Source organism: Chiloscyllium plagiosum, unplaced genomic scaffold (genome assembly GCF_037043375.1).
Source record: "Chiloscyllium plagiosum isolate Xiang-an unplaced genomic scaffold, Cpla_swu_hap1 HiC_scaffold_6, whole genome shotgun sequence".
NCBI lineage: Eukaryota > Metazoa > Chordata > Chondrichthyes > Orectolobiformes > Hemiscylliidae > Chiloscyllium > Chiloscyllium plagiosum.
This window is the reverse complement of record NW_028270144.1, coordinates 50,085,652-50,229,830: the sequence shown is the minus strand read 5'-3', so window position 1 is coordinate 50,229,830 and position 144,179 is coordinate 50,085,652. Positions and strand designations below refer to the sequence as shown.

The window sequence follows — 144,179 nt, the reverse complement described above, 5'->3', positions numbered from 1 at the left end:
GCTGTACAGGACCTTGGTGGGGCCACTTTTGGAATACTGCATTCTTTCTGATCTCCCTGCTATAGGAAGAATGTCATGAAATTTGAAAGAGTTCAGAAAATATTTACAAATATGTCACTAGGGTTGGAGGGTTTGAGCAATAGAGAGAAGCTGAATAGGCTGGGGCTATTTTCCATAGAGCGTCAGAGCCTGAGGGATGACCTTGTAAAGGTTTATAAAATCACAAGGGACATGGATAAGGTGAATAGCCAAGGTCTTTTTCTCAGAATAAGGGAATTCAAAACTAGTGGACATAAATTGCAGGTGAGAGGGGAAAGATTTGAAAGAGACCTAAGGGGCAACATTTTCACACAGCGAATGGTGCATGTATGGAATGAACTGCCAGAGGAGATGGTGGAGGCTGGTACAATTTCAACATTTAAAAAACATCTGGATGGATACATTAATAGGAAGAGTTTAGAGGGATATGGGCCAAATGCTGGCAAATGGGATTAGATTAATTTAGGATATTAGATATGATTAGATTACCCAACAAGTCCACACCGACCCTCCCGAAGAGAGACCCACCACCCAATATTTACCCCTGACTAATCCACCTAACACTACGGGCAATTTAGTATGGCCAATTCACCTATCCTACACATCTTTGTGACTGTGGGAGGAAACCGGAGCACCCAGAGGAAACCCACACAGACACAGGGAGAATGTGCAAACTCCACACAGAGAGTTGCCCGTGGCGGGAATTGAACCCAGGTCCCTGGCACTGTGAGGTAGCAGTGCTAACCACTGAGCCACCGTGCCACACCAGTGGTCAGCATGGGCGAGTTGGACCAAAGAAATGGCACGGTACCTCATGGTTAGCACCGCTGCCTCACAGTGCCAGCGCCCTGGGTTTGATCCTGATCTTGGCCAAATGTGTGAAGTTTGCACATTCTTCCCGTTCTGTGTGGGTTCCTCCAGGTGCTCTGGTTTCCTCCCACAGTCCAAAGGTTAGGTGGATTGGCCAGGCTAAATTGACCATAGTGTTCAGGGATGTATAGGCTTGGTGGATTGTCATGGGAATTCCAGCTTAGAGGGGTAGGAGGTGGGTCTGGGTGGGATGCTTTTCAGAGAGCTGGTGTGGACTCAATGACTGAATGGCCTGCTTCTACACTGTAGGAATTTTATGGGTCTGTTTCTGTGCTGTACATTCTATGAGTCTATATTGATTTCCATCAAGGAGAATGTGGGTCACTGGTCGAGGTGAAATAAGAGCAGATTTCTGCATTGGTAAAAAGACAGTAGTTTTGTAATTTCAATAATGTGTTCATAGGATCAGGGATGGGAGGACGCTTGGCAATTTGTCGAGGTTGAAGCTTCCACACAAAAGCAGAAATTGCTGGAGAAACTAAAAACGGCTGGTAGCATCTGTAGAGAGAAAACAGAGTTAACGTTTCAAGTCAAGTGATCCTTCTTATGAACATCAGAAAATGGCTCACTGAACTTGAAACATTAACTCTTATTTTTCTTCACAGACACTGCCAAACCTGCTGAATTTCTCTAACAAATTTTGTTGTATTTTTTAAATCCTCAGCATCCGCATTTCTTTGTTTTATTTTAGGAATGAAGCTTTGACCGTTTGTGACTTTGAAAGGAAAGTGTGATTGCATGTTGAAAGGTGTAAGATTCAGACACTGAGTCACATCTGCCAGTGGTTCCAATGACCTTTTATCTCAGTCTATTCACCTCGAATGTTCATCAGCTTGTGGGCATACATTGGTTTTTCATGATAGTTTTCCATGTCTCACAGCTGTCATAATATCCCTGAGACCACCTGCTATGGCTCAACCTCTGCTTCCTCATTAGAGACTGAGCTGTCTTGACTCCTCCTCTGAAAAAGTTCCTCCTCTCTGAAGGGCCAGATTATGGAATCTTAGAGTCTTATTGCACAGAATCAGATCCTTTGGTCCAAGTCATCCACATCGAGAATACCTAATCCCATTTGCCAGCATTTGGTTCATATCCCTCTGAACCCTTCCGATTCATATACCCATCCTTTTAAATGTTATAATCGTACTTGCCTCCGTCACTTTCTGTGGCAGCTCCTTCCAGACACACACTATCCTCTGTATGAAACGTTACCGCACAGGTCCTTTTTAAATCCTTCCCCTCTCACCTTAAACTTGTATCCTCTAGTTTTTGACTCCCCCAGACTAGGAAAAAGACAATGGTTATTCACCCTATCCCTCCCCCTCAGATTTTATTAACCCCTATAAGGTCACCCCTCAGTCTCAAAGCTCCAGGGAAAAAAGTCCAAGCCTATTTAACCTCTCCCTATAAATCAAATCCACTAGTCCTTGTAACATCCTGGTAAATCTTTCCTGCACCCTCTCAGGTTTAACAACATCTTTTCTGTAGAAGGGTGACCAGAAATGTATGCATAGTCCGAAAGCGGCATCACCAAGGTTCTGTACAGCCACAACATAACATCCCAACTCTATACTCAATGTTGTGACCAAGAAGGTAGGTGCCTTCTTCACCCCCCTGTCTACTTGCAATTCCACTTTTAAGAAACTATGCACCTGTACTGCCACATCTCTTTGTCCAACAACACTCCACAGGGCCCTACCATGTCCTGTATGAATCCTCCCTGGTTTGCCTTAACCAAAATGTTGTTGCATTGCACTTCACATTGATCTAAATTAAACTCCATCTGCCACTCCTTGTCCCATTGGCTGATGTACTCAAAGTCCCATTGCACTCTGAGATAATCTTCTTCACTATCCATTACACCACCTATTTTAGTATTATCTGCAAATACATTAACCATACCTCCTATATTCACATCCAAAACATTTATAGAAATGACACAAAACAGTGGGCCCAGGACTGATCCTTATGGCATACTGCTGGTCACAGGTAGACTGCCATAAATAGCCAGTGTGCATTGGAGCCATTCGCCTGATCTATTCATGCAGCTGAAGACCAATTGTCTCTTCACTGATGGTCCTGGTTGCAGTGTGGTGATCATTATAACACTACTCAAGTTCCATCTCAGTACTTCAAACTGGAAACGCTTCTTCAAGCAGCCACCTATGAAGTGTGTCTCAGACTGTTACGACATGGGGTAAACCCTTCTGCTAATTAAACCAAACATACATGAAAAGTTCACCTCACCACGTAATCTGTTAAAGTATGGGTGACGGACTTGGCAAGATGGCGGTGATTCTGTCGCACTGCTGTGAACAGCTCTGCCTAACAGCCAAGGCATAACGGTGTTTTTTGCCATCGCTGGCCGACTTATGTGGTGGAAATATTAGTTTAAAACCTTACAGAACACATATTTGTTAATATTTGGGAGTGGGAAGGATGCCAAAGGGAAAAGGAACAAGCAAATAGCAGCAGGGAGGACACTCCCCTGCAGCACCAACAACACCAGAGACTGCAGCAGTAGCCTCTCCTGAACCCCCCAGGGACCTGACAGACTCACAAGAATTGGCTGCGGCGATGGAGAGACTTACCTTGAAAGTTGCGGCTGCGATTGAGGAAATCCTTGGGGAGATTCGTGCCCAGGTCCAACCTATCGCATCCATGCTGCAGAAACACGAACAGGAGATCCAGGGCCTCAGGGAGAGGCTGGAGGAGGTGGAGGGTCGAACTAAGGCCTGGGAAGCTGCAATGGCGTCCTCATCCAGTCGGATCCAGGTGCTGGAGCGAGAGGTGCGGGCCTTGCGAAACCATATTGATGACCTCGAAAATCGAGGTCGGAGGATAAACCTCCGAATTGTCGGGCTCCCTGAAAGTGAGGAAGATGAGCAGCCAGTCAGCTTTTTTGAAAACTGGCTGCCGAAGTTTTTGGGCCTTCACATCGAGTCCAGCAGGCTGCAGATTGAAAGGGCGTATCGGGTTACAGTGCCGGTATAGCGTCCCCGCCCGGTCCTAGTGCGCTTCCACTCATATAAGGACAAGCAAAAAGTCAAAGAAGCTTTCAGATTCCTGGGAAAAGATCCACAAGCGCTGCTGTACAAGAGGTCAAAAATCATGTTTTTCCAGGATTTTTCAGCAGCTGTAATCCGACAGAGGAAGTCCTTCAATGAAATTAAAAAGAGGCTGAGGAACCTGGGCATCCAGTACTCCATGAGATATCCCGCAGTACTTCATTTCAGCCACGAGGACTCAGTTTATACATTTGACTCAGCAGATAAGGCTAAAAACTTTGTGGACGCTTTAAAATAGACAGATTGCCCTGAAGAATATGGTTAATGTTTGTTATCTTTTCTATTTTTTCCCATGTTTTCCGTTTTTTTTATTCCTTTCTTTCTCCCTAATAATTTCCTTTTTGGAAAGGGGGGGGGAGGAAAGACTTTGGAATAAGTTGTTCTTATTTTTTTTAATAACTGGATTTTCTGGTGGGAAATTTTGTGGATGTTCTTTGTTGTCTCTCTCCCTTTTTTTTGTTTGTTCTGCTTCTCTTTTAGTCACAAGTAGGGGTGTCATGAAGCCAGCAATGGGTGGAGTGCTCATCCTGACTTTGTCTTTTTTTCTGTTGATTTAAGAATCATCTCCTTGTTTTTGTCTGGCCTAAGGCCGGGGCACAGTCCAGGTTTAAAGGAGCTGTGAAGGAGGGGATGGGTAGGGTGAGTGCCCCCTATGGGCAGGGGGAAGAGTCTTCCATTCAAGGTTCTATAGTTGGTTTTCTTTGTAGTTTTTTTGGTAGTAATAGTTGTTTATAGTTATGATAGAGTAGTTTTTGTATATTTAGTTTTTCAATTCTATGAGTCTTTATTTACTTATGCTCGGCACTTTGTAAGCAGGATTGTCCCTCTGAGGGGTTCAAGGGTGTCTGAAAGGGGATATGGCGAAGTGACTAATTAAATGGTACATCTGAAACATTAAGGGAAGTCATCCGCCTATTAAAAGGAAAAAAGTACTTTCTAGCCTTAAGAGGGAAAGGGTTGATATCACTTTGTTGCAGGAAACCCATCTTGATGATGGGGAACACCTGAAATTACAACAGGGGGATTATGACCGGGAATTCTTTTCATCCTGTACTACTAAAAGTAGGGGAGTGACGGTACGTATCCAGAAAAATCTTCCGTTCACATAATTAGAGCAGGTGAAAGATGAGCAGGGACGGTTTGTGATTCTTAAAGCCCTGATACATGAGGAGGAATATGGCATTTTAAACGTCTACTGTCCTCCTCAAATTTTTGATTAATGCATTCTCCAAATTGAGTGCTTTTGGAACATGGCACATTATTATAGTGGGGGGGGGGAGGATTTTAATTGTCTTTTGGATCCGACAGCGATCAGGATGCCTTGTGGGCCCCCAACTATTTCTTCACAGGCCAAGCAGGTGGTTGACTTATGCAAGGAGTTGGGGCTGGTGGATATTTGGAGATGTCTTCACCCTACCGGCAGGGACTTCATCTTTTTTTCAAACCCACATAAATGTCACAGGAGGATTGACCTCTTTCTGGCTCCCTCGGCCCTTCTGGATTCGATTATGAGTTGTAAAAATGGGAATTTAGTTATCTCTGATCATGCGGCAGTATATTTGGAGGTTAAGGCCAAGAGTGAAGGGCTAGGTTTGCAGCACTGGTGTTTGGACCCTTTTCTCTTTAAGGATTCCAAATTTGTGGAACACGTTTTGAAGGAGTTTCAGGAATTCTTGATTATCAACTCAGGCACGGATAGTAGTCCATCCATGCTATGGGAGACTGCTAAGGCCTTTGCTATTGGATTAGCTATTTCCTATTCAGCTGGCCGGAAACGACAGGAGGAAGAACAGCAGCGTCTACTTGAGATGCGGTTGAAAGCCACGGAGGCAGCACATTTTGTGCGGCCTTTGGTGGCTAAGCTACAGCGGATCACGGCCCTTCGGGCTGCCTTGAATTCAATACTGACACAAAACGCAACGAAAGAACTTGCTTTTGCTAGACAGAGGCTGTTCGAAGATGAGGATAGGCCAGGGAAGTATTTAGCATACCTGACTCGGAAAAAGCGTGCTCCCCAATCCATTACTGCAATCACAGATAGTGTCGGGGTCCTTACATACGATGCTAAAAAGATTAATGGCGTGTTTCGGAACTTTTACTCTGAGTTGTATCGGTCTGAAATTTGCGAAGACAGGACTAAAATGGAGACCTTTTTTAAGAACCTGGACCTCCCAGGGGTCACCTTGGAACAGGCCTCTCTCCTTAATGCCCCTTTGACAGTTCAGGAAATACAGGAGGCAGCTAGGCAACTTCAGAATGGGAAAGCGCCTGGCCTTGATAGTCTTCCGGGTGAGTTTTATAAGGAGTTTATAGGGATTCTGTCAGGGCCGATGTTGGAGATGTACAATCACTCCTATATGCATGAACGCCTACCACCACCTTTGAGAGAAGCTAATATTTCCTTAATTCTTAAGAATGGGAAGGTTCCTGAGGATTCTGCCTCATACAGGCCCATCTCTGTATTAAATTCAGACTTCAAGATTCTCTCTAAGATCCTGGTGCTGAGATTGGAAAGGGTGTTGCCCCATATTATTAAAGAGGACCAGACAGGCTTTATAAGGGGCCATAGGTCCTCTAATAATATGAGAAGGTTGCTGAATGTAGTCCAAGTTTGTCAGCAACGATTGATTCAGGGGTTGGTAATTTCCTTAGATGCAAAGAAAGCATTTGACCGGGTGGAATGGCCGTATCTTTTTTATGTCTTAGAACAGTTCGGGTTGGGTGGAGTTGAAAAATGTGTTGCTGGAAAAGCACAGCAGGTCAGACAGCATCCAAGGAGCAGGAGAATCATCGTTTCGGGTTCCTTGGATGCTGCCTGACCTTCTGAGCTTTTCCAGCAACACATTTTTCAGCTCTGATCTCCTGCATCTGCAGTCCTCACTTTCTCCGGGTTGGGTGGAGTCTTTGCTAGGTGGGTGGAGGTTTTATATCGCCATCCTCTGGCTGCGGTCAACACCAACGGGGTGAAGTCTGGGAATTTTACAATTGGTAGGGGTAGTTGGCAAGGCTGCCCCCTCTCACCATTGTGTTGGTGATAGTACGCTGGCAGATCCCACATAACCACTCCGGAAGTGGGATCGAGAGCACACAATATTACACTGTACGCGGATGATGTCTTTCTGTTTTTATTGAACCTGATCACCTCCATACCCTATTTGATTCAATGTAACAATTCATTTGGGGCTATTTCAGGATATAAGATTAACTTTGCAAAATCGGAGGCTATGTCTTTGGGGAACCTTAAGGATGTGCCAGAAGTTGAAGGTGGCTCCAAGTTCCCATTTAAGTGGTCACGGGTAGGATTCCTGTACCTAGCATTTTTATTACCCCCAAGTTTGATCTGTTATTTCAGACTCACTTGCTCGACAATATTAGGCGAGATCTCCACAGATGGGAGGCTCTTCCCATTTCATGGCTGGGCCGAATATCTCTCATTCAGATGAATGTTCTTCCTCGTTTGCTTTATCCCATGTGTATGCTCCCTATAATGCTCCCTCCCCTTCCTAGACCTTTCCATTTCTATCTCGGGTGACCGAATCGACACGGACATCTACTATAAACCGACCGACTCCCACAGCTACCTGGACTACACCTCCTCCCACCCTGCACCCTGTAAAAACGCCAGCCCATATTCCCAATTCCTTCGTCTCCGCCGCATCTGCTCCCAGGAGGACCAGTTCCAAAACCGTACAACCCAGATGGCCTCCTTCTTCAAGGACCGCAATTTCCCGCCAGACGTAGTCGACGATGCCCTCCACTGCATCTCTTCCATTTCCCGCTCCTCCGCCCTTGAGCCCCGCCCCTCCAACCGCCACCAGGAAGAACCCCACTGGTCCTCACCTACCACCCCACCAACCTCCATGTACAACGTATCATCCGCCGTCATTTCCGCCACCTCCAAACAGACCCCACCACCAGTGATATATTTCCCTCCCGTCCCCTATCAGTGTTCCGAAAAGACCACTCCCTCCGTGACTCCCTCGTCAGGTCCACACCCCCCACCAACCCAACCTCCACTCTCGGCACCTTCCCCTGCAACCACAAGAAATGCAAAACTTGCGCTCACACCTCCCCCCTTACTTCCCTCCAAGGCCCCAAGGAACACTTTCATATCCGCCACAAATTCACCTCCACCTCCACACACATCATCTATTGCATCCGCTGCACCGATGTGGCCTCCTCTATATTGGGGAGACAGGCCACCTACTTGCGGAACGTTTCAGAGAACACATCTGGGACACCAGGACCAACCAACCCAACCACCCCGTAGCCCAACACCTTAACTCCCCCTCCCACTCCACCAAGGACATGCAGGTCCTTGGATTCCTCCATCGCCAGACCATGGCAACACGACGGTTGGAGTAAGAACGCCTCATCTTCTGCCTGAGAACCCTCCAACCACAAGGGATGAACTCAGATTTCCTCATTTCCCCTCCCCCCACCTTGTCTCAGTCAAATCCCTCAAACTCAGCACCGCCTTCCTAACCTGCAATCATCTTCCTGACCTCTTTGCCCCCACCCCACTCCGGCCTATTACCCTCAACTTGACCTCCCTCGACCTATCGCATTTCCAAAGCCCCTCCCCCAAGTCCCTCCTCCCTACCTTTTATCTTAGCCTGCTGGACACACTTTCCTCATTCCTGAAGAAGGGCTTATGCCCGAAATGTCGATTCTCCTGTTCCTTGGATGCTGCCTGACCTGCTGCGCTTTTCCAGCAACACATTTTCAGCTCTGATCTCCAGCATTTGCAGCCCTCACTTTCTCCCTATAATGTTTCCCAGGTCAACGCTGCGGAAGCTTATGGGGTGGTTTGGTTCCTTTGTCTGGCATCGTGGGCGGCCCCTCATCAAACTTACTAAATTGCAGTTGCCTCAAGGAGGGGGAGGAGTTGATTCCCCAAACACCAGAAGGTATCAATTGAGTTCCCTGCTGTCCTTTGTCTGCGACTGGGTAGGTAACGATCCAAACTCAATATGGCTGGATATTGAGGCCTCCCAAGCAAAGTGCCCACTTATTAACCTATTGTTCATGGATAAGCTGAGGTCAGTTATGGACCACTGCTGGAACCCCATAGTCATTAGTACAGCCAAGGCATGGAGGGCGATGCGTCAGAGTGAGGGTTGTTTATCCAAGACTTCGCCACTTACACCTATAGTCGGCATGCCAGGGTTCCGACCAGGGATGATGGACTCAAGGTTCAAACGATGGACAGCGAGAGGAATTTCTAGTTTGGGAGACTTGTTTGAGGGGAGGTTATGATGTCTTTTGAGCAACTGAGCCACAAATACGGGTTGCCCAGCAGAGACCTTTTCTGTTTTTTTCAGGTTAGGGATTTCATCCAGAAGAAGACTACATTACTCACTAAGCCCTGTAAGCCTGATACAGAGAGGTTGTTGCTACGCTCTACAAGCACCCTTTCAGTTAGTGCCCTCTATCGCCTGCTGAGTGGCAGGGCCTGGCAGGATATTAACCGGTTATGTGAGGTCTGGGAGCAAGAGCTGGGAGTGGAGATCTCTTCTGAAACATGGGAGAACATATGGGAAAATACTCAAAAAATCTCAATCTGTAACAGGACATGCACTACGCAGTTAAAAGTTCTGCACAGGGCTCATCTGGCACCAGACCGTCTGAAGTTTAAAAACGAGGCAACTTCAGTGTGCCCCAAATGTAAAATAAGAATAGGTACTCTTACCCATTGCTTCTGGACATACCACTGGCTCCGTGTTTATTTGAGAGCTGTGGCAGGAGAGATGGGCAGGGTATTGAGGACTGAAGTCAAAGTAGACCCGATATCTCTCCTCTTAAGTCTACCGATTTTACCATCTTTAGATGGGCATGGGAAGAAACTATTTAATATTCTTGCATACTGTGCACAGAAGAATATTCTGGTGAATTGGGTATCTGAGAACCCGCCGGGCTTGCTGGGATGACAGAAATTAATTATGGAGCACATTCCCTTGGACTTTTTCACAAACATGGTGCACCACAATAGAGACAATTTTTATAAGACTCGGCAGCCCTACTTGAGTTATTTGGATATAGATTTATCAGTTATCTTAACTGGGATGTTTGTTTAACCAGGATGATTAGATTTGTCAAGCCCTGGGCCCTGGAGGGGGTCTCCCGAGTTAATACGGGTATGTATACAACTGAGAGTGACTGAAGATATATAGTGTGGCTGCTTTTCAGATAATTTGTATATACGTGCAGGATACATTGGTTGAACATTGTAATGTCAGTGGAGTATATAAAAGCCACTGATTTCCCTGTTGGTGCACTGATGGTGAGACAGATATCATCAATGATCCCTTGAATCCTTAGGAAATCAGTTATGGTGCAAAGCTTCTGGTATTTCCCAACTGATTGCTATCATGAAGGAAATTAATTTCTAGGCATACAGAAACCTTCTATCTAATTATATGCTGTTCTATCAATCTATATGCAGTGATGTGCTGGATTAATACCATAAGATGTAAGAGCAGAAATTAGGCCATTTAGCCCATCGATTCTGCTACGCCGTTCAATCATGGCTGATAAGTTTCTCAACCTCATTCTCCCGTTTTATTTTCCCCATAACCCTTGATCCTCTTGATACTCAAGAACCTATCTGTCTCAGTCTTAAACATATTCAGTGACCTCGCCTCCACAGCCTTCTGTGGTGTTGAATTCCATAGGTTTACCAGTCTCTAGCTAAAGACGTTTATCCTTACCTCTGTTCTAAAAGATCTTCCCTTTACTCTAAGGATATGCTCTTGGGTCCTAGTCTCTCCCACAAATGGAGACATCTTCCCAACATCTACTCTGTCCAGGCCATTCAGTATTCTGTATGTTTCAATTAGATCTCCTCTCATTCTTCTAAACTTCATCAAGTATAGACCCGGGATCCTCAAGCATTCCTCGTATATCAAGCTTTTTATTCTTGGGACAATTTTCATGAACCTCCTCTGAACACACTCCAGGGCCAGTATATCCTTCCTGAGATATAGGGCCCAAAACTGTGCACAATTCTCCAAATATAATCTCACCAAAGCCTTATAGAGCTTCAGAAGTACATCTCTGCTTTGATATTCAAGTCCTCTCAAAATAAATGCCATCATTGCATTTGTCTTCCTAACCACTGACTTAACCTGCAAGTTTATCTTGACAAAATCCTGCACTACACTTTGAATTCTCTCCCTATTTAGAAAATTGTACATCCTTCTATTTTTCTTACCAAAGTGCATGACTTCACGCTTTCCTATATTGTCTCCCATCTGTCACCTCTTTGCCCATTCTCCTAACCTGTCCAAATCCTTCTTCAGCCTCCCCACCTCCTCACTACTACCTGTCCCTGTACCTATCTTTGTATCATCTGCAAATTTAGCCAAGATGCCCTCAGTTCCTTAATCTAGATTGTTAATGTATAAAGTGAAAAGTTGTGGTCCCAACATTGACCCTTGTGGACTACCACTTGTCATTGCTGCCATCCTGAGAAGGACCCTTTTTTTCCCACTCTCTGCTTCCTGGCAAACAGCCAAGCTTCTAACTATGCTAGCACCTTGCCTCTAATACCGTGGGCCCTTACTCGGTAATTTCCTGTATGGCACTTTGTCAAAGAACTTCTTGATGTCCATTGGCACTCCTTGGTCTAACCTGCTCATTACTTCCTGAAAGGATTGTAACAGATTTGTCAGGCATGACCTCCCCTTAATGAAACTATGCTGACTTCTCCCTCTTTAACGTATACTTCCAAGTATTCAGAAATCTCATCCTTCACAATGGATTTCAGGATCATACTCATGACCAAAGTTAGGCAAAATCGGTCTATAATTTTCTATCTTTGGCATTACTCTCTTTTTAAATAGGGGTATTGTTATGTTAGCAATTTCCAATCCTCTGGGATCCTCCCTGATTCTTGCGATTCCTGAAAGATCACCACTAACGCCTCCACTATTTCTTTAATTATCTCCTTTAGAATTCTGGGGTGTAGTCCATCTGGCTCAGGTGATTTATCCACCTTCAGGCCATTCAGTTTTTCTAAAACCTTCTCCTTGGTGATGGCTACCACACTCTGCTCTGACCCCTCGCTCTCTTGAAATTTTTGGGATATTACTCAATTCTTCCACCGTGAACACTGGCGCAAAGTAATTATTCAGTTCCTTAGCCATTTCCTACTCCCCACTACTATCTCTCCAGCATCATTTTCCAACGACCCAATGTCCACTTTTGCCACTCTTTTGTCCTTGATATAGCTAAAGAAACTCTTATAGTCTTCCTTTATATTACTGGCTAGCTTACCCTCATATTTAATCTTCTCCCTCCTTATTTCCTTTTTTGTTACCCTTTGTTCACCATATTATGTGCTTTTTCTTTTACTTTTATGCTGTCCCTGACTTACCTAGCCATGGTTGCCTTATCCTCCCTGTAGCATGCTTCTTTTTCCTCTGGATGAATCTCTGCTGTGTCTCCTGAGTCATTCCCAGAAACTCCTTTCATTGCTGTTCCACTGTCTTTCCTGCTCGGCTCCTCTCCCAGTCAATTCTATCCAGCCCCTCCCTCATGCCTCTGTAGTTGCCTTTATTCAGCTGTAATACCATTATCTCTGATTCTATCTTCTCTCTCTCAAATTGCACAGTACATTCAATCATATTATGATCAATGCCTCCTAAGGGTTCCTTCACCTTAAGCTCCCTTATCAAGTCTACCTCATTGCACAGCACTAAATCCATTATTGCCTGTTCCCCAGTGGGCTCGACTTCAAGCTACTCCAAAAAGCCACCTCACAGACATTCCACAAATTCCTTTCCTTTCAATTCACTAATTCACTATTCCAGCCCATCTGCATATTGAAATCCCCCATGATCACTGTAACTTTGCCTTTCCTCCACATCTTTTCTATTTCCTAGTATATCTTGCACCCCAGCTCCTGACTACTGTTGGAGGCCTGTACATAACTCCAACTATGGTATTTTTTACTTTTCCGGTTCCTCAATTCTACCCACACAGATTCTATACCATCTGACCCTAGTTCATTTCTTACTATTGATTTAATTTCATTTCTTACTAATAAGGCAATCCCACCCCCTCTGCCCATTTGCCTATATTTTCAATTGGATGTTTATCCTTGAATTTCAGCTCACATTCCTGATCCCCACCACGTCATACCTGTCAATTTCAATCTTCGCCACAAGTTCAATTACTTTATTCCTTATACTGCATGCATTCAGCTATAAAACCTTCAGTCCTGAATTATCCATCCCTCTTCTCATTGGCATTCGTTTGTCCAGTGTGCTTGAAATTTGATTGCTAACTCTTTCCATACACTCTGTCCTATTTATGTCTGTGCTGGAAATTTTAATAACATCTCCTGAGTTCTGCATGCTTACCACTTCTTTTAATTCAGCTTTTCTAATTTCCCCTATAATTGAACCCCACTCCCCTTTTAATTTAAAGCCCTGTTTACAGCCCTAGTTATACGATTCACTAGGACTCTGGTCCCACATGGTTCAGATGAAGACCATCCCATCGGAACAGGTCCCTTCTTCCCTAGTACTGGTGCCAGTGTCCTATGAATTCAAACTCATTTCTCCCACACCAATCTTTGAGCCACGCATTTACCTGTTTAATCTTATTGACCCTGTGCCAATTAGTTCATGGCTCAGCCAGTATGTTGTCTATATGGACTTCAGTAAAATCTTTGGCAAAGTCCCTCACGGCATTTAAGATTTAAGAAGGACATGAGGGGCAACCGCTTCACCCAGGAGTAGTGGATATATGGAATTTTGCTGCCGGGGAAATTAAGGCAGGTACAATAGCAACATTTTAAAAAACGTTTAGATAGGTACATGGATGGGAATAGTTTAGAGGGATATGAACCAAATGTGGGTAATTAGAATTAGCTGAGTGGGCGCCATGGTCAGCATAGACCAGTTTGGGCAGAAGGGCCTGTTTCCATGCTGTATTACTCTATGATTCTAGTAAGACAACTCCTTCACCTCTTTTACTTCCTCTCTATCTCATCTGAAACAATGAAATGCAGGAATGTTGAGCAGCCAGTCCTATCCCTCTCTCAATCAAGTCTCTGTGATGACTACAACATCATAGTCCCATGTACTGATCCAGGCTCTAAGCTCATCTCCTGGACCTGTAATATTCCTTGTGTTGAAATAAACACGTACCAGCCCATTGGTTCTATTTACCTGTCTCGGCTTGTACTTTCTTTCAATCCCTCGACTTGATGACCAGTTGCTCTGGTTTCCAGTCCCCTGACACTCTAGTTTAAGCCTTCCCATTGGGCAGAGGCTTCCAGTTACAAATATATCCTTCAACAATCACCTTCTGTTTCCTGCAAGGAAGTCAAGTTAGATTAGGTATCTGCTCATTCCTGTCACTTCATTTTTGTTTCCTCTTGGCTCACAATCATATGGATGCAACTCTTTACGGTTTGAGTTATTTTTCTAACATATACATGTGAAACTGCCTGAAGCACACACACACTGAATTCATTGCTCACATTGCGGTCTCCTCTATATTGGAGAGACCAAACATAGACTGCGTGATCACTTTGCCGAACACGTCACCATGTTCTCATCTCAACATTTCTGTATCAGGCCCGAGTGAAGCTCAGTGCAAGCTAGGGAACCAACACCTCACTTCTGCCTAGGCACCTGACAGCCTTTGGGACTCAACATTGAGTTTAACAATTTCAGAACATGAAAACCCTGTCCCTTTTTCTCCTTCCCCCCTTCACCCTGAAGTCCTGTTCCTCATGGGGTGCTCCCAGTGTGGCCAACTCATTTTCCAACATTTACTTCTCATTAGCTCCCCACCTAGTTATTGTCTCTCTCTCTCTCTCTCTTTCTATGTCTCTCTGCATGTCATCAGTAATCTTTTGTTGCCTGTACTTTTTAGCCTTCCACGTCAGGACACCATCTTCATGTGCTCTATTCTCTTCCACCTCACATCATGGCCTGTCACCAGCATAAATTCCATTTTTCCCCAGCTATCTTCACATCTGCTAAAAGGTCACTGGACTTGAAACATTAATTCTGTTTTCTCTCTAGAGATGCTACCAGACCTGCTGTGTTTCTCCAGCACTCTTTTTTTAAATTTCAGGTTTCCAGCATCCACAGTCCTTTGTGTTTATTTGTTGGATCACCAAGCTTATTCCGGGATCACAAGACCATCCTATGATAAGAAATTGGGCAAACTGGACCAAGCGCTGTATTCATTAAAATTTCAAAAAAGAAGGGGTGATCAAACTGAAGCTTACAAAATATTTAAAGGAATGGACAGAGTAGATGCAGGCAATACGTTTTCCCTAGTTGGGGAGTCTAGAACAAGGAGACACAATTTAAAAGTAAGGGGATGTCACTTGGGCCTGAGAACAGAAGAACATAGATTACCAAAGGGTTATTGAGATGTCATAGATAAGAAATATTGAAGTTTTTGGTCAACCATGACCGGATTGAATGACAGGGCAGGCGCGATGGACTGAATAGGGCAAAAGTGAGGACTGCAGATGCTGGAAATCAGAGTCTAGATTAGATTGGTGTTGGAAAAGCACAGCCAGTCAGGTAGCATCCGAGGAGCAGGAAAATCGACGTTTCGGGGAAAAGCCCATCATCAGGAATGAAGGCAGGGAGCCTCCAGGGTAAAGAGATAAATGGGAGGGGGGCTGGGCTGGGGAGAAGGTAGCAAAGAGTACAATGGGTGGATGGGGGTGGGGATGAAGTTGATAGGTCAGAGAGGAAGGTGGAGCGGATAGGTGGGAAGAAAGATTGGCAGGAGGGACAGGTCAAGAGGATGGTGCTGAGCTGGAAGGTTGGAACTGGGGTAAAATGGGAGGAGGGGAAATGAGGAAACTGGCGAAGTCCACATTGATGCCCTGGGGAAAAGTGTTCCGAGGCAGAAGATGAGGCGTTCTTCCTTCATGTGTCGAGTGGTGAGGGAGTGGCGGTGGAGGAGGCCCAGGACCTACATGTCCTCGGCAGAGTGGGAGGGGGAGTTGAAATGTTGGGCCACGGGGTGGTGTGGTTGATTTGTTCGGGTGTACCGGAGATGTTTCCGAAAGCACTCTGCGGGAAGGCGTCCAGTCTCCCCAATATAGAGGAGACCACATCGGGAGCAACGGATACTATACATGACATTGATGGATGTGCAGATGAAACTTTGATGGATGTGGAAGGCTTCTTTGGTGTATTGGATGGAGGTGATGGGGGAGGTGTGGGCACAGGTTTTGCAATTCCTGCGGTGGCAGGGGAAGGTGCCAGGAGGGGAGGGTGGGTTGTTGTGGGGCGTGGACCTGACCATGTAGTCGTGGAGGGAACAGTCTTTGCGGAAAGTGAAAGGGGTGAGGAGGGAAATATATCCCTGATGGTGGGGTCCGTTTGGAAGTGGCGAAAATGTCAGTGGATGATGCAGTTTGTGCTATCCAGGAATTCCCCACATACGTTCAAGACACCATCCATGCTCTCCATCTCCTCCAAGACTTCTGTTTCCCTGGCCCCCAATGCCTCATCTTCACCATGGATGTCCAATCACTCTACACCTCCATCCGCCCTGACCAGGGTCTCCAAGCCCTCCGTTTCTTCCTCTCCCGACGTCCCCAACAGTACCCTTCCACTGACACTCTCATTCAATTGGCTGAACTGGTCCTCACCCTTAACAATTTCTCCTTTGAATCCCCCCACTTCCTCTGACCAAAGGGGTAGCCATGGACACTCGTATGGGCCCCAGCTATGCCTGTCTCTTTGTTGGCTACATAAAACAGTTCATCATCCGTAGTTACACCGGCACTACTCTCACCTCTTCCTCCGCTAATTTGATGACTGCATCAGCGCCACCTCGTGCTCCCGTGAGGAGTTTGAGCAGTTCATCAATTTCACCAACACATTCCACCCTGACCTTAAATTCACCTGGACCATCTCTGACCCCTCCCTCCCCTTCCTGGACCTCTCCATCTCCATCAATGATGATCGACTTGACACTGACATTTTTTACAAACCCACCAACTCCCACAGCTACCTGGATTACATCTCTTCCTCCTTACTTCCTGCAAGTATATTATCCTATATTCCCAATTCCTCCACCTCCACTGTATCTGCTCCGAGGAGGACCCGTTCTACCACAGATTACACCAGATGACCTCCTTCTATAAGGACCGCAATTTCCCTTCACACATGGTTGAAGATACCCTCCAATGCATCTCATCCACATCCTGCACCGCCGCTCTCAAACCCCACCCCTCCAACCATAACAAGGACATAACCCCCCTGGTTCTCACCTTCCACCCTACCGACCTTCGCACAAACCGCATTATCCGCCGACATTTCCGCCACCTCCAAATATTTCTCTCTCCACCCCGTTATGCTTTCCGTAAAGACCATTCCCTCCTCGACCACCTGGTCAGGTCCATACCCCCCCCCAACAACCCACCCTCCCCTCCTGGCACCTTCCCCTGCCACCGCAGGAATTGCAAAACCTGTGCCCACACCTCCCCCCGTCACCTCCATCCAAGGCCCCAAAGGAGCCTTCTACATCCATCAAAGTTTCACCTGTACATCCATCAATGTCATTTATTGTATCCGTTGCTCCTGATGCGATCTCCTCTACATTGGGGAGACTGGACGCTTTCTCGCAGAGTGCTTTAGGGAACATCTCTGGGACATCTGCACCAATCAACCCCACTACCCCGTGGCCCAACATTTCAACTCCCCATCCCACTCTGCTGAGGACATGCAGGTCTTGGGCCTCCTCCACCGCCACTCCCTCACCACCCAACGCCTGGAGGAAGAACGCCTCATCTTCTGCCTTGGAACACTTCAACCCCAGGGCATCAATGTGGACTTCGCCAGTTTCCTCATTTCCCCTCCCCCCACCTTACCCCAGTTCCAACCTTCCAGCTAAGCACCATTCTTATGACCTGTCCTACCTGCCAATCTTCCTTCCCACCTATCCGTTCTACCTTCCTCTTACCTATCACCTTTATCCCCACCCCCATCCACCCATTGTACTCTTTGCTACCTTCTCCCACCCTCCTCTCTTACCTATCACCTTCATCCCCACCCCCAGCCACCTAGTATACTGCCACCTTCTCCCCAGCCCCAACCCCCTACCCTTTATCTCTCTACCCTGGAGGCTCCCTGCCTTCATTCCTGATGAAGGGCTTTTGCTTGATGGACTGAACATCCTACTATTGTTTCTGTGTTTCAAGTCCAACTTCAGAAGAATTGTCTTCACTTCTGAAGAAGGTCATATTGGAGTAGAAACATTAACTCTCTTGACAGATGTTACCAAATCTGTTGTATTTCTCCAGTACTTCCTGTTTCTGTTTCATATTTTCTGCATTTGCAGTGTTTTTTTTGCTTTTGATTACTTTTATATGATGGTTTTTATTATGAATAGACCGTAATTCAAAATTAAGGAAGCTTTGCTTCACTTTAGACTTTATGCTTCAGCTCAAAAGGAGCACAAACACCAATATGGAATGGTTAACACAGAACATAAGAAGGTAAATAGGAACATGGGTGAACCTATGGCATGTCAAATCTGCTATACTATTTAATACGATCATGGCTGATGTTCTTCCTCAATTCACATTCCTGTCTGTTCCTAAATCCCTTGTTTCCCAAAAAGACCAAAATTATCTCCATCGCAGCCTTTTATGTATTCAACAATGGAGTTCCCACAGCTGTCTGAAGTAGAGAGTTCCAAACATTTACAGCCTTCTGAGTGAAGACATTCCTTCTCATTTCCAGTCTCAGTGATTGGATCCTTATCCTGAGACTGTGTCCCTATGTTCTAGATTCCTCAGCCAAGGGAAACAATCTCAGTATCCAAACAGAACACTGAGTAAACTGCTGGAAATCTGAAACATATAGAGAAACTGCTAGAAAAAATTCAATGGGTCTAGTAGCCTTTATGAGCATACAACAGAGTTAATACTTCAGGTCCAGTGATCCTTCAGAACTGTTCTCCAGTTCTGAAGAAGGGTCACTGGAACCAAAATGTTAACTCTGTTTTCTCTGCACCAATGCTGCTTGACTTGCTGAGTTTTTTTCCAGGAATTTCTGTTTTGTTGTTGTTAACCTCTGTCTCTACCTTGTCATGCCATCTTGTAATCTTGTTGGAAAAGCATAGCAGTTCAGGCAGCATCCAAGGAGCAGGAGAATCGATATTTCGGATATAAGCCCTTCATCAGGAATTATGCACAAAACTTTGATTCTCCTGCTCCTCAGAAACTACCTGACCTGCTGTGCTTTTCCAGTACTACACTCTCGACTGACCTTCAGCAATTGCAGTCCTCACTTTCTCACCTTGTAATCTTCTTCAGTTAGTCAGAATGGCCTACTTTGGTGCTGTATGTCTTATCTCAGTGTGTATATTTCTTTAGAGTCATAGAGATGTACAGCATTGAAACATGATTTGGAGATGCTGGTGTTGGACTGGGGTATACAAAGTTAAAAATCATACAACTCCAACAGGTTTATTTGGAAGCACTAGCTTTCGGAGCACTGTTCTGTCATCAGATGATTGTGGAGAATAAGATTGTGAGACACAGAGTTTACAGCAAAAGTTTACAGAGTGATGTAACTGAAATTATAGTTCGATTCCAGCCTTGGGCAAATGACTGTGTGGAGTTTGCACATTCTCCCCGTGTCTGCGTGGGTTTCCTCCAGGTGCTCCGGTTTCCTCCCACAGTCCAAAGGTGTGCAGGTCAGGTGAATTGGCCATGCTAAATTGCCCATAGTGCTAGGTGCATTAGTCAGAGGGAAATGGGACTGGGTGGGTTACTCTTTGGACGGTCGGTGTGGACTGGTTGGGCCGAAGGGCCTGTTTCCACACTGTAGGGAATCTAATCTAATCTAATATATTGAAAAAGACCTGGATTGTTTGTTAAATCTCTCATCTTTTAGAATGACTATGTTGGTTTGAGTTCTTTCATATGTAAATTACAAAACTTTTTTAAAAGTCACATTTTCAAGTGCACTTTAACAGTTAGTGTCATGTCAGCTCAGATAAGGTAATGACGGTGTTCACTCCCTGTGAGGCTGTCTATGCCACAATGGTCAGACTGATTCTAATCAAAAAATGGATTTACAGAATCTTACATGGATTCATGCAGTTTTTGAGCAAAGTAAAATGTAATTCTGCAAGTACAAATTCACCCCACAAACTTATATGTGTATGTGTGCATGATGGGCGTCGATATGTTGGGGGGGTGTTGTGAGCGTCGGTGAGAGGGTCTGTGTATGTGTATGTGTGTGAGTGTGAGTTGTAAAGGGGTTTAAGTCTTTGAGTGTGGGAGTGTATGTGTGTGTGTGTCTGTGTGTGTTTATCCGTCTGTGTCTACCTGTGTGTGTCTGTCAACACAGATACCACCATTATGTGTGGGGACACCTCCCACTATGTACGTGGCAGGTACTCATGCGACTCAGCCTACATTGTCTATCTCATATGCTGCAGGCAAGGATGCCCTGAGACATGGTACATTGGCGAAACCAAACAGAGGCTACAGCAACGGATGAATGAACACCCCCGCAGAACAATCAACAGACAGGAGTGTTCCTTCGCAGTCGGGGAACACTTCAGCGGTCCAGGACATTCAACCTCAGACCTTCGGGTGACCATCCTCCAAGGAGGACTTCGGGACAGGCAACAACAAAAGGTGACCAAGCAGAGGCTGATAGCCAAGTTTGGTACCCATGGGGTTCATGTCACATAACCTCACCTTCCCCCCCCCCCAACACACACACACACACACACACACACACACACAATGCACAGCCTCACAGGGAGTTAACACTTTCAATACCTTATCTGGGCTGACATGACACCAACTGTTAAAGTGCACTTGTTGCCTCACAGCGCCAGAGACCCGGGTTCAATACCCGCCTCAGGCGACTGTCTGTGTGGAGATTGCACATTCTCCCCGTGTCTGCGTGGATTTCCTCCAGGTGCTCCAGTTTCCTCTCACAGTCCAAAAATGTGTAGGTTAGGTGAATTGGCCATGCTAAATTGCCCGTAGTGTTAGGAGAAGGGGTAAATGTAGGGGAATCGGTCTGGGTGGGTTGCGCTTCGTTGGGTCGGTGTGGTCTTGTTGGGCCGAAGGGCCTGTTTCCACACTGTAAGTAATCTAATCTAAGTAATCTAATCTAATCTTAACAAACAATCCAGGTCTTTTTCAATATACGATTTCAGTTACATCACTCTGTAAACTTTTGCTATAAATTCTGTGTCTTACAATCTTATTCTCCATAACCATCTGATGAAGGAGCACCGTTCCAAAAGCTAGTGCTTCCAAATAAACCTGTTGAACTAAAACTTGGTGTTGTGTGATGTTTAGCATGGAAACAGACCCTTCGGTCCAACTCATCACACTGACCAGATATCCTAACCTAATCTAGTCCCATTTGCCACCACTTGGCCCATATACCTCTAAACGCTCCCTATTCATTTACCTATCCAAATGCTTTTTGAATGTTTTAATTGTACCAGTGTCCAGCATTTCCTCTGGCAGCTCATTCCATACACACACCACCCTTTGCGTGAAAACGTTGCCCCTTAGGTCCCTCCTAAATTTTTCCCCTTTCACCCTAAACCTATGCCCTCCAGTTCTGGACTCCCCACCCCAAGGAAAACACCTTGTCTATTTACCCTATCCATGCCCCTCATGATTTTATAAACCTCTATAAGGTCACTCCTCAGCCTCCGACACTCCAGTGAAAACAGCCCCAGTGTATTCAGCATCTCCCATAGCTCAAATCCTCCAAGCCTGGCAATATTTTTATCAATCTTTTCTGAACCCTTTCAAGTTTAACAACATCCTTTCAATAAGAGGGAGACCAGAATTGCACACAGTATTCCAAAAGTGGCCTAACCAATTTCCTGCACAGCCACAACATGACATCCCAATTCCTATACTCAATTCTCTGACCAATAAAGGAAAGCATGCCATCCTATCTACCTGTGCCTCCACTTTCAAGGAACTATGAGTTTGCACTCCAAGGGCTCTTTGTTCATTGATGAGATATCACCTGGAACATAGCTTATTTTTTTGGAGGTGAAACTATGAAAATTCATTAAATTGCTTCCTGAGAGGAGAGGATTATTTTATTTTGCAGGACAAAATAAATTATTTTCCAAACTCCAATGAGTATAGACTGAGAGGCGATGTTATTGAAACAAAAATGGCTCTGAAAAGGCTTGACAAGGTGCACAGAGCAGTTTTGAGCTGCTCAATCTCAATAATTCAGCACAGCTGTACTGGCAAACAACATGATGGAGGATGTGCTCAGGATGATGGATCCTTATCTCCACAAGGACTGTGTGATGTTCAGTCTTACCAATACTATCATGGATAGGTGGATTGGTGCAGACATCTTAAGTAGCTTTTTCTCTCTTGTTGGTTCTACTGGATAAATGCAGGTAAGACTACACATTCTTGTATCTACGGTTTTCAGAGAAATAGTTGATCAATATACTAGAGCACAAATTTGCCCTTTACAAGAACTTATTTGACTAGAAAAGGAGATCTTTGACAAAATAATATGTCAGACTATTTTTTTAGCTGACAATACCTTCCAGGATACAAATAAGCAACTTATATGCCAAACTTAAGTGTACAAAACGCTAGAAGTCCAATGTAAAAACTGGGGAGCAGTGTGACCATCTACAGTATACAGCATTTTAAAAGAAATGAAGTTTGCCCAGTCATAGGTTCTCTTAGACATCTGGTAGTTGATCAGAAAATCGTATGTTTGCAATTATCCAAACAAAACAAATAACTTAACCAGACTTTACAATTAGCCATCTTCTGTGTGTGAAACCTTGTAGTGTGGTTGTCCACAAGAGAGATGTGGCAAACACTTTAAACCCAAATTTTCACTTCCGTGCTTTCCGACTCTACATTCATAAAAGTATCTGAACTGAAAATTATAGGTTCATTTAGTTGATTCAATGAACATTATTTACCAGATTTCAACATTTTAAAGAGATGATTTTAATTTGTCCACCATCTAGCAGGTATGAACAAATACTCGAATCAAATTCACATCACAGAACTGCTCATCTCTTCCTTATTGCCATATGAACTGCCAAATTGTTTTAGGAAATCAACAAACCCTTTAAATACTTAATAGTGTTTATTATGTTTTAATTCCATCATTAAGACTCCAATGACCGAAGACTGTCCCACTGAGTACTATGAAGTTGTATCTCTCATTCCTTCAGTCCAACTTGCTTTCCCTCTGATGAACTGTTTCCAGCTCTTTCAACAGCTCCATGCTCCTCCTCCTGTTCTTTTGTTCGATGCTTGATAGAGTGCTCAAACTGCTGATATAATGTGTAGAAATGTAACGATACCTACTTCAGTTTGTTGATTTAGTCAGATCATTAACCTATTTCTTATGCTCAGTCCCAACCCTTATCATGATCAGATGGGAATTTATTGTCTCTGCCACCCTTCTCTATTAGTTTGAATCAGATTTTGACAATCCTGTCATCAAGAACAGTTCCTCATTGTAAAGTTAGAGATTCAGCGAACTCTGTGGAAAGAAGGTGGAGGTACAGCAAAGAGCCAGCACTGACATAAAGGGCAAAATAGCCTCCTCCAGTACGGTAACCTTTTATGATTTTACCTAAACACTCTTGTTCTTTGGTAAATTAACAAAGAAGAAATTGAAAAGTTCTCTGCATGAATGATTTAAAATTTACACAATAGTTTCAGTACAGGAAAACAAGGACAAATACTTGAACTTCAACACATTTTATTTCCTTCAGGATCAGATATGGAACAATGCCATTCCTTCCTTTTCAAACAAAGAGACTCAGTGGTTCAAGAGAAATTAGGTCAGCCAAAAGCAAAGGTACATCACTAAAACAATTTGAGCAAAACTCACATGTTTAACAAAAACATCACACGAAGAGAAAGATGGAAAAGTAATCCTTATTTAATCAATTCCAGTTCCCAGGAAGATTTTATTTCACTCAAATAATACTATTTGCTGTTCATGATAACTGCAAAATGCAGGCTTTTTGAAGGGCATGTCCCTGTTTGAAAAGTTAGTTATTTCCATGTAAGAATCTCACATTATTACAGAATATTTCGATGAAGTAAAATGTGATGGTCCTGATGAGGGGCTTCGACCCGAATTGTCGATTCTCCTGCTCCTTGGATGCTGCCTGACATATTATGCTTTTCCAGCACCACACTTTTTGACAGAGTCTGCAAATACATTGTTCCATTTTGGGGAATAAAACCATGAATCTTTATTTTCAAAATGGCAAAATGTCCTCTGAATTCTTTGATTTTAAATGGATGAATTTGCAAAGCAATGAGTGTCTAATGTACCTGTGTTGGAATTTAATTTTAGTCCCTTAATTTTGATAACATTTTTAGAGCAGAATATTAAATTAATGTGACTACCACCTTTAAAGAAAACATTGAACAGTGACAGATAACATCTCTGTCCAACTTCTGAACCAAATGGCTGCCTTCTGTGCTGTAACTTTTCAATGTTTCCAGTTTGTTCACCCTTAGAGACACAAAGATGTACTGCACGGAAACAAATCTTTCGATCCAACCTGTCCATGCCGACAGGATATCCAAACTAATCTAGTCCTATCTGCCAGCACCCGGCCCATATTGCTCCAAACCCATCATATACCCATCCAGATGCCTTTTAAATGTTGCAATTGTACTAGCCTCCATCACTTCCTCTGGCAGCTTATTCCATACACACACCACCCTCTGCGTGAAAACATTACCCCTTAGGTACCTTTTATATCTTTCCCCCCTCACCCTAAACCTATGCCATCCAGTTCTGGACTCCCTCACCCGACGTAAAACACCTTGTCTATTTATCCTATCCATGCCCCTCATGAGTTTATAAACCTCTATAAGGTCACCCCTCAGCCTCTGACACTCCAGGAAAAACAGCCCCAGCTTATTCAACCTCACCCTATTGCTCAAATCCTCCAACCCTGACAACATCCTTGTAAATTTTAGTCCCTGAATCCTTTCAAGTTTCACAACATCTTTCCAATAGGAAGGAGACCAGAATTGCACACAATATTCCAAAAATGGCCTAAACAATATCCTGTACTGTCGTAACATGACCTCCCAATTCCTATACTCAATATTCTGACCAATAAAAGAAAGGATACCAAATGCCTTCTTCACTATCCTATCTACCTGCGACTCGACTTTCAAGGACAAATGAACCTGCACTCCAAGGTCTCTTTATTCCCTAGGACCTTACCATTAAGTGTATAAGTCCTGTGAAGATTTGCTTTCCCAAAATGCAACACCTCGCATTTATCTAAATTAAACTCCGTCTGCCACTTCTCAGCCCATTGGCCCATCTGATCAAGATCTCACTGTAATCTGAGGTAACCTTCTTCACTGTCCATTGACCTCCAATTTTGGTGTTATCTGCAAACCTGCTAACTATATCCCCTATGTTCACATCCAAATCATTTATATAAATGACGAAACATAGTGTATCCAGCACCGATCCTTGTGGAACACCACAGGTCACAGGCCTCCAGTGTGAAAAACAATCCTCCACCACCACCCTATGTCTTCTATCTTTGAGCCAGTTCTTTATCCAAATAACTAGTTTTCCCTGTATTCCGTGAGATCTAACCTTGCTCACCAGTCTCCCATGGGGAACCGTGTTGATGCCTTACTGAAGTCCATATAGATCACATCCACTCCTCTGCCCTCATCAATCCTCTTTGTTACTTCTTCAAAAAACTCAGTTAAGTTCATGAGACATGATTTCCCATGCACAAAGCCATGTTGACTACCAGTCCCTGCCTTTCCAAATAAGTGTATATCCTGTCCCTCAGGATTCGCTCCAACAACTTGCCCACCTCCGACGACTAGCTCACTGGTCTACAGTTCCCTGGCTGTCCTTACCACCTTTCTTTAATAGTGGTACCATGTTAACCAACCTCCAGTCTTCTGGCACATCATCTGTGACTATCGACGATACAAATATCTCAGCAATCACTTGCCTAGTTTCCCACAGAGTTCTAGGGTACACTTGATCAGGTTCTGGGGATTTATCTACCTTTATGCATTTCAAGACATCCAGCACTTCCTCCTCTGTAATATGGACATTTTTCAAGATGTCACCATCTATTTCTCTACATTCTATATCTTCCATGTCCTGATGAAAAATACAAATTTAGTATCTCCCCCATCTCCTGCAGCTCCACAAAAAGGCTGCCGTGTTGAACTTTGAGGGCCCTATTCTCTCCCTTGGTACCCTTTTGTCCTTAATGTATTTGTAAAACCCTTTGGATTCTCCTTAACCCTATTTGCCTAAGTTATCTCATGTCCCCTTTTGCTCTCCTGATTTCTTTCTTAAGTATACTCTTACTGCCTTTATACGCTAAGGATTCATTTGATCTATCCTGTCTATACCTGACATATGCCTAATACCATTAAAATTAGCCTTCCTCCAATTTAGAACTTCAACTTTTAGATCTGGTCTATCCTTCTTCATCACTATTTAAAAACTAATAGAATTATGGTCGCTGGCCCCAACATGCTCCTCCACGGACATCTCAGTCACCTACCCTGCCTTATTTCCCAAGACTAAGTCAAGTTTTGCACCTTCTTTGGTAGGTACATTCACATACAGAATCAGAAAATGTTCTTGTACACAATAAATTCCTCTCCATCTAATCCCTCAACTTTATGGCAGTCCCAGTCTATGTTTGGAAAATTACATCCCCCTACCATAACCACCCTATGATTCTTACAGATAACTGAGATCTCCTTACAAGTCCACACCAACCCTCCGAAGAGTAACCCACCCAGACCCATTCCCCTACACCTAACACTACGGGCAATTTAGCATGGCCAATTCACCCAACCTGCACATTTTTGGATTGTGGGAGGAAGCCGGAGCACCCGGAGGAAACCCACACAGACACGGGGAGAATGTGCAATCTCCACATAGACAGTCGCCTGAGGCGGGAATTGAACTCCAGTCTCTGGCGCTGTGAGGCAGCAGTGCTAACCACTGTGCCACCATGCCTCCTATTCCTACTCTCACTAGCTCATTGCACCGGGAGTAATCCAGATATTACTCTCCTCAAGGAACTCCTTTTTAAATTCCTGTCCAACTTTCTATATTCTCCCATTAGAATCTCATCCTTTTCCCATCCTATATCATTGGTTCCAATGTGTACAATGATCTTCTGCTGGCCCCTCTCCCATTTGAAAACATTCTGCAACCCCCTGACACATCCTTGATGCTAGCAGTAGGGAGGCAACACACCATCCTGATTTCTAGCTGCTGGTCACAGAAACATTTGTCTGTGCCTCTGACTAGAGAGTCCCCTAACACAATTGATCGCTTTGGAACCCGACGTACCCCTCATTACAATAAAGCCAGTCTTGGTACCAGAAACCTGGCTGTCTGTGCTACATTCCCCTGAAAGTCCATTGCCCCCTACATGTTCCAAAACAGCATACTTGTTTGAAATGGGGATAGCCACAGAAGACTCCTGCATTACCTGTCTACCACTCTTACCTTTCCTGGAGTTAACCCATCTATGTGACTTAATACTTATGACTTCAGAGACATATCTCAATAAAACATATAATCTATAAAGAACCCACTCTACTCACTATTGTAGATTTACAGCAAGGCTATACTTAAAACTATTCACTTATCTGTTTTTGTGCTGTGACCTCTCCCAAACAGGTTCCTCCAAGATCAGTTGTGAATTTCACTGTTTACGTTTTCATAGATGCAGTCCGATGTCCAGTGATGCATGGATTCAAACAGCAAAGGCAGTAGCTGCGCAGGTTCACTGCTATGTCAGTTTGCAGTGTGGATTTCTTTCTCTCGCTCTCCTGCACTGACCATGTGCTGCCTTTGTCTGTCTTTCTTCCTTTTCAAAATGCCATTGTTTTGACTTCTTTTTCTCCAAAGTTCCAAAACAATGCAACAGCATATAAAGCAGTAATTGCTGCTCCTGGAATTCAAGGAAATCACCCCCAACACCGAAAATACCTCAAAAAAAAGCAGCCTGTTACAGCCAGAACTGCATACTGTGCACAGAAGAATATTCTGGTGAATTGGGTATCTGAGAACCCGCCGGGCTTGCTGGGATGGCAGAAATTAATTATGGAGCACATTCCCTTGGACTTTTTCACAAACATGGTGCACCACAACAGAAACAATTTTTATAAGATACGACAGCCCTACTTGAGTTATTTGGATATAGATTTATCAGTTATCTTAACTGGGATGTTTGCTTAACCAGGATGATTGATTTGTCAAGCCCTGGGCCCTGGAGGGGGTCTCCCGAGTTAATATGGGTATGTATACAAAGCTCCCGTTCCTTTGTTTGGGAGCCTTGCGCCCAGCATAGCTGTTCTGTATTTTGTGGGGGTTTTTTTTGTTTTTTTTTTGCTTTTCTTTCTTTTTTTTGGTGTTGTTTTGCACAGTGTTAGTGTTTGCTTTGTATTATAGAGAAGGTTAGTAGTTAGTAGATAGTAGTTGTATTTTTTATGTCAGGATTTGGAGATGCCGGTGTTGGACTGGGGTGTACAAAGTTAAAAATCACACAACACCAGGTTATAGTCCAACAGGTTTAATTGGAAGCACACCAGCTTTCGGAGCGACGCTTCATCACCTGATGAAGGAGCGTCACTCAGAAAGCTAGTGTGCTTTCAATTAAACCTGTTGGACTATAACCTGGTGTTGTGTGATTTTTAACTTTGTACACCCCAGTCCAACACCGGCATCTCCAAATCATAAGTGAAAATGTGCATTGTGACCAAGATGTAAACTGGTTTCAGGCAGATTTAGAAAGGATTATCGAATATTAAAGATGGAATATAATGTGAAAAATGTGAGGTTATCCATGTTGGTGGGAGGCACAGATATAAATGGCAAGAAGTTGGAACATACAGATGTACAAAAGGACTGAAGTGACCTTGTCAATAAGTCACTGAACGCTAACATGCAGTTACAGCAAGCTTTAAGAAGGCCAATAGAATGTTAGCCTTTATTGCAAGAGGATTTGAGTAGAGGAGTAGTGAAGTTTTGCTTCACTTGGTTAGGTACTTGGTTAGACAACACCTGAAACACAATGGGAGGCAGATCTTGATGCAGTCAGTGGCTAAAATATAGAGTCATAGAGTCACACAGCACAGAATTAAGCCCTTCGGCCCAAATATTTCCAAAACTGAATGAGTTCTGCTTGCCAGGGTTTGACCCATCTCCCTCTAAACCTTTCCTATGCATGTACCTATCCAAAGGTCTTATAGTTGTTATAAGTGTATTTGCCTCTACCACTTCCTCTTACCACTTCCACATCCATACCACCCTCACTCCTCATGTTCCTTTTAAATCTTTCCCCTCTCACCTTAAACTTCTGCCCTCCAGTTTTGGACTCCCCTAACCTGGAGAAAATATTCACCTTATGCATGCCCTTCATGATTTTATAAACTTTTATAAGGTCAACCCCTCAGCCCTCTACGTTCCAGGGAAAAATGTCCCAGCATATCCAACCTCTCCTTAACCTCAAATCTTCCAGTCTTGGTTATATTCTTGTAAATCCATACTGTCTGTGTGCAGTTTGCACATTTTCCTCGTGTCTGCGTGGGTTTCCTCCGGGTGCTCCGGTTTCCTCCCACAGTCACAAAGATGTACAGGTCAGGTGAATTGGCTATGCTAAATTGTCCCGTAGTGTTAGGTGCATTAGTCAGAGGGAATTGGGTCTGGGTGGGTTACTCTTCGGAGGGTCAGTATGGACTTGTTGGGCCAAAGGGCCTGTTTCCACACTGTAGGGAATCTAATCTAATAATTTTTGCATTCTTTCCAGTTTAATAACAACCTTTCTACAACAAATGGATCAGAATTGCATGCAGTACTCCAAATGTGCCTTGTCAATGTCTTGTACAGCTGTAACGTGACATCCCAACTCCAGTACTCAGTGCTTTGACTGATGAAGGCATGCATGCTAAACACCATCATCACCCTGTCTACCTTTTTTGCCATCCACTATGCCACCAATTCTGCAAACTTACTAACTTTGCCTCCTATGTTTTCATCCAAATCATTTGTCGGAATGACAATGGACTCAGAACAAATCCTTGCTGCACACTGCTGGTTGCAGGCCTCCAGTCTACAAAATAACTGTTTTGAATGAAAGATGCAAACAAAAAAATCAGGCATCCCTCCCCACCTCCCAATACAGATCCCACTGGAGACACTTGGGATGAGGACAGTAGAATGTTAAATACAGAGTAAAGCTCACTCACCTCTTTTAAAACAGAAAAGTGAAAGAACCCCCAACTCCTAAACTGAAATAAAGTTCCAGTGATTCTCTGGAAAATAAACCAAATAAACAAACAAAAAATGGCTTTCCTTGACTCTGTCCCCACCAACCACTCTTGGGGCAGGGACAATAGGGGTTAAAATCTGGAATAAATGTTCCTTAACTCAGTGAAATGCAAAAGAAACTAAAAATCAAAGCTCTCAGTTCTGTCCCCACCAAATGCCTTGGGACAGGGATTACAATGGTCTAAAGGTCAAAGGGAAAGGTTCCTCTACCCATTGCAAATGAAAATAAAGTTCCCAATATGTAAACCCCATCGAGCACTTCTGGGGCAGGGACAACATGGAGTTAAAATAGAAGCTGCCTTGGCTCGTTCAAGTGGTTCAAAGTTGATACAAAAGGAAAACAAAACAGCCCTCTTCCTTGGGCACCAAACCAAAAACAAATACAAACTCACAATTAAACAGAAACTTGCAATATGCAAACAAAATAATAACTGAATCAGAATATCGTTATCCTGGCTGATAACGCACTTCAGCCCCAACAACATCCATTGGCCACAAAAGGCCTCTACCATATCGGTGACCACTGCATGCTCCCGTTCAGGGACACCCGACAATGGACGTAACTGTGAAAAAGGGGCAAACGGTCAGAAATGATGAGTCCCTCTAAACCGGCTGCTTGAATGTGTTAAGACCATCATGGCTAAGAGACAGTGAGGACTGCAGATGAGATCAGAGTGAGGAGATCAGTGTCGAAAAGTGTGACACTGGAAAAGCACAAGTCAGGCAGCATCCGAGGAGCAGGAGTTTCAACGTTTCGGGCATAAGCTCTTCATCAGGAATGTGGGGAGGTGGGGGAGTGGGTGGAAGGGGGCTGAGAGATAAATAGGAGGGGCGTGGGCTGGGGGGTGCAAGGTAGCTTGGAAGGTATTAAGTAGAAGCAGGTGAGAGGTAATGGTAATAGATCAAAGCAGAGGGTGGGACAGTTAGGTGGGAAGGAAGATGGATAGGTGGGACCATTTAAGAGGGTGGTGCTGAGTTGGAGGGTTGGATCTGGGATGGGTGGGGGGACGGGAGATGAGAAAACTGGTGAAATCGACTTTGATGCTGTGTGGTTGGAGGGTTCCAAGGTGGAAAATGACGTGTTCTTCCTCCAGGTGTCAGGTGGCTAGGATTTGGCAGTGGAGGAGGCCCAGGACTTGCATGTCCTTGGAGTGGGAGGGGGAGTTGAAGTGGCCAGTCTCAGGAGCAAAACCAGATGAAGGCTCTTGGACTTATCCACCCTTCTCCGCACCAGCTCCATAGCTAGGAAAGCTCAGCAGCATCTCTACTTTCTGCGCAGGCTGAGAAAAGCCCACCTCCTACACCCATCCTCACCACATTCTATAGAGGGTTAATTGAGGGTACCCTGAGCTGCTGCATCACTGCCTGGTTCAGGAATTGCACCATCTTGGATTGTAAGACCCTACAATGGATAATGATAACAGCTGAGAAGATCATCGGGGTCTCTCTTCCCACCACTACAGACATTTACACTACACACTGCATCCGAAAGGCTAACAGCATTGTGGCAGACCCTACACACCCCTCACTCAAATTCTTCTCCCTCCTGCCATCTGACAGAAGATACCAGAGCATTCAGTCTCTCACAGCCAGACTGTGAAACAGTTTCTTCACCCAAGCCATCAGGCTCCGTAACACAGTAGGATTGGACTCTTTCCCATCTGAAATCCTTTGCACAACTATGAATTGCTGCTAGAAAAATGTCTATTATTTATCATTCTTCTATTACACTGTAACTTTCATGTTTTGCACTTCTTACGCACTTTATGCTGTGTATTAGTGTGTAGTCTGTGCTGTCCATGTAATACCCTCAGTCATGGAGGAACGCTGTCTCGTTTTTTTACTGTATCTGTTGTATGTGGTAAAAATGACAAATAAAAACCTACTGTACTCTACTGGGTGCCCATAAATCATGAGTTTTGGGCTGAAGTACAAGCAAAATTTTAACAGCAGCCTCCACAAAAAACTAAAAAAGGGGCTGCAACCAGATGCTCTCAACATAAATATGAAACACCATTTCCTCCAAGCCACGGAATGTGCACTTGGTTGAGCACCTGGTAAATTTGCTAAGTCACTGGTTGCATGCAATCGATGCATCGAGAGGTTGATAGGTTAGGTTTGTTTTCATTAGCAAAAAAGGAGATTGAAGGGGACCTGATTGAGGTCTACAAAATCATGAAGGGTATAGACAGGGTATAGAGATAAGCTTTTTCAATAACAAGAGGTCATGCTTTCAAGGTGAGAGGTGAAAAATTTAAGGGGGATATACAGGGCACGTATTTTACACAGAAGGTGGTAGGTGCCTGGAATGCGTTGCCAACAGACGTAGTAGAGGCAGGCACGGTAGATTCATTTAAGATGCGTCTGGACAGATGCATGAGTAGGGGGATACAGATACTTAGGAATTGGGCGACAGGTTTAGACATTAGATTTGGATCAGCTCATGCTTAAAGGGCAGAAGGGGGTGTTCCTGGGCTCTAAGTTTTCTTTGTTCTTTGTTCAGCACTCTTAACCCTAGATCTCCATTTAAGATGGAAAGACTCCCTTAAAGAAAGCCCCCCACTGGGCATCTCCAACACCTGAAGGCAAAAGGCAAAACATCACATCAATTCATGTTCAGGCAATCAGCAAAGGTGCAGCATTGGAGATGTGTAGCAGTTCATGCAGAAGTCCACTGCATGCCTGAGCCACCTCAAGGTTAGAAACATATAAAACCTTGATGGGACTGAACAGGCTACATGTGGGAAGAATGTTCCCAATGTTGGAGATGTGCAGAATAAGGGATTACAGTCTAAGAATAAGACGTAAGCCATTCAGGACGAAGAAGAGGAAGAATTTCATCACTCAGAAAGCAGTGAACCTATGGAATTCTCTCCAATAGGCAGCTGTTGACTCCAGTTCATTAGATATATTCAAGAGGGAGTTGGACATGGTCCTTGCAGCTAAAGAGATGAAGGCGTATGGGGAGAAAACGCGAATGGCATACTGAGATTGCATGATCAGCCATGGTCGTATTAAATGGTGGGTGCAGGCCTGAAGGGGTGATGGTCTACTCCTACACCTATTTTCGATGCTTCTACGTACACCTGAGGTATCTGGGTCGAAAGCCTTGTCAGGCAAGCTGTGGATGACTCTGGTCATGAACTGGAGGTAGATCACAGTCAACTGCGCTGGTGTCATTCAGCCCACACCTCTGCCATCCAATGCATCCTCAACCCTGAACTGCCCTGCATCCAAGCTCTCTCCTCCCTTGTGGTCAGGGCAAACTTTATTGGAGGAGGAACCTGTACTTGAGCTCCCTGACGAAAGCTCCCTGTATAGGGAGAGCTCCAGCATGAGTCAACTATGTCCCAGACTATGATCAGGTCCAAATAGGAAGCAAGCTATTCCTGGAAGAAGATCCAAGGCTGGACCACACCTGGCATGTTGTAGCGGAGGCCGCACACCTGATGAAAGAAATATGTCATCCAAGAACTCCCCACCTACGTTCGGGACACCACCCACGCCCTCCACCTCCTCCATGATTTTCGCTTCCCCGGTCCCCAACGCCTTATCTTCACCATGGACATCAAGTCCCTGTACACCTCCATCCCCCATCACGAAGGACTCAAAGCCCTCCACTTCTTCCTTTCCCGCCGTACCAACCAGTACCCTTCCACTGACACCCTCCTTCGACTGACTGAACTGGTCCTCACCCTGAACAACTTCTCTTTCCAATCCTCCCACTTCCTCCAAACCAAAGGAGTAGCCATGGGCACCCGCATGGGCCCCAGCTTTGCCTGCCTCTTCGTAGGATATGTGGAACAGTCCATCTTCCGCAGCTACATTGGCATCACCCCCCAGCTTTTCCTCCGCTACATCGATGACTGTATCGGTGCTCCCACAAGGAGGTTGAACAGTTCATCCACTTTACCAACACCTTCCACCCCGACCTCAAATTTACCTGGACCGTCTCAGACTCTTCCCACCCCTTCCTAGACCTCTCCATTTCTATCTCGAGCGACCGAATCAACACGGACATTTACTATAAACCGACCGACTCCCACAGCTACCTAGACTACACCTCCTCCCATCCTGCCCCTGTAAAAACACCATCCCATATTCCCAATTCCTTCGTCTCCACCGCATCTGCTCCACCGCATCTGCTCCCAAGAGGACCAGTTCCAATACCGTACAACCCAGATGGCCTCCTTCTTCAAAGACCACAATTTCCCCCCGGACGTGGTCAACGATGCCCTCCACCGCATCTCCTCCACTTCCCGCTCCTCCGCCCTTGAGCCCCGCCCCTCCAACCGCCACCAGGACAGAACCCCACTGGTCCTCACCTACCACCTCACCAACCTCCATATACAGAGTATCATCCGCCGTCATTTCCGCCACCTCCAAACGGACCCCACCACCAAGGATATATTTCCCTCCCCTCCCCTATCAGCATTCCGAAAAGACCACTCCCTCCGTGACTCCCTCGTCAGGTCCACACCCCCCACCAACCCAACCTCCACTCCCGGCACCTTCCCCTGCAACCGCAAGAAATGCAAAACCTGCGCCCACACTTCCCCCCTTACTTCCCTCCATATCCGCCACAAAGGGATACTTCCATATCTGCCACAAATTTACCTGCACCTCCACACACATCATTTATTGCATCCGCTGCACCCGATGTGGCCTCCTCTATATCGGGGAGACAGGCCGCCTACTTGCGGAACGTTTCAGAGAACACCTCTGGGACACACGGACCAACCAACCCAACTACCCCGTGGCTCAACACTTCAACTCCCCCTCCCACTCCACCAAGGACATGCAGTCCCTTGGACACCTCCATCGCCAGACCATAGCAACACGACGGTTGGAGGAAGAGTGCCTCATCTTCTACCTAGGAACCCTCCAATCACAAGGGATGAACTCAGATTTTTCCAGCTTCCTCATTTCCCCTCCCCCCACCTTGTCTCAGTCAAATCCCTCAAACTCAGCACCGCCTTCCTAACCTGCAATCTTCTTCCTGACCTCTCCGCCCCCACCCCACTCCGGCCTATCACCCTCACCTTGACCTCCCTCCACCAACGCACTTCCAAAGCCCCTCCCCCAAGTCCCTCCTCCCTACCTTTTATCTTAGCCTGCTGGACACACTTTCCTCATTCCTGAAGAAGGGCTTATGCCCGAAACATCGATTCTCCTGTTCCTTGGATGCTGCCTGACCTGCTGCGCTTTTCCAGCAACACATTTTCAGCTCTGATCTCCAGCATCTGCAGTCCTCACTTTCTCCTCACCCCTGTTGGTCCCAAGCCATCATGCAAGCTGCCATTCTCTTACTCATCTGCCTTGGACTACAGAGTTCAATAAGGAAGACCACTGACCATAGACACAACTGGACAAGGCCAACTAGTAGATGCTGCTTTGAAGAAAATGTGAAGCAGCTGCATCTTGAAGGTAGGACATACGTTTAACAAGTTTTACAATGAATATTCGTGGTATTAGAGGCATGAACCTGACACAGGCATTTACTAACAAACTACAAGCACCCTACTATTTCAACCTGTCATTGGGGAAACAAAACACTGCATTGTGTGTAATTCAGTCCCCTGCAAACCATAATCTCCTTTCTGTGTACTCCATCAAATGTCCTGCCTTCATGACCTGCCAACCACCCATCAGCAATGACTGAAACAGGTGCTATACAGATTAAATTATAAATTATAAGTCATGTCACTGCTTTTGAATTTTGTACCTGTACGAATGTATCCTCATGTTTTGCTAACATTTGTAATTGCTGTCAGGTGCAGGAATGATGGAACATTCCTTTTGTGCCATAATAATTTTGTTGTTCTAACCCACAAAAGTGCTTTTAGCAATTAGTTCATCTGTATCTCTGGACCCCCTTTACTCTTCTACCCGATTTAGTTACTTATTTTCAAAGATGTAGATGACTTTTTTTTTCTGTATGAGTGCATTATCCTGCATTTATAAATGCAGAAGTTAATTTTTCATTTAATTTTACACTTGTACATAAAGTTCAATTCACTCAGATGTGAATTCTCTTTATGGAAGGCTATGGCCAAGTGGACAGTTTTAATCACTGGATTGTTAATCCAGAGACCCAAGTAATATTCTGGGGACCTGGGTTTGAATCCTGCCATCTTGGCAAATAGTGGAATTTGAATTTAATAAAAATCTGGAATTAAGACTTTAATGATGACTATGAATTGATTATTGGAAAACCCACCACGTCCCTGTGACCATGCATTCCCTTTGGCTAGTCTACCTTGTCTGCACATCCCTGGCCATTATGGGCAATATAGCATTGCCAATCCACCTAACTTGTACATCTTTAGACTTTGGGGTAAACCAGAGCAGCTGGAGGAAACCCGCACACAGACACAGGAGGAATATGAAAAATGCACACAGACAGTCACCCAAGGGTGGAATTGAATGTGGGTACCCGGTGTTGTGAGGCAGCAGTGCTAACCATGAACCAATGATTTCATTCAAGGGCAGCTATGGGCAGGCAATAAATGCTGGCCAGGCAGCATCGTCCATGTGTCCCATGAATGAATTAGGAAAACAAGGAATGCCAACACTTTAGGAAAATATCAATGCCCAACTCCAATCTGCCAGGTAAATGCTACTATTTTCTCTCCAATACCTTACACTCACTCCATCTCAGCTACTGAAGCTACCTCCTATTAAGGCTCTTGCTCTGTTATTCTCACCACTGTCTACAACATGGAACATGCCCCTTGACCCATGATGTTGTGCCAAACAGAACACCAAATTAAACTATCCCTTCTGCATGCCCTTGGTCCATGTCCCTCCATTCCTTGCACATTCATGAGCTCATCTAAAAGTCCCTTAAACACCCCAATTGTCTTTGATTCCATCAACACCCCTGGCAGTGCATTCCAGATTCCTACCGTCTGTATGTAAAAAAACTTGCCCCTCACAATTCCTTTGAACTTCCTCCTCTCACCTTAATTGCATGCCACCTGGTAGTAGACATTTCAACTTTGGGAAAAAAATTCTGACTGCCAACCCTATCTATGCATCTCATACTTCTGTAGACTTCTATCAGGTCTTCCCTCAGAGTCCGCCACTCCGGTGAAAACAATCCAAGTTTTACTAGCCTCTCCTTATAGCTTCTAATCCAGGCAGCATCCTAGTAAATTGACACCGTCTCCAAAGCCTCCATATCCTTCCTGTAAAGTGGCAACCAGAACTGAACACAATACTGTAAGTTAGGCCTAACCAAAGTCTTATAAAGCTGCAACATGACATCTTGACTCTGAGACTCAATTCCCTAACCAATAAAGGCAAGCACACCATATGCTTTCTTTACCACCATATTTACTTATGTTGCTACTTTCAGAGAGCTATGGACTTGAACCCCAAAATACCTGTGTACATCAATGCTGTTCAGGGTCCTTAATATCTGATCTCCCAAAGTACTGCACCTCACACTTACAAGAGTTGAACTCTATCTGCCATTTTCCTGCACACTCCACCAACTCATCCACATAATTTTGGAGCTTACAGCTATCCTCTACACTATCCACTACATGGCCAACGTTTTGTTTGCAAACTTCTTAATTGTGACGCACATTCAAGTCCAAATCGTTAATGTATAATGCAGGAGTCCCAATACCAAGCACTGCAGAACACCACTTGAAACAGATTTCCATTCGCAAAGGCAACCATCAACCATTACTCCTTGTTTCCTGTTACTAAGTCAACTTTGGATCCAATTTGACACATTACCTTGTATCCAATGAGCTTTTACAGTCTGGACTAGTCTGCCACGTGGGACCTTGTTAAATGCCTGACCAAAATATACATAGACAACATCCACGGCACTACCCTCACCAATATTCCTTGTCATTTCTTCAAAAAATTCAAATAAATTTTTAAGGCATGACCTGCCCTTAACAGAACCATACTGAGTAGTACAGACCTTTTAAGTAAGAAATTATCCAATCTCTCAGGATTAAATCTAACAATTTACACATCATTGAGGTAAGATTAACTGGCCTATAATTATTTCACATTTCTTTCATACCCTTTTTAAACAACAGAATCATATTTTCATTTCTCCAGTCCCCCGAACATCTCACCTGTATCTAATGAAGATTGGAAAATAATCCTCCAAGCATCTGTTATTTCCTCCCTAACATCCTTCAACATCCTGGGTAACAATCCAATCCTAGTAACTATCCACTTTCAAGGATTTCAGTATGATTATTTTGTTTAATGCCCTTCTCGCATTGCTATATCCATATCATCTCTATCTTTTGTGATGACATAGACAAAGAATCAATTTAAAATTCTTCCCATATCCTTTGCATCTTCAAGCCGATTCCCTTCTTCATCCCCGATAACATAGATCACAGAACAATACAGCACACGAGCAGCCCATGATGTTATGCCTCCATTTATTGCAATTTCATGTGCTTATCTAAAAGTCTCTTAAACACCCCTACACATCTACCTCTACCACTGCGCCTGGCAGCATATGCCACACTCCTACCACTCTCTGTGTAAAAAAAAACTTGCTCCCACGTCTCCTTTGAACTTTCCCCTTTTCAAGTTAAATGCATGCCCCGCAGTTTTAGACACTTCAACTCTGGGAAAAAGATTCTGACTGTCAACCCTTTCTGTGCATCTCATAATTTTATAAACTTCTATCAAGTCTCCCCTCAGCCTCTGCTGCTCCAGCGAAAACAAACCGGGTTTTTTCTAGCCTTTCCTTGTAGGTTAAACCATCTAATCCAGACAGCATCCTGGTAAACCTCTTCAGCACTCTCTCCAAAACCTCCACATCCTTCCTGTAATGTGACAACCAGGATTAAACACAATATTTTAAGTTAGGCCTAACCAAAGTCTTATAAAGCCACAACATGACATCCTGATTCTTATATTCAATTCCTTGGCAAGCAATTAAGGGAAGCACGCCACACACCTTCATTGGTGGCAGCTTTCAGGGAGCTATTGACTTGAACCCCAAAATCCCTCTGTACATCAAATGCTGATCAGGGTCCTGCCATTAACTGTATACTTCTCATTAACATTTGATCTCTCAAAGTGCAGCATCTCATATTTACCCAGATTAATCTCCATCTGCCATTTCTGCAGATATCAGCAACAAATCTATATCACGCTATATCCTTTGAGAACCTTCTACACAATCCACAACTCTACCGACCTTTGTACCGTCCACAAACCCACCCATCTACATTTTCATTCAAGTCATAGAATCAAAATGTCATAGAGATGTACAGCACAAAAACAGACCTTCTGGTCCAATACATCCTTGCAAGTCATTTATATATATCACAAATAGCAGCAGATCCACTATAGATCCCTGCAGAACACCACCAGTCACAGACCTTCAGCCTGAAAAAAAACCTGTCCACCACTACTCCCTGCCTTCTATGGGTGAACCAATTCTGAATCCATGCAGCCAAGTTATCGTGGATCTCATGCATCTTAATCTTCAAGCTGAGCCTACCATGAGGGACCTTGTCGAAAGCCTTACTAAAATCCATTGTAGACAACATCCAATGCTATACCCTCATCGATCACCTTTGTCACCTCCTCGAAAAATTCATCAAGTCTTTTGCTCGAAGGGAGCCCCAGTCAATATTGGGGGAATTTAAAGTCACCCACTATGACAACTCTGTTTTAATTGCATCCTTCCATAATCGGCCTACATATTTTTCCTCAATATCTTGGCAGGTGTTGGGGGGCCTATAGTACAATACTATCGGAGTGACTGCACACATCTAATTTTTGAGCTCAACTAATATTGCTTCAGTGGATAAGCCTCCAGTGTGTCCTCTCTGAGTGCAGATGTAACATTTATGGAAAATAAAGAACATGAAAGCATGGGAAGGGTTAAAGCATGAAGACCACTGGCAATCTGTGGTCTGTGGAAGGCAGGATGGGATAGGAATAGTGGAATGCTCTTACACCAATTGGCAAAGTAAGGTTAAGGCTGAAAGGTCACTGTGGCGAGATGAGATAACAGTTGATAGAGGTAGTTGCCCTGTTAAGTGTTATTATGACAGGATTGGGACCATAAATATTTGGGACATGACATTAAAATATCTAATTAATAGTTTGTAGAATCAGCTTGAGACAGGATACTATTGTAATAGATGGAACAGCTAAATATCTACCTGGATGCTGCCTGAACTGCTGTGCTTTTCGAGCACGACTAATCCAGAATCCTAAATATCTATCATGACAGGTTAGTCTGTCATCGAAGATCACTGTAGCATAGGTAATAATAAATATCTAATCATGACATTAGGAAAATATTAAGTAGGGTCTGCAATGAAAGATCATTGTTGCAAAGAGCTAGCAATAAATATCTAACCGTGACATTAGAATAACATTAAGTACAAGGTACAACTAAAGAGATAATGGGAACTAACATCATTGGTTTATTGTGTAGCTAGAGTGAGGTTCTTTGATTAATATAGTTGGACATGCTGATAAGCTAACAGAAACATGATAAAAAAAATATAAAAATCCACGGACCCTGAGGTTTGTGGGCATTTGAGAATCTGCTTTCTCAGTGTCACAGTTTTTTGTTTGCAAATAAAAGACCTACTTTTTGAAGAACTCTCTGCATCTCCTGGTGACTCTACATTTTCTCCATGACACATTCTCCCTGATTAGTAATGCAATTGTTCCACCTCTTTCACCTTCCTCATTGCCTTGTCTAAAACAATGAAACCTTGGAAAATTGAGCAGCCAGTCCTGTCCCTCTCTCAACCTAGTCTCTGTAACGGTCACATCATTATAGTCCCATGTACTGATCCAGGCCCTAAGCTCATCAGTCTTACCTATAAAACTCTTTGCATTGAAATAAACACACTTTAACCCATGAGTATCATTGTGTTCATTTACCTGTCTCTGTCTGTGCTTCCTTTCTAGTTTAACATAAAAAGAATAAACAAGAAGTACAGGAACAGGCCCTTTAGCCCTCCAAGCCTGTGCCAATCATCATGCCCTAACTAAACTAAAAAACAAACCTTCTGCCCTTATTTGGTCCATATCCCTCTATCCTGTCCCTATTTATGCAACCATCCAGATGCCTCAATGTCACTCATGTGCCTGCTTCCATTATCTCTTCTGGCAGTGTGTTCCAGGCTCCTACTACTCTGTGAAAAACGTACCCCACACATCTCCCTTAAACTTTCCCCTCTCCCCTTGAACCTGTGCCCCCTTGTAATTGAAACTTCAACCCTGGGAAAAAAGTCTCTGAATATCCATCCTATCTAAGCCTCCTATAATTTTGTAGTCCTCTATCAGGTCTCCTCTCAGCTGCCATCTTTCCAGTGAAAACAATCTTAGTCTTCTTAACATTTCCACATGGCCATCACCCTCAAGGATAGGCAACGTCCTGGTGAACCTCCTCTGCACTCTCTCCAAAGCTTCCACATTATTCTGGTTGTGTGGTGACTAAAATTGCACACAGTACTCCAAACATAGCCTAGCAAGGGTTTTATATAACTGCAACATGGTTTACCTACTCTTGTACTCCATGCCTTGGCCGATGAAGACAACAATGCCAGTTTTGTATCCATCTAGCCAGCCCACCCCAAATCGCATGTGATTTCAGTTTTTGTACCAATCTGCCATGGGGGACTTTATTAAATGCCTTACAAAAGTCCATATAAACTACACCCACAGTCTTTCTCTCATTAATTATCTTTGTCACCTCTTCAAAAATTTCAGTCAGGTTAGTGAGACATGGCCTTCCCCATCAACACCATGCTGCCTGTCACTAACTAGTTCATCTTCTTACAAATGTGCATTTACCTTGTCCCTCGGTATCTTCTCCAAGAACTTCCCCACTACAGACATCAGGCTCACCGGCCTATAATTTCCTGGATTATCCCTGTTCCCTTTCTAAAACAAGAGAACAACATTAGCTAATCTCCAGTCCTCTGGAACCTCACCTATGGTCGAAGAGGATGTGAAGATATTTGCTAATGCCCTATTTCTTCCCTTGCCTCTCGCAGTAACCTGGGATAGAGTTCATCTGGCCCTGGGGCCTTGTGTACCTTAATGCAATTTAGGATACCCAAAACTCACTTGTACAATATATTGACATTTTCCAGAGTATTCATACTCTTAGCCAGGCTGCTGCACAGAGAGACAGAGGTACCAGTCGCTGACAGGAGCTACGAGTGCTCAGTGTTTTATGAAAAACTGCTGACACACAGGGGAAATCAGCTTGTGAACTGAGAATAACCAGAGTCCAAATACTGCTTGGCATCAACTATATTTGGATGAGGGGCAATGCGGGAATTCTATCTCGGTCCTTGTTCCAGAGCCAATAAAGACATGCAATGAAGGGAAAAGCCTGAGCCAATGAGGAAAAGACGTCACAACTCAAGAGAGATAAAGGGAAAGGATAAAAGAAGACCCGAGAGGCATAGAAGCAGCAACAACTCCACAGACCCACCATCGCCAAAGCAGACCCCAGGCCAGGGATGTGGAGAGTGAAAGGAAGGACAGGGAATATTAGAGAACTTGAATGAGCGTATTATGAGAAACAAAGCTCACTCACTTCAATAATTTCAGTCCGAGACAAGATCTGAAGCAATCAGTATGTTTATTATACGCTTGCAAGCGTGGTGCCTAAAATAGACACGCAGAGTTTAGCAAGTACATATCTTATATAGGATTCACTACTCCAAACCCGGTGCCCATTACTATTGTTTATCCCTTGCCTTATCCGGCCTTGCGCATAACAAAGTACAAGTTTTACTCGGCCATTTCACCACATCCTGCTGTGGTCCATTGTTAGGTATATCCTTCTTCATGATTATCTACTTCCTCCACCTGTGCCATTTCCTCCCTTTCCCTAACCATATTGATCCTTATGACCTTTTAAGTGGGGTTTGTTTTTGTGTTTTTGCAAAAGTGGGAAACAGATGCTTATAACTACTGCTTGTACAAGCATATCTGGCTTAACCTACATCCTCACAGTACCTTATCTATTTGTCTACCATTGTTAGCAGGCACGTTTCATTCTCGCATTCACATTTTAGCTCATCCAAAAACAATTATATATTTCCTCCACATAGTTTTCATTCTTGTTGACTCAGCTCTTGGTTGAAACAGTTATACACTGGTGTGAGTGCATTTACCTTGCATACCTAATTATAATTGCAGAAGTAACACTACTTACCTATATCCCACATGTATCAATATTTTTTTTAAAGTTATGGTGGGAAAACATATAAGTGCTAGTTTGTAATAGAACATATAAGAAATAAATGCATGGTTGAATACATTAATGAAGTTAGAAGAATTGTCTCATCTCCCTGTACAGGCCAGCAGCTCCAGCTGGTGATTGCCGGACTCAGACAGCAGCAGATGGTCGCTGGACTCAATCAGGTATTAACAGATTTTGGAGGCCCTGCAGGATGGGCTTGAGCGTAATCCCTCCACCGAGTCAGCAGGGGACTCCAGTCAGACCGAACCGGAACCTTCGGTTCAAGAATGACAGCGGGAAGCCCGGGTTAAACTGGAGCGGCAACGTGCAGAGAGAACGTTTCTCTGCTGATTCAGTCAGCGGGAGTCTAGAGAGAAGGTTTCTCTGTTGAGTCAGCAGGAGACAAGAGTCAGATAGGACGATAGTCTGGGGTTAATCTGTAACGAACAGACAGTTATTCTATAACATGACAGCTGTGTTCTTGTGCAACCCCACGTTAGAGAATAATCATGCTTTAGAAACAGCGTTTAAAGACAGCAAACACACTCTTTAAAAGTTCGCACGTTAGGAACAGCGTCCCCATCCTGTCAATCGCAGTGCAATGAATTCATATTGTAACTATTAGACCTGTAACTAATAGAATATGATGAAACAAGGGGAATGGACCGCCTTGATTGGACAGAACTCCTCCAGAAATACACAATAGAGTGGGGTCATAATATGGGGAGTATTCGTGTCATGGCAGGGACGAGGGACAACCTGCTGGGGAAGCCATCTGGAAAGTTACCCAAGCACACATGCCAGATAAGAAATTAAGGCAGTAGCGATTAGCTGCTGTTGGAGGAATTAATAGAATGCTGAGAGCAGGTTAGATTAGAGAAAGAAGATAAGATTAGATTAGATTAGATTACTTACAGTGTGGAAACAGGCCCTTCGGCCCAACAAGTCTACACCGACCCGCCGAAGCGCAACCCACCCATACCCCTACATTTACCCCTTTAACCTAATACTACGGGCAATTTAGCATGGCCAATTCACCTGACCCGCACATCTTTGTGACTGTGGGAGGAAACCGGAGCACCCGGAGGAAACCCACGCAGACACGGGGAGAATGTGCAAACTCCACACAGTCAGTCGCCTGAGTCGGGAATTGAACCCGGGTCTCTGGCGCTGTGAGGCAGCAGTGCTAACCACTGTGCCACCGTGCCGCCCAAATAATAAGAGACGTTGTGAGGAGGTGGTCCACCATAGTGAAAAGGTAACTGACCTGCAAGGTCAGATGTGCAGACTTGGTACATATGAACTAGTACTAGATGCAATGTGAGAAACCGATTAGGGAAAGGAGCAGGCAAGAGGGAGAAGCCCAAATAGCTAAAGTAGAGGTGGAGGGGTGGAAGCAAAAATGAGGTGATTTAAAAGCTGCAATGAATGTGATTCAGAGTGCAGCTTAGGAAAAAAAGTAGTAATGCTGATGATCTCACAAAGTGTCAGAAACAGGTGGAAAGGCGATAAGGTCAGCTAGCTGTGCAGAGAGGCATAATATGTGCTTTTACACCTGAAATAGGTGAGAAGGTGCTGAAGGGGGTGTAGATTGGGATGGTTTAGCCAATGAAGTGGCTAGGTACGGCTATGATGACAAGGATCCCATACCAGAGGATCCTCCGCCAGCCTATGACCAAGGATCAAAGACCCCGTTGGTTCTGATGGCTTCCCCCCCCCCCCCCCCCCCACCCCACCATTAACCATTAGAACAGGTTGAGGGGAGGATGGTGAGGAGGTAATGAGTGTAATGTGTTCCACCCCATTAGGAGAACAACCGTTCAGGGATATTGCCAAAGACATTGGGACATGTGATCCGAATGAGTTGTTCCAAACGGTCAGTCAACAGAGAGAAATACATGGTTCAGAATAATGCAGAGGAAAGGAAATTCATAGTGATGTGCCCACACCCACATATATATTCTACCTTACCACAAGAGCAGAAAATTAGTTGAGGCATATATGAGGCTTTAAAAGTACAGGTGTTGACTGTCATGGGCATTAACAGAGGGGAACCAGTGGTGCTAACAAAGTGCTATTAAAAGAAAGGTGAATTCTCCACAGCATTTGCAGAACGTCTTTGAGTGGTGTTACAGGGGACTACATCCTTGGACAGGAACAATCTGAAGGAAGGGGCTGAGAACCACTGGCTGAGATGGCTGATGTTGCATGGCACTGAGGAGTCAAGGAGGGAATTAGAACAGTTTGATCCCACTTATGCACACAGAGGCCTGGATGATTAGGAAAGATGACTAGGGTATGGGAAAAGGAATCAGCAAAATTACCCAGGGCCTCTGGGGGAAGGATGATGTCTGTCAAAGGATAAGACAGCTACCTGGGGGGGGGGGGGGGGTCATGTTCAGACAGCACCTCCTCCAGCCTACCTAACAGTAGATAGTGGTAGAGGCAGAGGCAGAAGAACTGTCTCAGGAACAGGGAGAATTCAAAGTGGGGTGTACAAGTTCTACAATTGTAGCCAAGAGGAACATTTTGTGGGATCCCAAACCACCATCAATACCACCCATGTCACAGACTGGAAAATTCAAAGTAAAATCGTTTTAAGTGGATTTAAGAGACATTCACAAGTGGGACATGTGAGTGTATCATTGGAGGTCAGTATGGAAGATGTGATATTAAAACACACAGTAGTCCTTATTAAGTTACTAGAGAACAAGAACATAATATATTAAGGACAAAAGGCTAACTAGGGAGAGAATACGGCCTCTCTAATATCAGCAAGGCGGCCTTTGTGTGAAGCCACATGAAATACTAAATGAGTATTTTGCATCAGTGTTTACTGTGGAAAAGGAGATGGAAGATATAGAATGTAGGGAAATAGATGGTGACATTTTGAAAAATGTTCACATTACAGAGGAGGAAGTGTTGGATGTCTTGACACGCATAAAAGTGGATAAATCCCCAGGACATTATTAGGTGTACCCTAGAACTCTGTGGGAAGCTAGGGAAGTGATTGCTGGGCCTCCTACAGAGATATTTGTATCATCGATAGTCACAGGTGAGGTGCCGGATGACTGCAGATTGGCTAACATGGTGCCACTGTTGAAGAAAGGTGGTAAGGACAAGCCAGGGTATGATAGACCAGTGAGCCTGACGTTGGTGGTGGGCAAGTTGTTGGAGGGAATCTTGAGGGAAATGATGTACATGTATTTAGAAAGGCAAGGACTGATCAGGGATAGTCAGCATGACTTTGTGCGTGGGAAATCATGCCTCACAAACTTGATTGAGTTTTATCAAGAAGTAACAAAGAGGATTGATGAGGGTAGAGCTGTAGGCGTGATTTTATAGACTTCAGTAAGGCGTTCGACAAGGTTCCCCATGGGAGACTGGTTAGCAAGGTTAGACTCATGGAATACAGGGAGAACGAGCAATTTGGATACAGAACTGGCTTGAAGGAAGAAGACAGAGGGTGGTGATGGAGGATTGTTTTTTAGACTGGAGGCCTGTGACCAGTGGAGTGCCACAAGGATCAGTGCTGGGTCCACTACTTTTCATCATTTATACAAATGATTTGGATGTGAGCATAAGAAGTATAGTTAGTAAGTTTGCGGATGACACCAAAATGGGAGATGGAGTGGACAGCGAGAAAGGTTACCTCAGATTACAACGGGATCTTGATCAGATGGGCCAATGGGCTGAGAAGTGGCAGATGGAGTTTAATTTAGCTAAGTGTGAGGTGCTGCATTTTGGGAAAGCAAATATTAACGGGACTTGTACACTAATGGTAAGGTCCTCGGGAGTGTTGCTGAACAAAGACACCTTGGATTGCAAGTTCATCTGTCCTTGAAAGTCGAGTCGCAGGTAGATAGGATAGTGAAGGCATTTGGTATGCTTTCCTTTATTGGTCAGAGTATTGAGTACAGGAGTTGGGAGGTCATGTTGCAGCTGTACAGGACATTGGTTAGGCCACTTTTGGAATATTGTGTGCAATTCTGGTCTCCTTCCAATCAGAGAGATGTTGTGAAACTTGAAAGAGTTCAGAAAAGATTTACAAGGATGTTGCCAGGGTTGTAGGATTTGAGCTATGTGGAGAGGTTGAATAGGTTACATCTGTTTTCCCTGAGGCTGAGGGGTGACCTTATAGAGGTTTGTAAAATCATGAGGGGCATGGATAGGATAAATAGACAAAGTTTTTTTTTCCAGGGGTGGGGAGTCCGGAACTAGAGGGCATAGGTTTCGGGTGAGAGGGGAAAGATACAAAAGAGACCTAAGGGGCAACTTTTTCACGCAGAGGGTGGGTACATGTATGGAATGCCAGAGGAAGTGGAGGAAGCTGGTACAATTACAACATTTAAAAGGCATCTGGATTGGTATATGAATAGGAAGGGTTTGGAGGGATATGGGCCAGGTGCTCGCAGGTGGGACTAGATTGGGTTGGGATATCTGGTCGACATGGACGAGTTGGACCGAAGGGTCTGTTTCAGCACTGTACATCTCTATGACTCTGTGACTAAGTAAGCCTGGATGCAGTAAATGTAGTAGAACCTTTACCGGATACAATGAATTTGATCATTGATTGTATGGCCTGTACTTCAGAAGAGGACCAAGGCTAGAGATACCAGCTGTGTGTTAACTATAATTGGCACTAATTTGTTACAGCTTCATGCACACAAGTTCCAGACTGGGTGTCGGGTGAACAGTTCGCAAAATGGGTCGGAGAAGAGCAACCCCAATGTCACCTCAGAATTTTGACCTTAACTAATAAGGTGATAGGTACCTGTGACAAGGATAAAGGGAAATACGATGTTGGGGCAGTGCTTCATACTCCCTGCCACAGGAATAATCTTGCCTACCCTTTAAAAAGAGTCCACAATGTGGACAAATTTGAAGGTACTTGGATATCTTTAAGCAATCCACCATCTCATGCTATTATAATGGATATTGCTGAGAAAGGAGTTGATTTTGTCCAAAACCAACTGGAGGGGATTACTGGGCCTGTCCTGAAGAGATTACGAGGTAGAGACTTACAGACTGGGATTTCAGTACATATGGAAACTGTTCATTATTGATTCTGCCTTTTAACAACCAGTCTTTGCTACAACTTGCCCTTGTCAGGCAAACATAGCCAAGGCAGTTTATGAATTAAACCAAGGGATGGAGACAGTACCCTTTCGAAGAATACCATGTAACCATTAACAATGTAACCTCTGATCTGGTTATTAGTGAACAAGTTCTGCCTCAGCCAGTAAAGGCAAACCTCACGATCCAACAGACCAAGAGGTATGTTGCCATTGAGTTACCACCCATTCTGCACCTGACAACAGATTGGACATGTACAGTGGGAGAAGGAAAAGAAATAATCCATCAATAGACTAAACACACTAAAATAAGTAGACTCATGTGGATAAAGCGAAGATGTTATTGCAGGATCCCGGATTGTGGGATAGATTCAAATACATCCATAGATCGGAATTCTATGGCATACTGCCGTAGCAGTGATTCTATGTACATTGGTAATCATGATACTCAGTGTATGTCACCTGAGAAGGTGGAAAAATAAAATTGTATGAAGATTGGTAGTACAGGCGATAATGAAATAGAAGGAACATTATGGTCACACTGTGTAAATTAAGATATGTACACATTTTTGATATATACACTTTTGTACATACTCTATTATAACAATATAACACTGGGGAACACTGACAATCCCATGAGTGGTCCACAGAAAGAGACAGAGAATGATCCTAAGATAAGTATCTTTGGATCAAGAGGGGGGAGATGTTAGCCAGGCTGCTGCAGAGAGAGTGACAGGGAGACCAGTCACTGACAGGACCTAGGAATGCTAGCAGTGTTAAAAATAAACTGCTAACACACAGGGAAAAAAACAGCTTGTAAACTGAGAATTACTTGAGTCCAGGTACTGCTTGGTACCAATTATATTCTGCAGAAAAAAAAAAGAAGGATGAGGTAATGGAGAAACATTATTTGGTCGAGGGGCAATGAGGTAATGCTACCTAGGTCACTGGTCTAAAACCACTAAGGTAAAGACACGCAATGAGTGGGTGAGCCTGAGCCAATGGGGAAAAGGCACCATGTCTCAAGAGAGATAAAGGAAAAGGATAAAAGAAGACGCTGGAAGCAGAGAGGCAGCAACAATTCTGGAGACCCACCATCACAAAAGCAGTCTTGGGAGGAGCGTATCAGGAAAGTGAGGCAGAATCTGGGCAGATGGAGGCTACGGTCGCTCTCCATCACGGGAAAAAACCTGGTCATCAGGTGTGAGGCACTGTCAGTGTTGTTATATGTGGCACAGGTCTGGCCCATTCCCAGAACCTGTGCCATTGCAGTCATCTGGGCCATCTTCCATTTTATGTGGAGATCAAAGATGGACCGGGTCCGAAGGGACTCGATGTATACAGATCTGGGCAACAGGAGAAAAAAACACACCCAATGCCAACCTCACCCTGATGGCCACCTTTGTGTGTGGCTGCATCAAGCTGTGCATAGCTCTCCAGTATGCAAACACCAAATGTCACTACGTACTGAGGTTCTACCTGTCCCCGGTGTTGCGAAGGATGGGCCTGGCCTCGCTGCCGCGGAACGCCCAAGTAGTTGGACTGTTCTGTATCACCTATCCTTCGTGGAGAAATTTATGAAGAAAAACAGCTTTGACCACAAGTTCACCAGGAAGTGGTCAGCACGTAGTGTCCTTGAGATTCTTTGGGAAAAGGAGAGGGCGGATCCTGTCGAGCGGTTCCCTGTGCAGAATGCCTCATCGCCAAAACTTTACAACAAGCACTAAGACATGGCTTGGTTGGTGGTGAGAAGGGCTCTGGCTGTGAGATCCTTTATACATGCCTGGACTCTCTGCCGCACTGCACGCTGCCCTCGAAGCGGCTATGGAGGGGACGAGACTGTCACACACCTCCTTCTGGAATGTGCCTATGCAAAGGAAGTCTGGAGATGAATGCACTGGTGTCTGTCAAGGTTCGTCTCGAGCAGCGCCGTGACACGGGACTCCGTGCTCTACGGTCTGTTCCCTGGGACGCACACTGAGACGAACATCAACTGTGCCTGGAGGATCATCAACTCGGTCAAAGACGCTCTTTGATCTATCCGAAACCTGTTGATCTTCCAGCTGAAGGAGTTAACCCCGACTGAGTGCTGCGAACTGGCACATTCCAAGATCCAGGACTATGTGTTGAGGGACGCGCTGAAGCTTAGGGCAGCTGCCACCAAGACGCGGTGGGGAAAGACCGCCGTGTAATGTCTGCCTGCCAAAGAAGAACAGGGGGCCCACTCAGTAAGTGGGCTTCGCTGAAGCCTCAACAAAATACCTGGATGGTAAATGTACAGACCTGTATATACAAATGACTAATTCCAATCTCTGTATGTAAAGAAATGGAATATATACGTATGTATGGCATGACCAATTTATGAATATCAAAATAATTTTATGAATAAAGTATATTTTTGAAATAAAAAAGACTGTATGTCAGGGACATGGGGAGAGAGAGAGAGGGAGAGAGATAGAGAGAGAGAGAGCAGCATCTAGCCAACGTCAGCCCTCAGAGGCAGCAAAACAGTTACGCAGATTGAGTATTACCTTTTGTATTCTGTGACTACTCAGGAAATATCAGAGGACTGAAGTAGGTGTATAAAAAGATTTTAAACTCAGTTTGTGGGAAAATATATAAGCTCCAGTTTGTAATAGAACACCAGAAATAAATGCATGTTTTAATACATTAATAAAGTAACTTGTGAAGTTATAAGAATTGACCCTTCTCCTCTCTGTACACATCAGCAACTGCAGCCAGTGATTGCCAGACTCAGACAGCAGCAGGTGGTTGTTGGACACAATCAGGCACTAATTGCAAAACAGACACTCACCCTGACACCAACATCAGTCACATACTTCTCCTTGGTGAATACTGATAAAAAGTACTCATTAACGATCTCTCCCAGTTCCTGTAGCTCCAAGCATAACTTCCTTCCTCTGTCCTGGAGGAGGTCTACTCTTTCCCTTGCTACCCTCTTTCTTCTAATATATGCCTTGGGATTCTCCATGACCCTGTTTGCTAAAGGCATTTCATGGCCCCTTTCCTAAATCCACATTTAAGTTCCTTCCTAATTTCTCTATACTCCTCAAGGGCTTCATCAATTTGTAGCTGCCTAGACCTAACGTACACTTCCTTTTTACTTTTGACTAAGCTTACAGTTTCCCTTGTCATCCATGATTTCTGAATCCTGCTATTTCTATCCTTCTGTTTTGCAGGGTCATGCATGTCCTACACTTTAATCAACTGGTCTTCAAAAGCCTCCTAATCCTAACATCTACCTTCCCCTCAATCTCTCCACTTGCTGACCTGCTGCTTTGGTTCTCAGCCCCTGCCACTCTAGTTTAACCCCTCCTGAGTAGCAGTAGTGAACCTTCCTGCAAGGATATAGGTTTCCCTCTAGTTTAGGTGAAACATGTCCCTCTTATACAGGTCACCCCTGCCCCAGAACAGATCCCAATGATCCAAAAACCTGAAATCCTGTCCCATTCACCAGCTCTATAGCCACACATTCATCTGTTCTACCTTTCTATTCCTTGCCTCGCTAATGTGTGGTACTGATAGTAACCCAGAGCTTACTATCTCAAGGTGCTGCTTTTCAGTCTCTTTCCTAACTCCCTGTACTTACTCCACAGGTCCTCACCTCTCTTTCTACCTATGTTGTTGGTACCAATGTGGACAAGGATCTCTGGCTGCATACCCTCCCCTTAAGATTTGGAGATGCCGGTGTTGGAGTGGGATGTACAAAGCTAAAACTCACACAACACCAGGTTATAGTCCAACAGGCTTAATTGGAAGCACTAGCTTTCGGAGCTCCCTCTTTCATCAGGTGGTTGTGGAGGACACAATTGTAAGACACAGAATTTATAGCAAAAATATAGTGATGTAACTGAAATTATACATTGAAAAATACCTTGATTGTTTGTTAGGTCTCTCACCTGTTAGAATGACCATGATAGTTTCACTTCTTTCATATGTAAATCACAAAACATTTTTTAAAAGTTACATTCTCAGGTTAACTGTAATAATTGGTGTCAGTGCAGATAAGATGTTGAAGGTGTTAGTCCCCTGTGTTCTGTTGTCTGTGCCATAATGTTTAGACTGATTCTAAACTAAAAAATGAGTTAACAGAGTCTTATATAGATTCATGCAGTTTTTGAGCAAAGTACAATGTAACTCTGCAAGTACAAATTCACTCCACAAATGTGTGTGTGTGAGTATGTCTGGGCGGGTTGTGAGTGCCTGTGAGAGAGAGTGTATGAGTGTAAAGGGGCCTAAGTCTGTGAGAGGGTGCATGTGTGAGTGTGAGAATGTGTGTGTGTCTGTAGGAGTGTGTGTGTGTCTGGGGTGAGGGGTTGTGAATGTCTGTGAGAGAGAGTATATATGTGTGTGAGTGTAAAGTGGTTTAAGTCTTCGAGAGGGTGCATGTGTGAGTATGAGAGTGTGTGTGTCTGTAAGGGTGTGTGTGTGTCTGGGGTGGGGGGTTGTGAGTCTGAGAGAGTGTATATGTGTGAGTGTAAAGGGGTCTAAGTCTGTGAGAGGGTGCATGTGGAGTGTGGGAGTGTTTGTGTCTGTGTATAGGTGTGTATGTGTGTGTATAGGAGTGCCTGTGTGTGTGTGCTTGTGTGAGTATGTGTAGGAATGTTTGTGTGTGTGTGTGTGTATAGTGCAATGGTGATCATCTGTAGTGTTACATGAACCCAAGTTACATGGTCCCAGTTGAGGCCCTCCCTATGGATACTGAGCTTAGCTATCAACCTCTATTCAGCCACATTTTGCTGCTGCCTGTCCCGAAGTCCGCCTTGGAGGATGGTCACCCGAAGGTTCAAGATCGAATGTCCTGGACCACTGAAGTGCTGTCAAACTGGAGGGAACACTCCTGTCTGTTGATTGTTGTGCGGTGCCCATTCACCCGTTGCTGAAGTCTCTGCTCGGTTTCACCAATGTATCATGCCTCAGGGCATCCTTGCCTGCAGTGTATAAGATTGACAACATTGGCTGAGTCGCATGAGTATCCGCCACAGACATGGTGGGAGGTGTCCCCACACGTAATGGTGGTATCTATGTCCACACTCTGACACGTCTTGCAGTGCCTACTGTGACAGGGTTGTATGGAGTTGTCCTGAGAGCCGGGCAGCTTGCTACGAACAACGATCTGTTTGAGGTTTGGTGGTTGTTTAAAGGCGAGCAATGGAAGCGTGGGGAAGGTCTTGGCAAGGTGCTCATCCTCATTGATAATGTGTTGCAATCCGTGAAGAACATGGTGTAGATTTTCAGCTCCTGGGAAGTACTGGACAAAGAAGGGTACCCTGTCAGTTGCAGCACATGTCTGTCTCCTGAGGAGGTCATTACGGTTCCTTGCTGTGGCATGAGGGAACTGGCAGTTGATGAGTTGAGCATCATACCCCATTCTTATGAGGGCATCCCTGAGTACTTCCAGGTGCCCGTCACGTTCCTCCTCATCTGAACAGATCCAGTGTACATGTAGGGCTTGTCCATAGGGGATGGCTGTTTTAATATGTTTTGGGTGGAAGCTGGAGAAGTGTAGCATTGTGAGGTTGTCTGTGTGTTTGTGGTAGAGTGTGGTGCAGAGGTGTTCATCCTTGATGGAGGTGAATGTCATAGAGTCATAGAGATGTACAGCATGGAAACAGACCCTTCGGTCCAACCCGTCCATGCTGACCAGATATCCCAACCCAATCTAGTCCCACCTGCCAGCGCCCGGCCCATATCTCTCCAAACCCTTCCTATTCATATACCCATCCAAATGCCTCTTACCAGCCTCCACCACATCCTCTGGCAGCTCATTCCATACACGTACCACCCTCTGCGTGAAAACGTTGCCCCTTAGGTCTCTTTTATATCTTTCCCCTCTCACCCTAAACCTATGCCCTCTAGTTCTGACTCCCCGACCCCATATTTATCCTATCCATGCCCCTCATTATTTTGTAAACCTCTATAAAGTCACCCCTCAGCCTCCGATGCTCCAGGGAAAACAGCCCCAGCCTGTTCAGCTTCTCCCTGTAGCTCAGATCCTCCAACCCTGGCAACATCCTAATAAGTCTTTTCTGAACCCTTTCAAGTCTCACAATATCTTTCCGATAGGAAGGAGACCAGAATTGCACGCAATATTCCAACAGTGGCCTAACCAATGTCCTGTACAGCCGCAACATGACCTCTCAACTCCTGTTCTCAATACTCTGACCAATAAAGGAAAGCATACCAAACGCCTTCTTCACTATCCTATCTACCTGCGACTCCACTTTCAAGGAGCTATGAACCTGCACTCCAAGGTCTCTTTAGATTAGATTACATTACATTACATTACAGTGTGGAAACAGGCCCTTCGGGCCCAACAGGCCCAACAAGTCCACACCGACCCGCCGAAGCATAACCCACCCATACCCCTACATTTACCCCTTACCTAACACTAGGTGCAATTTAGCATGGCCAATTCACCTGACCTGCACATCTTTGGACTGTGGGAGGAAACCGGAGCACCTGGAGGAAACCCACGCAGACACGGGGAGAACGTGCAAACTCCACACAGTCAGTCGCCTGAGGCGGGGATTGAACCCGGGTCTCAGGCACTGTGAGGCAGCAGTGCTAACCACTGTGCCACCGTGCCGCCCACGTGTTCAGCAACACTTCCTAGGACCTTACCATTAAGTGTATAAATCCTGCTAAGATTTGCTTTCTCAAAATGCAGCTCCTCGCATTTATCTGAATTAAACCCCATCTGCCACTTCTCAGCCCATTGGCCCATCTGGTCCAGATCCTGTTGTCCAAGAATGAGATAGATAGTAGAGAGTAGCCCATGGTGAGTTTGATGGTGGGATGAAACTTGTTGATATCACTGTGTAGTTTTATCAGTGATTCCTTGTCATGGGTCCAGAGGAAGAAAATGTCGTCACTGTACCTGGTGTATAATGTTGGTTGGAAATCCTGCGCAGAGAAGAAGTCTTGTTTGAACCTGTGCATGAAGATGTTGGCATATTAGGGTGCAAATTTGGTCCCCATGGCTGTTCCATATGTCTGGATGAAGAACTGGTTGTCAAAGGTGAAGACGTTGTGATCGAATATAAAGTGGCTGAGTTGTAGGACAGTGTTGGAGATTGGCAGTTATTGGTGTTGAGTACTGAGACTGTTGCCGTGATGCCATCATTGTGGGGGAAGCTGGTGTAGAGTGCTGAAACGTCCATTGTGACGAGGAACGTTCCCGGTTTGATTGGTCCGTGGTGCTGGATTTCTGTAAGAAATCCGTAGTGTTGCGACAGAAACTGGGGATCCCCTGTACAATGGATTTCAAGACGCCTTCGACATAGCCGGAGAGATTCTCACACAGGGTCCCACTGCCTGATACGATGGGACATCCTGGTGTGTTGGCTTTGTGTATCGTTGAAAGGCAGTAGAAGTCACCCAAGCAAATGTATGTGGGATGAGGGCGCATCGGGAACTCTGAAGGACTGGATCCAAAGTCCTGATCAATATGTTTAGTTCACGGGTATGCTGTTTGGTCAGATCAGCTGGTAGTTGCCTGTAGTGTTCCTGGTTGTTCAGTTGTCGGTACACATCCTTGTAGTAATCTGTTCTATTCTGAATGACAATGGCTCTTCCTTTATCTGCTGGTTTGATGACAATATTGTGATTGGTTTTGAAAGCATGGATGGTGTTGCGTTGTGAATGGATGATGTTTTGCTCTACCTGTGAATACAGCTGATGAACCTGACATTTATATATTTCCTGACGGCTTGAACAGACATGTCAAGCCCAGTGCAGCAGCTCCGGTGGGGTTCAAGTTGACTCCTTCTTTGGTTGCTCCTCTATAGATCCCTGTGATGACTGTTCTAGTTCATCATTGGGTTGATTGGGATCTCTGTTGGCACCTTGAAATTGAGACCACTGCTCAGGACTTCAATCTCTTCTGGTCAAAGGGTGTGGTCCGATAAATTGACAATCGACTTCCCCGCAGTGATAATGTTATCTACTGTGGTGCCCTTAAGAGGGTTGTGGATGTATGTTTGTCTCAGTGCTATGCGGTCCTTCACTTGGAGCTGGTGTACTTGGTCACAGCCTTGGTGCCCTCCAACATGGTGTGCTTGGCCAGCTCCCTGGGCAGCAGCAGCCGCAGCCGCAGCCGCACGGCAGTCTGGATCTCCCTGGAGCTGATGGTGCTGCGCTTGTTGTAATGGACCAGGCGGGAAGCCTCCCCCCGCGATACCCTCGAAAATATCGTTTACGAGCGAGTTTCTGATGCTCATGGACTTGGAGGAGATGCTGGTGTCAGGGTGAACCTGTTTCATCACTTTGTAGATGTAGATGGAGTAACTTTCTTTCCTGGACCGCCTCCTCTTCTTGCCGCCCTTCACTGGCGCCTTCTTCACTGCTTTCTTAGTGCCCTTCTTGGAGGGTTACTGCGCTTTCTTTTCCTCTGCCATCGTCCCACTCAATGTAGTGCCCAGAAGCATTTTTTTTTATTTCAAAAATATACTTTATTCATAAAATAATTTGATGGTCTGTACAGTTGGTCATGCCATTCATATGTAAACATGTACATACAGAGATCAGAATTTATCATTTTTATACAGGTCTGTACATTTTTCAATCATATGCCCATATGATTAGCTGAGGCATCAGCAGAGCCCAAATGACTGCATGGGCCCCCTGTTCTTCGTTAGGCAGGCAGACTTTACACAGTGGTCTTTCCCCACCGCGCCTTGGCGGCAGCTGCCCCAAGCTTCAGCGCATCACTCAACACATAGTCCTGGACCATGGAATGTGCCAGTCTGCAACACTCAGTCGGGGTCAACTCCTTCAGCTGGAAGATCAGCAGGTTTCGGACCACCCAGAGAGCGTCCTTCACCGAGTTGATGATCCTCCAGGCACAGTTGATGTTCGTCTTGGTGTGCGTCCCAGGGAACAGACCGTAGAGCACGGAGTCCCGCGTCACGGCGCTGCTCGGGACGAACCTCGACAAACACCACTGCATTCCTCTCCAGACTTCCTCTGCATAGGCACATAGAAGGAGGTGTGTGACAGTCTCGTCCCCCCCGCAGCCGCTTCGAGGGCTGAGAGTCCGGGCGTGCATAAAGGATCTCACAGGCAGAGCCCTTCTCACCACCAGCCAAGCCATGTCTTGGTGCTTGTTGGAAACTTCTGGCGATGAGGCATTCTGCCAAATGGCTTTGACAGTCTGCTCAGGGAACCGCTCGATAGGATCCGCCCTCTCCTTATCCCGAAGGGTCTCAAGGACACTACGTGCTGACCACTTCCTAACATAGAACAGTACAGCGCAGTACAGACTCTTTGGCCCTCGATGTTGTGCTGACCTTTTATCCTACTCTAAGTTCAAATTAACCTACATACCCTACATTTTACTAGCATCCATGTGCTTATCCAATAGCCTACTACCACTGCTAGCAGTGCATTTCATGCACACAACATTCTCTGTGTAAAGTACCGACCTCTGACATCTCCTCTAAACCTTCCTCCAATCACCTTAAAACTATGTCCCTTCGTGAAAGCCATTTCTGCCCTAGGAAAAAGTCTCTGGTTATCCATGCTATCTATCCTCTCATCATCTTGTACAACTCTATCAAGTCACCTCTCATCTTTCTTCACTCCAATGAGAAAAGTCCTAGCTGCCTCAACCTATCTTCATAAGACATGCCCTCCAGTCCAGGCAGCATCCTGGTAAATCTCCTCTGCACCCTCTCTAAAGCTTCCACATCCTTCTTATAATGAGGTGACCAGAACTAAACACAATATTCCAAGCGTGTCAAAAAGTGTGGCACTGGAAAAACACAGCAGGTCAGGAGGCATCCAAGGAGCAGGAGAGTCAAAGGTTCGGGCATAAGCCCTTCATCAGGAATGGTTATGTCCGAAGTGACAATTCTCCTACTCCTTGGATGCTATCTGGATGCTGTGCTTTTCCAGCACCACACTTTTTGACTCTGATCTCCAGCATCTACAGTCCTCACTTTCTCCATATTCCAAGTGTGGTCTAACCAGGGTATTATAGACTGCAGCATAACCTCACAGCTCTTAAACTCAAACCTTCTGCTAATGAAAGCCCACACACCATACGTCTTCTTAACAACCCTATCAACTTGGGTGGCAACTTTGAGGGATCTCTGGGCATGGACCCCCAGATCTCTCTGTTCCTCTACACTGCCAAGAATTTTGCTCTTAATCTTGTAATCTGCATTCAAATTCAATCTTCCAAAGTGAATCACTTCACACTTTTCCAGGTTGAACTCCTAAGTATGTGTAGGTGTGTTTGTACGCTTGGTAAAGTATGTGTGTGAGTGTGATGGGATATAAACCTGTGAGAGGTGTGAGTGTGGGTGTGAGTGTGGGAGTTTATGTTTGTGCATATAAGAGAGAGCTTGTGTATGAGAGAGGGTCTGTGTTAGTGTGTGAGTATGTAAGAGTATGAGTGTGTGTGTGTCAGGTAGTGTATAGTGCAGTGGGGAGTCACCTATAGTGTGACATGAACCCAAGGTCCCTGTTGAGGCCATCCCCATGGGTACCAAACTTCGCTATCAGCCTCTGCTCAGCTACTTTGCATTGTTGCTTGTCCTGAGGTCCACCTTTGAGGATGGTCATCCGAAGGTCTGAGGCCAAATGTCCCGGACTGCTGTCTCACGGGCTAACACCCCATCACACTCACACACATACTCTACCAAGCTTACACATACTCTCACATGCACTCACACCCACACACACAGATTCACATACACACACTCACTCTGTTTCTCCTGCACGCACACACACACAAGTTTATGGGGTGAATCTGTATTTGCAGAATTATGTTTTACCTACAGTGAATCAATGTAAGATTCTGTAAATCCCACTTGAAATAGAACCAGTCTGACACAAGATTGGGACAGACAGACTTTAACCTCATAACTTTAATGCATTGTCTGAGCTAAGGTGACACATTTTGTTAGAAAACCTGAAGTTATCTTGAGAATGTGACTTAAAAGGAGTTCTTGGATTTACATATTAACAAACCAAAACTAGCAAAACTATTCTAAAAAATGAAAGACTTAATCTAAGTTTGTATAATATGTTTCAGCTGCATGATATTGTAACCTTTTGCTATAAATTCTGTCTTATGGTCATGCTCCACAACCACCTGATGAAGAGGCAGTACTTCGAAAGCTAGTGCTTCCAAATAAAACTGTTGCGACTGTAACCTAGTACTGTGTGATTTTTAACTTTGTTTCCCCTTTATTCTTAGATTTCGACCCCTAGTTCGAGACTTCACCAACGTCAGGAACATTCTTCCCAGATCTCGACTGTTCAGTCCCATCAGAATTGTACATGTTTCTATATGCTCCCTCCTCATTATTCTAAATTTCAGTGAATACAATCCCAGTCGATCCAATCTTTCCTCATATGTCAGTCCTGCCATCCTGAGACTCAGTCTAGTCTTCGGTAGACTCCCTCAATAGCAAGAATGTCCTTCCTCTGACTAGAAAACCAAACTGCACACAATACTCAAGACCCTGTATAACTGCAGCAAAAAATCCTAACTCCAAAACTCAAATCCTCTCACTATGAAGACAGGCATGCCATTATCTTTCCTCACCACATGCTGTATCTCCATGCCAGCCTTCAATGACACCCAGGTCTCGTTGGCACCTCACTTTTATCTAAGCTTCCACCATTCAGATAACAAGCTGCCTCCTGGTTTTGCAAACAAAGTGTATAACTTCACATTTATTTGCAATACATTGCGTTTGCCAAATATTTTCCCACTTAGCCAGTTTGTCCAAATCACCCTGCAGCCTATTAGCATCCTCCTTACAATACACACATGCCACCCAACATCTGCAAATTCGGAGATATTGCAATCCATTCCTTCATCCAAATTGTTAATGTATATTGTGAACAGCTGAGATCCCAGCACTGAACTCTGCAGCACCCAACTCATCACTGCCTGTCACTCTGAAAAGGACCTGTTTATTCCAACTCTCTGTTTCCTGTCTGCCAACCAGTTCTCTATCCATGTCAATATATTACCTCTAATACCATGACCTTGATTCTTCCGCACTAATCTCTTAAGTGAAACCTTGTCAAAAGCTTCTTGAAAAGTCTATATATAGAACATTTGCTGATTCATCCTTGTCCACTCTACTGGTCTTATCATCAAAAGATTCCAGATGATTTGTCAAGCATGATTTCCCTTTCGTGACTATGACCAATTCTATCACCGTTTTCCAAATGCTCAATGATAACATTCTTAATCATTGACTCCAGCATTTCCTGACCACCAATGTCAGTCTAACCAGCCTATACTTCCCCATTTTCTCTCTCCCTCCTTTTTTAAAGAGTAGAGTTACTTTACATGCCCTCCAGTCCATTGGAACTCTTCCTGGGTCGACAGAATGCTGGAATATGATCACCAATACATCTATTACATGCATATTCTATTTTCACTTTCTGAATTAAACTCTCCTCTGCCAAATTTTAAATTTCTCTCAGTCCTCAGGTTTGCTGCTTTTTCTGGCCAACTTATATGCCTCCTCTTTGGCTTTAACTATTCCTGATTTCCTTTGTTAGCCATGGTTGAGCTACCTTCCCTGTTTTATTCTTATGCCAGATAGACAATTGTTGAAGTTCTTTATGTTCATGGGTTCTTTAATTGTCTGCCATTGCCTACCCATCATCAACCCCATAGGTATCCTTGGTCAGCTTATTCAAACCAATGCATGCCTCCTACCATCAAAGTTAGCTTTGTTTAAATTCAGGTCCCTAGTCTCAGATTTAATTGTGTCACTCTCACGTTAATGAAGAATTCTACCATATTATGGTCACTCTTCCCAAAGGTTGCTAAATAATCATTCTCATTACACAATACCCAGTCTAGGATGGCATGCTCTCCAGTTGGTTCCTTGACATATTAATCAAGGAGGCAAAAATGAAGACTGCAGCTGTTGGAAACCAGAGTTTAGATCAGAGTGGTGCTGGAAAAGCACAGCAGGTCAGGCAGCATCCGTGGAGCAGGAAAAGCGACGTTCCGGGCATAAGCCTTTCATCAGGAATGGTTTTTGCCCAAAATGTTGATTTTCCTGCTCTTCGGATGCTGACTGACCTGCTGTGCTTTTCCAGCAAAGATTAATCAAGGAAACCATCCCTCATACATTCCAGGAAATCCTCCTGTATTGCCTTGCTATTAGTTTGGTTAGTCCAATCAATATGTAGATTATAGTCACGCATGATAACTGCATGCATCTCTAATTTCATTGTTGATACAATCCCCATCGTCACAATTACTGTTTAGTGGTTTATACACAACTGCTACTAACATCTTTTTCCCTTTGGTGTTCCACAGGTCCATCCATGCAGGCTCCACATCATCCAGGCTAATGTCCTCTCTTACTATTGTGTTAATCTCTCTTTCCTTTCCATCTAACTTTCCTGAAAATTAAATGATCCTGAATGTTGAGTTCCCATCCTTGGTCATCCTGGAGCTAGGTCTCCATGATGGGCGGCACGGTGGCAAAGTGGTTAGCACTGCTGCCTCACAGCGCCTGAGACCCGGGTTCAATTCCCGCCTCAGGCGACTGACTGTGTGAAGTTTGCACGTTCTCCCCGTGTCTGCGTGGGTTTCCTCCGGGTGCTCCGGTTTCCTCCCACAGTCCAAAGATGTGCAGGTCAGGTGAATTGGCCATGCTAAATTGCCCGTAGTGTTAGGTAAGGGGTAAATGTAGGGGTATGGGTGGGTTGCGCTTCGGCGGGTCGGTGTGGACTTGTTGGGCCGAAGGGCCTGTTTCCACACTGTAATGTAATGTAATCTAATCTAATCCCAATTACATCATATCCATTTACAACCGTCTGTGCAATTAATTCATCCATCTTATTACAAATGCTCCTTGCATTAAGCCACAGAGCCTTCAGGCTAATTTTTTTGATATTTATTCTCCTTTTCAAATCATGGGGTAATGTGACTGTCCTTGGTTCTCTGTTTTCACTTTCACTTTTTCCCCTTTCACTTTTTCCCCTTACTGTCCATTGTTTCTGTCCACTCTTTACTTCACTCCAACTTCCTGCATGGTTCCAGTCTTGCCCAGGTGCAGACCATCTGATTTGGACTGGTCCCACCTCTCCCAGAACCATTTCCAATGTACCAGGAATTTGAATGCCTCCCTCTTACACCATTCTTCAAGCCATGTAGTCATCTTAGCTATCCTGCTTTCCCTACTCTGACTAGCATGTGGCACTGCTAGCAATACTGCGACAAGTAACTCACTCCTGATTGGCCAAAGCCTATGCACCATCTGTAAGGCACAAGGCATGCGTTTGTTGAATACTCCCCGCTTGCCTGGATGACTTTGGCTTCAAAAATATTCAATAAGTTTGACACAATCCAGGGCAAACAAATCCACCTGATTGGCACCATTTCCACAAACATCACCTATCTCCACCATCGACACTCAGTAGATGCAAAACGTACTATCTACAAGCTCACGGCAGAAATTCACCAAAACTCCTTAGACATCACCTTTTAAGTGCGAGACCATTTCCACCTCAAAGGACAAAGTCAGGAGATACATGGGAACACCACCATCAGCAAGTTCCCTCCAAACATAACTTCTAAGTATATCACCACTGTCACTGGATCAGAATATTGGAATTCCCTCTCTAAAGTCATTGTGGGTCAAACTACAGCACATGGACAACAGATCAAGAATGTAGCTCAACACCACCTTTGCAAGGGCAACTAGGGATGGGCAATAAATACTGGCCAGCCAACGATGCCCACTTCCAATGAACTAATTTTTTAAAAATCCTTAATTGCTGTCATAAAGTCCTGTCTATTAACTTTATCCACTGTGTCACAGAGTCCCACAGCATGGACACAAGCCCTTTGGTCTAAACTGGTCCATGACAAACAAAATGTCAAACCATGCTAACCCCATTTCCCTACAATAGGCCCATATCCTTTCCTATCCTTGTATTTTTCCAAATGCCTTTTGAATTCATAGAATCCCTACAATGTCGAAACAGGCCCTTCGGCCCAACAAGTCCACACCAACCGACCTTCCAAAGAATAACCCACCCAAACCCATTCCCCCACCCGATTATCCTATATTTACCCCGACCAATATACCTAACCTAGATATCCCTGAACACTATCAGCAATTTAGCATGGCCAGCTCACATCTTTGGATCGTGGGAGGAAACCCATGCAGATACAGGGAGAATGTGCAAACTCCATACAGTGGCCTGAGGCTGGAATTGAACCTGAGTCCCTGGTATTGTGAAGCATTAGTGCTAACCACTGAGCCACCATGTCACCCCAGAAGGGTAGAGGATACAAGGAAGCATCACCACCTGAAAGTTGCCCTCCAAGCCACTCACTAGTTTGGCTTGGAAATATATCCTTTAGTGTTAGTAGCTCAAAATCTTAGAACTCCTATCCTGGAACTGTCGCATTGGTCAGAACACTGCTTTGCTGTCAAGGTAAATCAGTTTCATTTGACTTCTGGTGTGCATTTTTTTTTTTAAATCCTCTCTATGATTGGTCAACAGTTTTACTCGGCTCAGCAGCCAAGTCATTGCGGCAGTACACAAACTGAGCATTAATAATCATGTTCTAAACAAGGACAGACCAAGTCCTCCTGACAGCACTGTTGAGAACTCCTTCCAACACTCTGTTGATGAATGGGAGTAAGGCAATTGGTCATTCATTTGTCATTCTTTATTTCCGATATACCAAAGCAATCCAGCGCATTAATAGTATATGCCAGGGCCATGGGTGCCCTGGATCAGTTTAGCAAAACGTTCGACAGCAGAAACCTTCACCACTACACAGGAATCTCGATTATCTGAATATCAATTATCGGAATATCAGAAGGAGATCTCAAGGTCCCGATAGATAGATTGTATCTTAGACACGTTTCCAACACTGATCGCGTCTTTTGTTTGCGGTAGTTAAAAGTGAACTCGGCTGACTGAAATGCTGCCGAGAACAGTCCTGGACTGATGGGAGCCCAGACACCATCTCCAAATGACTGACCTCCCGCCCTCCCTCTCCCATCCCCAAACACTTTCCCTAGAGTTCTACACAGATGTGTACCCTAAACCCTGCCCTCCCCTTCCCTACAGTTCTACACAGGTGTGTACCCTAAATCCCCCTTCCCCAGATAATATCTCCAACATTGTCATGTACATGTGTTAGTGTGTGCACATGTGCTTGCAATTTGGAGACTCAGCCCCCAAAAGGCAGCAGCAGCAGTCTTGTTGTTGGTGTTCAGTCCGGATGCCCTGGAGAGGGGGATGGAGGCGGAGGGGTGGTGGTGGTGGTGGTGTATGGGGTTGGTTGGAAGGCGGGGAGCCGAGGTCCATGCTGGACAGGGTAGGGGGGCGGGTGGGGGTCGGCACTGTGCACTGCTGCCTCGTCTCCTGAATGGAGAGCAGACCTAACAGAAAACTCCGAGCCCCAGAGGAAATCAATTAACAGCATAATCAATTAACCGAACGAAATAGTGCCCGCCCATCTCATTCGGATAATTGAGGTTCCTCTGTAGTTAGAAACATCAGTAACCTTGGCCATGACCTGTACACTCAGACATATCTTGTTATCAAAGTGTAATTTTAATAGGCTGAAAATTGGCACAACTAGTGATTGAGAGCCCTCAAAGGATTACCCTCTTCTGGCATTTAGCCAAAGACAGATGAAAACGATTCAGCCTAAATTGTTTGCACTCACACCATGAACTTCATCACCATTAAGTAATATGGTATCATGGAGTTATGGCCTTCCATTAATTTCCTTAATAATTCACAGTCAACTATTGAGATAAATTGCTGATTTTATAATCACTTACCTGGCTATAGCCTGGTGCTTTTTCTTTTTACCATCTTTTAAATCTTTAAGTGTCGATTCATAGTTGGCACTTCATCCTGTCAAACACCTGGTACTACTCCCAACATGTACCTCTACATATCTCACTGAAGCAGAAGTTACTATCTGACTGGATGGTGATAATCGAGGAATACTCAAGTCATGACGCGGTTGTGTGAAACATGAATGTTCATGCTATTACAGATAAAAACTGCAGTTCATATGCCTTCAGGCCAAGCTCAAATGTTTACAGCTTTCTCAGGGGTAAATTAACATGAAACCACTCACAGCTAAATCATTAAGATAACACTAGTCGCTCAAAATGCACACTACAGATCATCTTTCCAGATGTCAGCCTACTTCAATTGTTGGTATTTTGAGATTGGTTAAAAGGTCACCTCCTCAAAAACTTTGTTTCCATTACAAATCACTAATGTTGTTAATGTACCTGCCTCAAAAATTTCCACTGGCAGCGCATTCCATACGTGTACCCTCTGTGTAAAAATGTTGCCACTCAGGTTCCCTTTTATTCTTTCCCCTCTAACCACCACCCCTTGACAATCATCAGTATTACCATCACTGAATCCCCCAGTGTCAACGTCCTTGGGGTTACCATTGACCAGAAACTCAACTGGACTCACCACGTAAACACAGTGGCTACAACAGCAGGTGAGAGACTCGGGATACTGTGGTGAGTAACTCACCTCCCGATGTGGCCTCCTCTATATTGGGGAGACAGGCCGCCTACTTGTGGAACGTTTCAGAGAACACCTCTGGGACACCCGGACCAACCAACCCAACCACCCCGTAGCCCAACACTTTAACTCCCCCTCCCACTCCACCAAGGACATGCAGGTCCTTGGACTCCTCCATCACCAGACCATAGCAACACGACGGTTGGAGGAAGAGCACCTCATCTTCCGCCTAGGAACCCTCCAACCACAAGGGATGAACTCAGATTTCTCCAGTTTCCTCATTTCCCCTCCCCCCACCTTGTCTCAGTCAAATCCCTCGAACTCAGCACCGCCTTCCTAACCTGCAATCATCTTCCTGACCTCTCCGCCCCCCACCCCACTCCGGCCTATCACCCTCACCTTGACCTCTCTCCACCAAAACCCCTCCCCCAAGTCCCTCCTCCCTACCTTTTATCTTAGCCTACTGGACACACTTTCCTCATTCCTGAAGAAGGGCTTATGCCCGAAACGTCGATTCTCCTGTTCCTTGGATGCTGCCTGACTTGCTGCGCTTTTCCAGCAACACATTTTCAGTCCTGGAAATTCCTCCCTACCGGCAATGTGAGTCAACTCTCAGCAAGTGGACTGCACCGATTCAAGAAGGCAGCTCAATACCACCTTCTCAAGGGCAAAATAGGGATGGCTATCAATGCTGGCCAGCCAGCGACACTCAATTCCTACAGAAGAATAAAAAATAATCCTTAAATTGATGCCCTCTAGTCCTCAATTCCCCAAAGACTGAGTGCATTCACCCTATCCAAGCCTCTCATGATCGTATAAACTCCTATAAAATACCCTTCAGTCTCCTAAGCTTGAAAGGGAAAAAGTCCCAGCTTATCCAGCTTCGCCCTATAACTCAGACCTTTGAGTCCCAGCAACATCCTTGGAAATTTCTTCTGCACTCTTTTCAGTTTAATAACATCCTTCAGCAAGGTAACCAAAACTGAATGCGATACCCCAAGTCTGGCCTCACCAACGTCCTGTACAACTGAAACATAACTTGCCAACTCCCTTTATTCGGTACTCTGACTGATGAAGGCTCATGTGGCAAAATCTTTCTTCATTGCACTGTCTATCTGTGACTCCACTTTCAGAGAACCATGCACCTGAACTCCAAGGTCCCTCTGTTCCACTACACTCCTTGAGGCCATAGACCATGAAACCCTTACCTTGATTTGACTTTCCAAAGTGCAAGATCTCACACTTATCTACATTAAACTCCATTTACTATTTCTCGGCCCAAGTCCCCAGCTGATCAAGGTCCTGATGCAACTTCTGATAGCCTTCCTCACTATCCATGCCACCTATTTTAATGCCATCTGCAAAGTTACTAATCATGCCTTGTACATTCTCATCCGAATCATTGACATAGATAAAAATCAGCAATGGGCCCAGCACTGACTCCTGACACACGCCGCTAGTCACAGACCTCCAGTCCGAGAAGTATCCTTCTACTTTACCCTTTGTTTCCTACATCAAGCCAATTGTGTATCCAACTTGCTAGATCCTCTTGGATTCCTTGTGATGTAACCTTCCAGAGTAGCTTACCATTTGGAACCTTATCAGAGGCCATACTGAAATCAATATAGACTATGTCTATCGCCTTGCTCTCATCAACCTTCCTGGTCATTTTATCAAAGAACTCTAACAAATTTGTGAGGCATCTTGCCCCACTCACAAAGCCACGCTGACTACTCCTAATCAAACCCTATCTTTCCAAATGCATGTATATCTTATGCCCTGAGTTCATCAGACTTACATGTCAGCACCATTGCATTGAAATAGATGCAATTTGATCCAACAGGTATTCCTTGTTCCATGTCGTGTTTCAGCCTGACCTGTTTCTTCACTTTGCTATTTCTGATTACTGTATCTCCTTCTGGCCTCACACCTGCCTCCTTGCTGTTGAGGATCCCATCCCCCTCACAATCTATCTGGCATGCCAGGCAGGTCTCAAGTCTTCACATTTCTCTTTTTCTCGCTAACCCTTTTTGAAGTTTAGTAAAATAATCCAATTCTCTGAATGTTTCAAAAAACATATTATCTACCATTTCTCTCTGACTTTTCTCAACATTTTAGTGTTCATGCCATTAGAACTTCATTCTTTCTGAGCTTTACATATCAGCAACTTTTCTGTACTGTATCCATGTTTAAAATTATCCAGTCCAATTGCTCTTAACCTCCTTTTAGAACTTTCATTCAAAGTCTATAAAAAGCAACCAAATATCTCAGCATTTCATATCTAATCCATTCTTTGATCTTCCATAAGATAAGTTTTTCCATCTCTATCAGTCCTATCTTTTCTTTAGCTTAAAAGTAGAGTCTTGAGTCATAGAGCTGTCTAGCATTGAAACAGATATTCCAAATTATTCTAGTCCCATTTGCCAACATTTGGTCCATATCCCTCTAAGTTGCAAAGTGTGGTGCTGGAAAAGCACAGCAGGTCAGGCAGCATCCAATGAGCAGGTGAATTGAGATTTTGAGTATAAGCCCTTCATCAGGGCTCCATATCCCTATAAACTGTCCTATTCATGTACCCTTCCAGATACATTTTAAATGCTGTATTTGTTCCAGCTTCCACCACTGCCTCCAGCAGCTCATTCTAACACATACCACCCTGTACGTGAAAAAAGTTATCTTCTAGGTTCCTTTTAAATCTTTTCGCTCTCAACTTGAACTGTGCCCTCTAGTTTTGGACTCCTGGACCCTGGGGAAAAGATCCAGAAAAAATATTTTAAAACATAGTAAAATTATGATTTTTTTTTGTTCTGATGCCATCAAAGCTACATTTGTGATTTGTATTTCACCCTTATTTTAGTGTTATATACTTATGATTTCAGCTGATGGCAACACTGGGATGAATCAGATCCCAGAATGATCCCATTTTGAAAAATGGTCTCTAGACTTGAACTTTGTTTCTCACTGCACAGGAGCTGCCAGAGCTTCTGAGGCATAAAATTAGTGTTGAATGATCCCAAAAGCAGTGGCTGCCTGTGCAATCAAGGTGCCATCGTCAGAACAGAGCCCCAAATTAACTGCAGTCAGGTTGGTGATCTGGCAAGACGTTAAAGTAAATCAAAGAATTTTAGATCCTGGAAGTCAGAAATGAAAATCGAAATTTCTGGAAAAACTCAGCAGGTCTCGCAGAATCAGTGAGGAGAAAGAAGAGTGATCCTTCAGAAGAAGATCAAAGGCTAGGAATCCTGCAGCTAGTAACTCACCTCCTTTCAATTTGTGGACAAAACTGAAGACATAACTTTCCTTTTCACAATATTTAGAGTCATAGAGACATACAGCACAGTAACAGACTCGTTGGTCCAACTCGTCCATGCCAACCAGATATGCTAAATAAATTTTGTCCAATTTGTCAGCATTTGGCCCATATCCCTCTCAACCCTTCCTATTCATATACCCATCCAGATGACTTTTAAATGCTGTAATTGTACCAGCCTCCATCACTTCCTCTGGCAGCTCATTCCATACATGCACCACCCTCTGTGTGAAAACATTGTTCCTTAGGTCTTTTTAAAATCTTTCTACTTTCCCCTTAAAACTATGCCCTCTAGTTCTGGACTCCCCCACCCCAGGGAAAAGACCTTGTCTACTTATCCTATCCATGCCCCTCATGATTTTATAAATGTCTATTAAGTCAGCCCTCAGCCTCAGACACTCCAGGGAAAACAGCTCAAGTCTATCCACCCTCTCCCTATACCTCAAACTCTCCAATCCTAGCAACATCCTTGCAAATCTTTTCGGAACCCTTTCAAGTTTCACAACATCCTTCCTACTATAGGGAGGTCAGAAATGCACACAGTATTCCAGTAGTGGCCTAACCAATGTACTGTACAGCCACAACAAGACCGCCCAACTCCTATACTCAATGCACTGACTAATAAAGGCAAGCATACCAAACACCTTCTTCGCTATCCTACCTATCTATGATTCCACTTTCAAGGAACTATGAGCCTGCACTGAATAACTCTTTGTTCAGCAACACTTCCCAGGACCTTACTATTAAGTGTATAAGTTCTGTCTTGATTTGCCTTTCCAAAATGCTGCACCTCACACTTATATAAATTAAACTTAATCTCTGATAGCAAAATTAAGAAGACAACTTATTATTTGAATGGTGATAGATTGGGCAAGGGAGAGGTGCAATGAGACCTGGGTCTCCTCATACAACACTCACTGAAAGTAAACAAGGCAGGTGCAGCAAGTAGTAAAGGAGGCAGATGGGATTAGTTTTAACAGCAAGAAGATCCAAGTACAAGAAAGATTCTTGCTGCAATTTTACAGGGCCTTGGTGAGATCACATCTGGAGTATTGTGTGCAGCTTTGGTCTTCTTATCTAAGGAAGGATTTTCTAGATGTGGAGGCACACCAGACTGTTTCGTGGGATGGCAGGGTGTATGAAGAGAGACTAGATTGGTTAGGACTATAATCACTGGAGTTCAGAAGAATGAGGGGGGGTTATCATAGAAACCTATAAAATCCTAACAAACGTGGCCAAGGTAAACATAGGAACGATGTTTCTGATGACCAGAGAGTTTAGAACTAAGTGTCCCTGACTAAGGTATGAGATCCCTTTCATTCTACTAAACTCCAGTGAAAATAACCTTCACGGATCCATTGCACTCCCCTAACAGGCTGTTCATGCTTCTCAATCTTCTCAACTCCAATGGAAACAGACCCAACTTGTTCAAATTATTTATATATATATATATATATATATATATAAGAAAAACCGCTGCTGCTCTGCACACTCAATCCGCTGAAGTGGAAGATTTTTGCAACCTGTTTTAGGTGAACAGGATTTAAATTCACTTTCGCCCTCAACGTTAATGTGATTGTTGAACAGAGAAAATTGACTATCTACCGCTACATCTTCAGTAAATGCAACTTCTATTCGATATTTAGTGTGCGTGATCAACTCTGTTAGACTGATATGGTTTCTTCAGATATAAAACTCACAGATGTGGAAGAGCATTGGCGGATATTTCAGAGTGGTGGCCAGAATATAATCCTCCTGTGACGCAAGGGAACCAGCCTCAGCACAAGTTTCTGCAAAAGTTCCTTTTCTGTTTAGTACCTGAGAAATTGCGGGTGTGGTGCACCTTCCCCCGAGAGAGAACAATTTAGACCAGATTCTGTTTTTTTTTATTTGCAAACCTGAATAGAACGCGAATAAATAAATCGCTGATTTAGAATCACACTGTCTCCAATCACAACCAACTGGATTCACTACTGACAGGAGTTCCTGAGGATGGCGAGTATGACACTGGAAATCGCTGCCTTCATATTATCCGTATCTGGCTTTATTTTGGTGTCATCAACTTTGCCCACAGACTATTGGAAGGTCTCCTCCATCGACGGTACAGTTATCACCACGGCCACTTTCTGGGCCAATCTTTGGAAAACTTGTGTGACAGATTCCACTGGGGTCTCCAACTGCAAAGACTTCCCTTCCATGCTGGCCCTCGATGGTTGGTGATTTTAAAAGTAATCAGTCTGATGAACCCTTTCTCTCTCCCGGTGTTAGCTCTCTACCTGCTGCAGGTGCGCTGTGTCGGGAATATTCCTGTCTGATTTTATATTTTCATTCAGCTCCTCTCTTGTCTGCGAGCAATGGATTCGCTGAATAGAATTACTTGTCACGTCTCAGGATCATAGAATCCCTACAGCAAGGAAAGAGGCCGTTCGACCCATCGAGTCAGTACCGATTTAAGACCATCCCACGCATCGCACCTCTCCTAACTACTCCAGTAACCCCACATGACTAATCTCTTTAGCCTGCACATCCCTGCACACTATGGGACAATTTAGCATGGCTAATCTACCTAAGCTGCACACCTTTGGACTTAGTTTTTGGCATTTGGAAAGGAAGAGATTTTAGGCAGCATTAATTTGCTTGTCTAATTGAATGACCTTAAAAAAAGTAAATGGTACAATGGTAAGTTTGTAAGAATTTGAATTCAAAAACAAAAAAAGTGAATAGTGAATTGTGAGGGTGATGCTGAGCGATTTCAGAGGGACAGTGGCTAGTTAGTCAAATGGGCAGACACCTGGCAATGCAGAATTTCAATGCAGGGAAATGTGAGATAATTCATTTTGGTGAAAGAAACACAAGAGACCATACAGTCTCAGTGGTACAACTATGAGTGAAGTACAGGAGCAGAGGGACCATGGCATTCACATACGTGATTCTCTGAAAGTGGCCAGGCAAGTTGAAACATTTGTTACGAAGACTTATGGGATCCTTGGATTTGTAAGTAGAGTCTTGGAGTATAAATGAAAGAAAATGTTGTTGCATCTCCAGAAATCATTGGTCAGATTACATTTAGAATATTGTGTTCAGTTCTGGGCACTTTATTTAAGGAAGGATGCTAAAGCTCTGGAGAGAGTTCAAAGGAAATTTATTAGAATACCAGGAATGAACGATTTTGTATTCAAGAAAAGATTAGAGAGGCTTATTATTAGAGGCTTATTCTCCTTGGAGCAGGGTTGATTTAGGAGATGTGTCAGCAACTAGGGTTACAATTTCAAGATTGTCAGCAAGAGAGCTCATGAGGAGAAATTTCTTTATCCAGAGAGTTGTTAGGAATTGGAATGCACTACCTGGAGAATGCAGTACCTTGAAAAGACAGCTGGATATATATTTGAAAGAGATGAAATTAGAGGGCTATAGAGATAGGACTGGAGAGTGGGACTAGCTGGGCAGCTCTTTCGGACGCCGCTCCCAATACAATGGCTCAAATGGCCTCCTTCTGTACTGTAAAATTTTATGATTCTAAAAAGATCAAATTCGATTTATGGACTGTTTTGATATTAACATCCTAAAGCGTGATGTTGATGAACCTGTCGTACATGTGCAGGAATAAGCAGATTGCAATCTCACCAATCGCTTCAGTATTTACCCCTGCTTGTGTAAATTTCTGTGTTACTGGGGGAGACTCTTGGCACTAACAGTTCATGTGCTTCTCCTTCTAAACAAATCATTACTTTTCTTGTACCTTCGTTCCACCCGGTGTTCTATTTTTCTGATCTTTCCATTCATTTATTTCTCTTAGTTTTCCAGCATAAAGCTTTCACCCTTCTTCTGCTCTGTCAATTATTCTCAGAACTCCTTTTTTTAAGTTTCCAGGCAATTTTAGTTGGAATATTAGCATTTCCACTTTCAGCATATTTCACAATCCTACGTGTATTTAAAAGAGCTTTTTCATGCAATTTTCCTGTCCAACCTCTTTGTTCGACCATTGGAAAGTAGCCAAAATTAAAGTCCCCAAACACTTAGCTCATTCATGGGCTGAGAAAATTTGAAACAAAAACTAAAGCAAAAACTGTTGAGAGTTGGTCTGACACCCCCTCTCACCAGAGGTACCTCTCTTCTGGACTTAGATCTGTAGTTTTCTAAAATGTCATCACATTAATGCAAGTCTGCATCACTGTGAGATCCTTATCATTCAATTCACTAAGCTCTATTCACCTGCTCACTCCCATGGACTGGAAACCTTTATGTTTGGCTGAAAGTACCTTGTTAGTGTTATCCTACCTACTTGTTTAATTCCATTACTCTTGTGTCAGTTTAAAAGAAAGAGATCCCAAGAGTCATGAGATTTTCCTGTCAGTCTAGCTCCTTGTCCAAACATGAGTTATCTTAGTAAAACAGACTAAGCTTTGTTGTTGCAAAGCAAACAGTTTCTAAATGGGCAACTACATTGTTCCAGTTTGCCCATTGAAATAGTGGGAGGGCAATAACACCACCATCTGCTGGGTATATCAATGCTATAGTAATCAATACATTTGTTGCTGTTATAATATCTCAGTAATGGTCAGATTTTAACTAACCCCATCCAGATCCATTCATCATCCCCGAGATCCAAGACTGAAAATACTAGCTGACTGAATTTTTATGTTTTTTTAAAAACTGTTTTGAAACCAACAGCAAATTGAGGCAAGGTCATTTTGCTGTGGTAAAATGATGAGATGGAAGATTGCCTTTCCATGATGTGGCCAGTGAAATAACAAAGATATCCCTAAGATCCGGCTAAACATTGAGAGTAAATTTGTCTTTAGATTATACTCTACTGGAATTGGCAGAGCGAATTGAGTTATCTTGCATTTTTACTTATGTATAATGCAAGTTTGTTTTAGAAAATATTTGGTTATACAACTACTCCAGGGAAATGCGGATAGAAACTTTCACGGTCGCTCAGAATATGTTGATCTTGAGAGGTGGAGGTCACTGGCTAGTTCAACATTTATTACAGCCAGAAGTGGTTGGGCCTAGGATATTGCCCTCAGGCACTCCTCCAGAGATGTTCTGGAGCTCAGATGACTGATCTCAAACAACTACATTCCTTTATGCCAGGTATGGCTCCAACCAGAGGAAGGTTTTCACTTGATTCCAGTTTTGCATTGCCTCCTTGATATCACAATCAATCAAATGCAGCCTTAATGTCAAGACCAGTCACTCTGATCTCACCTCTGGAATTCAGTTCTTTTGTCCATGATAGACCTAAGTCAGAAGCTGAGTGACCCTGGTGCAACCCAAACTGAGTGTCTGAGCTGTTACCCCTTTGTACGTACGACTTGAAAGTGCTGTTGACAACTCTTCCATCGGTTTATTAATGATTGAGAGTGAACATTTGAACACTCTCACCTGTAAGGTCTCCTGCACCACTCACTATCTTGACTTAGAAATATATTGCCATAACAAATGGAGAAAAACTGCAGAATGTTGCAGCACACAGGCACTTGGGGGAACTTGCACACAAAACACAGAAAACTAGCACTCAAATGCAACAAGTAATCAGGGAAGCTAATGGAATGTTAGCCCTTATTTCAAAGGCATTGGTATATAAGAATAGTGAAGTCTCACTGCAACTGTACAAGTTGCTGATGAAATGACATCTGGAACAGTGTGAGCTGTTTTAGTCCCCTTATTTAAGGAAAGATATTTCTTTGGAGGCAGTTCAGAGAAGGTTCACTTGGATGGAGGGATTGTGATATGAGCTAAGTTTAAACTCTATTTATTGGAGTTTAGAAGAATAAGAGGTGGTCTCTATGAAACTCTAATGTCTAGGGATATGCAGGCTAGGACTCAATGGGCCAAATGATCTTCTTCCACTCTAGAGATTCTATGAAACATAGGATTCTTTAAGGGGCTTGACAGGGTAAACGCTGAGAGGATGTTTTCCCTCATGGGAGAATTTAAGACCAGAGTGCATAGTCTCAGAGTAAAGGGTTCCAAATTTAAGACTGAGATGAAGAATTTATTCTTGCAAGGGATTGTGAATCTTTGAAACTCCTTGCTGCAGAGAGTTTGGGGGCATCATTATGTATATTTCAGACTGAGATAGAGAGATTCTTGATCAATAGGGGAATCTTGGTTATGAGGAAGGAAAAGGAAAGTGGATGTGGGGAATGTCAGTTCAGCCATGATACTATTGAATTGTGTATCAGATTTGAGAGGCCAAATGATTTACTTGTCTTACTAGTCCTCACAGTTCTTATAGTTCCTTTAATATCACAGAGTCAAAAACTCAGAACTCTCTCCCGAAAAAAGTTGTCTATGGCAAAATGGACTGCAGCAATTCAAGAAAGCAATTCACTACTACCCCTTTTTTGCAGGGCAACTGAGATGGGCTATTAATGTTGACCCAGCTGGTGATGCCCACATCCCATAAAAAGAATTTTAAAATATTGAGTGGCAATTGGCCAGGTTGCATTGGTCCTTCTTTTTGTGGACAACACATACCTGTGTAGTTTTCAATTTGATCAGATCGATAAGACCATAAGACCATAAGACATAGGAGTGGAAGTAAGGCCATTCGGCCCATCGAGTCCACTCCGCCATTCAATCATGGCTGATGGGCATTTCAACTCCACTTACCCGCATTCTCATCGTAGCCCTTAATTCCTTGTGACATCAAGAATTTATCAATTTCTGCCTTGAAGACATTTAGCGTCCCAGCCTCCACTGCACTCTGTGGCAATGAATTCCACAGGCCCACCACTCTCTGGCTGAAGAAATGTCTCCGTATTTCTGTTCTGAATTAACCCCTCTAATTCTAAGGCTGTGTCCACGGGTCCAAGTCTCCTCGCCTAATGGAAACAATTTCCTAGTGTCCACCCTTTCCAAGCCATGTATTATCTTGTAAGTTTCTATTAGATCTCCCCTTAATCTTCTAAACTCCAATGAATACAATCCCAGGATCCTCAGCCGTTCCTCGTATGTTAGACCTACCCATTCCAGGGATCATCCGTGTGAATCTCCGCTGGACACGCTCCAGTGCCAGTATGTCCTTCCTGGGGTGTGGGGACCAAAACTGGACACATACTCCAAATGGGGCCTAACCAGAGCTTTATAAAGTCTCAGAAGCACAACAGTGCTTTTATATTCCAACCCCCTTGAGATAATTGACAACATTGCATTCGCTTTCTTAATCACGGACTCAACCTGCATGTTTACCTTTAGAGAATCCTCAACTAGCACTCCCAGATCCCTCTGTCCTTTGGCTTTATGAATTTTCTCACCGTTTAGAAAGTAATCCATGCTTCTATTCTTTTTCCCAAAGTGCAAGACCTCGCATTTGCTCACATTGAATTCCATCAACCATTTCCTGGACCACTCCTCCAAACTGTCTAGATCCTTCTGCAGCCTCCCCACTTCCTCAGTACTACCTGCCTGAACACTTAACTTTGTATCATCGGCAAACTTCACTAGAATGCCCCCAGTCCCTTCATCCAGATCATTAATATATAATGTGAACAGCTGTGGCCCCAACACTGAACCCTGCGGGACACCGCTTGTCACCGGCTGCCATTCCGAAAAAGAACCTTTTATCCCAACTCTCTGCCTCCTGTCAGACAGCCAATCCTCTATCCATACCAGTAGCTCACCTCGAACACCATGGGCCCTCACCTTGCTCAGCAGCCTCCCATGTGGCACCTTATCAAAGGCCTTTTGGAAGTCTAGGTAGACCACATCCATTGGGTTTCCCTGGTCTAACCTACTTGTCACCTCTTCAAAGAACTCCAACAGGTTTGTCAGGCACGACCTCCCCTTACTAAATCCATGTTGACTTGTTCTAATCCGACCCTGCTCTTCCAAGAATTTAGAAACCTCATCCTTAATGATGGATTCTAGAATTTTACCAACAACCGAGGTTAGGCTAATTGGCCTATAATTTTCCATCTTTTGCCTTGATCCTTTCTTGAACAAGGGGGTTACAACAGCGATCTTCCAATCATCTGGGACTTTCCTGGACTCCAGTGACTTTTGAAAGATCTCAACCAATGCCTCCATTATTTGCTCAGCCACCTCCCTCAGAACTCTAGGATGTAACCCATCAGGGCCAGGAGATTTATCAATTTTAAGACCTTTTAGCTTTTCTAGCACTTTCTCTTTTGTAATGACAACCATACTCAACTCAGCCCCCTGACTCTCTTTAATTGTTGGGATATTATTCATGTCTTCCACTGTGAAGACTGATGCAAAGTACTTATTAAGTTCTCCTGCTATTTCCTTATCTCCCATCACTAGGCTTCCAGCATCAGTTTGAAGTGGCCCAATGTCTACTCTTGCCTGTCGTTTGTTTCTTATGTATTGAAAGAAACTTTTACTATCATTTCTAATATTACTGGCTAGCCTACCTTCATAATTGATCCTCTCCTTCCTTATTTCTTTCTTTGTTATCCTCTGTTTGTTTTTGTAGCCTTCCCAATCTTCTGATTTCCCAGTGCTCTTGGCCACTTTATAGGATCTCTCTTTTTCTTTAATACATTTCCTGACTTCCTTTGTCAGCCATGGCTATCTAATTCCTCCCTGGATAATCTTTCTTTTCTTGGGGATGAACCTCTGTACAGTGTCCTCAATTATACCCACAAACTCCTGCCATTTTTGTTCTACTGTCTTCCCCGCTAGGCTCTGCTTCCAGTCTATTTTCATCAGTTCCTCTCTCATGCCCTCATAATTATCTTTATTTAACTGTAACACCATTACATCCGATTTTGCCTTCTCTCTTTCAAACTGCAGACTGAACTCTACCATATTATGATCGCTGCTTCCTAAGTGTTCCCTTACTTTAAGATTTTTTATAAAGTCTGGTTCATTACATAGCACTAGGTCCAGAATAGCCTGCTCCCTTGTGGGCTCCATGACAAGCTGTTCCAAAAAGCCATCCTGTAAGCATTCCATGAATTCCCTTTCTTTGGATCCACTGGCAACATTATTTACCCAGTCCACCTGCATATTGAAGTCTCCCATGATCACAGTGACCTTGCCTTTCTGACATGCCTTCTCTATTTCCCGGTACATGTTGTGCCTCTGGTCCTGACCACTGTTAGGAGGTCTGTACATAACTCCCACTCTGGTTTTTTTGCCTTTGTGGTTCCTCAATTCCACCCACACAGACTCCACACCATCCGACGCTATGTCATTCAGCACCATAGATTTAATTTAGTTCTTAACTAACAAGGCAACCCCGCCCCCTCTGCCCACCTCCCTGTCTTTTCGATAAGTTGAAAACCCTTGGATGTTTAACTGCCAGTCCTGACCTCCTGTAACCACGTCTCTGTGATGCCTACCACATCATAATCATTCATGATGATCTGTGCCATTAGTTCGTCTGCTTTGTTATGAATGCTACGAGCATTCAGGTAAAGTGCCTTAATGTTAACTTTCTTATCATTAGAGATATTGGAAGTCATAAGATGTCCTAAGTTATCCTTCCTTTTTACTGCATTCCCAGTCTGTCTCAAGTTTAAATCTGCCTGCACATATGCTATCCTGCCGCTTATCTTTCCATTTAACTCCATACTCCCTGTCGCTTTCACTTTCCCTTCTCCCCAACTCAGAAGTTTAAAGTCCTACTGACCACCCTATTTATCCTCTTCGCTAGAACATTGATACCTGATCGGTTCAGGTGGATACCGTCCCAACGGTACAGATCCCCCCGGTTCCAAAACTGATGCCAATGTCCCATGAAGTGGAATCCCTCTTTCCCACACCAATCCCTTAGCCACGTGTTTACTTCCCTAATTTTCTTATCCCTATACCAATTGGCACGTGGCTCGGGCAGTAATCCGGAGATTATGACCCTTGAGGACCTGTACTTCAATTTCCTTCCTAGTGCTCGATAATCCCCAAACAGGTCCTCCACCCTAGCTTTGCCTATGTTGTTCGTCCCAACGTGGACCACAACAACTGGAACCTCCCCCTCCCGCGCCAATATCCTTTCAAGCCAGTCAGAGATGTCCCGAACCCTGGCACCGGGTAGGCAACACACCATGCGAGACTCCCGATCCGGCTTGCAAAGGATACTATCTGTCCCCCTAATTATAGAATCCCCTATAACAACTACTTGTCTTTTTGCTCCCCCCTCTTGAATGGCCTTCTGCACCTTGGTGCCGTGGTCAGCTGGCTCATCCTGTCCAGAGCCCTTTTCCTCGTCTGAACAGGGAGCAAGAATCTCATACCTGTTGGACAAGATACCAATGTTGTAGTTCTACTGGAACAGCTTGGCTAGGGATGCAGGAAGTTCTGGAGCACAAGTCTTCAGTTCTATTGCAGGAATGCTGTAAGGACTAATATTCTTGCAGTGTTCAATGACTTTAACCATTCCTTACTATTAATTAAAGTGAATCAATTTCGCTAAAGATGGCATCTATGATGCTGGTAACCTCAGGAGAAGACCAAAATTGATCATCCACTAAGGACATTTGGCTGAAGGTTTTCACAATTGCTTGTCTTGTCATTTGTACAGTTGTTCTGGGCTCCTACATTATTGAGGATCTTTCCCCTGTTAATCACATAATTACCTGCTAACATTCAAAACCAGATGTGGCAGGATTGCAGATCTGTTATTTATGAGATCACTTAGCTCCATCCATGAGGGAAGTTGAGTCTTATAAACTTGATTGAGATTTTTGAAGAAGCAACCAAGAAGATTGATGAGGGCAGAGTGGTAGACATTGTTTACTTGGGCTTAAGTAAAACCTTTGACAAGCTTCTGCATGGAAGACAAATAGTAAAGTTACATCACATAGGATTCAAGGTGAGTTTGCCAACTGGTACAAATTTCACTTAACGGAAGGAAACAGAGAGATGATGGAGTATTGTTTTTCAGACCGAAGGCCTGTGACCAGTGCTGTTCCATAGGGATTGTTTCTGGTCTACTTTTATTTGTTATTTACATAAATGATTTAGATGAGAACTTAAAAGGCATGGTTAGTAAGTTTGTGGATGAAGCCAAAATTGGCGATATAGTGTACAGTGAAGAAGGTTATTAATGATTACAAAGAAATCTTGATCACTCTGTTCAATGGGCTAAAGAGTGTCAGATGGAGTTTAATTTGGACAAATACAAGGTATTGCATTGTGGTGAAACAAACAAGGGCAGGGCTTGTACAATTAAATGAAGGGCCTTGGGTAGTGTTGTAGAGCAGAGAGACCGTAGGGGTTCAGGTACGTAATTATTTGAAGTTTGCATCACCTATAGATAGGATGGTTAAGAAGGAGTTTACCTCGCTTGCCTTCATTGAATATAGAAATTGGGATGTAATGTTGAGATTGCTGGTGAGGCCTTTTCCAGAGTACTGTGACCAGTCCTGTTTAAGAAGGCTATTATTAAGGTGGAGAGGGTTCTATCCTGGTGGCGGTTGGAGGGGCGGGACTCATGGGCGGAGGTCTTCTTCAAAGACCGCAATTTTCCCCCCAGACGTGGTCAACGATGCCCTCCACCGCATCTCCTCCACTTCCCGCTCCTCCGCCCCTCCAACCGCCACCAGGACAGAACCCCACTGGTCCTCACCTACCACCCCACCAACCTCCATGTACAGCGTATCATCCGCCATCATTTCTGCCACCTCCAAACGGACCCCACCACCAGGGATATATTTCCCTCCCCTCCCCTATCAGCGTTCCAAAAAGACCACTCCCGCCGTGACTCCCTCGTCAGGTCCACACCCCCCACCAACCCAACCTCCACTCCCGGCACCTTCCCCTGCAACCGCAAGAAATGCAAAACCTGCGCCCACACGTCCCCCCTTACTTCCCTCCAAGGCCCCAAGGAATACTTCCATATCCGCCACAATTTCACCTGCACCTCCACACACATCATTTATTGCATCCGCTGCACCCGATGTGGCCTCCTCTATATTGGGGAGACAGGCCGCCTACTTGCGGAACGTTTCAGAGAACACCTCTGGGACACCCGGACCAACCAACCCAACCACCCTGTGGCTCAACACTTCAACCCCCCTCTCCCACTCCACCAAGGACATGCAGGTCCTTGGACTCCTCCATCGCCAGACCATAGCAACACAACGGTTGGAGGAAGAGCGCCTCATCTTCTGCCTAGGAACCCTCCAACCACAAGGGATGAACTCAGATTTCTCCAGTTTCCTCATTTCCCCTCCCCCCACCTTGTCTCAGTCCCAACCCTCAAACTCAGCACCGCCTTCCTAACCTGCAATCTTCTTCCTGACCTCTCCGCCCCCACCCCACTCCGGCCTATCACCCTCACCTTGACTTCCTTCCACCTATCGCATTTCCAACGCCCCTCCCCCAAGTCCCTCCTCCCTACCTTTTATCTTAGCCTGCTGGACACACTTTCCTCATTCCTAAAGAAGGGCTTATGCCCAAAACGTTGATTCTCCTGTTCCTTGGATGCTGCCTGACCTGCTGCACTTTTCCAGCGACACATTTTCAGTTCCTCATTTTTAAGCATCACTGATCCTGCTCCTGACATGCCCTCCTGCATTCTTTATTGAACCAGAGTTGACCCCCTGGCTAGACGGTAATGATAGAGTGGAGGTATGCCAAGCAATGAGGTTACAGATTGTGTTGGAGTATGATTGCCAGTGATAGCCTCATGGATTTCCAGTCTTGAGTTGTTAGATCTGTTTGAAGTCTATCCCATTTAACAATTTAATAGCACCTAAAGAGGATATTCTCAATCCACAAAGACTGTACAGTGGTAACTCTTAATGGAATTAACATAGACAGATGTATCTGTGGCAAGCAGATTAGTGACAATGAGGTCAAGTGTGCTTTTCACTCTCGTTGGTTCCCTCACCACCTGCTGCAGACCCAGTCTAGCAGCAATATCCTTTATGACTCAACCAAATTGGTCAGTAGTGGTGATGCCAAGCCAGTGTTGATGGTGAGTCCTATGCACAGATTAGAAGAGGTGTGCAACATGGAGAGTATTGATTTATCAGCTTGTGGAGGGGTGGACTGTGGTAGTCAGCAAGAGGTTTCCTTGCCCATGTCTGATCTGATGCCATGAGGGCTCATGGGTACCTAGTGTCAATGTTGGGGATTCCCAAGATTCCTTCATAACTGTGTACCACTATGCTGCCTCATCTGCTGGGTCTCTCAGCCAGTGGGACAGTTGAGGCATGACAGACGGTTGGGCCAGCTTCCTACTATATTTTATATAACTGAAATAATTAATGTCATACATAGGTCAGACCAGGTAAGGATGGCAGATATAATCCTTAAAGGCTGTTAGTGAACCAGATGGATTTTTAGCACAATTGTTACTGTGACTGGCTTTTGAATTTTAAATATATTAACTGAATTTAAGTTCCATCAGCTATAGTGGTGTCTTCAGAGAGGCAGAAGGCAGGAATTAGTAGTGTAATGACATTACCACTGTACCATGGTATGAGATGGTAAATTTTCCAGTTAAGAAAATATGCTTACTAACTTTTGACTTATATCCAGATATTGGTGAAAACTCATTAAACTATCAATATTCCAAATAACTGTTCCAAAATAAGTCAAAAGCAAATTAGTATCTGTGACAATAAGGTATTGACATCACTGTTTAAAGGAAGCAGCTTTGCCACTTTACACCGCAAGGTTGGGTAGCAGTATAGTTCAGAAAGAAGCTCAGGGTACAAATTAATTTTACAACAATATTTCATAGATACTAATTTCATGATATTTAGCGCTAAACAGGATATTTCGAAAGATGATTGAATGATAGCAACCTGTCTGTGTATATATATATACACTAGACAGCTGCATTCGATACCTCGACTTGATCCATTAATTGATTATATATCATAGAGTATCCAATCAAATATATTTCTTGATATAGTTAGTAGATTAAAAATGTGACAGTACCGTTTAGTTGCAAATTTAAGTATTTAACTTATAGCTAGTTAAGGCTGGATGACCAATCTGACTGACCTGATTAAAGCTAGTTTGTGATTTGATGAAAGACAGATGTATTCTCGTCTGATTGAAGTCCTTTATTTTATGTTTATATTATTTTCAGGTTATCCAGTTTATTCTTATTTGTGTAAATATTATCATAAGCTTTATCATAAATTAAAATTCCTGAGAGCTGCAGGATATTTTTATTTCCTAGTTGAAATAGTTAAGATGTGAATTAGCTACAAATGCTGACAATAAATCTAATCTAATATAATCTGCTTTAGTTGTTTATGTTTCTTTAATAAGAAAAGCTTTGTAGCTCAATGATCAGCAAATTGAAAAATATTGAACAGCACAAGTAATCCCTCAGGATTCAATGTCTGCTGTCCTTTTATCAGAAAACATTTGTCACTCTATCACTGATAGTATAAAATCCATTTTGTGTGTGAGCTTCAGAACATATTCAATTCATGTGAATTTGGATAAGAAAAGGCATACTGACATTGGAGCCAGTCCACAGAAGATTCACTAGTTGATCCAGGGTATGAAAGCACTCTCTTTTGGGGAGATGTTGAGTAGATTGGGCCTGTATTCACTGGAATGTAGAAGAATCAGAGGTGTCGTTAAGATTGTTAGGATGCTACACAAGGGTAAATATGGAGTTACAAAATCACACAACACTAGGTTATAGTTCAACAGATTTATTTGGAAGCGCTAGCTTTCCGAGCTCTGCTCCTTTATCAGGTGGTTAAGGAGCAGCACTCCGAAAGCTAATGCTTCCAAATAACCTGTTGGATTATAACCTGGTGTTATGTGATTTTTAACTTTGTACATGCCAGTCCAAAACCAGCACCTCCAAATTGTAAATATGGAGACAGTGTTGTAGGAAAATTTAGAATAAGCAGAAATAATCTCAGAATAAGACAGAGATGAGGAGAGTATTTGTTCTGTCAGAGGGTAGTGAATCTGTGGAATTCTTTACAGCAGAGGGCTGTCAAGTTTGGTCATTAAGTCCACTCAAGGCTGAAATAGAGTTTTAATTAGTAATGTAATCAAGGGTTATGAAGAAAAGCCAGGAAAGTGGAGTTGAAGATTATCAGATCAGCCGTCATCTAACTGAATGGTGGAGCAGACTTGAAAAGCTAGGTATCCTATTTCAGCTCAGTGAGTTTTGAATTTTGCAGACTTCATCAAAAAAGATTACTGGATATGGTTTGGAATCTGGTATACATAATCTTTGTCAGATAAAAGTGACAGGAAGTGTAGTCTAAATACTCACACCTAATTTAAGTTCTTTCTCTTTTGACCTCAGTAATGTTCATATAAAATGATATTTAACTGCATTTCCTTCCTTGAACAGCATTTTGAATGCTGCTAATGCTTTCTAACTCATCTAAAAGCAAATTTCAACAATATTTTAACAATGAAAATGTATCTAGTAATTTTCAAACAAATGGCAAAATAAGCCACATTTATGGAAGTTTTTGAAGGATGGATTTATGCAAAACCAGGTTCTACTGATATGTTAGTAACACTGGTCTGTGCACCAAAGTCCTAAAAACCTAGAACGGTTGACAAAGTTAAAAATCACACAACACCAGGTTATAGTCCAACAGGTTTAATTGGAAGCACACTAGCTTTTGCCTGATGAAGGAGCGTCGCTCCGAAAGCTAGTGTGCTTCCAATTAAACCTGTTGGACTATAACCTGGTGTTGTGTGATTTTTAACTTTGTACACCCCAGTCCAACACCGGCATTTTCGAATCATAGAACGGTTGAATTTGAGTAAGGAATTATCCTTTCAAACATCTATCATTCCATTATTATTTGTAATTGGATTTTCATTCATTCATAGAATTGATCTTTGGTAGTATGGAACATGCGTATTGCTGAAAAAGACATCTTACTCTTTTCGGGACAATTAGCAAGAATACCAATTCAAGGGGAAATCCAACATTGCATAGAGCAAAGTGCTGTATGATTAATGAATTCTGATAGGTGGAAGTGTTACCATGAAGAATGAACTCATTAATGCTGAGTGATAGTTAACTCCATCTTTGTAATGGCCATGAGTTCATACCCATGAACAACAATTTTGTGCCATTAATTCATTTACTTTGTTCTACTAATATTTATGTAAAGAGCCATTAATGTTGTCGGTTTCCCATTTTTCCTCTCTTTGACACTATTTGTTTCTGCCACTCTCTCAGACCACTATTCAATTCCTTGGAACTTCACTCACTTTTGCAGCATCTTACCCATTTTCCACTTCCTCACCATTGCACCCAGTACCTTCTCTCATTCTCCCGGTTTCTCCTCCACATCCCCACTGCCTCCCTCAATCTCCAAGCTCCTGCTTCACTCCCCCAGCTCCTCCCCACACCTCAAGTATCTTCGTCACTAACCCAGCTTTTCTCCCACTGCCCCAACATCTTGCAATCTCTCAACACCACAGCCTCCATGTTAGCTTCTACCCTACTGTTCTAGCACCATCTGACAACTTCAGCATCTCCTCGCTCCCCTGACCCTCCCCACTCTTTCAGCCCCTCTCTCTTTCCACAGCACATATTCCTGCTCTAGCCCTTGTCCTCTCTCAGGTTTCTCTCTGTAGAGATTGGAACTAGGAGGACCACATTTATTTTGAGATCCTTGATTGGGGTTGTTAACCTGGTCCAATCAGGAAGCCCTGGCTGACCAATATAAGCAGGGAATTTAAAATCTCCTCAGTTCTGGGGACTGACTCCAAGCTGGTTGGCCACAGCTAGTGTGCTGTGAGGAAGAATTCAGTTCTCTGAGCTGGGAGATATTGCCTTATGCTTTTCTTTTTTGTTTTTGTGTGTTTTTTGGGTTTCTCCTTTTCTGAAAAAAATATATAAATAGAGAATTTAGAATCTCCTCAGTTCTGGGACTGACTCTGAACTGGTTGGCCACAGGCAGTGTACTGTGCGCAAGTAAATAAAGGGAGAGTTGGGTGATGGGTTGCTGGTCTCTGTACAGTTGTTTTAGTGGCAACGGGAGAAAACAGTACAGGCCTGAAGAACATTCACTTGCAACAGTCATCTTGAAGTTGGGCTAACCAGTTCTGGCAACATGTCCTTACTTGAGAAGCTTGACTCATTTGATCCTGCTGTCGAAGACTGAACCCAATATGTGGAAAGAATGCAATAATTTTTCTGGGTAGATGACATTAAGGCAGATGGGAAGCAATGAGTAATCCCTCTGGCTGCTTGTGGATCTGCAGCATTTTTGGTTGTAAGGAGTTTAACTTTCCCAGAGGCACCAGAAACTAAAATCTTCCAAGAGTTGACAGAGTTAGTTAAGGAATGTCCTTTTATATCTGAGACACTATTGATTCCTAGAGAACTGGGGGAATCTGTACTGAGATTTTTGACAAGGTTATGACAGCTGGCAGAGGCAAATGGTTTTGGATTAACCCTGAATGAGATGCTGAGAGACCATTTGGTATGTGGGATTAATTATGTAACCATGCAGAAGCATATACCAGCTGAAGCCTAGCTGGACTTCAAACAAGCAATATAACTGGTTTTTTCATTAGAATATGTAGCAAGTGGAACATGTGAGCTATAGGACATCCCAACAGAAGTGGACTCCCTTACCTGTCTGACTGAGTTGAGGGAATGCAACTTGAGTGTAGGTGACTGCAATGCCTCACACAGGGCATTTCCTGAGCAGAGGAACCATGGGCCAGCCCACAGCAGAACCCCTCAACAAAGCTGAGCCTTGGACAAGTGGCTGCAAATTTTTCAGGATCTGGGTTAGCAAGCCATTTTCGTTGCTGTCAGTATGCAGATTTGGGATAATAAAGGAGTCTAACAAGGCCTGACTCATAGGTCGGTACCCAGGAGAGTGCATGCCCTGAAAAGTCCCCCTACCTGTGGGTTGGAACAATTTAAATTGCTTACAACCAATTGCTTAGAATTCAAATCAGAACCAATAAAATTGATGTTCAGTTAAATTGTCACCCACTTGCCATGGAGGTCGATAGTGGTGCAGCTGCATTGTGGTTACAGAACATATCTTTAACAAGATTCTCTCAGGACTCCAACCCTTAATTTTGTGCAAGACCTCAGGCAAACTGAGAACATACACTGGAGAACCATTGCAGATTGAGGGTACGACTTCGGTTCCTGATGGTAGTGAGAGGCTCGGACCCAGGTCTATTGGGGCAGAATTGGTTGAAAAAGATTCACCTACATTGGCTCAACATCTTTCAATCAAAAATTGGTTGCCTCAGTGAAGTCCTAGTGAAATACCCAGGAGTTCTTTAGGGAGAGCTTGGGACTAGCAAAGAGGCTAAGCCACTTTACATGTTGACCAGGAAGCAATTTTGCGATTTTGCAAGGTCTGCCTGGTGACATTTGCCTTACGTGCAAAATTAGAGGAGGAAATCAGGAAGCTGGAGAGCAAAGGAATTATCAAACCAGTACAGTTTGCAGAATGGGCAGTACTGATCGTACTGATTGTGAAGCCTGGATGGCTCAGTTGGCCTTTGTGGGGATGTTGAGCAAATGGTAAACCACTTCTTGTGGCTGGATAAATACTCAATCCCTTGCATGGAGCACTTTTAAAGCAAAGTTGTCGTGGGGGTCTACCCTTGATAAAACTAGACATGAGCCATACCTACTTGCAACTGCTAGATGGAGAGTGTCAGAAGGATGCCACAATTAATACCCATCCAGGTTTATACCAATATACAAAACTACCAGTTGGGGTATCATCAGCTTGTAGACTTTTCCAGTGGACTATGGAGAACATTTTACAAGGGCTAGCCTAGGATGCCATTTACCTGGATGACATGCTAATAACCAGAAAGATCAGCAGAGCTTGGACATAGTGCTTAAATGTTTCTCCCATACAGACATATGCCATAGAAGAGAAGAATGGCTCATCAGGATCATCCAGGGGCTTCCAAGGCGCTAGTAAGAAGCCATGTTTGATGGCCAGAGTCAGATGCTGACATAGTTGTTATGGAGGGGCAGTATCCAGACTGTCAACAAGGACAAAAATTGCCACCAGTAGCATCTGCATATTCGTGGGAATAGCTGGGTAAACCCTGGACTCGGTTACATGTTGACTATGTTGATCCTTGCTTAGGCTCAATGTTCCTGGTCATTGTGAACACCCATTCTAAGTGGTTGGATGTACATAAATTTTGCTTAGCAAACTCAAGTGAGAAGCCACAAGCATCATTCGTGAAACACGGACACCTGGAAGTATTGGATGCAGACAACGGGACATAATTTACCAGCAGAGAATCTGAGTATTTCCTACAGGCAAATGGCTTTCAATATATCAGGACATTTCCATACCATCCATGGTCCAATAGTATGGCTGAAAGAGCAGTTCAAATGTTGAAGGTAGAATTTAAAAAGCAATGGAGTTGCTGATGAGAGAAGACTCCATACTAGGTTGAAACTGATATTTTCATACCTGTGGGAGGGTGGTTTGCGCCGAGATGGCAGCAGGAACGCTAATGTGGGCACATGCCTCCTCTTAGCGAGAGAGACAACTTAATTTGGAGGACAAAGTTTGGTGCCAGAAATGGATCTGTATGGGTATGAAGCCAGGTGGATGTGAGGTCACGCCCCATGATTGGTGAGGCAACCATGAACAAATGAAGCTCGCAAACAGGGCAGGAGCGAAACATACCTGGTCTGTCAGAATGGCCAGAAACCATAAGTTCTCCCCTTCCATTTAGTGTCAAGTAAACCTCAGAATCCAAGATGGATGCAGCCTCTATACCACTGTTGTCAGAAGAAGAGGAGGAAACTCTCTTGGGATTCTCCAGATAGGAGAGACAGTCCATAGTCAGGTATACGTCATCCATGTCAGAGTCCAAATTAGAGGAGCTGAGCCTGGGGTGAAAACATCACAGGAAAAGCCACAAGAGAAAGACCAGGCCTACATCCCAGACTTAGTAGGGGAGGGATGTAGCGATTGGAACAAGGTGGACTTCATTGACAATGGAATCTTGATTAGGGTTGAAAACCTGGGCCAATCAAGAAGTCCTAGCTGACCAATATAAACAGGGGATTCTGCACTCGGTGTTTCTTCACTGTGTCCTACACCTACACCACACGACATGGGTGCTGGGGAGAAATACGCACTAGTGCTGCTTGGCAGTAGTATGGGGGATTACTTTTAAAAAAAGTAACCAGGAGATTATTAATTGCCTCGCTTGAGGACGAGAAAGAAAAATAATAAAATATATAACGGGGGATTCTGCACTCGATGTTTGTTCACTATGTCCTTCACCTGCACCACGTGCTGGGGAGAAATAAGCACTACATGAGATGGGGTGGGGGGGGGCATGAGATAGCGTTGGTGAATCAAATTAAGGAGAATCCAAAGGGTTTTTATAAATACATTAAGGACAAAGGGGTAACTAGGGAGAGAATAAGGCCCCTCAAAGATCAGCAAGGCGACCTTTTGTGGAGCCACAGAAAATGGCAGAGATACGAAGTGAGTATTTTGCATCAGTATTTAGTGTGGAGAGGGAAGATATAGAATGTAGGGAAATAGATGGCGATATCTTGAAAAATGTCCATATTACAGAGGAGGAAGTGCTGAATGTCTTGAAATGCATAAAAGTGGATAAATCCCCAGGACCTGATCAGGTGTATCCTTGAACTCTGTGGGAAGCTGGAGAAGTGATTGCTGGACCTCCTGCTGAGATATTTGTATCATCGATAGTCACAGGTGAGGTGCCGGAAGACTGGAGGTTGACTAACGTGGTGCCACTGTTTAAGAAAGGTGGTAAGGACAGGCCAGGGAACTATAGACCAGTGAGCCTGACATCGGTGGTGGGCAATTTGTTGGAGGGAATCCTGACGGACAGGATGTACATGTATTTGGAAAGGCAATGACTGCTTAGGGATAGTCAACATGGTTTTGTGCATGGGAAATCAGGTCTCACAAACTTTTTTGAAGAAGTAACAAAGAAGATTGATGAGGGCAGAGTGGTGGACGTGATCTATATGGACTTCAGTAAGGTGTTCGACAAGGTTCCCCATGGTAGACTGGTTAGCAAGGTTAGATCTCACTGAATATAGGGAGAACTAGCCATTTGGATACAGAACTGGCTTGAAGGTAGAAGACGTAGGGTGGTGATGGAGGGTTGTTTTTCAGACTGAAGGCCTGCGACCAGTGGAATGCCACAAGGATCAGTGCTGAGTCCACTACTTTTTGGCATTTATATAAATGGTTTGGATGGGAGCATCAGAGGTAGAGTTAGTAAATTTGCAGATGACACCAAGTGTGTAATGGACAGTGAAGAAGATTACCTCAGATTACAACGGGCTCTTGGTCAGATGGGCCAATGGGCTGAGGAGTGGCAGATTGAGTTTAATTTAGATAAATATGAGGTGCTGCATATTAGGAAAGCAAATCTTAACAGGACTTATATACTTAATGGTAAGGTCCTAGGTAGTGTTGTTGAACAAAGAGATCTTGGAGTGCAGGTTCATAGCTCCTTGAAAGTGGAGTCACAGGTAGATAGGATAGTAAAGTATGCTTTCCTTTATTGGTCAGAGTATTGAGTACAGGAGTTTGGACATCATGTTGCGGCTGTACAGGACACTGGTTAGACCACTGTTGGAATATTGCATGCAATTCTGGTCTCTTCCTATCGGGAAGATGTTATAAAACTTGATAGGGTTCAGAAATGATTCACAAGGATGTTGCCAGGGTTGGAGGATTTGAGCTATAAGGAGAGGCTGAACAGGTTGGGGCTGTTATCCCTGGAGCATTGGAGGCTGAGGGGTGACCTTATAGAGGTTGACAAAATTATGAGGGGCATAGATAGGATAAATAGGCAAAGTCTTTTCCCTGGAGTGGGAGAGTCCAGAACGAGAGCGCATCAGTTTAGGGTGAGAGGGGAAAGATATAAGAGACCTAAGGGGCAACGTTTTCACGCAGAGGGTGGTACGGGTATGGAATGAGCTGCCAGAGGAAATGGTGGAGGCTGGTACAATTGCAACATTTAAAAGGCATTTGGATGGGTATATGAATAGGAAAGGTCTGCAGGGATATGGGCCGGGTGCTGGCAGGTGAGACTAGATTGGGTTGGGATATCTGGTCGGCATGGACGGGTTGGACTGAAGGGTCTGTTTCTATGCTGTACATCTCTATGACTCTATGACTGACGCTAAGCCGGCTGGCCACATACATTGTACTATCACAAGTAATGGGTGACTTGGTGACAGGATACCAGCTTCTGTGCAGTTATTTCCCTCTCCCATTCACTTAACCCCTGCCAGACTCCACCTACCACTCCCCAGCTCCCATAGTACCTTCCCTATTACCCCAGACCCCCTAAATCCCCAGCAACTCACCCAATATTGTCTCCCCCACACCTAAAACTGGTCACCCATTCCAGTAACACCTGTCATACCCACCCATTCTACTCCCCATGCGCTCCACTTCTCTCGACCCTTCCTTACTTTCCCAACCCCTCATCAACAGCCCAGCAACTCCCCAATAAGGTCAAAGTTACTGGAGGTACATTGTAAATAAAATAATGTAGAGGATTTATCTATGAGCCACAAGAGTTTTCACTCCACCAATGTAAATTTATGTTTAACCAATTCCTGGAAAACTGCAGTGATGCTCTAATACTGCACATCCAAGCTCCTTCACCTCATGGGATCTGACTTTACAGGTAACTGCCAGGAAACAAATGATACTCTTTTCAAAGTTGGATGAAGACACCCATGAGATATTCAATCAGTGAAGCCCAAATACAGCCAGTAATCTGACAATCAGACGTGACTCTGTACAAGTTCAAGATGCACATGAAGATCCTAGGCAGATCCTTGAGGCTACCTTCGATACTCGTCTGCATGAGAATAATGGCTGCGTGCTGTGCCCTGTACAACACTGGGTGGCAGTAAGGTTTGGAGCTGGCAAAGGAACAAGGTACCAAGAACACATTAGTTGCAGCCAAATGCAGTGAAAAGTAGAAGAAAGCCCAATGCAGCATCAGCTGCTGCCTAGGATGCAAATAATTTCTCTATTGCTATAAGGAGCATCCCATCCAACATCCAATGATCACATCCAACAGTCATGTCTATTGTACCTCACTTCGCAGCCAACCCACCCTAATCTCATTGTAACAAGGCAATCCTGTACAAATTGTCTTATTTATACACATTACTTACTAGTCCTTGTTAATCCATGTAATCATATTCAACAACAAGCAATTGAAAGGCACGTTGTACATTTATAATTCATTTATTGTGTATTTTATATTTTACATATTTATATGGGTACGCATATTTGTTGACGGAACTGAGAAGCCTTGGGTAGGTTCAATGACACCATTATTATAGGTACAAGTCAATGTTACTGATGCCAAGAGGGGAAGGGATGCACACACAAAGTATTTGGACACGGTCTTGAGAAACAGAATATGTTTTTGACGTGATATTTAAATAGCTAATTAAATGCAATACATTTGAGACTTTTGTGAGATTACATGCTAAACATAAGAGTTCTGAGGAAGAGTCACTTAACCTGAAACATTAACTCTGATTTCTCTCCTCACATGCTGCCAGACCTGCTGAGCTTTTCCAGCAATTTCTGGTTTTGTTTCTCTTTTGTTAATTATCTGAAGGTATTATCACAAACAACTGAATGGCTTCTTTCTTAACGCAAAATCACTTTTCACTTGTTATCCACCACCACTAAATCACCAATGTTTCCAATTCACCAAATCACATATAAAGCCCATTAATGCAGACCACCAAAGGGAGAGGTTGGGAGAGAGGGAGGGAGCTAAATGCAAATGGGATTGGAATAGGAGATAAGGTACTCCACTCCCTGTGGTGCATATCTTTCTCTAAAAGAATTGAGAGTATTGATGGATATTGCATGCTCCCACTGCAACAACATGCAGGCATGAATGTAGCCGTGGAAGAGGGGCAGACAGTCAGCAATTATGACCCCCTTCACTGCCCTCTGTCTGGGCCTATTAATAGCCAACTTGGTAGGGTCCATGAGCAGAACCACAAAGCAAGTCCACTAAATTGCCCACAACCTTCTACACAGGATGCCCAAAGGTCAGAAGTTTGGGCTAAAGTGCAATAAAAAGCACAACAAGAGATTTTTCTAATAACTGAAAAGGGAATTCAGCCATCCACACCCTAGGCACAATCCTTTATGATGTAATTAGTGAAGCTAATCTCATGGTGTCAGTTAACCTTTTCAGGAACTAGCTGCCTTGTACATCAATTACCAATCACAGAGAGCAGGCAACATTGGAAAATTTTACAAGGAAAACATTATGAGTGACAAATGTAAATCCAATGGGATAATATTTCCTCAAATGCACATGTGTTATTGTGTCCAATTCCTCTTGCTCCTAACCCTGTTACATGGTACATTCCCTTGTGGCTTCAGCAGCTCAGAGGCAGAATGCAAAACTGTTCAAACATTCCTGGTCAATGGCTGCTGAGTGTTGAAGCACGTTTTGAACAATTCTCCTTCTTCGGGAGGCAGCTTGCATTACTCACATTCTCTACTCCAGCAGAAGAGAAATTGTCTTTAGTGAATCAAGTGAACACTTGTGGCATTAGTTAACTTTACATCATTGTTTAGAGTTAGTGTCTGGCTCAACTGAAAGATTAAGTTTCTACAGAAGCATGTCCGCCTTGAGTAATAGCAACATTACTGGTAATGAGCACCGGCTGTCATACAGAAAGTGTCTTTCTCGTTCTGAAAGGGATACCTAGTATGCATTCTGATGCAACAACGGCTTCATTCTTTGATGATGAGTATAAGTGCATCATTTCTTATACAGTCTGTGTTCCACTCATGAAGAATATGTTAGCCTGATTTAACTATAGAAGTTCGGTACTGATCAAATGTATCACGATGAACATCTCACATTAAATTGAACTTTCCAACTTCTAATAGAAACACCTATTCCCCAGACAGTTCACAAGAGGTCAGCATCTCCTCCTCCTACTATTTCTATACAGACAGAGAACAAAACATATTCATTATATTAGATTAGATTACATTAGATTACATTACAGTGTGGAAACAGGCCCTTCGGCCCAACAAGTCCACACCGACCCGCCGAAGCGAAACCCACCCATACCCCTACATTTACCCCTTATCTAACACTACGGGCAATTTAGCATGGCCAATTCACCTGACCCTGCACATCTTTTGGACTGTGGGAGGAAACCGGAGCACCCGGAGGAAACCCACACAGACACGGGGAGAACGTGCAAACTCCACACAGTCAGTCGCCTGAGGCGGGAATTGAACCCGGGTCTCAGGCGCTGTGAGGCAGCAGTGCTAACCACTGTGCCACCGTGCCGCCCACCCGTATATATTTAAACCCGTATTATAATAGAAAGCAATTGTCTCTTCCACAGAGTGTTCAGTATTTATGTTTAAGAAGGCACCTGGCCTAGGCTGAGTGAATACTCAGTTCAACTGACCAAGCTTCAGAATTCCTCCAGTTTTTTTTTATAGTATGATTTATCTGTGATGACCTGGTATAATTATTTGGGAAAGGACTAACACTCTCTAAACAGGCTTACTAATTTAAAATAATCACAACATGGTTGACTATACCATCTCATCCATCATAGAGTCATAGAGATGTACAGCATGGAAACAGACCCTTCGGTCCAACCTGTCCATGTTGACCAGATATCCCAACCAATCTAGTCCCACCTGCCAGCACCCGGCCCATATCCCTCCAAACCCTTCCTATTCATATACCCATCCAAATGCCTCTTAAATGTTGCAATTGTACCAGCCTCCACCACATCCTCTGGCAGCTCATTCCATATACGTACCACCCTCTGCGTGAAAAAGTTGCCCCTTAGGTCTCTTTTATATCTTTCCCCTCTCACCCAAAACCTATGCCCTCTAGTTCTGGACTCCCCAACCTCAGGGAAAAGACTTTGCCTATTTATACTATCCATGCCCCTCATAATTTTGTAAACCTCTATAAGGTCACCTCTCAGCCTCCGATGCTCCAGGGAAAACAGCCCCAGCCTGTTCAGCCTCTCCCTGTAGCTCAGATCCTCCAACCCTGGCAACATCCTTGTAAATCTTTTCTGAACCCTTTCAAGTTTCACAACATCTTTCTGATAGGATGGGAGAATTGCACACAATATTCCAACAGTGGCCTAACCAATGTCCTGTACAGCCGCAACATGACCTCTCAACTCCTGTACTCAATACTCTGACCAATAAAGGAAAGCATACCAAATGCCTTCTTCACTATCCTATCCACCTGCGACTCCACTTTCAAGGAGCTATGAACCTGCACGTTCTCTTTGATCTTTCCATATTTGTTCATCTCACCATCGTCCATGTTTCTCTATTTATTTGTAACCAGAGAATCACTTCCAATGGCTTCTCCTTCTCCTTCCACACTTTTACCTTTACAGCCCCAAGAGTCTATCCTTGGGCCCTCCTTTTCTCTCATTTATGTGCTGCCCACATTGAATTTGTTTAAAATCACAGTGTTGATTTTTCTATATATGTTGATGGTACTGAGCTTTACTTTATTACCACCTTTATCAATTTTATTACTGCTACCAAATCATCAGATCACTGAGCTGATATCCAGTAATGGATGAGTAGAAATCTTCCTCTGACTAAATAATGGGAAGTCTGAAGCCACTGTTATTGGTCTTCACTCTAAACTTCTTTCTCGACCAAATGACTCCATCATTCTCCCTGGCAATAGTCTGGATAAGTTAAGCCAATCTGTTTGATTTGATTAGATTTATTATTGTTGCACATACCTAAGTACAGTAAAAAGTTTTGTTTTGTGAGCAGTAGATGCAGATCATACCACGCAGAGTGCATAAGGGTAAATAGAACAGAGTGAGGAAGGAGCACAAAGAGCGAGATCAAGATTTAAAATTTGAGGAGTTCATTCAGAACTTCAATAGGAGTAAGAAAGAAGCTGTTTTTGAATTTGTTCAGAGAGTCATAGAGATGTACAGCATGGAAACAGACCCTTTGGCCCAACTCGTCCAGGCCAACCTGATATCCAAAGCCAATCTAGTCCCACCTGCCAGTACCCGGCCCATATCCTTCCAAATTCTTCCTATTCATATTCCCATCCAGATGCCTTTTAAATGTTGCAATTGTACCAGCCTCCACTACTTCCTCTGGCAACTATTCCATACATGCACCACCCTCTGCATGAAAAGGTTGCCCCTTAGGTCTCTTTTATATCTTTCCTCTCTCACTCTAAACCTATGCCCTCTCGTTCTGGACTTGCCCACCCCAGGGAAAAGACTTTGTCTATTTACGCTATTCATGCCCTTCATAATTTTATAAATCTCTTTAAGATCACCCCCTCAGCCTCTGACACTCCAGGGAACATAGCCCTAGACTATTCAACCTCTCTCTATAGCTCAAATCCTCCAACCCTAGCAACATCCTTGTTAAAATTTTTCTGAACCCTTTCAAGTTTTACAACATTCTTCTGATAGGAAGGAGACTAGAATTGCCTAAACAAAAGTGGCCTAAACAATGTCTTGTACATCCACAACATTACCTCCCAACTCCTGTACTCATAGTCTGACCGATAAAAGAAAGAAAATGCCTTCTTTACTATCCTACCTACCTGCGATTCTACTTTCAAGGAGCTATGAACCTGCACTCCAAGATCTCTTTGTTCAACAACACTACCTAGGACCTTGCCATTAAGTATATAAGTCCTGTTAAGGTTTGCTTTCCTAATATGCAGCACCTCATATTTATCTAAATTAAACTCCATTTGCCACTCCTCAGCCCATTGGCCCATCTGACCAAGAGCCCGTTGTAATCTGAGGTAATCTTCTTCACTGTCCACTACACACTTGGTGTCATCTGCAAACTTACTAACTCTACCTCTGATGCTCCCATCCAAACCATTTATATATATCACGAAAAGTAGTGGACCCAGCACTGATCCTTGTGGCACTCCACTGGTCACAGGCCTTCAGTCTGAAAAAACAATCCTCCATTACCACCCTCCGTCTTCTACCTTCAAGCCAGTTCTGTATCCAAATGACTAGTTCTCCCTATATTCAGTGAGATCTAACCTTGCTAACCAGTCTACCACGGTGAACCTTGTCGAACACCTTACTGAAGTCCAGATAAATCACGTCCACCGCTCTGCCCTCATCAATCCTCTTTGTTACTTCTTCAAAAAAGTTTGTGAGACCTGATTTCCCATGCACAAAACCATGTTGACTAACTCTAATCAGTTCTTGCCTTTCCAAATACATGTACATCCTGTCCCTCAGTATTCCCTCCAACAACTTGCCACCACCGACATCAGGCTCCCCGGTCTATAGGCAGAAGTGAGGACTGCAGATGCTGGAGATCCTTGGATACTGCCTGACCTGCTGTGCTTTTCCAGCACCACTCTAATCTAATCCCAGTCTATAGTTCTCTGGCTTGTCCTTACCACTTTTCTTAAATAGTGGCACCACATTAGCCAATCTCCAGTCTTCCGACACCTCACCTGTGACTATCAATGATGCAAATACCTCACCTAGAGGCCCTTCTGTGGCTTCCCAGAGTTTGAGGATATGCCTGATCAGGTCCTGGGGATTTATCCACCTTTATACATTTCAGGTCATCCAGCAGTTCCTCCTCTGTAATATTGACATTTTTCAAGATGTCACCATCCATTTCCCTACATTCTATATCTTCCATGTCCTTTTGCACACACAAAGGCTGCCATGCTGATTTTTGAGGAGCCCTATTCGCTCCCTAGATACCCTTTTGTCCTTACTATACTTGTAAAAACCCTTTGGATTCTACTTAACCCTGTTTGCCAAAGCTATCTCATGTCACCTTTCTGCCCTCCAGATTTCCCTCTGAAGTATACTTCGATTGCTTTTATACTCTTCTAAGGATTCACTCGATCTAAACTGACTATACCTGACATATGCTTCCTTCTTTTTGTTAACCAAACTCTCAATTTCTTTAGTCATCCAGCATTCCCTAAACCTACTAGCCTTTCCTTTCACCCTAACAAGAATGTACTGTCTCTGGACTCCTGTTATCTCATTTCTGAAGGCTTCCCATTTTCTAGCCATCCCTTTACCTGCGAACATCTGCCCCCAATTAGCTTTTGAAAGTTCTTGCCTAATACCATCAAAATTGGCCAATTTCCACTTCAACTATTAGATCTTGTCTATCCTTTTCCATCACTATTTTAAAACTAGTAGAATTATTTTCAGATTCAATTACTTACAGTGTGGAAACAGGCCCTTCGGCCCAACAAGTCCACGCCGACCCATTCCCCTACACCTAACACTACGGGCAATTTAGCAAGGCCAATTCACCTAACCTGCACATTTTTGGACTGTGAGAAGAAACAGAGCACCCGGAGGAAACCCACGCAGACACGGGGAGAACGTGCAAACTGAACACAGACAGTCACCTGAGGCAGGAATTGAACCCGGGTCTCTGGCACTGTGAGGTAGCAGTGCTAACCGCTGTGCCATTGTGCCGCCCACACGGCCCCAAAGTGCTGGCCCCAAAGTGCTCCCCCACTGACAACTCAGTTATCTGCTCTGCCTTATTTCCCAAGAGTAGGCCAAGTTTTGCAACTTCTCTAGTAGGTACATCCACATACTGAATCAGAAAATTTCTTGCACATACTTAACAAATTCCTCTCCATCTAAACCCTTAACACTATGGCAATCCCAGTCTATGTTTGGAAAGTTAAAATCCCCTGCCGTAACCACCCTATGATTCTCACACATAACTGAGATCTCCTCACAAACTTGAATTTGAATTTGAATTGAATTTATTGTCACATGTACGGAGGCACACTGAAAAGCTTTGTCTTGCAAACAATACAGACACATCACAGGGTTAAGTAGCATAGTTAAGTAAATAATAGGTAAGCAGCGGCAAAAACAAAAACACAGTTACAGGCGAATGTTAAGAGTTTGTGTGTCCATTCAATATTCTAACAACAGTAGGGTAGAAACTGTTACCAAACTGGCTGGTGCGTGTGTTCAGGCTTCTCTACCTTCTCCCCAGTGGTAGAGGCTGTAGAAAAACATTGCCAGGGTGGGATGGATCTTTGAGAATGTTGACAGCCTTTCCTTGACAGCGGGCCTGGTAGATGGATTCTATAAATGGGACATTGGCCTTTGTGGTAGTCCGGGCTGGGTTCACCACTCTCTGTAACTGTCTCCGATCTTGAACGGTACAGTTGCCATATCAGGTAGTGATACATCCAAACAGAATGCTCTTGATGGCGCACCTATAAAAGTTGACAAGGGTATTCACACTCATGCTAAATTTCCCCAGCTGACTGAGGAAGAAGAGATGTTGTTGGGCCTTTGTAACCACATGAAGAGTCCAAGAAAACCTGTTGTGGATGACCGTTCCTCGGAGCTTGACACTCTCTGTTCGTTCCACTTCTGTGCTGTTAATGTGTAGGGGGGCATGAGTAACATCCCGCTGAAAGTCAATAATGAGTTCCATAGTTTTGCCAGCATAGAGAGCTAGGTTGTTCTCAGAGCAACATTTTTCCAGGTCTTCCACCTCCCATCTGTAGTCTATTTCGTTGCCATTGGAGATTCGACCGACTATGGTGGTGTCATCAGCAAACTTGTAAATGGCATTAGTCTGGTAATTTGCTTCTCAATTTTCCTCTGACTATTAGAGGGTCTATAATACACTCCCAATAAGGTGATCATCCCTTTCTTATTTCTCAGTTCCACCCAAATAACTTCCTTGGATATATTTCCAAGAATATCCTCCCTAAGGATGGCTGTAATGCTGTCCCTTATCAAAAACGTCACTCCCCCTCCTCTCTAGCCTCCCTTTCTGTCCTTCCTGAGCATTTGTATCCTAGAACATTAAGCTGCCTGTCCTGTCCACTCCTGAGCCATGTCTCTGCAATAGCTATGATATCCCAATCCCACATTTCTAACAATTCCTTAAGTTCAACTGCCTTCTCTGTTAGGGGTCTTTCATTGAAATAAATGCAGTTTAATTTATCCATCCTACCTTGTTCTCTAAGAGAAAGTGAGGACTGCAAATGCTGGAGATCAGAGTCGAGACTGTGTTGCTGGAAAAGCACAGCAGGTAAGGCAGCATCCGAGGAGCAGAAGAATTGACCGAAACGTCAATTCTTCTGCTCTTCAGATGCTGCCTGACCTGCTGTGCTTTTCCAGCAGCACACTCATGACTACCTTGTTCTCTGCTTTGTGCCTGCCTGCCCTGATTGTTTGACTCACTTCTTTTCTCAATTGTACCAGTCTGAGATTGAAATCTTTCCTCACTATCTCCCTGGGTCCCTCCCCCCGCCCCCCCCCCCCCCCCCCCCCACCTTACGATTTAAATCTCCAGAGTAGTTCTAGCAAATATCCCTACAGTATATTAGTCCCCTTCCAATTCAGGTGCAATCCGTCCTTCTTGTACAGGTCCCTTCTACCCCAGAAGAAATTCTAATTATCCAAAAATGTGAATCCCTCTCCCATACACCAGCTCCTCAGCCATGCATTCATCTGCTCTATCGTCCTATTCCTACCCTCACTAGCTCGTAGCACTGGGAGTAATCCAGATATTACTACTCTTGAGGACCTCCTTTTTAAATTCCTGCCTAACTCCTTATATTCTCTCTTCAGAATGTCATCCTTTTCGCTTCCTATTTCATTGGTTCCAATGTGGACAATGACCTCCTGCTGCACCCTCTCTCCCCTGAGAATATTCTGCACAGTCTCTGAGACATCCTTGATCCTGTCACTAGGGAGGTAACACACCATTCTGATTTTTCGCTGCTGGCCACAGAAATGTCTGTCTGTGCCTCAGGCTAGAGAGTCCCCTCACACAATCTCCTCTTGGAAACCGACATTCTCCTCATTGCATTAGAGCCAGTCTCAATACCAAAACTTGGCTGTTCGTGCTACATTCCTCTGAGAATCCATCACCCCCTACATTTCCAAAACGGCATACTTGTTTGAAATGGGGATAGCCACAGAAGACTCCTGCACTACCCGCCTACATCTTTTACCTTTCCTGGAGCTAATCTATGTGTCTGTATCTGCAGCTTTTATCCCTTCCTATAACTGCTGTCCAACACACCCCCTTGCTCTTATAAATTCCTCATTGCCTCTAACTGTCACTCCAACCGATCCATTCAATCTGATAGGATTTGCAACCAACACCATTTCTTGCAGATAGAATCCTCAGTAACCCGTAAACTCTCCCTAAACTCCCACATCGGACAAGAAGAACATATCACTCTACTAAGGGCCATTTTTGCTTCTTCCAATCAGCAGACCCAGAAAATAGCACTGTCTTATTTCTCTACAAAACAAGGCTCCAGGCTAACTTTATACTTACAGCTTATATTTTCAAGTTTAATCAAGAGACATATAATCAAGAAAGAACCCATTCTACTCACTATTGCAGACTTACAGCAAGGCCACACTTAAAACTTCTCACTTATCTATTTCTGTGCTGTGACTTCTCCCAAACAGCTTCATCCAAGATCAGTTGTAAATTTCACTGTTTGTTAATTTTCCCAGATGCACTCCGATGTCCAGTGATACATGAATTCAACAGCAAAGGCATTAACTGCACAGGTTCACTGCTGTGTCAGTTAGCAGTGTGGGTTTCTTTCTCTCTCTCTCTCTCTCCTGCACAGACCATGTGCTGCCTTTGTCTGTTCCTCTCCCTTTTATAAGTGCCATTATTTTGACTTTTGTTTCCTGCAAAGTTCAAAAACAATGCAACAGCACATAAAACAGTAATTGCTGCTCCTGGAATTCAAGGAAATCATCTCCAACACCTAAAATACCTCAATAAAGGAGCAGCATGTTACAGCCAGAAATTTTTCCCATCTATAATCCTGGATTACCCAGAATCCTTGTTGGTATGTGTGTTTAAAATTTTGTATTTTTTTGCCTGATGAAAGAGGTTGGACGAGTTTATAACTGGGGTCGGAAGGGTCCTTAAGTTGACTGCCTTCCTGAGGGAGCAAGAAATATAGATGGAGTCAATGGATGGAAGGTTGGCTTGCATGATTGACTGGACTGTGTTCACAACTCTGTGTAGTTTCCTATGGTCCCGGGCAGAGCAGTTGTCTTACCAAGCCATGATGCATTCACATAGAATGCTTCCTCTGGTTCATCTATAAAAAATGGTAAATTTGCAACCTCAGTGTCATATTTAATCCTGTACGGAGTTTCTCACTTCTTATTCATGCCATCACAAAGATCACGGCAGGTCAGGCAGCATCCATGGAACAGGAGAATTGACGTTTCGGGCATAAGCCCTTCTTCAGGAAAGAAGGGCTTATGCCCGAAACGTCGATTCTCCTGTTCCCTGGATGCTGCCTGACCTGCTGCGCTTCTCCAGCAACACATTTTCAGCTCTGATCTCCAGCATCTGTAGACCTCACTTTCCCATCACAAAGATCACCTATTGCCAGCTCTCTGTCATTAGCCATTAATGCCCCACAAATGCCTGGCAAAGACCATCTCCATAAAGCGATAATATAACCACCTCCCCTCGACATTTAATGACATTACCATCACTGAATTGCCCATTATAAACATTCTGGGAGTTATCATTGACCAGAAAATACTCACCATATAAATACAGTGGCTACAAGAGTTTGTCAGATGCTGCAAATCTTACAGCAAGTAATTTACGCCAAAACCTGTCTGCCTTCTACAAGACATGAGTGATGAGGTGTGATGGAATACACCCCAGTTGCTTGGATGATTGCAGCTGCAACTAAGTCAGGAGGGGTGATACCATCCAGGACAAATCAGTCCACTTAATTGGATCACCACATTAACAAAAATCCACTTTCTCCACCAAAGACTTTCCAAAGCAGCAATGTGTGCTATCTACAAGATGCACTGCAAACACTCACCAAGGTTCCAAGACCCCTTCCATCTAGAAGGACAAGGGCAGCAAATACATGGGAGCAACACACCTGCAGGTGAAAGTCCTACAGGTTTAATTGGAAGCACACTAGCTTTCGGAGCAACGCTCCATCAGGTGATAATGGAGGGCTCAATCCTAACACAGAATTTATAGCAAAAATTTACAGTGTGATGTAATTGAAATTATACATTGAAAAATTGATTGTCTGTTAAGCCTTTCATCTCTTAGAATACAATGATAGTTTCACTTCTTTCATGTGTAAATCACAAAACCTTTTTTTTAAAGTTGCATTCTCGGGTTAGCTGTTAGCAATGGTGATAGCTAGACAATATGTTGAAGGTTCTGGATCAGTGGTGCTGGAAGAGCACAGCAATTCAGGCAGCATCCGAGGACAGGCAAAATCGACGTTTCGGGCAAAAGCCCTTCATCAGGAATAAAGGCAGAGAGCCTGAAGCATGGAGAGATAAGCTAGAGGAGGGTGGGGGTGGGGATAGAGTAGCATAGAGTACAATAGGTCAGTGGGGAAGGAGATGAAGGTGATAGGTCAGGGAGAAGAGGGTGGAGTGGATAGGTGGAAAAGGAGCTGGGCAGGTCGGACAAGTCGGACAAGTCAGGGGATCGTGTTGCTGGAGGTTAGAAACTAGGATGAGGTGGGGGAAGGGGAAATGAGGAAACAGTTGAAGTCCACATTGAAGCCCTGGGGTTGAAGTGTTCCGAGGCGGAAGGTGAGGCGTTCTTCTTCCATGCGTCTGGTGGTGAGGGAGCGGCAGTGGAGGAGGCGCAGCACCTCCATGTCCTCGGCAGAGTGGGAGGAGGAATTGAAATGTTGAGCCACGGGGCGATTTGGTTGATTGGTGCGGGTGTCTCGGAGATGTTCCCTAAAGCGCTCTGCTAGGAGGCGCCCAGTCTCCCCAATGTAGAGGAGACCGCATCGGGAACAACGGATACAATAAATGATATTGGTGGATGTGCAGGTAAAACTTTGATGGATGTGGAAGGCTCCTTTGGGGCCTTGGATGGAGGTGAGGGAGGAGGTGTGGGCACAGGTTTTACAGTTCCTGCGGTGGCAGGGGAAAGTGCCAGGATGGGAGGGTGGGTCGTAAGGGGGCGTGGACCTGACCAGGTAGTCACGGAGGGAACAGTCTTTGCGGAAGGCGGAGAGGGGTGGGGAGGGAAATATATCCCTGGTGGTGGGGTCTGTTTGGAGGTGGCGGAAATGTCGGCGGATGATTTGGTTTATGCGAAGGTTGGTAGTGTGGAAGGTGAGCACCAGGGGCGTTCTGTCCTTGTTGTGGTTGGAGGGGTTGGGTCTGAGGGCGGAGGTGCGGGATGTGGACGAGATGCGTTGGAGGGCATCTTTAACCACATGGGAAGGGAAATTGCGGTCTCTAAAGAAGGAGGCCATCTGGTGTGTTCTATGGTGGAACTGCTCCTCCTGGGAGCAGATACGGCGGAGGCGGAGGAATTGGGAATACGGGATGGCATTTTTGCAAGAGGTAGGGTGGGAAGAGGTATAATCCAGGTAGCTGTGGGAGTCGGTGGGTTTGTAGAAAATGTCAGTGTCAAGTCGGTCGTCACTGATGGAGATGGAGAGGTCCAGGAAGGGGAGGGAGGTGTCAGAGATGGTCCAGGTAAATTTAAGGTCAGGGTGGAATGTGTTGGTGAAGTTGACGAATTGCTCAACCTCCTCGCGGGAGCACGAGGTGGCGCCAATGCAGTCATCAATGTAGCGGAGGAAGAGGTGGGGAGTGGTGCCGGTGTAATTATGGAAGATCAACTGCTCTACGTAGCCAACAAAGAGACAGGCATAGCTGGGGCCCATACGTGTGCCCATGGCTACCCCTTTGGTCTGGAGGAAGTGGGAGGAATCAAAGGAGAAATTGTTAAGGGTGAGGACCAGTTCGACCAAACGAATGAGAGTGTCGGTGGAGGGGTACTGTTGGGAACGTCTGGAGAGGAAAAAACGGAGGGCTTGGAGGCCCTGGTCATGGCGGATGGAGGTGTAGAGGGATTGGATATCCATGGTGAAGATGAGGCGTTGGGGGCCGGGGAAACGGAAGTTTTGGAGGAGGTGGAGGGCGTGGGTGGTGTCTCGAACGTATGTGGGGAGTTCCTGGACTAGGGGGGATAGGACAGTGTCGAGGTAGGTAGAGATGAGTTCAGTGGGGCAGGAGCATGCTGAGACAATGGGTCGGCCAGGGTGGTCAGGCTTGTGGACCTTGGGAAGGAGGTAGAACCGGGCAGTGCGGAGTTCCTGGACTATGAGGTTGGAAGCTGTGGGTGGGAGATCTCCTGAGGTGATGAGGTTCTGTATGGTCTGGGAGATGATGGTTTGGTGATGGGGGTAGGGTCATGGTCAAGGGGGCGGTAGGAAGAGGTGTCCTCGAGTTGGCGTTTGGCTTCAGCGATGTAGAGGTCAGTGCGCCAGACTACCACTGCGCCCCCTTTGTCTGCTGGCTTGATGGTGAGGTCAGGATTGGAGCAGAGAGATTGGAGGGCTGCGCGTTGTGAGGATGAGTGGTTGGAGTGGGGGAGGGGGGTCGACAGTTTGAGGCGGTTAATGTCCCGGCGGCAGTTGGAAATGAAGAGGTCGAGGGCAGGTAATAGGCCAGCGCGGGGTGTCCAGGTGGATGCAGTGTGTTGGAGGTGGGCGAAGAGGTCCTCGGAGGGTGGGCGGGAGTCCTGATTGTGAAAGTAAGCTCGGAGGCGGAGGCGACGGAAGAATTGTTCGATGTCACGGCGTGTATTCAATTCATTGATGCATGGACGGAGGGGGACGAAGGTGAGTCCTTTGCTGAGGACTGATCGTTCGTCCTCAGTGAGGCGGAGGTCTGGGGGGATGGTGAAAACTCGGCAGGACTGGGAGCTGGGATCTGGTGTGGGTGTAGAGCTGGGAGTGGGGTCGGAGCCAGTACCTGGAGTGGGTGTGATGGTGGGGGGAATGGGGGTAGAGTCATGAGTAGGGGTAGTGTTCCCCTCGGGGTTCTGGGGGGGTGGGGATAGTGACAGTGGGGTCTGTGGGGGGCATGTCAGCAGAATGCAGGTGAGTGGCGATGGTGGGGATGGAAGTGCTGGCAGACACGGCAGTAGGGGTGGCGGAAGTCACTGAGCGTGTGGCATCGGCGATGATGAGAGGGCCGGAAGTGGCTGTGGGAGTGGCCATGATGGGGGCAGAAGTGACATCATCAATCAGCGTGGGGGTGGTAGCTGCATCAGCCGCATGGCTAATGGTCTTTCCAAGGCCAGGGGAATCTTCGGGAATGTTCGAGGAGCGCTGATTATGTAGGTGGGTAGATATCGAACAATTCTTCCGTCGCCTCCGCCTCCGAGCTTACTTTCACAATCAGGACTCCCGCCCACCTTCCGAGGACCTCTTCGCCCACCTCCAACACACTGCATCCACCTGGACACCCCGCGCTGGCTTATTACCTGCCCTCGACCTCTTCATTTCCAACTGCCGCCGGGACATTAACCGCCTCAACCTGTCGACCCCCCTCCCCCACTCCAACCTCTCATCCTCACAACGCGCAGCCCTCCAATTCCTCTGCTCCAATCCTGACCTCACCATCAAGCCAGCGGACAAAGGGGGCGCAGTGGTAGTCTGGCGCACTGACCTCTACATCGCTGAAGCCAAACGCCAACTCGAGGACACCTCTTCCTACCGCCCCCTTGACCATGACCCTACCCCCCCATCACCAAACCATCATCTCCCAGACCATACAGAACCTCATCACCTCAGGAGATCTCCCACCCACAGCTTCCAACCTCATAGTCCAGGAACTCCGCAATGCCCGGTTCTACCTCCTTCCCAAGATCCACAAGCCTGACCACCCTGGCCGACCCATTGTCTCAGCATGCTCCTGCCCCACTGAACTCATCTCTACCTACCTCGACACTGTCCTATCCCCCCTAGTCCAGGAACTCCCCACATACGTTCGAGACACCACCCACGCCCTCCACCTCCTCCAAGACTTCCGTTTCCCCGGCCCCCAACGCCTCATCTTCACCATGGATATCCAATCCCTCTACACCTCCATCCGCCATGACCAGGGCCTCCAAGCCCTCCGTTTTTTCCTCTCCAGACGTTCCCAACAGTACCCCTCCACCGACACACTCATTCGTTTGGCCGAACTAGTCCTCACCCTTAACAATTTCTCCTTTGAATCCTCCCACTTCCTCCAGACCAAAGGGGTAGCCATGCGCACATGTATGGGCCCCAGCTATGCCTGTCTCTTTGTTGGCTACGTAGAGCAGTTGATCTTCCGTAATTACACCGGCACCACTCCCCACCTCTTCCTCCGCTACATTGATGACTGCATTGGCGCCACCTCGTGCTCCCGCGAGGAGGTTGAGCAATTCGTCAACTTCACCAACACATTCCACCCTGACCTTAAATTTACCTGGACCATCTCTGACACCTCCCTCCCCTTCCTGGACCTCTCCATCTCCATCAGTGACGACCGACTTGACACTGACATTTTCTACAAACCCACCGACTCCCACAGCTACCTGGATTATACCTCTTCCCACCCTACCTCTTGCAAAAATGCCATCCCGTATTCCCAATTCCTCCGCCTCTGCCGTATCTGCTCCCAGGAGGACCAGTTCCACCATAGAACACACCAGATGGCCTCCTTCTTTAGAGACCGCAATTTCCCTTCCCACGTGGTTAAAGATGCCCTCCAACGCATCTCGTCCACATCCCGCACCTCCGCCCTCAGACCCAACCCCTCCAACCGCAACAAGGACAGAACCCCCCTGGTGCTCACCTTCCACCCTACCAACCTTCGCAAAAACCAAATCATCCGCCGACATTTCCGCCACCTCCAAACAGACCCCACCACCAGGGATATATTTTCCTCCCCACCCCTCTCCGCCTTCCGCAAAGACCGTTCCCTCCTTGACTACCTGGTCAGGTCCTCGCCCCCCTACGACCCACCCTCCCATCCTGGCACTTTCCCCTGCCACCGCAGGAACTGTAAAACCTGTGCCCACACCTCCTCCCTCACCTCCATCCAAGGCCCTAAAGGAGCCTTCCACATCCATCAAAGTTTTACCTGCACATCCACCAATATCATTTATTGTATCCGTTGTTCCCGATGCGGTCTCCTCTACATTGGGGAGACTGGGCGCCTCCTAGCAGAGCACTTTAGGGAACATCTCCGAGACACCCGCACCAATCAACCAAATCGCCCAGTGGCTCAACATTTCAACTCCCCCTCCCACTCTGCCGAGGATATGGAGGTGCAGGGCCTCCTCCACCGCCGCTCCCTCACCACCAGACGCATGGAGAAGAACGCCTCATCTTCCGCCTCGGAACACTTCAACCCCAGGGCATCAATGTGGACTTCAACAGTTTCCTCATTTCCCCTTCTCCCACCTCATCCTAGTTTCTAACCTCCAGCAACACGATCCCCTGACTTGTCCGGACTTGTCCGACCTGCCCAGCTCCTTTTCAACCTATCCACTCCACCCTCTCCTCCCTGACCTATCACCTTCATCTCCTTCCCCACTGACCTATTGTACTCTATGCTACTCTATCCCCACCCCCACCCTCCTCTAGCTTATCTCTCCACGCTTCAGGCTCTCTGCCTTTATTCCTGATGAAGGGCTTTTGCCCGAAACGTCGATTTTGCCTGTCCTCGGTTGCTGCCTGAATTGCTGTGCTCTTCCAGCACCACTGATCCAGAATCTGGTTTCCAGCATCTGCAGTCATTGTTTTTACCTCGCTAATATGTTGAAGGTGTTAGCCCCCTGTGTTCTCTGTCTATGCCATGATGTTTAGATTGATTCGAATCTAAAAAGTGAGATAACGGAATTTTACATAAATTAATGCAGTTTTTGAGCTCAGAGTTCTACATGAATGCATGCAGTTTTTGAGCAAAGTACAATGTAATCTGCAAGTACAAATTCACCCCACAAAATATATGTGTGCATGTGGGTCTTTGTGTGTGTGTGTCTGTCTGTCTGGGGTGGGTGTTGTGAGTCTGAGAAAGTGTGTGTGTGTGTGTGTGTGTGTGTAGTGTGTTCAGAGTGTCTTAAGTCTGTGAGGGGGTGCATGTGTGAGTGTGGGAGTGTGTGTGTCTATAAGGATGTGTGTGGGTGTCTGTGTGCGCGTCTGTGTGTACCTGTGCCCGTGTGTATGTGAGAGTATGTGTGTGTAGGAATATCTGTGTGTAGTGCAATGGTGGTCACCTGTAATGTGACATGAACCCAAGATCCCGGTTGAGACCCTCCCTATGGGTACCGAACTTAGCTATCAGCCTCTGCTCAGCCACTTTTCTCTGCTGCCTGTCCCGAAGTGATTTTATAAACCTCTATAAGCTCAGTCTTCGATTCTCCAGGGAAAACAGCCACAGCCTATTCAGCCTGTCTCCACATATCAAATCCTCCAAATCCGGCAACATCCTTGTAAATCTTTTCTGAACCCTTTAAAGTTTCACAACATCCATTTAGGAGAAGTCACAGTGGATTTGCAGTGAGCTAGTAAGATGGATACCTAGTCTTGGAAGACAGAAAGTAGCAGTGGAAGGACATTTTTCTGACAGAAGGTTTGTGACCAGTGGTGTTCTGCAGGGATCATTGCTGGGACTCCTTTTCTTTGCAGCATGCATAAATGATTTGGAGGAGAATTCAGGTGAATTGATTAGTATGTTTGTGGATGACACAAAGATTGGGGAGCTGTGGCTAGTGAGGAAGATTGCCAGCGGACACAGCCAGATAGAGTAGAGACTTGGATGGAGAAATGGATATGCAATTTAATCTGGACAAATGCAAGGTGATGCATTTTGGCAAGTCTAATGCAGGAGGATGGTATATTGTAAATGGCAGAATCTTTGGTTCACTGTCCACCAAAACTGCACCAACACTTGATGCCTTTTTACACTAAAGTCCTTTTGCTTTTATGCAGTCTGTATCCCTCTATCCTTTACTTATTCATGTATCTGTCAAGATGCCTCTTAAACATTATTTTTGTAACTGCTTTGACAACTCCCCTGTCAGCACATTCCAGGCACTTACACTCTATGTATAAAAATCTTGCCCTTCACATCTCCTTTAAACATTCCTTCTTTTATCTTAAACCTGTGTCCCCATATAATTGACATTTCTTCAGTAAAAAGACTCTGCCTATCTATTCTATCTGTGTCTCTTACAATTTTGTAAACTTCACTCAGATCACCCTCAGCCTCCAATGTTCAAGTGGAAACAAAACAAGCTTATCCAATCTATTCACATAGCTAATACCCTTCAAATCAGGGAATATCCTGGTAAGCCTTTTCTGTACCCTCTCCAAAGCGTCCACATCCTATAGGAAGTGGCAACCAGAGTTGTATGAAATACAAAACTGAAATTTTAGAAGAACAGTAAGGTCCCCTTACTCACCAAATTCCCACCAAGTTGCATTGATCATAAAATCCTTACAGTGTGGAAGCAGGTCATTTGGCCCATCAAATCCACACCAAACCTTTGAAGTGCATCCCACCCAGAATCACCCCATCTGGCATGGTGGCTCAGGGGTTAGCGCTGCTGCCTCACAGCACCAGGGTCCCGGGTTCAATACCAGCCTTGGGTGCCTGTCTGTGTGGAGTTGCACATTCTCCCTGTGCCTGCATCGGTTTCCTCCCATAAGTCCAAAGATGTGCAGGTTAGGTGAATTGTCCTTTGTATTCAGGGATGTGTAGGTTAGGTGTATTGGTCAGGGGTAAAATGTAGTGGAATGGGTGAGTTACTGTTCGGAGGGGTTGGTGTGGACTTGTTGGGCTGAAGGGCCTGTTTCCACACTGTAGGGATTCTATGATATCCCTGTAACTCTGCATTTCATGTGGCTAATCTAACTAGCCTGCACATTCCTGGGCACTATTGGCAACTTAGCATGGCCAATACACCTAACATGCACTTACTTTGACTGTGGAAGGAAACCCATGCAGCTACAAGGAGAGTGTGCAAACTCCAGACAGACAATCACCTGAGGGTGGAATGGGACCTGGGTCCCTGATGTTGTGAGACAGCAACACCAACTGTCATGCCACCAACACCTTGATTTATGTGTTCTGATTTAGCTGAGAACAAGTACAGAAAAAAAAGTTTATTTTGTACTGTAATCCAAAATAGTGCAAGTCTTCCATTCCCTTAGTAATCCCTAACTCATACAGGCTTTAATATCTACATTTTGTAACATGAACTACTCTTTCATGATTTACTCATCCCTTTGTACTGTGCTCAGCCATTGTCATGGCATGCTTTTTGGGTCTATCACCCTGCCCTCATCAACCTTCCTGGTCACTTCATCAAAGAAAACATTTGTGAGGCATGATCTCCCAAACACAATGCCAGGCTGACATTCCTAATCAAAACTTGTCTTTCCAAATGCATGTTTATCTTCTCTCTCAGAATCTTCTCAACTAAATTACCTACCATACATGTTTACCTTACTGATCAATAGTTCCTAGGATTTTCTTTGCAGCCCTTCTTGAGTAAGGGCACAATATTCACTATCCTCCATTCTTCTGGGACCTCATCTATGGCTAATGATGATGCAGAAATATCAGCCAGGGCCCTGCAAGTTCTTCGTGTGCCTCTCGCAGTGTTCTTGGATACATCTGGTAAGAACCAGGAGATTTATCCACCTTCATGCATTCTAATATGTTCAACACATCCTCTACTGAAGTAGGGACTGTCCCCAAGATATCAGCACTAACTTCCTCAAGTTCCCCAAGTGTCCATGTCTTTCTCACCTATAGACATTCATTTAGTATATAATACTACTATCGAATGTTCACTTCTGATTTCTGCAAGATAGGCAGTGGCCAAATGCCCTTGCTACCAGTATACATTTGCAAATTGTAGAGCTCTTGTCATACAGTGGCAGTGTCTCTATCTCTGGGCCAGAAGGCCTGAATTTAAGTCCTTTTGTTCTGAAGATGTGTCATACCATATCTAAGCAAATTGATTATACCAATCTACAGCTGTAAATTAGTTATTTTGCATAATCTTAGTCTATTGTAATTTCATATTAACCTCTCCACAAGGATATAAATATTCTATCACCGATTAAAAATCAGTCAATTTCAGTCTTGAATATACTATACGATCCAGTTGGTCTCTGTTGTAAATAATTCCACAAATTGACTACTCTCTGAGAGAAGAAATTCCTCCATATCTCTGTTTCAAATGTGAGAACCCTGATTCTGACATTAAGCCCTCAGGTCCTAGATGCTCCCTCAAGTGGAAGCAATCTTTCCTCATTTACCCTGTCAAATCCCCTAAGAACTTTGTATGTTTTAACTAAAGTTGCCTGTATTTCTATTAAACTGCAATGAGTACAAGTCCACCCCACTCAACCTCTTCTCCTAAGACAATCCTTCTGTGCCTGTAATCAGCCCTGTAAACCTCTTCTGAAGTGTTCCACTCCCAGTATATGTTTTAGATAAAGGGCCCAAAACTGTTTACATTATTCCAGCAGTAGACTGACAACTGTCTTGTTTAGTTTTAGTAAGACTTTGTACTTTTATACTCAATTCCCTTTGAATTAAAAACAAACATACCATTTGCTTACCCTATTACCTGCTGAATGTGTATGCTAGCACTTCGTGATTCATTGTCAATGACTTCCAAATCCTTCTGAGATGTAGTTTTCTTCAGTCGTTTTCTGATTAAACAATATTCAGCTCCTCTAATCTTCCTGCCAAACTGAATAACTTCACTTGTTTCTTTGTCATCTGAAAACTTCATTTTCCTCATCCAAGTCTATGTAAATTCTAAATATATATCCCTACAGGAAGTACATCAATAAAAAAGGCTGACTTGTCCTTACATTTAAGAAAAAAAGACCTTTCACCTCGCTCTAATCCTTATTTCTAAAGTAGTAAGTAGCAATAACAGCTAATGCCCCACTAAATTTTGAAATGATGCTAATGCTTAGTTTCTTTCTCTTTCAGCATACATACAGGTCTGTAGAGGTCTCATGATTACTGCTGTTTGTCTAGGATTTTTTGGTTTCATAATTTCATTGGTGGGGATGAAATGTACAAGAATTGGAGGCTCAGAAAGGATGAAAGGAAGAATTGCTGTATGTGCAGGAGTTCTTTTCATTTTCTCTGGTAAGGATGATCACAGGTGTGTAAGAAGATTATATCCAATTCTCCGCGGGTTTCAGTTCACATTGTACTTGGAAAACAATTTTTAAAAAATACTATTTATTACACATTCCCATGTACTATTGAGAAGATAATGAAAGGCCGCTTTTTTTTAATGATGTCCTAAGTAGATCTGGCAGCATCTGTAGAGAGAGGAACACAATTAACAAATTAGTTCTTTGAATGTTTATCTAAACAGTTACTTCTTGAACATATACAGTTAAATATTAAGTGAGGAAATTGTCCTCCAGGTTATCCTGCTCCTCCACAAGCTTTGTTATAATAATATTCCACTAAGAGTTTCCAGTCACATAAATTGAAGTTGATGACATTGTGTTGCTGAGTCATTTGGTAACCAGTAAAGGCACCAGAAGATGATAGGGCTTCCATATCAACAGAAAATAGTAAGAAATAATTACTGAAAACAAGCCCTGTAGTTCTGAGCATTTCCCTTGATAAAGATAGGTGTTTTATCTGAACACAAAAAGAATCTGCAACAAGGTAGATTAACTAATGGCATCAATAGAGATAAATGGTTTTGCTTTAATTACAATTACACAGAACATAGTTGCAAACAGAACAAGGTTAAAAAGGACAGACAGATTGGCACAGGAGGAAGGGTAGCTCTTGAGTAAAAATAACACAAGAACATTAGAGAGAAAGGATTTGATCTCATGAAACAGAATGAATAAGTTAGACAGATCAAATTGACAAGAGTGGTTTAGAAGAATGCTTTTGTGACAACTTCCTGGAACAATACACTGAGCAAATGTTATGGGTAGCGCGGTGGCTCAGTGATTAGCACTGCTGCCTCACAGCATCAGGGACCTAGGTTCGATTCTCACCTCGGTTGACTGTCTGTGTGGAGTTTGCACACAGACAGTCCAGTGTCTGCATGGATTTCATCCGGGTGCTCTGGTTTCCTCCCATAATCCAAGGATGTGCTAGTCAGGTGAATTGGCCATGCTAAATTTCCCACAGTGTTAAGTGCATTAGTCAGGGGTAAATGTAGAGGAATGGGTCTGGGTGGGTTACTCTCCAGAGGGTTGGTGTGGAAATGTTGGGCTGAAGGGCCTATTTCCATACTGTAGGGAATCTAATCTTATCTTTTGCATAGTGCCTTAATCAAATGCCTCTGCTGATTTCCCTTCATCTGTCTTATTGGTTACATTCTCAAAAACGAATCAATTTGTTCAACAAGATTTCACTTTGGAAAAGCCTTATTGACTTGTTCTACTCATGTTCTTTTTGCCTTGGTGCATTGCTAAGACTTTTCAGTAATAGATTTCAACATTTTTCCAAATGCTGATGTTCAGCAAGCAAGCCTTTAGTGCTTTGTTTTCTCTTCCCTTCCCTTTAGCTATCTGTTTCAGAATCCCGGAGTGCAGACCTTTTGATGAATGTTATTTCCTTCTGTACTTTTTCACAGTCTATATTGATTGCCTTAATTTCCTCACTCTTTCTAGCCCCTAAGTTACTTGCAACTTCTGTCTTGTATTAAGAATCAGATGCAAAATATCTATTCAATGTTTGTTATTTCCTCATTCCCCATGATAATTTCTCCTGTACCTACATGTAAGGGACAAACATTTACTTTAGCTATTTCTATTTTACATTTTTATAAAAACTCTTGTAATGATTGTAATATTATTGACTCTTCTACTTTTTTTCAACTAAAATATTCTTAACTTCATGAGTTTTTCTTTGTTAATGGAAAGTACTTTCTGTTCAACATTTTGAATGATTTCTTTAAATACGTCTGACTATCCATTTAACACCAGACCTTTTAGCATTCTTACTCCATCAACCTTGGTCTGTTCTCCCCTTATATCTGTAATTGGCTTTGTTGAAGTTGGCGATTCCTCATTGTAATTACAGTTTGTCACTTTCAAACTTCACAAGGAATTCAATGATGTTTTGATCACTATTTCCTTCTATAGATTTCACTAATTAACTCAGCTTCATTGCACAGTACTAAATTGGAGATTGCTTTAATCCTAGTTGTTTGATTAGATTCCCTACAGTTTGGAAACAGGCCCCTTCAGCCCAACGAATCAACACTGACCCTCTGAAGGGTTACTCTAGTACGTTGGATGGATCAGTTTTTGTCCAATGTGTACAGGAGGGTTTCCTGACACAGTATGTCGAAGGGCTGACAAGAGGGGAGGCCACACTGGATCTGGTACTTTGTAATGAAACAGGTCAGGTGTTTGATTTAGTTGTAGGTGAGCACTTTGGAGACAGTGACCATAATTCGGTTTCATTTAGTTTAGCGATGGAAAGGGATAGGTACATTCCACAGGGCAAGAGTTATATATGGTGGAAGAGCAATTATAATGCAATTAGGCAAGACTTAGAATGCATAGAATGGATCACAAAATGCAGGGGATGCAGACAATGGAAATGTGGAGCTCGTTTAAGGAATAGATATTGCGTGTCCTTGATAGGAATGTCCCTGTCAGGTCGGGAGGAAGTGATAAGATAAAGGACCAATGGTTTACTAAAGAAATTGCATCTCTTGTTAAGTGGAAGAGAGAGGCTAATGTGACGTTGTGACGAGATGGTTCAGATAAGGCGATGGAGAATTACAGCTTAGTTAGGAAGGATTTAAAGCCTTAAAGAGAGAGTTAAGAAGAGCAAGGAGGGGACATGAGCAGTCTTTAGCAGGTAGAATAAAGGAGAACCCTAAAGCTTTCTATATGTATGTGAGGAATAAGAGGATGGCGAGAGTAGGAATAGGGCCAGTCAAAGTGGGAAGTTGTGGACTCTGTGGAGTTTGGAGAGGTGCTAAATGAATATTTCTCATCTGTTTTCACTCAAGAAAAGGAGAATATTGTAGAGGAGAAGACTGAGATACAGGCTATTAGAATAGAAAGGATTGAGGTTATTAAGGAGAAGATGTTATCAATTCAAGAATGTGTGAAAGTAGATAAGTCCCCTGGGCCAGATGGGATTTCTCTGAGGATTCTCTGGGAAACTAGAAAGGAGATGGTGGAGCCTTTGGCTTTGATCTTTAAGTCATCATTGTCTACAGATTTAGTACCAGAGAACTGGAGGATTGCAAATGTTGTGCCCTTTTTCAAGAAAGGCAGCAGAGATGACACAGGTAATTATAGACCAGTGAGTTGTAGGAAAAGTTTTGGAAAGGATTATAAAAGTTAGGATTTATAATCATCTAGCAAGCAACAGTTTGGTAGGAGATAATCAACATGCTTTCGTCAAAGGCAGGTCATGTCTCACAAACCTCATTGCATTTTTTGAGAAGATGACCAAGCATGTGGATGAAGGTAGGGCAGTTGATGTGGTGCACATGGACTTCAATAAAACCTTTGATAAAGTTCCACAATGTAGACTATTGGAGAAAATGCAGAGGCATGGGATTGAGGGTGCTTTCGCAGTTTGGATTAGAAACTGGTTTTCTATGAGAAGGCAACGAGTGATGGTTGATGGAAAATATTCAGCTTGGAGTTCAATTACTAGTGGTATGCCACAAGGTTCTGTTTTGGGACCAATGCTGTTTGTTATTTTTATAAATGACATAGATGCAGTCATAGGTGGATGGGTTAGTAAATTTGCAGATGACACTAAAGTTGGTGGAGTGGTGGCAGTGTGGAAGAATGCTTCAGGTTGCAGGGGGACTTGGATAAACTGCAGAATTGGGCTGAGAGGTGGCAAATGGAGTTCAATGCAGATAAATATGAGGTGATTCACCTTGTTAAGAATAACAGGAAGGCAGAATAGTGGGTCAATGGAAAGATTCTTGGTAGTGTGGATGTGCAGAAGGATCTTGGTGTCCATGTGTATAGATCCCTAAAAGTTGCCACCTAGGTTGATGGTGCTGTTAAGAAGGCATACTGTGTTAGGTTTTATTGGTAGAGGGATTGAATTCTGGAGCCGTGATGTCATGCTGCAACTATGCGAAATGCCAGTGCAGCCTCGCTTGGAATATTGTGTACAGTTCTGGTCCCCCCATTACAGGAAGGATGTGGAAGCATTGGAAAACGTGCAGAGTAGATTTTTCAGGATGTTGGCATGGTCTGAAGCAAAGCTCTTATGAGGAAGGCTGAGGGACTTGGGTCTGTCCTCATTGGAAAGAAGATGGCTAAGAGGAAACTTGATAGAGACATACAAAATGATCAGAGGATTAGATAGGGTGCACAGTGAAAGTATTTTTCCGAGGATGATGACGTAAGCTTGTATGATGGGGCATAGCTGCAAATTGAGGGGTGATAGATTTAAGATAGATGTCAGAGGCAGGTTCTTTAATCAGAGCGTGGAATATCCTGCCTGCCAATATAGTTAACTCAGCCACATTAGAGGCATTTAAACAGTCCTTGGATAAGCATATGGATGATGATGAGATAATGGAGGGGGATGGGCTGAGATTAGTTCACAGGTTGGCACAACATCAAGGGCCGAAGAGTCTGTTCTGCACTGTATTGTTCTATGTTCTATGTTCTAAACCTCGATAAGGCCACCCCTTAAATTCCGACACTCCAGTGAAAAAGGTCCTTTTAGACTATCCAGTTTATTTTTATAATTCAGATCCTCCATTCCCAGCAACATCCTGGTAAATCTTTTCTGAACCTTTTCCAGTTTAAAAAGTATCTTTCCTATAGCAGGGTGACCAGAACTGCACACAAGAGAGGTCTCACCAATGTCCTGTACAATCTCAACATGATGTCCCAACTCAAATACTGAAAGGTCTGATCCATTAAGACAAGCATACTAAACACCTTCTTAACTAATCTGTCTACCTGTGACATAAATTTCAAAGAATTATGTACCTGAACCCCTGAGTCTTTCTGTTCTACAACATTACCCAGGGCCCTGATCTTTCTATCTTTATGGATGACTTTGAGTGAGACCACACCTGCAATATTGTTTACAGTTTTGGATTCCATATTTAGGGAAGAATATTATTGCATTGGAGATTTTCAGTGAAGGTTTATAAATTAGCACCTGGGATGATGGGGTTGTCCTATGAAACTGAGTAAACTGGAATTCAGAAAATGAAAGATGTTTTCATTGAAATGTACAAGATTCTGCAGGGTAAACACTGAGATTATTTCTGCTCACTGGGGAATATAGAACACAGGGTCAAGGGTGATCATTTATAACTGAGTTAAAAAATTACACAGATATATATATGAATTATTGAAATTGTCTAATCCTGGGATAGAGTGATTCTTGATCCCTCAGGGAATACAAGGACATGGGGAGTGATTGGGAAAGTTGAGCTGAAGCCCAAGATCAGCCATGATTATATTAAATGGTTGAGTAAGTTTGATGGGTGATGTCATCTACTGTTCTTATTTGTTGTCTTGTATTTTTGTCAAGTTCTCTTTTATATTTTAATGCCATCGTGTTCCCCTCGATAGATGGTTTTACATTGAATCAGATATTCTAACTTATGCAACACATTTAGACTTCACAAGGCTCAATAAAACATTTTCAGTCCGAACGTTTGAGAGCATGTACCATTCTTTGGCCTGTTTATAAGTTCACTGCAAAGAATGCAGTGCTATTTTGGTTTTGCAATTATTGGTAAGTGCAGTGCCAAAGTTTACCTAAGGTCGGTGAGCGCATGTGAGTGTAATAGTGGTCATTCACTGCTGATTGCTATATTTGGGCCAATATTTCATGATTATTAAATCTTCAATTCAGCTTCATTATTTTTTCAGTGGGATACTATTTGACAGTTCTGTAATTAATTATTCTACTTGGACTAATGTAGATCTATTCCCTACAGGATTGACATCCATAATTGCTTTTTCTTGGTATGCAAATCGAATTACTGCAGAATTCTATGATCCCATGATTATAGAACAAAAGTAAGTTTGCATCACAGCCCCAGTTTCATTTTCTATGAAACTGCTACATCTAATGACAGAAAAATGACACAAAGATCACCTCCAAACTCTTTAAGTGCACTCTCAAATGAAACTTTTAGCCACATGGTACAGACTTCAGAACAACATTCTAAAGATCTATTAATTTAAATTATTAGCTTTGAAATTGAATATTTATTTTCATTGTTAAATTGAATAATGGCTGAGACCAACTGTTTCCTTAATTTGATTTATCTAAATTTGCTTTCAATGTTGATATAGATGTGGAATTGATATGAAACAATAGCAAACTTTATGATCTGTAAATGTGGCTTGTATTATTACTATTATTTGTTATTAAGAATGGTTGCTTCATGTCCAGAGGTATTGTTGAATCTTTCATTAATTTGCTGATGGATTTTGAAGATCTGCCACTACCTCCAGTTACTTTGTGATTTGTGATTTACAAAGAACAATATAGCACAGGATCAGGCCCTTCGGCCCTCCAAGCCTGTGCTGACACATTTTGCCCTTCCACACTAAAACAGTCTTTACTTTTAGGACCTAGATTCCTCTTTTTCCTTCCAGTTCATGTGTTCATCCAAATGTTTCTTGAATGCTGCTACTGTCTGCTTCCACCACCTCCTCTGCCAATGCATTCCACACACTCACCACCATTTGAGTGAAAAACATGCCTTGCACATCTCTTTTAAACTGCCTCTCCGCACTTTGAGGACTGACGATTTCTTTTTCTGGGGTGAGGGGAGAGGTTTGGAGAAATTGAGGTGGCCAATGTCACGTCAGCAGTCTGCAATGAAGAGATCTAGGGAGGGTACAAGGCCAGCGGGGAGGGGTGACCAAGTGGAGAAGGAAGTTTGAGGTGGCAGAAGAGTTCCACATCACTACTGCTGACCTGCAGCCAGCCAGCACACCAGCTCTTCCTCCTCACCCATCCATCCCCACAATGCACCCTACGCCTCCCCTTTCACCTCATACCACCCTGCACCCCTTCCCAAACCCCCACACCACTCCCCAGCCCTAACCCCCCATTCTCGTTTCTCTCCCACACCCACTCCCCCCACCTCACCACGTCCACCACCCACCCACCACATGCCATCACCCTTCCCCCTCCTTCAGCCAACTCACGACCTCCACATAACCTCCCACTAAGCCTTGCCACATATTCATTATTCCCCTATCCCTGAACTCTCTGAGGTTGAACAGTCTGTCCTTCGAAAGGAGCTCATATTTGTACTCCTCTGTCCCCATCACAACAACGTCCAGACCCGCCAAGGCATGGAGCTCTTCTTCCACCACCTCTGTCTCCGTGCTTTCTTCTTTGACAAAAACTCCCAGTCACCTGCCAAGGACCCCTTCTCTCACATCCAACCTTCCTCTTCCACTTGGTCACCCCCCACCCACCTTGTATCCGCCCTCGACCTCTTCATTGCACACTGCCAATATGACATCGACCGCTTCAATGTCTCCGCCTCCCTCACTCACTCTAACCTCACGGATCACTCTGCAACAATCCCTGGTTCAGATTAGAGTGGTGCTGGAAAAGCACAGCAGGTCAGGCAGCATCCGAGGAGCAGGAAAATCGATGTTTTGGGCAAAAGCCCTTCATCAGGAATGAAGGCAGGGAGCCTCCAGGGTGGAGAGATAAATGGGAGGGGGTTAGGGCTGGGGAGAAGGTAGCCAAGAGTATAATAGGTGGATGGAGGTGGGGATGAAGGTGATAAGTCAGAGAGGAGGGTGGAGCGGGATAGATGGGAAGGAAGATTGCCAGGTAGGACAGGTCATGAGGATGGTGCTAAGCTGAAAAGTTGGCGAGTCTGTTTCAGGACATGGTCGAAGAGCTTCAGGGCAGAGGAGATGTCCTGGGGGTTGCAGTGAGAGAGAGACTCACTGAGATTATTGTAGAGAGAGGAGGAGAACTTCTTCAAGGTAGGCATCCCTCTCTCTCACTGCAACCCCCAGGTCATCTCCTCTGCTCTGAAGCTCTTCAACCATGTTCTGAAACACACTTCCAGCTCAGCACAATCCTCTTGACCTGTCCTACCTGCCAATCTTCCTTCTCACCTATCCGCTCCACCCTCCTCTCTGACCTATCACCTTCATCCCCACCTCCATCCACCTATTGTACTCCCCAGCCCCACCCCCTCCCATTTATCTCTCCACCCCGGAGGCTCTCTGCCTTCATTCCTGATGAAGGGTTTTTGCCTGAAATGTCAATTTTCTTGTTCCTCGGATGCTGCCTGACCTGCTGTGCTTTTCCAGCGCCAGTCTAATCTAGACTCTGATCTCCAGAATCTGCAGTCCTCACTTTTGCCTAACAATTCCTGGTTCACCATCAAACCCACTGAAAAAGGCAGGGCAATAGTGGTCTGGACAACGGACCTCTATGTCGCAGAGACCAACTCCCTGACACCATGCCTTGCCCACAACCCCAACGCGACCCATCAGGCCAAAATCACTCGCACTGTCCGTGCCCTCATTGCCTCTGGTGATCTTCCCTCCACTGCCTCCAACTTCACTGTCTCCCAGCCCCGTACTGCCTGGCTCTACCTGCTCCTCAAGATCCACAAGCCCAACTACCCCGGCTGACCCATCGTCCCGACATGCTCTGGCCCCACCGAACTCATTTCGTCCCACCTCGCCCTGTGGTTCAGGCATTTCCCACCTACATCCGCGACACCAACCACGCCCTCCATCTCTTCAGTAACTTCCAGTTCCCTGGCCCACAGCACTTTCTCTTCACTATAGACGTGCAGTCCTTATACACGTTCATACCCAACAAGGATTGCCTCCAGGCCTCAACAGACCAATCCAGTCCCCCTCCACTGATACCCTCCTCCACCTCGCCGAACTGGTCCTCACCCTCAACAACTTTTCCTTTAACTCCTCCTATTTCCTCCAAATCAAGGGAGTGGCCATGGGCACCTGGGTGGGCCCCAGCTATGCCTGCCTCTCAGTCAGGCATGTTGAACAGTCCTTCTTCAGAACCTACACAGGCACTGTGCCCTAACTCTTCTGCTGTTTCGTAGATGACTGCATCAGTGCAGCATCCTGCACCCAGGCTGAACTGGAGCAGTTCATTGACTCCACCAACGTACACCCGAGCCTCAAATTTACTTGGTCTATCTCAGACACCTCCCTCCCCTTTCCATTTCCATTTCCATTTCCGGTGACAGTCTTGTTACGACACGGGGTAAAACCTTCTGCTAATTTAAACCAGCAACACAGGAAAGATTCACCCTGTGCTGTAATCTGTTAAAAGTTAAGAGGCAAAGAACTATCTCAAAAGTCACTATTTAAAGTAAAAATTAACAACTTTATTTTTTTAAGTCTAACACAGAATATTAACTAACAATTTACTTCACCTTTCTCTTAAGCCTATCTTTTACCTCCTCCTCTAGTCCGATAAAAAAAATCCCAATTATGACTTACAACAAAAATACCCACGTTTCAAAACCAATCAGCTTTGCCGAGTTTCAACTGTAGGATTTTCTGTCTTCTTTTCTTTCTTTGGAATCCTGCTTCACAGGTCTTTGATGGAGAGAGTTAAAAATCACACAACACCAGGTTATAGTCCAACAGGTTTAATTGGAAGCACACTAGCTTTCGGAGCAACGCTCCATCAGGTGATAATGGAGGGCTCAATCCGAACACAGAATTTATAGCAAGAATTTACAGTGTGATGTAACTAAAATTATACATTGAAAAATTGATTGCCTGTTAAGCCTTTCATCTGTTAGAATACAGTGATAGTTTCATTTCTTTCATGTGTAAATCACAAAACCTTTTTTAAAAAAAGTTGCATTCTCGGGTTAGCTGTTAACAATGGTGATAGCTAGACAATATGTTGAAGGTGTTAGCCCCCTGTGTTCTCTGTCTATGTCATGATGTTTAGATTATTCTAATCTAAAAATTGAGATAACGGAGTTTTACATAAATTCATGCAGTTTTTGAGCTCATAGTTCTACATGAATGCATGCAGTTTTTGAGCAAAGTACAATGTAACTCTGCAAGTACAAATTCACCCCACAAAATATATGTGTGCATGTGGGTCTTTGTCTGTCTGTGTGTGTGTGCCTGTCTGGGTTGGGGGTTGTGAGTGTGAGAAAGTGTATGTGTGTGTGTGTAGTGAGTGCAGAGTGTCTTAAGTCTGTGAGGGGGTGCATGTGTGAGTGTGGGAGTGTGTGTTTCTGTAAGGGTGTGTGTGGGTGTCTGTGTGTGCATCTGTGTGTATGTGCGTCCATGTGTATGTGTGTATAGGAGTGCCTGTGTGTGTGTGAGAGTGTGTGTGTGTAGGAGTATCTGTGAGTGTGTATAATGCAATGGTGGTCACCTGTAATGTGACATGAACCAAAGGTCCCGGTTGAGGCCCTCCCTATGGGTACCGAACTTAGCTATCAGCCTCTGCTCGGCCACTTTTCTCTGCTGCCTGTCCCGAAGTCCACCTTGGAGAATGGTCACCCGAAGGTCCAAGGCTGAATGTCCTGGACCACTGAAGTGTTCCCCAACTGGGAGGGAATCCTCCTGTCTGTTGATTGTTGTGCGGTGCCCATTTATCCGTTGTCGTAGCCTTTGCTCGGTTTCCCCAATGTACCATGCCTCCGGGCATCCTTGCCTGCAACGTATAAGATAGACAACATTGGCTGAGTCACATGAGTACCTGCCACGTACAAGGTGGGAGGTGTCCCCACGCGTAATAGTGGTATCTATGTCCACACTCTGACACGTCTTGCAGCGTTTACCGTGACAGGGTTGTATGGAGTTGTCCTGAGAGCCGGGCAGCTTGCTACGAACAACGATCTGTTTGAGGTTTGGTGGTTGTTTAAAGGCAAGTAGTGGAGGTGTGGGGAAGGTCTTGGTGAGGTGCTCATCCTCATTGATAATGTGTTGCAGGTCTTGAAGAACATGGCATAATTTTTCAGCTCCTGGGAAATACTGAACAATGAAGGGTACCCTGTCAGTTGCAGCACGTGTCTGTCTCTCACGTGATGGACACCTGGAAGTACTCAAGGATGCCCTCACAAAAACGGGGTACGATGCTCAACTCATCGACTGCCAGTTCCGACATGCCACAGCAAGGAACCGTAATGACCTCCTCAGGAGACAGACACGTGCTGCAACTGACAGGGTACCCTTCGTTGTTCAGTATTTCCCAGGAGCTGAAAAAGTACGCCATGTTCTTCGAGACCTGCAACACATTATCAATGAGGATGAGCACCTTACCAAGGCTTTCCCCACACCTCCACTACTTGCCTTTAAACAACCGCCAAACCTCAAACAGATCGTTGTTCATAGCAAGCTGCCCGGCTCTCAGGACAACTCCATACAACCCTGTCACGGTAAACGCTGCAAGACGTGTCAGAGTGTGGACATAGATACCACTATTACGCGTGGGGACACCTCCCACCTTGTACGTGGCAGGTACTCATGTGACTCAGCCAATGTTGTCTATCTTACACGTTGCAGGCAAGGATGCCCGGAGGCATGGCACATTGGGGAATCCGAGCAAAGGCTACGACAACGGATGAATGGGCACCGCACAACAATCAACAGACAGGAGGGTTCCCTCCCAGTTTGGGAACACTACAGTGGTCCAGGACATTCAGCCTTGGACCTTCGGGTGACCATTCTCCAAGGTAGACTTCGGGACAGGCAGCAGAGAAAAGTGGCCGAGCAGAGACTGATAGCTAAGTTCGGTACCCATAGGGAGGGCCTCAACTGGGACCTTGGGTTCATGTCACATTACAGGTGACCACCATTGCACTATACACACTCTCACACACACACAGGCACTCCTATACACACATATTCTCACACACACACAGGCACTCCTATACACACATACACACAGACGCACACACAGACGCGCACACAGACACCCACACACACCCTTACAGACACACACACTCCCACACTCACACATGCACCCCCTCACAGACTTAAGACACTCTGCACTCACTACACACACACATACACTTTCTCACACTCACAACCCCCAACCCAGACAGGCACACACACACAGACAGACAAAGACCCACATGCACACATATATTTTGTGGGGTGAATTTATACTTGCAGGATTACATTGTACTTTGCTCAAAAACTGCATGCATTCATGTAGAACTATGAGCTCAAAAACTGCATGAATTTATGTAAAACTCCGTTATCTCACTTTTTAGATTAGAATCAATCTAAACGTCATGGCACAGACAGAGAACCGAGGGGGCCAACACCTTCAACATATTGTCTAGCTATCACCATTGTTAACAGCTAACCCGAGAATGCAACATTTTAAAAAAAAGTTTTGTGATCTACACATGAAAGAAGTGAAACTATCACTGTAATCTAACAGATGAGAAGCTTAACAGGCAATCAATTTTTCAATGTATAATTTCAGTTAAATCACACTATAAAGTTTTGCTATAAATTCTGTGTTAGGATTGAGCCCTCCATTATCACCTGATGGAGCGTTGCTCCGAAAGCTAGTGTGCTTCCAATTAAACCTGTTGGACTATAACCTGGTGTTGTGTGATTTTTAACTTTGTATACCCCAACACCGGCATCTCCAAATCATGACTTGATAGAGAGAGGTATCTTTTAGAGAGCAGTTCTGCTGGCAGTCTGTACTAGTTGGTGGCTTGCTGCTGTTTGCCACTCTGGCGAACTGTTCAAAATGTCTGATATTTACACCCTGAAACATCAGATCATTTCATTGGTTTTAATATCTTTTCCAATAATTTCTCTAACACTGACATAAGTCTCACAGGCCTGTAATTTCCTGGATTATCCCTGCTACCCTTCTTAAATAATGGGACAACATTGGTTATTCTCCAGTTCTCTAGGACCTCACCTTTGTGGGCGGCACGGTGGCACAGTGGTTAGCACTGCTGCCTCACAGTGCCAGAGACCCGCGTTCAATTCCCGTCTCAGGCGACTGACTGTGTGGAGTTTGCACGTTCTCCCCGTGTCTGTGTGGGTTTCCTCCGGGTGCTCCGGTTTCCTCCCACAATCCAAAGATGTGCAGGTCAGGTGAATTGGCCATGCTAAATTGCCCGTAGTGTTAGGTAAGGGGTACATGTAGGGGTATGGGTGGGTTGCGCTTCGGCGGGGCGGTGTGGACTTGTTGGGCCGAAGGGCCTGTTTCCACACTGTAAGCAATCTAATCTAATCTAACCTATGGCCAAAAAAGATACAAATATGTCTGTCAATGCTGCAGCAATTTGTTCTCTTGCATCCCTCAATATTCTGGGATAGCTCTCATCAGGACCCGAGGACTTATCTGCCTTAATACTTTTTAAGATGCTCAACACGTCTTCCTATTTAATAACAAACTGGCTTAGAAATTCCCTTGGCAGGTAACTCCCTTCCCCGCGATCATCCTATACCAATTCCTGAAGTAAATAGAGGAAAGGGGGCGAGGCAGGGGGAGGAGGTGATGATAGGTAGATGCAGGTAGGCAGTTCTTTTGATTGGTCAATGGGAAGGGTGGAGCGGATAGTTTAGTAGGAAGATGAACAGGTAAGGTCAGGTCATGGAGGCTAGGAGGAGGGGGAGAGCTGGACATGGTCCATGGAGCATCTGCACTCTGCATGCATCAACCAAATCGACTTTCTAATCGCTATCCATTTTAATTCCCCCTCCCACACCCCTAGCGACATGTCCATCCTTAGCCTCCTCCACTGTCAGAGTGAGGTCAAACATAAACTGAAGGAACAATACCTGATATTTTGCCTAAGGAGCTGAAAGCCCAATGACCTCAAAATTGACCACCAGTTTCAAAATCCCTCCACTCCGGAGTAGACATGGTCAACATTAATTTAGAAAGGGAAATTATGTTTGACAAAACTGTTGGAGTAATTTGAGGATGCCGTTTGTAGAATCGATAAGGGTGGACCTGTGAATATAACGTATTTCAAGGTTTTCAGAATTTTTTAGTTGTAGCTCCACAAAAGAGGTTAATACAAATAAATGCAAGCACATGGAATTGGGGTAATATGCTGGAATGGATTGAGAATTGGTGAACAGATAAGAAACAGAGAGTTGAAATAAATGTATCAGTTTTGAAGTGGAATTTAGTGATTAGTGGCATACCACAGGGTTCCGTGCTTGGCCCCAGACATTCAGAATATATATTAACAATTTGGAAGAAGGAATCAAATGTAATATTTTCAAAGTTGAGATAACTAGAGTCATAGAGATGTACAGCATGGAAACAGACCCTTCGGTCCAATCTGTCCATGCCGACCAGATATCCCAACCCAATCTAGTCCCACTTGCCAGCACTCGGCCCATATCCCTCCAAGCCCTTCCTATTCATATACCCATCTAAATGCCTCTTAAATGTTGCAATTGTACCAGCCTCCACCACATCCTCTGGCAACTCTTTCCATACACATAGCACCCTCTGCATGAAAAAGTTGCCCCTTAGGTCTCTTTTATATCTTTCCCCTCTCACCCTAAACCTATGCCCTCTAGTTCTGGACTCCCCGACCCCAGGGAAAGGACTTTGTCTATTTACCCTATCCGTGCCCCTCATAATTTTGTAAACCTCTATAAGGTCACCCCTCAGCCTCCGACGCTCCAGGGAAAACAGACCTAGCCTGTTCAGTTTCTCCCTGTAGCTCAAATCCTCCAACCCTGGCAATATCCTTGTAAATCTTTTCTGAACCCTTTCAAGTTTCACAACATCTTTCCGATAGGAAAGAGACCAGAATTGCATGCAATATTCCAACAGTGGCCTAACCAATGTCCTGTACAGCCGCAACATGACCTCCCAACTCCTGTACTCAATACTCTGACCAATAAAGGAAAGCATAACAAACACCTTCTTCACTATCCTATCTACCTGCGACTCCACTTCCAAGGAGCTATGAACCTGCACTCCAAGGTCTCTTTGTTCAGCAACACTCCCTAGGACCTTACCATTAAGTGTATAAGTCCTGCTAAGATTTGCTTTCCCAAAATGCAGCACCTCGCATTTATCTGAATTAAACTCTATCTGCCACTTCTCAGCCCATTGGTCCATCTGGTTCAGGTCCTGTTGTAATCTGAGGTAACCCTCTTCGCTGTCTACTACACCTCCAATTTTGGTGTCATCTGCAAACTTACTAACTGTACCTCTTATGCTCGCATCCAAATCATTTATGAAAATGACAAAAAGTAGAGGACCTTGTGGCACTCCACTGGTCACAGGCCTCCAGTCTGAAAAACAACTCTCCACCACCCACCCTCTGTCTTCTACCTTTAAGCCAGTTCTGTATCCAAATGGCTAGTTCTCCCTGTATCCACGAGATCTAACCTTGCTAATCAGTCTCCCATGGGGAACCTTGTCGAACGCCTTACTGAAGTCCATATAGATCACATCTACTGCTCTGGCCTCATCAATCTTCTTTGTTACTTCTTCAAAAAACTCAATCAAGTTTGTGAGACATGATTTCCCACGCACAAAGCCATGTTGACTATCCCGAATCAGTCCTTGCCTTTCCAAATACATGTACATCCTGTTCCTCAGGATTCCCTCCAACTTGCCCACCACTGAGGTCAGGCTTACCGGTCTATAGTTCCTTGGCTTGTCTTTACTGCCCTTCTTAAACAGTGGCATCACATTTGCCAACCTCCAGTCTTCCGGCATCTCACCTGTGACTATTGATGATACAAGAGGCCCAGCAATCACTTCTCTAGCTTCCCACAGAGTTCACGGGTACACTTGATCAGGTCCTGGGGATTTATCCACCTTTAATTGTTTCAAGACATGTAGCACTTCCTCCTCTGTAATCTGGACACTTTGCAAGATGTCACCATCTATTTCCCTACAGTCTATATCTTCCATATCCTTTTCCACAATTAAAACTGATGCAAAATATTCATTTAGTATCTCCCCCATTTTCTGTGGCTCCACACAAAGGCTGCCTTGCTGATCTTTGAGGGGCCCTATTCTCTCCCTAGTTACCCTTTTGTCCTTAATATATTTGTAAAAACCCTTTGGATTCAGTTTAATTCAATTTGCCAAAGCTATCTCATGTCACCGTTTTGCCCTCCTAATTTCCCTCTTAAGTATCCTCCTCCTTCCTTTATATTCTTCTAAGGATTCCCTCGATCTATCCTGTCTATACCTGACATATGCTTCCTTCTTTTTCTTAACCAAACTCTCAATTTCTTTAGTCATCCAGCATTCCCTATACCTACCAGCCTTCCCTTTTACCCTAGGAGAAAGTGAGGACTGCAGATGCTGGAGATCAGCGCTGAACATGTGTTGCTGGAAAAGCGCAGCAGGTCAGGCCAATACCGTCAAAATTGGACTTTCTCTAATTTAGAACTTCAACTTTTAGATCTGGTCTATCCTTTTCCATCACTATTTTAAAATGAAAGAAATATGGTCACTGGCCCCAAAGTGCTCCCCCACTGACACCTCAGTCACCTGCCCTGCCTTATTTCCCAAGAGTAGGTCAAGTTTTGCATCTGCTCTAGTAGCTACATCCACATACTGAATCAGAAAATTGTCTTGTTCACACTTAAGAAATTCCTCTCCATCTAAACCTTTAACACTATGGCAGTCCCAGTCAATGTTTGGAAAGTTAAAATTCCCTACCATAACTACCATATTATTCTTACAGATAACTGAGATCTCCTTACAAGCTTGTTTCTCAATTTCCCTTTGACTATTGAGGGGTCTATAATACAATCCCATTAAGGTGATCATCCCTTTCTTATTTCTCAGTTCCACCCAAATAACTTCCCTGGATGTATTTCCGGGAATATCCTCCCTCAGCACAGCTGTAATGCTATCCCTTATCAAAAATGCCACTCCCCCTCCTCTCTTGCCTCCCTTTCTATCCTTCCTGTAGCATTTGTATCCTGGAACATTAAGCTGCCAGTCCTGCCCATCCCTGAACCATGTTTCCATAATTGCTATGATATCCCAGTCCCATGTTCCTAACCATGCCCTCAATTCATCTGCTTTCCCTGTTAGGGCCCTTGCATTGAAATAAATGCAGTTTAATTTATTAGTCCTACCTTGTCCCTGCCTGCCCTGACTGTTTGACTCACTGCTGTTCTCAGCTGTACTATCTCAGATTGATCTCTTTCCTCACTATCTCTCTGGCATTTATAGTGGTTTGTCTCTGCCGCTTCTGGTTGTCAGTTCCAGCTGTCCGCTGCAGTGGCCGGTATATTGGGTCCAGGTCGATGTGTTTGTTGATAGAATCTGTGGATGAGTACCATGCCTCTAGGAATTCCCTGGCTGTTCTCTGTTTGGCTTGTCCTATAATAGTAGTGTTGTCCCAGTCGAACTCATGTTGCCTGTCATCTGCGTGTGTGGCGACTAAGGATAGCTGGTCGTGTCATTTCGTGGTTAGTTGGTGTTCATGGATACGGATTGTTAGCTGTCTTCCTGTTTGTCCTATGTAGTGTTTTGTGCAGTTTTGCATGGGATTTTGTAAACTACGTTGGTTTTGCACATGCTGGGTATCGGGTCCTTTGCCAGAGGGAACAACACAGAAGCGCTTCACAGGAGGCTCCCAAGCACTGAGGATGTCACCTAGACAGGGGACGAAATGTCTGCAACACAAATTCCCAGCTCAGCGAACAGAACCACAACAACGAGCACCCGAGCTACAAATCTCCTCACAAACCTTCTGCCTAAGTCTCTGTAATCTCCCTTCAGAATCTCAATCTTTTCCCTTCCTATGTCTAGTTGAGAATGTGAGTAGTGAGGAGGATGTAAAGAGGCTTCAAATGATTAAAACAAGTTGGGTGAATGGGCAAGTGCATGGCACATGCATAATAACTTGGATAAATGTGAAGTTGTCCACTTCGGTAAGTAAATAAGAATGACAGCATATTATTTAAATAATGATAGATTGTGAAAGGTTGATGTACAAAGGGATCTGTTGTCATTGTAGTACAGTTACTGAAAGCAAGATGCCAGTGCTGCAAGCAGTTAGGAAGACAAATAGTCTTCATTGCAAGAGGATTTGGGGACAGGAGCGAGGGAAGGCTCACTGCAGCTGAACAGGGTCTTGGTGACACCACTCCTGCAGGATTGTGTGTAGTTTCTATCTCCTTACCTAAAAAAAATATACTTACCATAAAGGGAATGGAGTGAAAGTTCACCAGGCTAATCCTTGGTCAGAGCTTGTTTGTGACCTTGCCCTTTGGCAAGCTGGATCCTGCCCCGCCATTTCCCCTGGTGGCTCCAGGATCTCACCAATGCACCCTTTTATCTGTCCTTTAAAACACGCATAGGGTGGAGGAAACAGGAATCACCACTATCAGACAGAGAACTGGCAGGACCCTAATGTTGCCTTTTTTCATGAAAGACCTGTTGAAACCCCAGACAAGACTACAAATAATAATACAGCCCAGATAAGAGACCAGTCCCTTTTTTATTTAAAATGACAAGGTTTGAGATCCCAAATACTTACAAAGAGAATAAAGCCGCAAGATTTCGCAATTTTGAACAAACAAAATAAACCTCACTAAACAAATTTAAAATAGTAAAACAACTTGCAATGCAATAGCGCCTCAACATATAAACGACCCCGTTCACGAGCAAATCGGTTTACGAACAGGATTGTACATAAAATTTTGCTTCAACGTACATACGAAATTCAAGGTACGAACATAAAAAGCCCGTGTGCGACCACGTGGTTTCATTGTTCTGCTTTGCTACATGCTTGTTGAACGCAAAAGCTCTCGTTCGTCTTTGGCGCGTGCGATGTGAATAGCATTCGTTGCTACGTCCAAGCATTCTTACGCTATCCGAACAATGGGAAAAATTGATTCAGTTCGCGAACTTTTCGGTTCGCGAAACGGGTCCCGGAATGGATTAAGTTCGTAAGTCGAGGCGCTACTGTATCTATACAATTTTTATTTTAACATCCAGAATTATTAGATCATTAAAGATTGACAGACAAATTGTGGTCAAAACACTACAGAGTAAATCGCATACCAGATGTTGTAAAGACAATTCCCATGGATTTTTCATCAAACCACCCAATTGTTAATGACTTTGTTGTACACTAAATCTTATTAAAACTTTGCCTCTTTCACAAGGAATATAAAAGTTTCACCTTTGAAGATCTAGCCTTGAATCTGCTCAAAGTAATTCCAACTCAGACTGCTTTAATCATTTCCCATGTTCTGGTAGTTCAATTTCTTCTTCTGAGAGCATGTTCTCCAGGACTTTTGAGGATACTTGTGAGTGTCTATTACAGGCAGAATTTTGACTAAGTCAACCATGTCCCTGGATTTCTCTGAGCTCAATTTTGTCTCAGCCACAACAAGCAAATACTACTTCAGGGCTTCTTTCACCACTACTATTAACCATGATCCATCCTTTCTATCTTTCTCTCACTAATTCTGTAACTGAGCTGATTACTGACCCAAGCCTTCCTGAAGCCCTAAAGCACAGCAGCACAAACCCTTAATGACACAGCAGCACAGAGCTACTAAACAGGTCCCCATAGGTTCCCAGAGCCTCTGCACTTAGCTCCATGAAGCTGCCTCTCCTGCTGTTGACCAACTCTGACTAAAACTGGCAAATTCCTGAACTGCTGTTCACTGACTTTTGAACTGATTTGATTAACTTACGGAAAATCTCACACCTTCTGCCCTTATATGCAGGCTGGATCAAATGTGACCAGCATTAGAACATCTTGTGCCTTAAATGTTGCAATCTCCAGTAAGTTAACTCTACTCAGCTACCAGTTTCAAACACACAAAATAAAAACTGATTTTATCATAGACCAACTGTATTCTTGTCCACTCAGATAATTAATAAAGCAGTGGTGAGCCTTCCCTTGGGATAATGGATCCCAAAGGCAGAGGTCACACCTATTGAGAGCTGCCAGTAAATCAAAGCCTGTTAGTTCCTCTGTACTCAGCAGCATCGCTGTAGAAGCAATGGATATTGTAGATAACAATCTATTTGAATCATCCGATCAAGGAGGAACTCGGTAACTATTTGCTAATGATAGAGTTAGTGACATGGGGAAGAGTGGTGAGGGGTGACTCCTGTAAAGAGCAGGGGCTGGCTTTCAGTGGCCTCGTCCACTTCCAGTGCTGGGTCTATTGATTAGATACTGCTTGCCTTTGAATGAGGGACTCAACCCCAAGGGTTCACAGTGAAACATACCAGAGTTTGCTTGTCATGGTTTCCATATGCCAAGTTCTGTGCCCACTGCTAGTTTGATACAAGTGACAGTTGAATGAGACATTTAAGCAGGTACTGATTTGTGATTTAAGGGCCTCTCTTGGTGTATGAAGGCTGTCCTGAGCCTCCTTGTCACAGACAGAACCAGGGCAGAGATGGGAATTTGGAAAGGTCTCCCCCCTCTTCCACCCCCTACTCCTTCCCCATCCACCCTTCCCCTGCAACACCGTCTGATAAAACATGTCCCACCACCAAACTCAGTGCATGGGAAGGCACAAGATTATGCCCAGTATCTTAGCCATTCACTGTTTGTGTAAGGTTAAGAGGCAGTGCTCCATCATTGCTGGAAAAGCACAGCAGGTCAGGCAGCATCCGAGAAGCAGGAGAATCGACGTTTTAGACATAAGCCCTTCATCAGGTTCCTAAAGCATGTGAATATCTGAAAGGAGGAAGGTACATAAGTAACATTGTGTGAGAGAGGTGGTGTAAAGCTTGATGAGAGAGTTTGCACTTTCCAGTTGGAAGCAATTATAGGACGAAGGGGAGGTGAGACATGGGAAGGAAGAGTATAAGGATGAAAAGTAGGTATAAGGAAGAAATTGTCTTCATTGATTTTAACATCGCTGCTGGCCATGGTCTCAGAACCAGCCATTTTAGTGATGCCTTCTCCATTGCAGTAAGCATATTCAGCTGTATCAGGTAGTAACTATGTGACCTTGAACTGCATGACAGTCAGTGAATGGGTGCAATCTGTTTGGTAATATGGCTGATGTGGAGTTGAATTAGCAAGCTGAGGGATATAGTTCTGAGTCTTACAACAGTGACAGACATGTGATTGGCAGATGACATGAGGAATGAGAATTGTGTCATGTTAGAGAGTTGGTAGATGATATCAAGGGGAGTGGGAGTGGTGAAAGCAGCCCATGTGGGAATTCTGCAACCTTCAGGATTCAGCATTGAGTTCAATCATTTCAGTGCCTGAACACCTCCGTCTATGTCTTTTTCCCACCCAGGGCTCCATCTCCAACTATTGTCTACTCTTTTACCACCTCCCTCTCCCGACCAAATCCCCATCTTCAACATAATGCTACAATTTCCTAGAAACAATCATTCCCAAAGAAGGGTCACTTAACTGAAACATTGACTCTGCTTTCTCACCACAAATGCTTCCAGACATGCTGAGTTTCTCGAGCAATTTCTGTTTTTGTTTTAGATTTCCACATCTGCTGTTCCTTGTCTCTTGTTAAAAGATTGTAACATTGAGCTATTTCTGAACCCAGAAAGCTATAAAGTGCATAATATGAAGGGTGAGGTATTAATCCTCAGGTTTGTTTTCTGCTGGAGTACTGCAATAATAATACCTATACGTGCACTGCAATAAGCTGGAGTCAGAGATATCAGCAGGAGAACAAAGTGGAGCAGGTGACCATGATCTGGGGGTCAGGCTTACAGACTGAGTGAGGGTGTTCCACATTGTGCTTTCACTCTTTGTTCGGTCTCTTCAGACTCGAGGACACCTAGTTGTCAGCAATGACAACATTACATTGAAAGAAGTACATGTAAATCACTACTTCACCTGGGAGCAGTATTTGAACCCTTGGATGAAGGAGACAGTAGGGAAAGAATGAGTGTTAACTTGCCATGCAAGTACAGGGGCTGTATCATTCGGAGAGCACATGGTGTTGAAGGTGATTGTAGCAGGGACCAGGATGTTGTGAAGGAGGGAGTTCCTTCAGAATAATGTAAAGGGTAAGGAAGGTAATCTTCAGAACCTTATGCTCAAAACATCAGCTCTCCTACTGTTCAGATGCTGTCTGACTGGCTGTGTTTTTCCAGCACCACACTTTTCTACTCTGATCTCCAGCATCGGCAGTCCTCACTTTCTCATAGGGATGGTGAGAACAATGGTGAAAAATGGGTGAGAACAGAAGTGTGGGAAATGACACTGAAATGTCAACAATAATTGGAGAAATGCACAGTTCTGAGAAAGAAGACATGTCAGGAGGTGCTAATATGTAACAAGGTTGCAATTGAGGTAGAGAAACTGAAATGGAGTCCTTACAGAGCAGGGTGTAAGGAGATGCAGCTGCAGTAGCTGTAGTCAGTGAATCTATAACAAATATTGCTGATTGTTTATCATTGCAATGAAGACAGAGAAGTTGAGGGTGGGAAAGGGAGAGTCGGAGATGGACCTGTGAAGGTCAAAGAAAAGTAATGAAGTTTTCTGGTTCAGGCCAACTGTAGGATATGATGTGATCACCAATGCACTGGAAAAAGGAAGGGAGCCCAGTAAGATTTAAACAAGAAATGTTCCATGACACCACAACAAAAAGGAAACATGAATATTTGTGGGCACTGACTGCAAAGCTCTTTTTTGGAGATTTCTAGATGAGAGTACAAGATGAGAGTAGATGCACAATGTGAGTAGAAGAATTCAGAAAAGTCAAGGAGGGTGATGGTAGATGGAACCTGTTCAAGAATTCATTCAAGAAAGAAGGGAGAGAACGCAGGCTGTCTGGTGAGGCAGGGGTCAGAAGATCTGGAGGTAAAGATAGAGACATCAAAGGTGAAGAGGAGACAAGTTCCCAAGAAGTGTCTCCTCTTGGGAGATACTGAATTGTTTCAATTAATTCAGTTTTTCTCTCTCTACAGATACTGCCAGTCCTGCTGAGTTTCTCCAGCACTTTCTGTTTTTATTTGTGAAGAGGTGATAGTACCAGGAAATTATGAACTTATCAAGTGACAGAGTACATCAGAAGAGTCACAGGTGGGAAAGGTCTGGAGAAAAGGAAAATAAATGAAGTCAACAAAGTAAAGAAAACTTCATTGCAAGACAGGATCAATCTAAAATGATGGGTCTACCAGGCCAGTCCTATTAGTGGATCTTCAGAAGAGGGTAGAAGTGGGCTGTACAGGTTGGGGATCTATAAGGTGGGAAACTGTGAAGAGTAGATTTCCACTGGTAATGTTTTCAGTCCTTGGAACAAGTATAGCCCCTGTACTTGCATGGTAAGTTAACACTCATTCTTTCCCTACTGTCCCCTTCATCCAAGGGTTCCCAGGTGAAGTAGTGATTTACATGTACTTCTTTCAATGTAATGTTGTCATTGCTGACAACTAGGTGTCCTCTAGTCTGAAGAGACCGAACACAGAGTGGAAGCATAATGTGGAACACCCTCACTCAGTCTGTAAGCCTGACTCCCAGATCCTGGTCACCTGCTCCACTTTGTTCTCCTTGGAACAATGGCTTTATGTCCAGTAATGCACTTATGTTTCAATGGTAGATAGGAGGAAGTCCTAATGAATTGGTTCTGAGTCTCTGTAAGATGGAATGTGAATTTAATATTTCTGTCCTCTGGCTATGCATTTGCAGTCCAATCAAATAACATGCATCCATCCTGTTTCATATTTTAAACAACTGGACCATTGCTCAATTATATCTTTACTCCAATGCAAATAATACCAAATTATTAATTTCACATGGATTTTGAATGCTGGATAGAAAATCTGTGACTATTAAAATATTAGAGACTTAACAGTTGTAGTAATTTTAAGCAACAGTACCTTTCACCATTGCAACCTTTATATGGGTTTAAGTTCCATTTCCATTATATTCTAATGTCTACATGTTATCTTTTATAAGCTAAAAGAATGATTTGTATTTACATCTCTTCTTTCACAATTGCTGGACATCCCAAAGAACTTTACATCCAATTAATTACTTTTTGAAGGACAGTGATTACTGTATTGTATGGAACTTAGCATTCAGCTTGTGGGTTGTAATCTAGCACAAAAGCAATTTGATAATCACCATTTGATTTTATTTTAACATTGGCCTGGATGTCAGGAATAACTTCTCTATTCTTCTGAAAAATACTGTATCAATATGCGAGAGCAGGTCCGTCTCATCCAAAAGTCAGAACTTCCAACATTACTGCACTCCCTGACTACTGCATTCCTTCACTCCTGCACTGGAATGTCAGCATTAATTCTGTTCTCACAGAATACTTGGAGTGTTAGCTCATAACTTTACCTAGTTACCTAGTTAACCTAATCTACTCAAATGATTTTAACACTTGGTCAATCCATCAAGTAGAAACAATTCAAATATTTATCTTATGTCCACAGATATGAATTAGGAGCGGCTTTGTTTATTGGATGGGCTGGATCTTCGCTTTCCATATTGGGAGGTGCAATATTTTGTTTTTCCTTATCAAATGGTAAAGATTCTCCAAGGTAAGATTAAATAGTCTTACTCAGGTACAATGTGGTTTGAAGAAGTGTGTTTAGAATCTTATGTCATGATAACTTTATAAAGCAACTTGGGCACTTATCATGAAAGACCTGCCCCATTATCATATTTTAAAGCTGTTGCACAACTTCGCAAACTTTACTGTATTGTTACCAAAGGTAGACGAAATTCAAATTTTGCCTTAATTGAAATAAACATGTCTAGTTCTAATTAATCACCTTGTGATAAAATTCCAAGTTCATTTGAAATATATTATTGTTAGGAGATCAGTCAGCCATTATACATTCAGCTTGATATTCCCTTCTATTGAATTCATAGAAATGTGAAGAAATAGGAAATAGGGGCAAGAGAAGGTCATTCAATCTTGCTTTGCTATTTAATATGATCATGGATGATTTTTATGTTAATGCTGTATTCCCACTTTCTCCCCATATTCCTTGATGCCTTTAAAACCAAAAAAAACTACCTCACTCTTAAATATATTCAGTGACTTGGTTTCGATAGTCTATGTGCGAGAGGATTCCATAGATTCACCACCCATTGAGTGAAGAAGTATTTTCTCATCTAGGGCAAGTATTTGCCATTGTGGTTGGGGGGAATCTAAGCAGGGTGACAGGGAAAGAGAAACAAGGACAGTAATAAAAGAAAGAAAGTAGAATTCAAGAACAGTAGACTGGGTAATCAAGGCAAGAAGGGCCACAGTTCAAGAAAAAGTTAAGAGGATTAAAAATGGAAAACAGACCAGCCCAAAGGTTTTATACCTTAATGCTCAAAGCATTCATAATAAGGTGGATGAAATTGACAGCGCAAATAGAGGTAAATCAATATGATCTCATAGCCATTACAGAGACATGGTTACAAGGAGATCAGAACTGCGAATTTAATATTCAGAAATATTTGACCTTTAGAAAGACAGAAGGGAAGAAAAGATGTTGGGGTAGCACTCTTAATAAGAGATGAAATGAGAGAGGGAAAATATGAGTAGTACGTAGAGCCTGAAATAGTAGCCACACTCTAGAAGAGGAGGTACATCAGCAAAAAGTGGCAGCATGTAAAAAGAATAGATAATTGAGTCAATCAGGTTGAAAAGGGTAGCTATGATAATGAATTCATCGAGTACATTAGGAATAGTTCCATACAGTGACACTGATGGCGTTAAGTACAATGTGGTATAGTGTATAACTGGTGTCTGATCCACGGCTGCCCATTCTCAACACCAAAGTTGAAATTTATTCCCATATGTCAATGGTATATATAAGCCTTACTTTCTGCTGTCATTTATTCTATTGGCTCAATAAAATTTTGGATTTATCAAGCATTACTAATGTATTGAAACGTGCTTCACAGGTGCAAGCAAGCCACATCAGGGTGTCAAAAGAGGATGCTGATGGGATAATAGATGTTTTGGTATCAACTTTTTAAAATTCCCTAGATTTCAGAAAAGATTCAATCAGTCAAAGTAGCAAATATAATACCTCTGCTCAAGAAGGGAAGGAGACATAAAATCAGAAACTTGAGCAGTTGCTTGACATCTGTTCAGGGGCAGGTGCTTACTCAGAGATTATAGCTGGCCACGTAGGAAATCTTTAGGTAATTGATAAGAGTTGGTATGGTTTTGTCAAAGATAAATCATTTTTAACCAACTTATTCCTTTTTTTTGAAGGAGTAACTTGCTATGCAGATTTTAAAAAATTAATTGGCATGATGTGGGCATCTCTCTGTCTCAGTATTTACTGTATTGCCCATCCATAGTTGCCTAAAGAGGTGGTGGTCAGCTGCCTTCTTGAACCATTGCAGTCCCTGCAGATAAAAGGCAGCTTTAGAGGTGTAATCCTTTGATTTCCAGAAGACATTTGATAAGGTTTCACATCAAACTTTATGATGATGAATTGAAGGTCCATGACAGGCTGACAGAAAACAGAGAATATATATAAATGTGGATTTGTCTGATTGGAAGAACGTGATGAGTGGAGTCCATAAGACCAGAAGAAACCATAAGACATAGGAGCAGAAATTAGACCATTCAGTCCATTGCGTCTCCCCTATCGTAACGTCTGCATGGTCTCACCAATATGCCATGCATTGGGGCATCCTTGCCTGCAGCTTATGAGGTAGACAACATTGGCCAAGTCACAAAAGTATCTGCCATGTACATAGTGAGTGGTGCTCCCATACGTGATGTCACGTCTTGCAGGGGTTGCTATGGCAGGGTTCTGTGGTGTTGTGGTTGATGTTATCCTGAAGGCTGGGTAGTTTGCTGCGCACAATGGTCTGTATAAAGTTTGGTGGTTGTTCCAAGGTGAGAAGTGGAGGTGTGGGGTAATCTTGGCAAGATGTTCATTGTCATCTATGACATATTGAAGGCTGTGAAGAACTTGAGTTAGTCTCTCTACTCTGAGGAAGTACTGGACAATGAAGGATACTCTACTGGTTGAATCCTGTGTCTGTCTTAGATATAGAATCCTGTGTTAACAGGCTTTCGGCCCAACAAGTCCACACCGACCTTCCGAAATGTAACCCACTCAAACCCATTTCCTACCCTATTACTCTACACTTACCCCTGACTAATGCACCTAACCTACACATCCCTGAACACTGTGGGCAATTTAGCATGGCCAGTTCACCTAACCTACACATTTTTGGATAGTGGGAGGAAACCCACGCTATGGGGAGAATGTGTTAACTCTACACAGATAGTCGCCCAAAGTTGGAACCGAACTCAAGTCCCTGGTGCTGTGAGTCAGCAGTGCTAACCACTGAGTCACAGTGCCGTTCTGAGGAGGTTGTTTGTGGTTTTTCACATCGAAACAGGTGATCAATGAGTTCAGCATTGTATCCTGTACTTATGAGGACAGCTTTCAAAATCTTTAGGTATCTGTCACGCACCTCCTCATGTGATGAGATCCTGTGTCTGCAGAGGTCATCTTCATGGGATGGAACTTGGCTAGCTCAGCGATCCTGCATTGTTGTGTATCTTGAAGGTCACTTTGGAGGACACTTACCTGAAAATCGGAGGTTGAATGTCTTTGACTGCTGAAGTGTTCCCTGACTGGGATGGCTTCTTCAGCATGTTTAGGGTAGAAGCTAGAAAATGCAGCGTTGTGAGGTTATTTGTGAACTTGCAGTAGAGTGATGTACTGAGGTGCCTGCCCTTGATGGAGATGCATGCATTCAAGAATGAAATTAATTCTGAAGAGTAGCCCATGGTAAATCTGATAGTGGGATGAAACTTAATGATATCACTATTTAGCCATTTCAGTGATTCTTCGCCATGAGTCCAAAGGAAGAAAATGTTGTTGATGTTTCTGGTGTTGTGTGTTGGTCAGAGATCCTGTGCAGCACCATCTTATTTTTCATTTTTTATCTCTCTGCCTCATTTAATCGGATTATAGGTTATCCCTTCGCTCATTATTCAGCAGTCAATACTTTACTCACACCATCTGACACTCCTGATCACCTAAGGTGACCTATTATTTGGCCTGTCAAACTCCTCTCACACCATTTGCATGATCTTTTGATTTCTCTGCTCATTGATCTGTATGCCAATAAATGCTGTACCTGTGTGCTTCTGTCTCATCTCACCCGATGAAGGGGCAACACTACGAAAGCTTGTGATTTCAAATAAACCTGTTGACTATAAACTAGTGTCGTCTGAATTCTGACACAAAATAGTAGCGTGCAGATTCAGTACATAATCAGGAATACTAAAGGAATGCTTTCCTTTATTAAGAGAGGAATTTAACACAAAAGTAAGGATGTTATGCCTCAGGCATTGGTCAGATTGCATCTTAAATACTGTGTGCAGTTTTGGTCTCCTTATTTAAGGAAGGATGTAAATGAATTGGAGGCAATTCAGTGGTTTACTAGATTAACACTTGGAATGAGTGGGTTGTCTTACAAGGAAGGTTTGGACACACTGGGTTTGTATCCACTGAAGTTAAGAAGAGTTGGGGTGATTTGACTGAAGTATATAAGATCCTGAATGGTCTTGATAAGGTGAACATGGAAGGATGTTTCCTCTTGTGAGTCATAGAGATGTACAGCATGGAAACAGACCCTTCGGTCCAACCCGTCCATGCCGACCAGATATCCCAATCCAATCTAGTCCCACTTGCCAGCACCCGGCCCATATCCCTCCAAACCCTTCCTATTCATATAACCATCCAAATGCCTTTTAAATGTTGCAATTGTACCAGCCTCCACCACTTCCTCTGGCAGCTCATTCCATACTCGTACCAGCCTCTGCATGAAAAAGTTGCCTCTTAGGTCTCTTTTATATCTTTCCCCTCTCACTCTAAACTTATGCCCTCTAGTTGTGGACTCCCCTACTCCATGGAAAAGACTTTGTCTGTTTATCTTATCCATGCCCCTCGTATTTTAGTAAAGCTCTATAAGGTCACCCCTCAGCCTCCGACGCTCCAGGGAAAACAGCCCTAGCCTATTCAACCTCTCCCTTTAGCTCAAATCCTCCAACCCTGGCAACATCCTTGTAAATCATTTCTGAACCCTTTCAAGTTTCACAACATCTTTCCGATAGGAAGGAGACCAGAATTACATGCAATATTCCAACAGTGGCCTAACCAATGTCCTGTACCGCCTCAACATGACCTCCCAACTCGTGTACTCAATACTCTGACCAATAAAGCAAAGCATACCAAATGCCATCTTCACTATCCTATCTACCTGCGACTCCACTTTCAAGAAGCTATGAACCTGCACTCCAAGGTCTTTTTGCTCAGCAATACTCCCTAGGACCTTACCATTAAGTGTATAACTGTATAAAATGTAGCACCTTGCATTTATCTAAATTAAACTCCATCTGCCACTCCTCAGCCCACTGGCCCACCTGATCCCATGTCAGCACCATCAGGGTATCACCATGATCCCATGAAAATATAACTTAAACATTGGTCCTTTACACAAGTAGATTGGGCTAGCTGTCACAAAGATTACCTGAAAGGCATGTAAAATTGCACTGGACAGTAATGCACTTTCTATAAGGGTTCAGAAGCAGGCTTTCCAATGATTAATTTCATGTGGGTGTGACACAGAACTTGGACCTAGAAAATTCCCAAGTCTGAACTTTATTGTATCTGAGTGAGTTGCTGTAACTGTAATGATGATTTTTGTGTTGAGGATAAATAAAACATCATTAGCCTGAGTTTTAACACCATTCTCCTTAGCACCATTCAAGTATTCCTAACATTACTGCGCAGATATATAAAATTAGGAATTGCTTAGCATGTGATACCACCTTGGAAATGAACCTGCCAAAGATAACTTGAATTTCCACATGGTCAATGCCCAGTTGGGTGAAACACAGAAGTGATGTCTAGCATTGTAGCCTTTGTAGGGTTAGAGGAAACAGGAGGAAATAAAGTCCAGAAACACTTACACATTAAAAATGACTGATTTGTCACTTATGGTGCAATAACTTCAGAAAAAGTACTACCTGATTTTTGTTAAAGAATGAGAAGATGTAATTTACTCATAAATTGTCATCATGACTCTGATCTAATCTCTGTGGTAAGAAACTTGTTAGAAAGAATTCTGAGGGATTGAACTTGGAGAGAAGTGGATTAATCTGTGATCCAGTATGGATTTATTAAGGGAAGGTCATGTTTGACAAATTTGAATGATATTGAGTTGCTACTCCTGGAGGTAACCAGGAGTTTTGATAAGGTGTAAGCATTCTACATATAAGAACATGGGCTAAACACAATATTTTAAATAGGATTTTTAGTGGTACATTTAATTCTAGATTTAATATAAAACCAATTGATCTCTGAATCTCTGAATCTATGAATCTTTCTTTCAGAAGGGGCAACAGGTACAATACCACGGCATCTCTTTTTTCCTCTCGAACTATGGCACAGAATGTTGTAGAAGACATGAGATCAGCTCGGAACACATGGATCCCACCAAAGCAATTTGACAAGAATGCATATGTTTAATTAAAACAACCCATAAAGCAAATAAAGATTTGAATACTTAATTAATCATGTCAGTCCATCATAAAAAAAACCCTTAATTTACAAAGATCTGTCAAATTTGCATTTGCTTCTCATAATAATTACTAAAACAACAACTGCAGTCCTTAAAATTGCTGTTTTTATTTCGAGGGTACTTTTTGTCTATGCATAGCTTCGAGGTAAGTTAGGTCAATCTGTAACTATAGATCTCTAAGTAATTGCCTCAATTTCAAGAATATTATGTTTAATGTTAATTTGGCAAAGCATGCAGCATTTAGTAATAAGTCACCATAATCCTACCATTCCATATAGTCATAGCATACTGAGTACTGCACAATGAATGAAAGATGTTCAGTCTTTTGACAAGTTTCAGTTGGTTGCTTAGTTTGAAGAGAAAAAAAATGTATTGCTTCTTGACAATAGCACAGATCTTACAATGGAAACAAATCCACTGTGTCAAGAACTCAACTACATTTAATGAAAAATGTAATTTTTGAGCTTAGTACTATAGCTATCTGTATCTTATT

General features: G+C 44.0%; 1 protein-coding gene across 1 annotated transcript; it reads left to right on the top strand.

Annotated features, from left to right (window-relative positions):
* Positions 1-71,468: 71,468 nt before the first annotated feature.
* Positions 71,469-143,634, top strand: LOC122551043 (claudin-10-like). The gene is made up of 5 exons (XM_043692686.2): positions 71,469-71,688; positions 113,230-113,391; positions 119,180-119,261; positions 137,557-137,664; positions 143,499-143,634. The coding sequence occupies exons 1-5, from the start codon at positions 71,469-71,471 to the stop codon at positions 143,632-143,634; spliced, it is 708 nt and encodes a 235-aa protein (XP_043548621.2).
* The last annotated feature ends 545 nt before the right edge of the window (positions 143,635-144,179 follow it).

Excerpts from the sequence above, each read along its gene's own strand:
- LOC122551043 (XM_043692686.2), top strand. The coding sequence starts at position 71,469 with ATGGCGAGTATGACACTGGAAATCGCTGCCTTCATATTATCCGTATCT. Across the intron at positions 71,689-113,229 it reads TTCCATGCTGGCCCTCGATG|CATACATACAGGTCTGTAGA; the intron begins GTTGGTGATTTT and ends TTTCTCTTTCAG. Across the intron at positions 113,392-119,179 it reads AGTTCTTTTCATTTTCTCTG|GATTGACATCCATAATTGCT; the intron begins GTAAGGATGATC and ends TATTCCCTACAG.